At 37.2% G+C, this 135,612-nt stretch overlaps 7 protein-coding genes across 11 annotated transcripts; 4 read left to right on the top strand and 3 right to left on the bottom strand.

Moving 5' to 3' along the window:
* The first annotated feature begins 8,362 nt into the window (after positions 1-8,362).
* Positions 8,363-23,678, top strand: cavin2b (caveolae associated protein 2b). Of its 2 annotated transcripts, XM_079377633.1 has the most exons (3): positions 8,488-8,898; positions 8,963-9,327; positions 21,035-23,678. In XM_079377633.1, the coding sequence occupies exons 2-3, from the start codon at positions 9,046-9,048 to the stop codon at positions 21,902-21,904; spliced, it is 1,152 nt and encodes a 383-aa protein (XP_079233759.1). In that variant the 5' UTR covers positions 8,488-8,898; positions 8,963-9,045; the 3' UTR covers positions 21,905-23,678. The 2 variants fall into 2 exon arrangements, with proteins under 2 accessions (XP_079233758.1, XP_079233759.1); XM_079377632.1 differs by having other exon boundaries at positions 8,363-9,327.
* An 865-nt stretch (positions 23,679-24,543) lies between these two features.
* Positions 24,544-30,490, top strand: nabp1b (nucleic acid binding protein 1b). Of its 2 annotated transcripts, none has more exons than XM_079377631.1 (6): positions 24,544-24,638; positions 25,404-25,542; positions 25,637-25,708; positions 29,189-29,276; positions 29,352-29,418; positions 30,102-30,490. In XM_079377631.1, exons 1-6 carry the CDS (start codon positions 24,635-24,637, stop codon positions 30,290-30,292), a joined length of 561 nt encoding a protein of 186 aa, XP_079233757.1. In that variant the 5' UTR covers positions 24,544-24,634; the 3' UTR covers positions 30,293-30,490. The 2 variants fall into 2 exon arrangements, with proteins under 2 accessions (XP_079233757.1, XP_079233756.1); XM_079377630.1 differs by lacking the exon at positions 24,544-24,638 and adding an exon at positions 24,710-24,869.
* Positions 30,491-43,037: 12,547 nt separating this feature from the next.
* usp40 (ubiquitin specific peptidase 40) lies at positions 43,038-56,947 on the bottom strand. Its single transcript, XM_079377712.1, has 31 exons — positions 56,195-56,947; positions 55,393-55,460; positions 55,181-55,294; positions 54,668-54,832; positions 54,263-54,409; positions 53,475-53,618; positions 53,070-53,198; positions 52,829-52,957; positions 52,461-52,568; positions 51,761-52,076; positions 51,458-51,539; positions 51,210-51,378; positions 50,909-50,993; positions 50,353-50,423; positions 49,645-50,006; positions 48,771-48,927; positions 48,396-48,456; positions 48,185-48,238; positions 48,010-48,098; positions 47,839-47,925; positions 47,721-47,757; positions 47,568-47,632; positions 47,414-47,488; positions 47,219-47,327; positions 47,018-47,097; positions 45,122-45,240; positions 44,922-44,987; positions 44,608-44,818; positions 44,425-44,520; positions 44,094-44,188; positions 43,038-43,706 (listed from the first exon to the last, which is right to left on the bottom strand). Exons 1-31 carry the CDS (start codon positions 56,385-56,387, stop codon positions 43,592-43,594), a joined length of 3,798 nt encoding a protein of 1,265 aa, XP_079233838.1. The 5' UTR covers positions 56,388-56,947; the 3' UTR covers positions 43,038-43,591.
* Positions 56,948-57,350: 403 nt separating this feature from the next.
* Positions 57,351-78,143, bottom strand: tspeara (thrombospondin-type laminin G domain and EAR repeats a). Its single transcript, XM_079378069.1, has 12 exons — positions 77,549-78,143; positions 74,305-74,525; positions 72,039-72,265; positions 71,685-71,775; positions 71,425-71,581; positions 65,841-65,972; positions 65,066-65,298; positions 63,436-63,625; positions 61,204-61,436; positions 59,736-59,914; positions 59,562-59,663; positions 57,351-57,878 (listed from the first exon to the last, which is right to left on the bottom strand). The coding sequence occupies exons 1-12, from the start codon at positions 77,661-77,663 to the stop codon at positions 57,725-57,727; spliced, it is 2,034 nt and encodes a 677-aa protein (XP_079234195.1). The 5' UTR covers positions 77,664-78,143; the 3' UTR covers positions 57,351-57,724.
* A 5,398-nt stretch (positions 78,144-83,541) lies between these two features.
* On the bottom strand, positions 83,542-94,643 carry ube2g2 (ubiquitin-conjugating enzyme E2G 2). 2 transcript variants are annotated; one of them, XM_079378070.1, is made up of 6 exons: positions 94,506-94,643; positions 94,126-94,161; positions 93,947-93,992; positions 88,250-88,368; positions 86,414-86,554; positions 83,542-85,245 (listed from the first exon to the last, which is right to left on the bottom strand). In XM_079378070.1, the coding sequence occupies exons 1-6, from the start codon at positions 94,546-94,548 to the stop codon at positions 85,133-85,135; spliced, it is 498 nt and encodes a 165-aa protein (XP_079234196.1). In that variant the 5' UTR covers positions 94,549-94,643; the 3' UTR covers positions 83,542-85,132. The 2 variants fall into 2 exon arrangements, with proteins under 2 accessions (XP_079234196.1, XP_079234197.1); XM_079378071.1 differs by lacking the exons at positions 93,947-93,992; positions 94,126-94,161; positions 94,506-94,643 and adding an exon at positions 88,629-88,779 and having other exon boundaries at positions 84,354-85,245.
* A 1,122-nt stretch (positions 94,644-95,765) lies between these two features.
* On the top strand, positions 95,766-99,302 carry cep20 (centrosomal protein 20). Its single transcript, XM_079378068.1, has 5 exons — positions 95,766-95,885; positions 96,112-96,309; positions 96,437-96,521; positions 98,317-98,453; positions 98,584-99,302. Exons 1-4 carry the CDS (start codon positions 95,858-95,860, stop codon positions 98,444-98,446), a joined length of 441 nt encoding a protein of 146 aa, XP_079234194.1. The 5' UTR covers positions 95,766-95,857; the 3' UTR covers positions 98,447-98,453; positions 98,584-99,302.
* A 3,423-nt stretch (positions 99,303-102,725) lies between these two features.
* On the top strand, positions 102,726-134,149 carry myh11a (myosin, heavy chain 11a, smooth muscle). 2 transcript variants are annotated; one of them, XM_079376819.1, is made up of 42 exons: positions 102,726-102,840; positions 107,157-107,519; positions 108,589-108,745; positions 112,278-112,305; positions 115,008-115,107; positions 118,081-118,173; positions 118,267-118,330; positions 118,464-118,562; positions 118,732-118,875; positions 118,986-119,081; positions 119,173-119,291; positions 119,422-119,574; positions 119,664-119,837; positions 120,073-120,246; positions 120,517-120,631; positions 121,504-121,697; positions 121,823-121,944; positions 122,648-122,717; positions 124,489-124,649; positions 124,731-124,839; positions 124,986-125,117; positions 125,204-125,410; positions 125,537-125,674; positions 125,768-125,891; positions 126,009-126,180; positions 126,340-126,552; positions 126,677-126,821; positions 126,912-127,118; positions 127,245-127,349; positions 127,463-127,615; positions 127,703-127,951; positions 128,033-128,245; positions 128,354-128,566; positions 128,643-128,804; positions 128,893-129,021; positions 129,545-129,633; positions 129,923-130,046; positions 130,610-130,818; positions 131,289-131,397; positions 131,549-131,721; positions 131,898-131,930; positions 133,413-133,608. In XM_079376819.1, exons 2-41 carry the CDS (start codon positions 107,178-107,180, stop codon positions 131,920-131,922), a joined length of 5,805 nt encoding a protein of 1,934 aa, XP_079232945.1. In that variant the 5' UTR covers positions 102,726-102,840; positions 107,157-107,177; the 3' UTR covers positions 131,923-131,930; positions 133,413-133,608. The 2 variants fall into 2 exon arrangements, with proteins under 2 accessions (XP_079232945.1, XP_079232944.1); XM_079376818.1 differs by lacking the exon at positions 131,898-131,930 and having other exon boundaries at positions 133,413-134,149.
* The last annotated feature ends 1,463 nt before the right edge of the window (positions 134,150-135,612 follow it).

The following is a 135,612-nucleotide window of genomic DNA, read 5'->3' as shown; positions in this document are numbered from 1 at the left end:
CTGTCACAACCTCAGTCCGGCTCTCTCCTACGCCTCTGAGCTGTCAAATTCAATCACCGCCAACAAGTAGTGTGTGTGCTGTACCGATACCAATGCCCTCTCTCTGTGACCGGAGGTAACTTGTGGAACCAGATCCAACAGTCCTTGGGAGACAGAATGGTGAGTGTGCATGTGTGTGAGCAAGTTTACTTATATAAAACTACAAATGATGCATGAAAGAATGTTTTATGATTCTCATGTCTCTTGTTGCCATTATGATCAATGACCACACGATGGCAGTGCTGAATCAAGTGAGTATCTCAAATGGATCATTTACTGTTCATGCCTTCATTCATAATGCAAGACATGTGAAAGGGTGTCGCCTCCATGTTAAAAAGGAAATTTTTTAAGAACACTTCTGCAATTCTGTCTGACAAGAAATGTCTGCTATGCAATGTAAAAGTAATAAATTGCATTAAGTCATCCAAAGCTAAATTATCAAAAAATATCAAGGAATTCAAGCTTGTGATGGGGGAATGTAATGGGGTGGAAAAATTTCAAACCAAAATGGTGCTACGGTTATAGCCTTGTTTGAATTGTATAGATGTCAAAATGCTGCATAGAGCTCTGGAATGTGTTGTCAAAGCGCAATGCATTCTGGGAATTTAGGACACGGGAGATAGAGTAGAGACTGGGAAATAGTGGTGGTAGATGTTGAAATGGAGAATGCTTGCTGGTGAAGGCACGAGGCCGCAGAAAATCACAGCATGCCTATATAAAGTCATATCTCACATCTACTCGTGTGATATTGCATTTATACACGTTTGACGGCAGGAGTGTGTACATAAATTAGGAACAACAACAAAGCGTCTTTAAAAGCCCTCTTTTCCACCATGGATTCAAATCTAAAGTTGACAGTTTAACACCTGAGCCCAAGCCACTGTTACTAATTCCAAAATGTCACTTTAGAACTAGTAACGAAGGAACATTGAGTTGCTTCATTAAAAGCTTATTGTATTACCGTTTTAAAAACAGTGTATTATGTGTAGTAGAGGATTCTGAGAGAGAGATTGATCGTGATTACCTTCATCTGATACAGCGTTCATTCTTCAGCTCCATCTCATATTCACAATAAAACATTAGTTGGAATGTCTGCTGAGGAAAGCGATAGTCTCTTCGTTGTACTATCCTTTCATTTGTTAACAGCGCTGCTCAGTGCATTTGTTGGTTGCGTCTCACAAGCTGTTGTTAAAAGTAAAAATAACTTCAGTTTCAGTCTTTTCAAATATAAGGGTGTATTCACACCTGTCTTGTTTGGTTCAATTGAATCTAACTCTAGTTCGTTTCCCGATTTGGTGCGGATCTTTTGGGCAGGTGTGAATACAGCAGTCACACTCGGGTGTGCACCAAACAACCGCACCGAGACCCAGCTGAAGAGGTGGTCTCGGTCCGGTTCCAAACGAACTCTGGTACGGCTGAATGGATGAACCAATGAATGGATGACCTTAGCACACGTGTTGTTTTGTTTACAATTTCTGGTTCGCTTGCAAAAAGAGCAGTGTGAAAGCAAACTGCACCAAACAACAACAACAAAAAAACAAAAACATTGTATTTGGTCCGGACCAAAGCAAGTGAACTAGTGGACTTTCCTGGTGTGAATACACCCTAAGAGTCTTTACTGCTGACTCATAAAACAGTCTCGTCATGTAACAGTATAACTAAAATCACCATCACGAACACACACACTGTTTCCTAATACTAAATGATACTATTATTTATAGAAAATATAATTTATTGAATTATAGTATTTAATAAACAACAACAACAGCTATCATAAAAGTTTCAGTCACAAGTACAAAGACAGCGCTTGACATAACATGACACTCGCTGCGAGAAATACAGCAGCTTTGGCAAACGGAGGGATGCAAACAGTGAAACGGCTGATGGAGTTCTGTTGGACTCTAATATCGCACTCTTATCAGCCAATCAGATTCGAGGACCAGAAAGAACTGTTGTATAAAGCTTGTTACGATCTCTCTCTGTGTTTATACAGGAGCGCTCCTTTGATTCATTGTTCAGTTTCTCTCGGTAAGCAATTCTGTATTTCTTAGATTTAAGTCCAGTAAAACTTACTTGGTGTGATGCTTCCACAATACAATTCATTGCATTACAGAGGACAATACAGTTGTTATCCCACAATACTTATATTATAATAAGAAATTAGGGCAATATAATATATGTTGATTAAATACATGATCAACCGGATGAGATCAAGCTATTTTGTGTTTATTGTTTTATCTATCTTATTAAAAACTGCAAAAGAAAAATCACTTTGGTCCTGTGTGTGGTATGATAGAAAGCGAGTGTGTATGTGTCCTGTCCTGGAGCGTTTGAATGAACACAAGGGATTCAAATATTAGTCCATTTATTCTAAGCAAGCTCAAGCAGCTCTTTAAAAAAATTTTACATTTTTTCCTTTGGTGATTTGTATTTGTTTTCATTGTACACTACTTAGCCTGTCTTAAAACATGGCGGCCACTACCCAGAATCCTCCCCTTTTCAGCGTTGCGCTCGTTGTCTTCTGTCTGCCATTTGTATTTCCACAGCCTGAAGGTAAGTTCAGACACGCTTAAGATCTAAATAGCTATAGCCTATGCACTAATGTCTATAAAGAATACAGTAGCAAAAACAATTTTTAGTATAATTTTAATATTTGTGCACAACATTTGAATGCATATGTCATTTTTTGCATTTAGTGAACTTAAATGATACTCCTTTACATGATCTTTTCATGTTAATGCACCAGTTAACACGACACAATTGTTTCACAAGCGATGTTGCACGAATCACTCAATCAAAATATTTTAAAAGTTTTTATCAGGATGTAGATATTTGGCCAATGAGATTTCACTGTGTCTGTTGCTGCTTATTGACACAAATTGCCAGAATTGGGAATAGCATTTTAGCATACTATTTATTTTTTGAGGACAATATGTAAATTTGATTTTGAAGTTTGATATTTCTAATAAATTACGTTGCCATACACAGATTATATCCCTCTGCATCTTAAAATAGTATGAATAGCTCTAATTAATCACCAGATTTTAATACACATATCTAACTTTGTTTAAAAAGTTTTTGTTGTGACGTTCATTTTGAACATGTTTGGAGGACATTGTCTGCTTTATACTTTAAAACCATGGAAACTTCTTTTTTTGTGAAAAGGTTTGCTTGAAAAGTGTGCTTGTTCTATCTTTCTTTAATAATTGATAATCTAAAGCTATGATATATCAGACCATTTTAAGTGTGGCTTTAGTAAAACACTTTTTCAGGCTTCTATATTCTCATGAAAACACAAAAGAAAGGCTGCCAAGAGCCTCAAATAATGAGCAAATTTATATCTGTGAAGGAGTGTGAAGCCTTATAAATAAGCCTGGCTACGACAGGCTCTTTCTCTCACAGTTATGAATAATCTACACCAGGGCTGTGTGGTCGTGGAACGATGCATGTTTGAGGCGACTTTGCGGTTGTAAGGCAATCAATTACTTCCATGACTTGTTGTAAGTACTTATTCCCACCTTCTTCCCTCATGGCAGTGCCAGGTACACCAGGATCGCTCCCTCTCCACAGTTTTCCCAGAGCCGGGCTGTCAGCAGGGAATCTCAATAACAAGTACAGCAGACGCTCAACAGACAGAGACAGCAGGGAGGTCTGCTTCTGGGGGTTGATATAAGACAAGAAAATTAGATTTTTATATTCATGTAAATTCAGATTTATTGTTTGTGTGTTTTTGTTGTTGTTGTTTTTCCTGGTACTAAACAGTATATTCTCTCTTAGCATCTAGTCTCTGGTTTGGGTTATGTTTTCCTCTTCCTCCTCCTCTTATGTGAACTCTTCATCTAAAGTGCAACCGTGAGCATTTTCTGGATCTAATGTCTGTAGTTCTATTAAACATCTTGCAATTCTCGCTAATGTGAAGAAAGTCTAATCAGTGTTTATATGACAAGATATGTTAAACTGCATAATAACAACAAAAATGGCCAATAAATATAAATAATATTTTTTAAAAATCGAAAAATATAACACTTGAAACAGGAACTTACTGTCTTCAGGCTAAATCAAATTTTAGCTTGAGATGAAACCCATCAAAATCTGTGCAAATAATATTTAACACACCAGTTAGATTACCTAAAATACAGCAGCCCAGTTATATATAATTCCAATAAATAAATAAATATAGCAAGGGGTGAATGTTATGGTTGGCATGGCCCATTAATGAATTAATGCTCCTTTTGCTTCAGTACATGTTAGCAAAAAGTATGTTTCTTTCCTTATGACCTGTTCAAAAGTATAAGGCCTCTGTTAAAGGTGGGGTATGCATTTAAAAAAAAAACGCTTTTAGTGGTGAAGTCGTGGCCTAATGGTTAGACAGTTGGACTCATAATCCAAAGGTTGCGAGTTCGAGTCTCAGGCCGGCAGGAATTGTAGGTGGGAGGAGTGAATGTCCAGTGCGCTCTCCACCCTCAATACCATGACTGAGGTGCCCTTGAGCAAGGCCCGAACCCCCAACTGCTCCAGGTGTGTGTGTTCACTGCTGTGTGTGTGCACTTTGGATGGGTAAATGCAGAGCACGAATTCCAAGTATGGGTCACCAAATTATTTTCTATATTTGATACAATCACACCAGCGTGATTAAATTGTTCAGCGCGTCATATGATCAGCTGCTAAATTTAAATCTGCGTTCGCTGAGCCAGAGACAGACGCGTTTTTACAGCTGCATTATAACCAATCACACACGATGCTGTTGAGCTTATGAATGCAATGACCAATCAGAGGTGTTCAGATGGTGTTTTCGCCACTGGCTCGCTGACTGAATACCTCTTTCTGACGAATTCTCGTTAGAAACCATAAAGTGCAGATGCGTGTATGAATCTGTAAGAAAGATACTCATTTTACAGTGTAAACAGCTTCAGTGACTTTAATGGGAGTTTTTGACAGTGCTTGAACTCTAGACTGTCAGTGAAAATGTTCTTTGATAATGTAAATGTTCTTTGCTCTCTTTCTGTACAATGTAAGTGTTATGATAAGTAGACTAACTTACAATGTTTTTAATATTCACAATAAATATAAAGTTAGTCATATTAAAAATATGTTATGTCATGACCCATATCTGTTACTTAGACATGTTTTTATGCATAGTTAATAGACTACATTATTAACTATGCATAAAAATTACCAAAAAATTACATTACCAAATTTAACATTTTTGTTGGAAATCACAGACGCTGTGTCCTCCGGGCTAAAGAGGAGGGAGACCTTCCAGCGTGTTATCAGCATTCTGTTCAAAAGCCAGCATCTCTGATGGTATGGGGGTGGATAAGTGCATACGGTATGGGCAGCTTGCATGTTTTGGAAGGCACTATGAATGCTGAAAGGTATATAAAGGCTTTAGAGCATCATATGCTCCCCTCCAGATGATGTGTATTTCATCAAGCTGAATTGGCCTGCCTGCAGTCGAGATTTTTCACCTATAGAGAACATTCGGTGCATCATTAAACAAAAAATACGTCAAAAATGACCACAAACTCTTCAGCAGCTGGAAACCTATATCAGGCAAGAATGGGACAAAATTCCAACACCAAAACTCCAGAAACTCATAACCTCGATTCCCAGATATCTTCAAACTACTTTGAAAAGAAGAGGAGATGCTACACCATGGTAAACATGCCCCCGTCCCAACTATTTTGAGACCTGTAGCAGGCACCAAATTTTAAATGAACTGATTTTGTACCTAAAATTGTCAAATTTCTCAGTTTAAACATTTATGTTATTTATGTTCTATTGTCAGTAAATGTTGGCTCATGTGATTTGAAAAAGTCTTTTAGTTTTCATTTTATTCAAATTTAAGAAAACGTCCCAACATTTCTGGAATTCGGGTTGTACAACTAACTTACAATAGAACTCTAAGAAGCTCTACAGTTGAAAGAGGGTCAAAGTTCAGAAACCCAGATATTAAACTAAGTACATCAAAGGTTCTTCAAAATTTAAAAACATACAAAGAAAAAAGTAGACAAATGCCATGCAGTAAAAACTGATGAGCAGAATATTTAAATGGAAAAACTAACAAATTTTGATTTCTTCCACAAAAGGGCACTTGGACCAATAAGGATGAAGGGGTGGGGTTTAAGTCACAACTCTGTAGAATCCTTAACATGAGCTTTAGGTGCTTCAAAAGTGTACGAATTAGAAAAAGCGTTAAGCATTAGAAACTGTTTGAATGTTAATTTTTTTTTTTTTGAAGATGCTTATTATGGATTATTTGATGGTTGAGAAGTTAAAAATAAAAACATACATATACACAAAAAATATAAACAATACATTTATAATATACAAATATAAAAACGAAATGAGCAGTGAATGGATTAAAATGAAAATTTGGGATGGGATATTTTTCCCCCTTTATTCAAATCACATTGAATCATGAAACAGTATTAATACTGAGTGTGCAATATAATTGAATATAATATGCTGTAACTAATGCCACACTGTCTGGCAATTTTTTCTTCAAAATATTACAGTATGTTTTTTATTTATCTCGTTAAAGTAATCTATCGTTCTCAAAATAATATACTGTTGCCACAAAAAGTTATCATGTTTCCACAAGTTCATATGTCATGGCCACAACAATACTAAGTGAGGCAAACCAGTACCCAGTACACATTTCTAGCATCATTTTCGGGCAAATTTAGTTTCAGTGCTTTCAATAAACAATACACTTTTGCTAAACTTTGTATTTAACCTGGAACATTTCTTTAAGTTTATGTGGGTTATTTGGTAAATAATACTACTGACTCCAACTGGTGATACACAACACCAGCCCCTCTTCACACATAAATTGGGTAATTTTATGTTGTTTACTTCCTCAGCTTCCAGTTTTTGCACAATGCCACATTATTAAATTACATAATATGGCATTTCATTTTGGGATGATTTCAAAGTATCTTGCCAAATGCTTCAAGAACACAAATACTCTTTGACTGAGTATAAGGGGAGTTCATATATACTGAACATGTGTCACTTCACTGTAAGAGTTTCCAAGGAAGCAGCTATTCCAGACAATCTGGTCTTGTTTGTGCGACACTTGGTGTTGCAATTACATAGGGTTTTCTCCAGGGGGCGACAAGTCATTTCTAAAAGATATACAACCTGAGCCATATGCCTTCAAGTCTTTTGAGATACTCCCATAGAAAACAAGATATCAGGATGTGAGTTCCCCAGAAAGAGAACAATGGAGATAAAAAGTTGATAAGGCAGGAATCCCCACCCTTTTAATGTAATCCTAACAGACATTACATTAAAGGATTAAATTGCTCACCCTTTCTCTCATTCGGTCTCTTAATACTGTCATTTAAATACATGTTTAACTACTATTTGCTAACTGAGGAAAGGTTCTAACTCACCATGTTATTTACTACTGCGTGAGCCTGGTACTATACAAGCACACACGCCTGTCAACTCTTTTGCATTTAGAACACACAATATGAACTCCCAAACTACTGAAATTCATGAACTACCAAAAATCATGTATGCTATGATAATGTGTTGTGTAATCAATCTGAGCATGTAAAGTATTCCCTGAGTAGAGGTCAGAGGTCCATGAATGGACTCTTTTCCGCTATCAGAAGCTTGTGTTTCCACAGCCATTACCCTGCAAAGGAAAAAGGAGGGAAAATTACATCATGGAGGCACGTATAACAATGCAGAAAGAAGGAAATGGGAGCAATTAAGACATTCTGTGTTTGCGTGTGTAAGAGGCAAACACCCAAGAAAATGGTTTCACAATTTTTTTAAGAGTTAATATTTGATTTCATGCTAGCAGTGGTTTTATGAGTCACTATATTTCCCTGCATAGTGAAATGTAAACGCAAAGTTTTCCAGTTCTGTTGCTAAGTTTCGCCATGCTCCTGCAACAGCTGAAGGCAGGAAAAATGACTACACACACGATCTGAGAAATGTTTGTGGAATTTTTTCCAGAATAAACTTAGAATGGCTACAACTGTAAAAAAGACTCTTACAAAATAAATACAGGCAAACATATACACACATTCTTCTGCACATCTACCCGCATAGAAAACTCCTCTGTGTTGCTTAGCAAATCTTTATTTTAGGGGAAAACACACACCTTTGTTCTATCTCCCTTTCTGTATCTGTCACTCTCTCTCTTTATTCACAGATGAGCTCATTCTTCAAACATGACTCTTAATATACTATTGCTCTCTTCAGTATAAACAGAAGAAAAGCTAGGAAGCCAGAGAGAGAGTTAGGGGGAGGTTCTACATGTGGAGAGAGTTGCTCATGTTCCAGCGTACACACCCACATACTCGCACTTGACACATGCAAACACATAACTCCCTCACCAATGGGCCAGGCTAGCTGCTATGGAAACCAAGCTCCACCCCCATAGGGTGTGGACAGGCTTTTTAAGCTGCGGGGAAGCGTCCACGCGGCTCTTCCAATCGCACCAGAGAGGGAGGGAGAGACAGAGAGAGAGAGGAAAGAGTGAGAGTGTGGCTATCTTCAAAAAGGGGTGGGAACGTTGAACCTGGAAGCTGAAAAGTTCTTCCCAAGCCTGTAAACAAGAATCAAAGCTGTAAGAACGTGGTGGCACTAAAACCAACTCAGAGGAGAACCCGGTACAGCAAGACGAGCGCGCTTAAAGGTGAAGAAAGTTAAAGAACGAGACCACTTTCCTAAGTAAAGTTATCCGTCGAGACCAAGAGCAGCCTCAGAATGGGAGAAGATGCAGTGCAAGCAGAGAGGAGCAGCATGGCCAGCACACATGAGAACCAGGAGCTGGTGGTGCCAAGCCCTAGCCCCACTCAGTCTTCACCCACACATAGCCTCTCACAGCTGGGCACCGTCGCAACCAACGCCCCTAGTGGAGAACCTAGCAGCCCTGGGCCTCTAGCTGGGGGCACCACAGGCACTCTCCCCAGAGATGGAGCTTCACCTACAGGTCAAGTGAATGCCATCACTGTCTTGACACTTCTAGATAAGCTGGTGAACATGCTGGACACAGTGCAAGAGAACCAGAATAAGATGGAGATGAGACAGGTCGAGATGGAGGGGGCGGTGAGATGCATCCAGAACGATATGACCAAGCTCTCCAAGAGCCACACTTCCACCTCCAACACGGTCAGTAAACTCCTGGAGAAGAGTCGCAAGGTCAGCGTCAACATGAAAGAGGTCAAGGACAAGATGGAGAAGCAGGCCTTCCAGGTGAAGAAATTGGAGGCTAATCACGCTCAACTGATCAAGAGAAACAACTTCAAAGTGCTCATCTTCCAGGTAAATGTACAGTGTGTGTAATGGGAGCAGTTGGCGGTGGGGTATTTGATGTGCTCAGATGAGGACGCTGAATGATTGCATTGTGCTGGTGATCGTTGAGCTGAACCAAATTCAACTGTCTCCAACTCTGATAACAATAAGGGATATTGCTGTCTTCCACAGCTGAGTAGGGTCTAATTAATCTAAATGTCATTTGACTGAATTAAAAGAACATGTCACATGCCTCCTTCAGGGTGGGTCTATTTCTGAAGCATAGACCCTTCATAGCATAGAAGGGTCATAGTTCAGAATGTAAAGAAGCAATGCTTAAGAGGGTGTGATGTCACGTAAGGTCATTGTGAGGTGGGGTGGAATGAAAGCAAGCTTTAGGTTGTTCCCTCTTATTTCTGGCTCTGATGGATATTGCTTTGGGGTCAAAAGCTCAGACAATACTACCCAAACTGTCGAGTGTGTTTGGGACGGTCAAATCAATGGCTTTATTTGTGGATGTTTGAGCACCTGAAAGCAGAAGTCCTAGCAAGTTTTGTACTTGAATTAAAGTATTAATCTCAAATACCCAGGTAGAATTTCAGATATCCCTATATTTCAGAAAGAAAATCATGAGGACTCCAAACTAAGAGAGAGCTAGAGTGCTCGAGAGACACTCAATAGGGAAGGCTTGTTTTGAAGCTTAGCCAAAAGCTATTATTTAAAGCACAATAGCCTTGAATAGAAGGTGTGTCCAGAGATCAGCTACAGTGCAGCGTAATGTGTATCCTGTTGTCAGAAGACCCGTGCTGAAATGTGCTATGCTACACAGACTAGCTGCTGTTTACTGCAAGACCTACAATCAACCGAATGACTCAGTGATTCCAAAGTCAGAGAGCGCTGAGAGAGGCCTTCCATTTTCCCCTCTCTCTTCCCAGCTGTGTGGTTAGAAGTACATGATGTAGAGAATGAGAGAGGGCCTAGTGAAATGCATTTTTAGAAAGTCAACTTTCCATCTCTGTGCGAAGAGAGTGTTTAAACTAAGATGGCATGTAGGGAAGGAAATTGCCTTCGATGAACCAGTGTGAAAACACACTGTAGCTTTTACAGTTGCCATCACAGTCATAGTGCTGTTTGTTAAAGCTGGCCAAAAATGTTGTATGTGTGTTGCTATGGCACCTACCTTGTTTATTTGCAGGGAAATCCGCTTGGAGGGTACAATAGTTGAGATTTCCCTCTTTGTCTTAATTATTTTGGGCTCACAACTTGCAGAAAGGGATTTGGTTTGCTGTGTTTCATTTTCTAAGCATTTGCACAGCAATCAAGGCATGTCTGGTCAGCTTCTAAGGGAATGCGTGTTAATCCACCCATGGGGTTCTTGTGGTCTCCTGATCTGTCCTGCATCATAGTTAGGATGGGTGGGTCTGTGGTGGACACAGGGGCAAAATGTTTCTAGAGCTTTAACATTTCCAACAAACATGCTTGACAGAACCACACAAACATTCTTGGACAATCCTTGTCTTGTTTACTTTAATGCTCCTTCATTAACCCCCCCTTCTGCTCTCCCTTGGGGTTGCCTGGGTTTGTTTCTAAGGAATGATAGGATCTGAGCAATCCTCAGCTCATTAAACAAACAACTTCTTCAGGAGAGCCAGAAAACTTTTTCAAGTCACTTCTGCCAAGTGTTTCATATACAATTGTCCACTACTAAACAAGCTTGACAAAAACTGAAGAAGACTTTCGGGTGAAGTCTTTGTGGTTTCATAAGTCAACAAATAGTCTGTTTGTCTTTTAACATTCTCGGTTTTATTCCCTCATCTCTATAGCTACATTCAGGTGTTCACCACACCCTGCCTGCCTGTGTTTTTCACTTTTATCTTCCCCTGCTGTTGTTGGATTAGGGGTGCTTGGCTCCCCCCTTAGGCGGACGTACAGGCAAGAGCGAGAACGCCGTTCTTGCATAAGCAGAAACGCTGGCTCAAACGCTTACATTCCAGAGGTGGAGCGAGTCTCTCCCACTTTCAAAATGATATAAATAGGCCAGTAACCACAATCAATTAGAACTCCATGAGACTTGGATCAAGACACTGGTCACCACAGCCATAAAAGAGAAAAGGAGGACAGAGCTTGTAAAGTTTGTTAGCTTATGAGGAGACTTCCTGGATTCAGCCAAACATCATTCCATTTGCAATTCTTTTGCATGATGCAACATTCAATGAACACGTTTAACTAATTGTGTTTCTCAAAACTTAACATATGGATTGTGTTATAGCTGCACAACATCTCCAAGTTCCCATTGCTTTCAGTGCACAATGCTTCAATTTTCATCATGCTGAAAGCCAAATCTAGAGTAGCACAAGATGGAATATTTTTACAACTAGCCCTTCGCTATCACCTAATAAGGCTATCTGTGCCTCTCCAGAGAGCGGGAGAGAGAGGGGGCGAAAAAGTGTGAGTGCAAGAAGGCCTGTAGGCAGTGAGAAGGGAGACAAGAGTGTTTGTTTTCTGTTGTCCATCAAAAAGGCATTATCTTTCTCCAAACTCAGCTTACTGTTAGAGTTCCCAGTGGTGCACTGGGGGTAAGATGAAAATGATACAAGACGAGAAAAGTGTTCAGTGCAACTTAAGATTTACAACACAGCTGTTGCTCAGTCATATTCCTAAAACAAAAACTGCTGAAAACACACCACGGTAATGACAAAAGTATAAAAATAGTGGGGGAAAAAAAAGTTAAACTAAACAAATAAAAATGGCATTGTGATGAAATAACAAAAAATGTACACGCAAATATTGACAACCCTAGCGGGTAGGTAGCCTTGGGGTCTGACCTGCACCATTCCACTGTCCAGGGTTAAATACTGGATGAGCACGTGAAATGTGTTATATGAGAGGAATTCGACATGTTTATGCACATGAGACTAGTAACAACTACTAGGTGCTCATAAGAATCACTTGTTTGGGGAAACAAGCTACACTCGTCACATTATATGTTTCTGATGCACTAAAAAGACTCATAAAAGTCATTCGTTTGTGAAATGGACTATATTCATGATTAAAAGAACAAAAATCAATATTTCTACTCAGCTCTATTACACTAACACACTGAGTCTTACTAGTCTCAAAAGCATGAATAGACTAAAAATTATCAAACACTTCTCTGTACATTTAAACACGCAGCATGTTTGTAGTTATCCTGACAGCTGTCTAATGCACTGCCTGCAGGTGCTCACTCTCTTTTTTCAACTGCCAGAATGGAATCAGATGAAATGCAAACAAATCATTTAAATCCATATTTGACAAATCAAAATTGAGCACAAGCATACTGAACATTTATACACTAAGAAACACACACATACAAAGAAAAGAAAAAACAGAAAAGCACACCTGTGATAGAGCCATTTCCTAAATGTGACCCTGGACCACAAAACCAATCTAAAGTAGCACAGGTATATTTGTAGAAATAGCCAAAAATACATTGTATGGGTGAAAATCATCGATTTTTCTTTTATGCCAAAGATCATTAGTATATTAAATAAAGATCATGTTCCATGAAGATATTTTGTAAATTTCCTACCATAAATATATTAAAACTTAATGAATCACTTTTGATTAGTATGCATTGCTAAGGACTTTGGTAACACTTTAGAATACGGTTTATTTTCTTACTGCATAACTAATAAGGAATTATTGAAGAACTAACAGGTAATTATTCATTAACACTTAATTCTGTAACGGGGCGAACGAGACGTGAGGATCCAAGTGCAAGCTTTTATTTACAGGCATGGTCAATAACAGGCAGGGTCGAATAAAAAGCAAACGGTATAGAGAGGGCAAGACAGAAGAGTACTCAAGTAAACAGGCGTGGTCGGCGATCGGTGTATAATATCCAAAGGTCTTGACAGAAGGGGTAATCCAGGTATATGAGCAGCGGTCCAAGAGAGGTGCAAACAGAGTCCAAACAGCAAGGCAAAGGGTAAATCCAGGAAACACAGGCAAGAATCAAAACACTAGTGGGTTCCGTATCGCAGCTAAAACTAGGAGAGTTATAAATGCAGTACAATACTGGAACTAAACAGAAAAACACAGACCGGCTTGGTAAGGCAGCTAACACTAGAGGAGTGATAAACACAATACAATACTTGGCAGAGAGGAAGAGGAAGTCCATGATTTATGTAGGGTGTGTGATAATTCTCAGGTGTGAGCATGATTAGTGCAATCAGCTGTATATGTGTCATCAGTGCAATGGATGATGGGAATTGTAGTTCGTGAGTGAAGTGCAACTAGACTAGAATTAATATAACAATTAATAGTAGTTATTCAGGAGGTATGGCAGAATACATTAGTTATTGATTAGCTAACTGTTACTTAACACAATCATAAAATTGTATTACATACTGATTAGTTAACACATCTTCATTAGTAGTTAACAGTACTGAGTTAAGTGTTAGTGAATAATTACCTGTTAGTTATTCAATAATTCCAAAAGTTATGCAGTAAGTAAGAAACAGTATTCTAAAGTGTTACCAGGACTTTAATAAACAGCTTTAATGGCAATTTTCTCAATATTTAGATTTTTTGCACCTTCCGATTTCATATATTCAAATAGTTGTATCTCGGCCAAATATTGTCCTATCCTAACAAACATCATACATCAATGGAAAGCGTATTTATTCAGCTTTCAGACCCTTATGACTGGTTTTGTGGTCCAGGGTCACAAATACTAAATTATGAAGCAGATGAAGGCAATTGATACAGCATATTCTCAATATCCGACAGAATTGTAAGTTAACGTTGGCTGGGCCTTCCTGAGCCTGGACATATACTGTAATTATCTATAAAAACAGACATCCTTTTGCACTAGGGTTATGAAAGCTGATAGAACTCTGGCTCTTTGGTCCTATCTAAATACACACACACACACACACATACTGAAGAGACAAAAGCTGTTATTGTGTGGGTCCCGTGACAGGGAGCAATGCTAGCATAGAGGGAAAACTATACGCACACACAATGCCACGGGAACATACATGCCGGGACAAACCAGCCCTGAAACAGACTGCACATTAGTAACAAAGGAAACTGCAACAAAACCATGCCCTTTCACACTGATCTTTCATCAACCTCTTCTTTTAGAATAAAGGTTAAGTAATAAATACAACCATTAGGCTGATACAAGACCTCTGATTCACATCAGGGTCCTGAATACCCTGTTGGAGTTTATTTTGCAATGACTGACTGCACATTATTCCGCTCATTACAGTGACCACTATTTGCTCTATACAGGCACAGGATTGAATGACATTTCTCAGTGAATAACTGTCATAATGGCAAGTTGCATGTTTGAAGAGGTTTGCTCATGTCATGTAAACATCTTAATCCATGTATTTCCTTGCGCTGATCGCTGCTAATAATCACACAGTTGGTGTACATGTAAACATGGCCATTGTTGCTTGAAGTTTTTTGCGGGGCTATTTTTTTTTTAGAGAGAAGTCACTCTTACACTCAGCTTTTGCACCCTTTCCTGCTTCAACTATTTTGTTCCACCTGACATCTTACACACACAAAAACACATACACACCCATACACACATCAGTACATTTCTTTGCACACATAGACAGTGTTAAACCCATCAAGCTACAATAAAAGTTACTCTTACTATATGTGTTCAAAATTACCAGCCTAGCTATATAAGAGAGAATATATTTGAAATATATATTATTATCAGAGTAGACAAAGATTTCTAGGAAAAGAATGTTCATTATTTCCTTAAGTGTTTTTAACCATGTCAAGTATTAGTTTACCCAAAAATAAAGATTTGCTGAAAATGTACTATTTTACCAATGGATCCTCTACAGTGAATGGGTGCCGTCATAATGAGAGTCCAAAACTCTGATGAATATATCACAGCAATCCACAAGAAATCCACACTACTTCAGTCCTTCAGTTATATCTTGTGAAGTGAAAAGCTGCATGTTTGTAATAAATAAATTCATTATTAAGACATGTTTAACTTCAAACCATTGTTTCAGAGTCCATAATCCATAATAACGCTTCGTCCAGTCCATCCCCTGTTGTCATCTCACATCAAAACATCACAGACATTTGTTTAGAACTGATTTGGAACTGGTTTAGAACTCTGTTCTTTACTTGTAAACAGTTTTTGATCTGTGCATATTTCTTAGATTCAGACAAGATGAGATTTTTCACTGGAGAAAGCAATACTACAGAACAATACAGAAGTAATGGTTTGAAATTGGTTTGAAAAAATGTCTTGAAGGATTTGTTTCTTATACAAACATGCAGTTTTCACTTCACAAGGTGTTAATTAATGGACTGGAGTGGTGTGAATTACTTGTGGATTATTATGATGTTTTTGTCAGCTGTTTGGACTCTCTTTCTGACGGTACCCATTCACTGCAGAGGATTCATTGGTGAGCAAGTGATGTAATGCTAAATTTCAAGCAAATTTTCATTTTTGAGTGAACTATTCCTTAAATTAAAATGAAGCATTCAATGAACTAGCTAAACCATCATGCTATTGCTACAAATAAAATGTTAGACAGTAGTTATGCTGCTTCTAGTTAGTTACTGCCCAACACTCCGCTTCTTTTCTCTCTCTTTCAGGGTGTTGCAAAGATCCCTGTGTATTTGATAGAGACAGAGAATGTATACGAATAGTGCCTATTTCGCGTATGACGCAAAAGCAGAGAACACGGGCAAGTGTATGAGGTTAAACAGCTGCTTCCTGTCAGATGTGATGTTAATGGGCAGCAGGAATGGGAATGTAAGCATTACATTATTCAGAGAATTACAGGGGCTGGAGGTCCCACTGCATCACCAAAGATAAAAGCATACCATGAGCTTAAATCCCCCACACTGTAAAAAAATAAAAATAAAAATAAATAAATAAAAGTTGAGCCAACTTAAAATTTTAAGGCAACCAGCTTCATTAGATTTTTGATCTCAGCTTATTTTTGTAGGAGATTCTCAACTTTTTGTTATATAAACTTAAAACAACAAGTTGAGAAAACTCAAAAATCTGCTGAAGCTGGTTGCCTTAAAATTTTAAGCTGGCTCAACATTTTTTTTTTTACAGTGCACCATCTACAACACATTCAAACAACTCTCTCTCTCTATTCTCCACACCCCACCTCTGAGCAAATATTTACCCCCAATCCTTCATAAGTAGGCCTCAATGTGACGCGTATGTCAAGTGTGTTTAGAACATGAAGTGAATATTGGGAAAACAACTGGACAGCGTCTCTGATAACGCTATAACTGACAGCAAAGAGACGAAAGAGCATGGTACGGAGAGGTGATTGTGTGTGTATATCTGTGGACATACACTAAATATGTCAAACATTTGACCATCTAATAAATGAAATATGTAATATACAAATAGATCTACAGGAACTATATACTGACCAAACAATGTTAAGTCAAAACAAATATTTTAGCTTCTTTCAAGTGCAAGTGAGTTACTGGGCTGCTTTTAATTAACAAGTCCATTCATCCCTTTAATATTTTTTATTTTATTTACTTGAACATTCAATGTATAAAATAATACATTTTGTAGAGAAATTCATAAACATTATGAATGTGAAGTCATTCATAATTGTCAACAAACTCATTTCAATGATTGAAGCCTACGGACCTTTAGATCAAAAGGTTTTTAATTGTATATTTTACTGAAAAGTCTGTCATTGATTCATTGTCATGTTGTTCAAACCTTTCTTCTGCAGAATACAATGGAAGTTTTACATAATAAATTAATTAATGGAGAACAGACTTTCCAAGCTTCAAGCATTAAGGCTATGATTAGAATTTTTAAGTATTGTGGGCATAAAGTAATGCAGGCATTTTTGTGTCTACTGGGACTACATCTGGTCAAATGAACACTAAATAAAAAAAACAGTCTTTTTTCTTGCTCAAAGAGTGCAGGCACAAAGCATGCATTGTATGCAATGACTCAAGCTCACACGGTTTACTAAAACATTCTTTTAAAAACGAATAACCATAAACTCATAAAACAGTATTTACCCCCTTGTGAAAGCTCCTTATATTCTCATGCACATATGAGAAATCATACATCAACTCGGCTATCATAAGCGCTACATTGCCTGAGGCAAGAGGGACCGGTTTAGTATGCAAATGAATCAAACCTAGAGTATCATTTGACAGGCTGCTCAACATGAGGTAATCATGCTCTGTAGTGACAAAAACATATTTTAAGAGAGTCCAAAAAATTTGAACGCAACTAGAATATGAAGACAATGCAGGGAAGGTTATAGTCATTTCCAGATCTCATACCTAAAAGGCAGAATGCATGGAATGAACTGTTTGCTTCCCCACACAGAAAACACCAGGAACTTGTGTCTCTGGAGGCCAAAAGGAGGAATTCTTTAACCTGTTTGTAGCTGCTGTATTTAATGCTTAATTTAAGGGGTGTATGTTACTTTGTGTTTATGCCATAAGCATAAGCTGTTCATCTTAAGCCATTTAAAATGCACAGGTTCCGGGGACAAGCCTGAACCTGGTTAACCAGGTTAAGTCAAGAGGAACTGTTGACTTTAAACAGCGCAATTATGCATGCTGCTGTCAGACACATATCAAAATGTCAACACTCCATTCTCTTTCTTTTATAATTTGCTACATGCTGGGGATTTGTGAGTTACCGGCATTGCTGTACTATCTACAGTTATGCCTAAAAAAGTGATGTAATGACTGCTGATAGACAGTCTTCTGGTCACACAGGCTAGTCCAGTGGCTCAGCACCTTTTCAAATTGGCAATTTGATTTACAGATTGCCACCTAGAGTCTTGAGGACAGTACTTAAAAACATGCAAATATAAACAAATGCAATAAAGGGCAATATCAGAGGCATCCAACCATGCAGCAACACAGCACTGACTCCTCTGAGTTTATTAAATTGTACCATAAAACCTATTTCTAAAGCTTTTCTAAATAAATACATAAATAAACACTACAAAAACAGATTTACCAAAATCTTTTAGGGTTATCTCATGAATCTCACAATATTCTTATTTCACCACAATGTTCAAAAAACTAACTAAAGCAACAAGAACTATCATTAATTTGAAAAAATTGCATTATTTCATTCATTATCATTACTGCATTTTATTTACTGTAATCTGGGGAAAACATTTGATCTAAATTATTAATCATATTGACTTTAATATATGTACATTTAAAAGAATGATTATATTTTAATAATGTTTACAGAACCATAATGTCACAGTGCAACCATTTTAATGGTTCTACAACAGTCTTTTCATTTTGTGGTGAAATGTGACCTAGAAATTTCGTAATAGGTTTAAAAATTAAACATAGTAGTATTTCGAAATATGACCTGAAGGAGGATAACTTGTGTTTATTTGTTCTTGCCATGGTTACAATTTTAACTTGGTGCTATAAATGAACTGTATTCATTATTGTCTAATTCATAATCTGTTGGAGCTTAAAAGCACATTTGCTGTGCCAAATATGACAGACAATACCACTGTTATACAAGACTTTGTATATCTGTTCTTTGTGATAATCAGGAGGTTCATGAAAAACTACGCCTTGCCAAAAACCACCTCTAACAAGCCCATCACAACAAAGCAGCTGGAGGGAAACAATACAACACTTTGCTTTCATGATCCTTAAATGCAAATATACAATTACGGCCAATGTTATGTCACATTGTTTTCTACAGCTGTGTTTCCAAGGCCAAGCATCCAAGTTACTAATTGTTAACTCCGATCAGAGACTGATGGAACATGGAAATTCTATGCTAAAGTTCGCAGGGAGTTGGCCAGATTCATTCTCAAACTGTGCCAGCAATATCATACCAATACCTTTGATCCATATTTGCTGTCCAAAGTAAAGCTCTTTTGTGGGTGGACAGATCTGCTAAATCCCAAAAGCGATATTTCTCCCCTGATTTAGCGTGTTGCATATATCCACAGGGATTACCGTCAGTCATCATGTATCCTTTTTGTAAGTTCTCTTCCGTTAGGTCAAACCTATTCCTTCACTTTGACAGGCCAAACCCGCATTCCCTCACACACAGAGAGCTTCAGAGGCCAGACTTACAACATGGGGTTCACAAGGGAACACCACCTTTCTATCATGTTTGAAGAGCTCATGTGAACGTTAAGGCCCTTTGCAGGCTGTATACCGTGATATGAAGCATCAAGGCATGTTCAGTTTCAATGTTTGCATAGCATTCTACAAAGGTACCTTCGCTTTGCTTTTTGAAGACAGTTCATATATATCCTTCACTGCCTAGTATATCTCAATTCTTTGGCGGTTGATAGAAAGAATAAAATAGAACTTGATGGAGCAAATTAGAGTCATAACTGATCATTTAAAAGAAAGTCACTTTAAATGTTCATGATGCCATTTCTACTGAGAAATAAGCAAGTGTAGATTACATAAGAAAATCTATTAAAAATAGCACAATAATGTTTCCTTCATAATTGACCCATAAGAGAACATATGCCCAAAATAAGGGGGTATTCATATACTTCTACGTGTGCTTACAGAATGTATGAAAACAGTACAGTTAAAGTGATTAACTGGGAGGTTTCCTACATGATATGACCTCACCCATATCAGAATTTAGAGTCTTATCGTTAAGAGAGAGGCTCTCCTGCACATTTCTGAGATGCCGTGGAACTTTCTGATGGGTGGGCTTCTGTCCAGGGATCCCTATTGCTGCAGTCCACCCCAAATGCTTCCTGAACCTCTTCCTACTCCCTTTCAAAGCCCTACACCAGACTTCCCTGCTTTCTGCTTTCCCTCTTTTTCCAGTTGCCCTGCTCTCCCTCTCTTTCAGTCCTGGCTGTCCTCCAAAACTCAGTGGAAACTCTGATAGGAGTTGTGTAGGGTCATGCCTGGCCTTCCTTCCTATCGTCTCACTATTCTTCAGCCTTTATGATTGTCTCCAGAAGGGAAAAGAGGGCCGGTACACATTGTTTTTCACAGCAGATGTTCTTGACCCCTTGTGTCATTTAAAAAAAGCATGCATCCACACTACACATTGCATATAGCAATTCATATTATAAGCTGAGCAGAATGACCTTGATGTTTGCAACACCGTATAATCTTTTAAAAGTCAAATTCCAGAATCTATTAAAAAGGTTCAGGCTCACTGTTCTAAACCCCTTCGTACTGATCTCTGCAAAGCCATAGACAAATCTCTGGCTGAAGGTGTCCTGTTGTACATTTTGAGTTTTTTTTTTTTATCTTAATTTGACCAGGATTTCAGAGACATTTCAGAGAACCAGAGACAGTGACTTTTATTTTTTTCATGTTCATTTGAAATACTTCATTAGATTCATGTAATTTGCTACTAAGCTTTGAACCTCACCCTAAAGCTTTTACCCTTTTCTAAAAGGCATTTTGATAATCGTAAGACCTTCTGAAAGACTTTAGTATGATGTTATGTAGAAACTATTAAAGATATCTCCCACAAACACATGACTGTTCTATGTATCATCAGCATTCTTGCACTCCAGTTGTCTAGACAACCAAATACAAATCTTGCAGGCAGCAATTTCAGCGCTGACTTTTACCACTGAAACCATTGCCTGTTGCAATAATACAATTTATGAATTCTGAGCACCAGTACTGGCAGAACTGTGCATATTATAGGCACTCATATGTGGTGTGAAAATAATGCTGTATGTTAACTGAAAAATGTATAAGATCTTTTTCATTTTTTCTTGTGCAGGAGGAAAATGAAATCCCTTCAAGTGTCTTTGTGAAGGAACCTGCACCATTACCTGAAGTGGAAGAGGAGACCCCAGCCATTGATACCAACCGTTCTCAAGAGGAGGGCCTTCAGACCATCAACCTCTCCTCGGATGAGGAGCAGGGACCAGAAGAGGATGAAGATGAAATTTTAGCCGTTTTGAACCTCGAGAGTGAAAGCAGAGTTGAAAAATCTCGAGCTGAGAAGATCAAGAGCTCCAGCCTGAAGAAAGTGGACAGCCTGAAGAAAGCTTTCTCCAGGCAGAATATTGAGAAGAAGATGAACAAGATCGGCACCAAGATTGTGTCCCAAGAGAAGCGTGAGAAAATCAAGAAGAGTTTGACACCGAACCATCAGAAGAACCCAAGTGCCAAGAGCTCCTCTTTCAAAGTCTCTCCTCTCACCTTTAACATCAAGAAGAACCGCAGTGGGGACGCCGACCCAGAGGCTGAGGCCTCAGCTCAATCTGAGAGCGCCGTTGCCTCCATCGAACTGGCCCCCATTGAGAGCCCAACTGAAGACCTGTCCTTCAGAGAGGTCCACTCCCAACTTGCACCAGCACATGAGGAAGTAAAGGCAGCTGTGGAAGCAATGGAGAAAGATGAGGTGCCTAACATCCTGAACGGCACAGCCGAGGTTGAGCTGTCCATCACAGAAGATGATAGCGAAGAGTATGCTCTCTCTGCGACCCTGCCCCAGGACGCCTCCCAGATAGAAGTGTCCCACAATGCTTTACACGGGGAGGATGAAGAGGAAAGAGAGGAGGAAAAGGGAAAAGAAGACAGCCCTCTAGCAGAAGCTGCAGCTGCAGGCCAAGCAGAGGGTGTTGCTGTAGGACAAGCATCCTAATGTCCTGACCCTCCATTCCAGCCCCAGGGCACCCTCCTAAGCAGAGAAAACACTCTCTCCCTTATCAGTGCCAGCTATCCCCACCATGAACCCAGACATCTGCCCTGTCCTCAAAGAATACACTTACAATACAGTCTATTCAAAAGGCAAAATTCACAAACTATGACATTTGCTTTAAAATCTCATATCACTGTTGTTAGTCCCTAATCTTTTAGCAGAAATGAATGTGAAAGCAGTTTTATCAGTTAATCTAATCCAACAGTCTGTTACAAACCATCCGCTTGTGAGAAACCAGTCCAGCTGGTATCACTGCACACTCTGTCTTCCTCTGGTGGTGCCTACCTGTCAGCTGAGAAGGTTGGCATAGGAAAACAAATTGCTTACAGCCAAAGGAGTCAACGGTCGCCAAGTGCACTCCATCTATCCCATGGACACTTTTTTAACAGTAGCCTGGTTTTCATCCAGTGCATCTCTTCTGGAACAGCCTGTGCACAGGTGAAAGTGATATTGATTTCACACAACTTAGATTATTTCCAATCTTGGTCCAATTCAGTTTTGTTTTTGAGATTAAACAGCACATATATACTGCCATGTACTATGTCTGTGTTTGATAATCTGTGTTTATCAAAAATGTGTAATGTACTCACACATTTTGGTTTTTATCAAGTCACACTATACAAACTGTGAACTCATTAATACAGAGACCAAAAGATGTGAGAAAGCTAGTTGGGAAGTGTATTGGCCCAAACTATACTAAAAATATAATTTCTGAATTCCAGAATTTTGCTTTGTAGTGACTAATAAACATTTAGATAAGCTTTTTCTTTCCTGACAACATACCATACTCACATACATTTGCTTTGAATCTGGAATGCAGTTTACATGGGGGATCCTGGTCTTTAAAGTGCAAGTGAATTACTGGGCTGCTGAGCTTCACATATGTCTCGGACCATAGTCAGAAAGCATTCCTGCTTTTGATATACGGCTCTTTTCAGATGCTGGCTGAGAAACAGGCACTGTGAGGCCAGTTTAGATTACAGGCATATTTCTGAAAGTGATGAAGGAGAATGCAAATAAGCCAGAGAAGTGTGGAGATCTAAAAAAGTACAAAAACGTGAAATTGAACTGATGTTTCGAAATGTGAGAACTGACTAACACCAAGGGCAAATACCCTCATCATTTTAGAATAAATACAATATACTGATATTTGTGCACACTTTGGCAAAATGTGTCCCTATCATTTATCATTATCATTTGAGAAATCAAAGTACTTTTTTTTTAAAGTTTCGTCCCTATTATAATATAAAACATACAAGTAACATGTATGTCAAATGTATTTTTGTGCTTTTAATAGAAATTTAGTTGCTTTCTGCAAGTAACTAGGCCATATTTTTAATTTCAGTATTCCAGTGCTGAACAAAAACTTAATCTTATCTTTGCTTTGGGTGGATGTCTTTTTCAGATGTGAAAAGGGATGAGGTTTTACTTCTTTTGAGTTTTTAAAAATATAACTAATTTTAACAATTTTTTGCTGATGCTTGTAATCCCTAATCTTTATTTGCATATCGTTTAAGAAGTTAATTGTGTCAATGTCTTCATAACATATATGAGAGCTATATGTTGTCTGGTTATCATATTTTAAAAACATTATGATTCATGCCAAAGAAAAGGCTCAGTTACAGCAGAGATCTCATAACGTTTCTGTGACCAAGTTGTTATTGAAGCACGCTCTGTTCAAAATATTCTTTTAATGCAAATAAATAAAGATGTTGGACTTTTTGTGTCTGCCTTGTTCCTTGGAATCTTTAGTATCCTTTTCAAAGTGCTTTTTTAAAGCAATCTATTTTCATCTGACAGAAATAGACTCTAATCTACGTTGATCAATGCGTTTTAAGTACAATTCTAAGTACATCAATATATAAGTGTCTAATATGATCATGAGTAATTAGGTGTGTTTGAAGACACACGTTTTCCCCTGCATTTCCATAGTAATTTGCTTATAATGTCCTTGTCAGTGCATTTAGGACATCTGTTTCAGAACATTCATATTAACTACCTTTTTATGTCAAGGTCAGGTTTGTGTAATAATCCCTTGCAGCATGTTTCAATGTGAAGAATGGTTAAACCAAATGCACGCCCTCCATGACAAACTCCTTAGGCACTAGCGCCATCTGGCGTTATGATGACTCAAATGAAACAGAAGAAAACAAAACAAGCGAATACGAGACCCAATTTTCTAAGTAAAGCATCTATCGGAATATTTTGTTTATCTGTTATATCGAATAAAATGCTTTATGTCTTCCAAATATTTTATTTTGCCCTCATTCTAAATACGAGTATGAATAACGTTAGAGTTTTACCTCTAAAAGAGTTTCAGTTTATATATTTTCTTTATTTAATTCATCCACCCTAAAAAATAAAAATAAAAGACGTTTACTTGCTCGTTAAAATTACATTTTATGATAATGATCAATAGATGGAGCTGTTCTCACATGAATGTATCAGGCAGTCACGGTGGCCGAGAGGTTAAGGCGTTGGACTCGAAATCCAATGGGGTTTCCCCGCACAGGTTCGAATCCTGTTCGTGACGATCTTTAGTTTTGATAAATTATGATTATTATTTTATAAACACGTAAAACACAGTACACGTTCGAATAAACTGCTGCATGAACATGCTTAACTACTTTCATTCTTAAAACGAACATATTCGGCCGTTTCCCTGTTTAATATATGGGTAAGTTGTATTTCAATTTAGTGGGAGGTTTCGCGTGAGAAACGGTAACTTAGCCTATAAAGATGCCTGACACAATCAAATTAAACACAAGGTGACTGGCAGTCTGGCAAAGTGACTTTTCTTTCTCGTGTTTTAGAATGGCAAACGCGTCAAACGAAAACGTGTTTCTGATTAAAGACATTAAACCTGGATTAAAAAATATTAATTTGGTTTTTATCGTCCTGGAAACTGGTAAGTTAAGTCAAATTTGCAAGTAAACGCGGCCTACATGATTGCTGCTATCCTCAATTTTTAAAAACGCCAGTTTGTTCGCAAATCATTCATAACGATAAATACCTTACAAACTTTGACGCCTGTGTTGTTCGTAGCTGAAACAGGAACGTTAGCGAATCCGTGAAGGATTGGGCCTTTGAATCGGCTGAATTGATTCACAAACCGGTCCAGTTCTAAACGAATCGGATTGAATCGGCCAGTGCGATTCAACTCACTCACTGACCGAGAGAATACACCACAGTCTCACTTCATTTCGTTCAATACTTGCTCATATTTTTCCATGTGAATTAGTGAATGTATGAGCTTTTTCAGAGACGGCTATTTGTTTGTTTTTTATATGTAAATGGGTTTAGTAGGCCATGTTTTATGTAAAGGCAAAATGCTTAATTGAAACTGAAAGAACCGATTCACTGAAGTTCGATCTAATTCCCCGAGCCAATTGGGCTACATTTTCAAGTGTTTTATTTTTGTTTCTTTAACAAAATGTTTCAGGTCGAGTGTCTAAAACAAAGGATGGACATGAAGTGCGTTCATGTAAAGTAGCTGATAGGACCGGAAGTATTACAATATCAGTGTGGGACGAGGTTGGCAGCCTGATACAAACAGGAGACATCATCAAACTCAATCGAGGGTGACCATTTATTATTGATCCTGATAATTATATGCATCTTTCATATTAAGTTATGATTTGTTCTTATGTTTTTGGTGTAAATATTTGATTTCAGATATGCATCGCTCTTCAAAGGCTGTCTTACACTGTATACTGGGAGAACAGGGGACCTTCAGAAGATTGGAGAGTAAGTCTTCACAGCTGACTGAACTTAAAGGGTTAGTTCACCCAAAAATGAAAATTCTGTCATTAATTACTCACCCTCGGGTCGTTTCAAACCTGTGAGACCTCTGTTCATCTTCGGAACACAAATTAAGATATTTTTGATGGAATCTGAGCGCGCTCAGATCCTCCTCAGACAGCAAGGGTCCTTACACGATCAAGGCCCAGAAACGTAACATGTGACATCGGTGGTAGAAGCTACGAGAATACTTGTTGTATGCAAAGAATAATAATAATAAACTTTTATTTTATAAAGCGCCTTTTAAAAGCAGCTTCTCAAAGCGCTGAACACAATGTAATCAAATACAATAAAAAGCCAAAAAAAAATCAATAATCAAATACAAGTTTAAAAAAATGTCTTAAGTTGAACTTTAAAACCATCATAATTCTGAACTCCCCTAAGTTCAAGAGGCAGAGAATTCCAAAGGACAGGGGTATAAAAAGAGAACGCCTTGTAGATCTTAGACATGTTTGAGGAACAACCAACAAGTTTGACTGAGAGGAGCGCAATCTACGACTGGGAGTGTATGGATGCAACAATTGTGTGAGGTAATGAGGTGCCAGGCCATGTAATGCTTTAAAAGTAAGCGTCAACATTTTCAAATCCACTCTGGGGGGAGTGAATGTCCACCGCTCTCTCCGCCCTCAATACCACGACTGAGGTGCCCTTGAGCACGGCACCGAACCCCCAACTGCTCCCCGGGCGCTGCAGCATAAATGGCTGCCCACTGCTGTGTGTGTGTGTTCACTGCTGTGTGTGTGTGTTCACTGCTGTGTGTGTGTGTTCACTGCTGTGTGTGTGTGTTCACTGCTGTGTGTGTGTGTTCACTGCTGTGTGTGTGTGTTCACTGCTGTGTGTGTGTGTTCACTGCTGTGTGTGTGTTCACTGCTGTGTGTGTGCACGTTGGATGGGTTAAATGCAGAGCACGAATTCCGAGTATGGGTCACCATACTTGGCAGTATGTCACTTCACTTCACTAAACCTGACCGGGAGCCAGTGCAGGGATTTTAACACTGGAGTAATGTGACTGCCAATCCTAGTCCCAGTTAAAATCCTGGCAGCTGAATTTTGTACATATTGCTTCTTATTAAGTGTAGATTTAGAAGCTCCGGCTAAAAGAGCGTTATAATAGTCTAACTGTGAGATGACAAAAGAATTTACCAGCATTTCCGCGACTGTGAAATTAACATAGGGTGCAATCTTGTGATATTTAATAACCTATAAGCATAACTTCAGTTTTATCACTGTTCAAACTCAAGAAATTATCCATCCATGTTTTAATCTCAGTAATGCAGTCAGACAAATAAGCAACCAAACACTCTTTCAAGACGAGTAAGTAATAGACTGTGATGCACAGTATCAAACACAGCTCTTAGATCAAGAAGAATAAGAACAGATGTTGCACCAGAGTCAGAAGCCATCAACAAATCATTGGTGACCTTGACCGAGGCAGTCTCAGTACTGTGAAATTAATGAAAACCCAACTGAAGAGGCTCAAAAAAATCATTATTAACTGTGAGATGATTACACAAATGAGAGGCAACAATATGCTCAAGTAATTTAGCCAAAAACGGGAGATTTGAAATGGGACGAAAGTTATTGAAATCGTCTAATGCAACATTTTCTTTTTTAGGTACAGGGGTTACAGCAGCAATCTTTAATGCTGCTGGAACAACCCCAGTCTGTAAAGCTAAGCTAAAAGTGCTACCGCCAGACACTGAGATTGGCTGAATGGATTCAAAAACGGTAAAACTCAACTGTTTAACTCTTGGGGAGTTGTAAAATGAGCCTATTTCCAAAGAAAGTGGAGTGTTCCTTTAAGACCAAGCACTCAAATGTTGAATATTGAGGAATGGTCTCAGCACTGACGTTGAACTGCCAATTGTAGACCGCAATAATATCACCACCTCTGTTCCAAATCCAGGAGGAGTGATTGAATTAAACAGTAGTCCATCTCCTTTATGCCACGTTTCAGTTAAAAACAGAAAGTCCAAGCTTTTATCAAAGATTAGATCCGCTAAATGCAGCGTCTTATTCACAGAGTGGGCATTAAACAATGCAGCATGAATCGGGCTATGCGATGAAGACGGCAGTGGTTTATCCTCCACGCAGGGGACAGATATTAAATTCCTATGATCGACACCAGAGGAAGGCAAACAGTTAATCTTATGCCGGCATGTAGTGACAAAGTTAAATATATTAGAAGAGGATGAGACAATAAGGCTGCGCCTCGAACCCCAAAGTATGTATCGTTTAGGACGCAGCAAGCCAGCATCTTGACAAAATTCATAAGAGTCTTTAGGTAAATTATAAGAAAACCGTTTTAAGATCAAAAGTTGGTGTGCAGTGTACCTTAGATTAAGTCCACGTAAACGGCCGGTGTAGTGCCGAATTCTGACCCCCGCCAGATTATTACCCCCCTAGTATCGGTAGGTTTAGGGTTAGGTGTGGGGGAGGGGGAGGGGTTAGGATTAGGGGTGGGGTTAGGATTAGGCAATCAGGTAGCGATTTCAACGAGGAGGGTAATAATTTGGCAGGGAGTCGAAAATAGGCACAACACCGGAACAGATTGAATCCCTGAAGCACACCGTAAACTCAATGTCACAAGATCCAAATGCACAGCCGGTCCACACAGTTGATTCTCCTTAGCACGCCACGAGTTAATCCAAGTGGAGTGCAAAAATAAAAGCAACAATCTAAAGTATATAAAATGGCACAACCACATTGCAGCCGCAAGAGTGGAGGAGAAAATGGATAAATAAAATAAAATAGCCAAACAGGAACGGTAAGAGGAGCGGCAGCCAAACGTGCCAGCATTCCCTCAGCAGCACGTCATTTAGTTTCAACCTTCAAATACCAAAGTAACCAAACAAAAATAATGACTTGATTCAACCGTTCGTCTCCTCTACGTCAGCGTAGCGCCATTTTGGAGAATATCCGCTGGACGCAAACGGTGTACGCTCTTCTGCGTCAGCCACACCGCACGGATACGTCTTCAGCGTAGTTTTACACTGTGATTTGAACGAAAATAGCGCATCCGGTATGCGGCTGACACAGAAGAGCGTACGCCAGCGGATATTCTCCTAAATGGCACTAGGGTGATGCGGCGGATACGAATTTAAGTTATTTTTTATTTTTTTTGCGCACAAAGTATTCTTGAGTCTTCGTAAAATTACCACTTGGTTGAACCCCTGATGTCACATGCTACGTTTCTGGACCTTGATCCGTGTAAGGACCCTTGCTGTCTATGGGAGGGTCAGAGAGCTCTCGGATTCCATCAAAATTATCTTAATTTGTGTTCCGAAGATGAACGGAGGTCTTGCAGGTTTGGAACAACATAAGGGTAAGTAATGACAGAATTTTCATTTTTGGGTGAACTAACCCTTTAAGTTCTTTGACACCAAACCGACAACACTAACTGGCACTTTCTTGCATCTATTGAAGGTTTTGTATGGTTTTCTCGGAGGTGCCAAATTTCAGTGAGCCCAACCCAGAGGTGCTGGCTAAAATCAACCAAATCAACAACACCCACGTGAGTGAAAAATACTGCTGAGAGGGCATGAACCGTATGAGCACATAATGAGTGTCTATTTGATCTCTTTAACAGGTAAAAACAGAAGCTCATGGCAGTACTCCTAGTATACTCAATCCTGGGCCACCTGCTGGACCGACAGGTTGAGCTTTAGAAGCTTGAACGATTGTTTGACAAAGGCAATATTTGTTGCAAATGATCATGTTTAACTGAACATTTCTGTTGCTATACCTGTAATCTAGTGGTTCACTGCCAGAGGGGCTCAGAATACTTCCAAGGGGGGTGGAAGATGGTTTATAAATAATTTACAAATAAGACAAGTTTTAAGATCTAATAAAAGCATATTTCATATTTTAATTTGTTCCTTTGAAATGGTCATTTTTATTCAAGAACATGGTTTCTAAAATAATTTACCATGTAGAAACTGTTCTTCGTGAGTAAGTATAAAAATGTAATGACAAATGACTAGACAATGCTTTAATAATACTATGGAAATGAAAAGCAAAACCCAGAAGAACTTTCAGTTATTGATTTTAAAGTAATTGTAATTATTTAAATATTCAGATAATATATTATTGTGTAAATGAAAAGGACAGCAGAAGTGTCTGAAATGACCCACTTCAGCTTCTACTGTAGTATGAAAGTTGTAATTGCTGTGCAAATTAATTTATACCACCTCTGAGCAGCCTTAAACAGTATGTGTAAACGCTTCTAAATGCCACTTCTTTGCCACCTTTGTATTGTAAATTTGGCATCAGATTGTTTTAGTGGGTGGTTCTTGGCCAGAATAGCTGTAATATGGACTATCCTCTCTACCTCTCACAGCAAACGGCTCTGCTGTGTTTTCCCCTTCTCATGTTCCTCGAGAGATCTCCTTTGGTGCTGGTGGACGTCATTTGAACCGCAGTCATTATAACAGTGGCAGTGCTTCTGCAGTTGTAGGTGGAGGACAGGGATCAAAACCCATAGTCCCCATCACCTATGGACGGGATCCTCGCCGAGCCCTGAAGAGATGAGAACAAGAACATTTTATTTCAGTATCAGAGATGTTGCTGTTTTGTTGTTATTGTTTATTATTCAATTAATCTTTTTTTGTTTGATTGATTGGCGGGTTAAGGGTTACTTAATTTATAAATTGGATTAACTTTTTTTCTGGATTGATGAGAGGGCATTTAGCAGAACAAATATGTATAAATAAAGTCAATTTAAATCATTGTCTTGCTTGTCATATTTGTACTTTCATGTTAAGTTTGGTCCATTAATAATGTGAACTATGAACAGTCTATGAAATATAATGGTTATCGTCTCTTTTTCTAGGTGGTTTGTACAGTCTAAAATATTACACTATGGCACGAAGGACTTTGAATATCGATCATCCAGAGAGCCATTTGTCACAAAAAAAATGATGCACTCAGTGTGTGTTATTTTTCAGTGCAAGTACAAATTTCTTTGATCTTGAGTGATCTGCTGTCTTTATTCCTCCTATAAAAACTGAGGTGATAAGAACAAACCAGTGGTAATAATGTGGAGCTGCAGGGTCCAATTTGTTTTATTTTAATTCTGTCGAGTGAACGTGACATGACATACGGCCAAGTATACTCGGAATTTGTGCTCTGCATTTAACCCATCCAAAGTGCACACACACAGCAGTGAACACACACACGTTGCAGCCATTTATGCTGCAGCGCCCGGGGAGCAATTGGGGGTTCGGTGCCTTGCTCAAGGCGTAGTATTGAGGGTGGAGAGAGCATTGTACATTCACTCCCCCCACTGACAATACCTGCCGGACCTGAGACTCAAACCTGTGACCTTTGGGTTACAAGTTAGATTCCCTAACCATTAGGCCACGACTTCCCCACAGACAAGACAGTCTTACCTTAGACCCGCCCTGAGTGAGCTGTAAACAGTCCGACCGACTCCGGTGTAGGGGAAGACAAGATATCTCAGATTAAGCTATTTAAGTGTTTGGTTGATGGATGTAATATTGTAATCTTGCTGCAGCCCACACGATCCAGGGGGCGTGGTTGGATCCACATCTAGGGGTTAGAGATGGGTAGGTTTAGGGGTGGAGATCCGTGGGTTTAGGGATCAGGGAGTGGAGATGGGTAGGTTTGGGTATACAGGTCCTTTTCAAAAAATTAGCATATTGTGATAAAGTTCATTATTTTCTGTAATGTACTGATAAACATTAGACTTTCATATATTTTAGATTCATTACAACACAACTGAAGTAGTTCAAGCCTTTTATTGTTTTAATATTGATGATTTTGGCATACAGCTCATGAAAACCCAAAATTCCTATCTCAAACAATTAGCATATCATGAAAAGGTTCTCTAAACGAGCTATTAACCTAATCATCTGAATCAACTAATTAACTCTAAACACCTGCAAAAGATTCCTGAGGCTTTTAAAAACTCCCAGCCTGGTTCATTACTCAAAACCACAATCATGGGTAAGACTGCCGACCTGACTGCTGTCCAGAAGGCCATCATTGACACCCTCAAGCAAGAGGGTAAGACACAGAAAGAAATTTCTGAACGAATAGGCTGTTCCCAGAGTGCTGTATCAAGGCACCTCAGTGGGAAGTCTGTGGGAAGGAAAAAGTGTGGCAGAAAACGCAGCACAACGAGAAGAGGTGACCGGACCCTGAGGAAGATTGTGGAGAAGGACCGATTCCAGACCTTGGGGGACCTGCAGGAAGCAGTGGACTGAGTCTGGAGTAGAAACATCCAGAGCCACCGTGTACAGGCGTGTGCAGGAAATGGGCTACAGGTGCCGCATTCCCCAGGTCAAGCCACTTTTGAACAGAGAAACAGCACTGGACTGTTGCTCAGTGGTCCAAAGTACTTTTTTCGGATGAAAGCAAATTTTGCATGTCATTCGGAAATCAAGGTGCCAGAGTCTGGAGGAAGACTGGGGAGAGAGAAATGCCAAAATGCCTGAAGTCCAGTGTCAAGTACCCACAGTCAGTGATGCTGGTGTTGGTCCACTGTGTTTTATCAAGGGCAGGGTCAATGCAGCTAGCTATCAGGAGATTTTGGAGCACTTCATGCTTCCATCTACTGAAAAGCTTTATGGAGATGAAGATTTAATTTTTCAGCACGACCTGGCACCTGCTCACAGTGCCAAAACCACTGGTAAATGGTTTACTGACCATGGTATTACTGTGCTCAATTGGCCTGCCAACTCTCCTGACCTGAACCCCATAGAGAATCTGTGGGATATTGTGAAGAGAAAGTTGAGAGACGCAAGACCCAACACTCTGGATGAGCTTAAGGCCGCTATCGAAGCATCCTGGGCCTCCATAACACCTCAGCAGTGCCACAGGCTGATTGCCTCCATGCCACGCCGCATTGAAGCAGTCATTTCTGCAAAAGGATTCCCGACCAAGTATTGAGTGCATAACTGAACGTAATTATTTGAAGGTTGACTTTTTTTTTTTTTTTTTTTTTGTATTAAAAACACTTTTCTTTTATTGGTCGGATGAAATATGCTAATTGTTTGAGATAGGAATTTTGGGCTTTCATGAGCTGTATGCCAAAATCATCAATATTAAAACAAAAGGCTTGAACTACTTCAGTTGTGTTGTAATGAATCTAAAATATATGAAAGTCTAATGTTTATCAGTACATTACAGAAAATAATGAACTTTATCACAATATGCTAATTTTTTTAAAAGGACCTGTATGTAAGGTGGAAGGAGTTGGATGATCAGTGTAGTGTATAACATCAAACCATGGCCTACCCACGAAGCGCTCGCGCTGACAGCGCCTCTCTTCACGTGATCAGTGAAATCTGACTCCTGCTACAGTGTGCGCGCTGTATGAAGCTGACGCTTTGGAGCATGCACTAGCAAAAATGCGACCACGTCAAATTTTAACTCGCACATTCTCAAAGAATGGTCGCAGTCTAGAGCCCTGCAGTAGATAATCTCAGGTGATGTGCTTTATTCAAAGTTAAACGTGTCCAATATGAGTTTAACAAATATTGTGTGACCAGATAGCCATACTGAAAGCAACAGTAGATAGCTTACCTCAGATCTCGAAAATAAATTAAAGCACATATGTACGTTAAAACTGTGACTCACTGCCAACCAACAAGTGTATTCCATGACAAAGATGTTATCAGTCACTCATGTAATTGTTAAAAACAGAGGCATCATGCCCATTCAAAGTGAGGATTCTTGAGCCAAGTGGGTTTTGAATGCAGCTTCCTAAAGACAAAAAATAGCCAATATTTTCTATGTTTAATACAATAACACCGGTGTGATTAGAACTTTCAGTGTGTCATCATCAGCTGCTAAATTCAAATCTGCCTTCTCTGGCTGGAGCCAGATATAGACGCATTTTTACAGCGCTGCGCATTATAACCAATCACACACGATTCTGTTGAGCTTATGAATGCAATGACCAATCAGAGGCGTCCAGATGGTGTTTTCTTCATTCGCTGGCTGACTGAATACCTCTTTCTGGCGAATTCTCTCGTTAGAAACCATAAAGTACAGGTGTGTGTATGAATCTGTAAGTAATATATTAATTTCATTGTGTAAACAGCTTCAGTGATTTTAATGGGAGCTTTTGAGAGTGCTTGCACTCTAGACTGTCTGTAAAAATGTTCTTTGCTCTCTTTCTGTACAATTAAAGTGTTGTGATAAGTAGCCTAACTTACAATGTTTTTAATCACATTAACTTTCGATGTTAAATTCACATTAAATATGAAGTCGGTCGAATTAAAAATGTTTTGGTATGACACCCGTTAATTAAATAAACAGACAGGTTTTTATGCATAGTTAATAGATTACATTATTAGGATACTTTGACCATTGCCCACTATAGATCAATTTAACATAATCTATAAAGGTGAGAATCAAGATATTTCATGATATGGTTAATGCATTTGGGAATGTGCCCAATAAAATGGAAAAAATAAATAAAACATAAGAGCTGCTGTGGCTGCTACATGTCACATAAAAAGTGTTTAAAAGGTTTAATATTTATTAATTAATTCTAAACCTATCTATTTCATTGTGTTCTTCCAGAGAGAGCCCGCCCACACATGCTTCTGATTGGCTGTGATATTTGATTGATTGTGTCGCATCATAGTGTAGTCTGTTGAAAGACACGGTGGGTCTGGAGAAAGCGTAATAGCTAACTTAGATCACGTGTCCCTTAACAACCATTACAGCCTGGAGGTCATTGAATTTCGGTCAGAGTTGTGCGACACTCATTGGCCCTTTTTACAAGTAGGGCTCGCTGCAGCCCACAAGATCCAGGGGGCGTGGTTGGATCCACATCTAGGGGCAGAGGTGGGTAGTAACGAGTTACATTTACTTCGTTACATTTACTTGAGTAAATTTTTTGGGTAACTAATACTTTTAGAGTATATTTAAAAATGGGTACTTTTACTCTTTCTCAAGTACATTTTTAGTGAAAAAACGGTACTTTTACTTAGTTACTGTGGGTGACGCTGACGCTCCTCCTGGTTACTTTATCTTATTGCAATACGTAATAATGAAGTTAAAAATGCTTCAGTTTATTCCAAACGCGCCGTCTACTTTTCTCTGGGCAATGAACGATGCCCATTCGCGAATGATTCATTCTTTTGAGTCAATTCTGTTCGAAGGCTCGAACAAACCTGTTGGCAAACCAGTGAATCGGTTCGTGAATCAGTTTGAATGATTCGTTCAGTGTCATCTTAAGCGGTTCTCTCTCAGATAACAGAAAGTTTAAGAACATCAAGAGCGATGAAGACGTGGCTTTGGATCTACAGTCAGGTGAAAGCAAATCTGAAAAGGCTATGGTTTGCTAGCTATGAAGATCTTTATTAGATGAACAGTGCTGTCGGTTCCACAGGTATAGATTCGATTGCACTGACTACACGATACCATTATGACATTACCAGTTAGTTTTAAATGTACCTTATACATTAAATACAATCCAGAATTTATTCATTAAATAAGCTGTCACAGAGTATGAAATGAACACCCGCCAAACCCGCGTTAGTTCCAGGAGGAATGCCTTTGCTTAGACACAATTAATATTGATATTTTCACAATATTTACACTTGCAGAAATAAAGGCCACATTTGTTTACATTTTGCGGAACAGACGGAAGAAGATCCATCATATGCATTTATTTCGTTATGTTCAGATGTTCTGTAGCGGTCTTGTGAGGAGATTTCTCTCTTGTCAGAGGTTATATACATATATAAATAATACATAATTAATAATTCATTAACAACAATTGATATACTTTAAAATATAATTTAATTCAGTGATGCACATCTGAATCTTTATCAGCTGTTACTCCAGTTTTCAGAGTCATATGATCCTTCAGCAATCATTCTAATATATTGATTTATTATCAGTGTTGTTGAAAAAAACAGCATATGCTAGTTAGGTATGTTTTGAAGCTGGGATGCTGGTTTATGCTGGTCATGTGCTGGTCTTAATCTGGTCGGACCATTAAACCAGCTCAAACCAGCATCCCATGCTTCAAAACATACCTATACCAGCATATGCTGTTTTTTCAACAGGGATTTGCAGTTACTTTTTTACTCTTACTCAAGTAACTATTCAGACTATTACTTTTACTTTTACTTGAGTAAATATTTCTACAAGTATTTTTACTTTTACTTGAGTACAGTTTTGGCTACTCTACCAACCTCTGTCTAGGGGGTGGAGATGGGTAGGTTTAGGGGTGGAGATGGGTGGGTTTAGGGATCAGGGGGTTGAGATGGGTAGGTTTAGGGGTGGAGATGGGTGGGTTTAGGGATCAGGGGTGGAGATGGGTAGATTTAGGGGTGGAGATGGGTGGGTTTAGGGATCAGGGGGTTGAGATGGGTAGGTTTAGGGGTGGAGATGGGTGGGTTTAGGGATCAAGGGGTGGAGATGGGTAGGTTTAGGGGTGGAGATGGGTGGGTTTAGGGATCAAGGGTGGAGATGGGTAGGTTTAGGGGTGGAGATGGGTGGGTTTAGGGATCAGGGGGTTGAGATGGGTAGGTTTAGGGGTGGAGATGGGTGGGTTTAGGGATCAGGGGTGGAGATGGGTAGATTTAGGGGTGGAGATGGGTGGGTTTAGGGATCAGGGGGTTGAGATGGGTAGGTTTAGGGGTGGAGATGGGTGGGTTTAGGGATCAAGGGGTGGAGATGGGTAGGTTTAGGGGTGGAGATGGGTGGGTTTAGGGATCAAGGGTGGAGATGGGTAGGTTTAGGGGTGGAGATGAGTAGGTTTAGGTATATGTAAGGTGGGAGGAGTTGGCAACCACGCCTTGTGGGCTGCGGATCCCATAGGAATGAATGAATGAATGAATGAGAAGTGCCAAAAGCTGAATCCAACCTTTTGCAAAAGTCAGCTACTTCACTTATACAACAGCATTTTTTTTTCGTGGTAAACTCTAAAAATTATTCCATCCAAAAGTATTGTTTAATGTAAAACATGAAGACTGGCAGATATAGACTGTTGATTCATTAAAGAGCATTAAACAGCCATTTCATCTAAAAAGCTTTTTATTCAGCGTAGTGAAGCCTCTCCTCCTTTGACATCCATTCAAAAAATACGGCCTCTGGTATCTGGCAGACCGGAAGAGTTACCCGTTATGCTTTTTTGGCAAGGGGTTGCAGGGGTTATTTTTTAATTAGCCTACCTTAAATATTTGTGGTATTACAGTTTCTCAATTGCTTAAACACACTTGTCCACTCAGACATCACATTTTCACAGGCTGAAACTGAAGCTCAATAGCCAAAATGACTACTTTTGTTTGCAAAATGCTCCAACACTGACAAAACATTAAAAAGCATGCAACATAAGAATATACTTCCATCAAACAACACAGCTTGTGGTCAAATTAATTTATTCTGTCAATCAAGCATTACACACTTGACAACAATATACAAAATACAGCATCAATATGAAATTACACTGTTTAAACATGGTGTTGAAGTTTTAAAGAAAAGAAAAAAAATCAGAGCAAATTTTGCTTCAAATTACAATTAATTACAATAACAAATCTGAACAAAACAAAAACAAAAATGGACATTGACAAACACAAAAATGGGACTGATGAAACATCTGCATAACTGTAGACAAAATTTGTTCAGCCAACACGGCAATACAGTAACGCTGAAATACACCGTGGTATACAGTAACATTATGATTTTGAAAAAATGCCTGGCAAAAGATGCTACAGTGTTCTGACTCAGAATGGGTTAGACCCTTTATCCAGTCTCTCTAAAGGACAAACTGTGATTGATGACAAGGTCAATAATTGTTGACTGAATTTCATTTGAAACTTGAGCTGTATTTTCTCCTTTTACATTAAGGCAGTTCCTCCACCATGCAAACTTGTTTTTTCTGGTTTTCTGCCATAGTCTTTTATTCTTTCTTTCCATGCCTTTGGCCTCTTTAATCCATGCTTGCAAATAGCAGGATAGAGGTGGACTCTTTTGTAGAGGGATGAGGATTAATTGCTGACTGAAGAGTTGTGCAAATGAGTTTCACACGGGTGCATTAGAGATTCATAATTATCCAAGTACTTCCTATCAGCTGTGAATAGATGTTTTCCTTTTGTTCAACACCATGAATCCAATAGAGTTTGGGGTCTTTCAATGAGATCTGTGGTGACTGTTTTGACAAAGGGTGTGAAAAATGTGTGAAACAAATGAAAAAGTGTTGTTCAGGCTCAACTAAAAATTACATGGTTTGTGTGTTGGAGCTCCAGGAACTGAGTTTGACACCCCTGTGTTAAGACATTTGCAAGAGAAGACTTCTGCTGTGCTAAGAATGTGATGGTGATCAAGTGGATCCCAGTTTCATTAAGCGTGTCTTAGGAAATGAGAAAAACTGTAATGCATGCAGGATTTAATGCTGACAAAATTCAATGAAAAAAAACATAATTTATAAGCCAGATATTTGTATATAACAATTATTTAAATTGATTAATTTTGATTAAAGGAAGACACCATTTTTTTAAAACAATTTTCCACACAATTTTGTTTAAGAAATAATTAACAGCAATAATAATCATTGTCCCCATAATCTCATTCAGCACTAAAGTTCCAGATAATTTACAAGGATGATAGTCTTCTTGATGAGAGAATTCTTCTCTCACACCTCCTTTATAAGAATCCCATAAGGACGAATGGACTTCTCCACAATCTCCTTCTCTTTAGCAGGAGAGGTGCCTTCAGGAATCTCAATCAGCCAGTATAGTCTCTGGCACACACTGTCCTCATCACTGGATTGATCCTGTTCTGCATCAGGACTCTGTATCTCTTCCCATTCTTTTTGGATGTAAATTCCTTGCTGTAGCCAGAAGCCTTATTGATGTCATAGATGTCTAAGACCTGCTTTGTAATGAGATTTGACAATACCTGTAGCACGCTCAGCACTGGTTCCATGATAGGAGACAGGCCACTGGGTGACTCCTCCATCCATCCTTACCCAGCCACTTGTTTCCATCAGGGCACCAGGACTTTCAGAGCAAAACGATACCATCTACTTAAGCGTTTGTATGGCTCATTACCCCGGCATGCATACTGACTTGTCTCTTAAATGTCTGAAATCACAATCAAAGCATGGCTCGAAGAATTCATCCATGTTCACAAACATCTCATTGGGTAAACTCGTTTGCTCAAGAGTGTTTAGTAGATGACCACTCGTTCCTAATAATCTCCAGATCTCTTGGCCTAATAAGGTCTTAAAAGTTGTTCTTGTGAAAGTTGAGAGAGCCTCCAGAACAAGATCTCTGTCCATTGAAGACATGGTATACAGTCAAGTTGCACACAACAGAGTAAATCAAAATAACTGTTTTCTGCTCGTTGGTTTGGTGGCAAACTGAGGGCTGCTCTTCTGTTTATGTGGACCAAAGTGAGGAAGTGGATATTTGTGCTTTCTGTTTTGCAGACCATGGAATGCAAAGTATTTATGCAAAAACAGGATAATCAAGTTTTCAATTAATTCTTATTTCATATTCAGTTTTACTTTATTTGCAGATGCTAGTTGTTCAAACTAAGCCTTTATGTCAGGGGTGGGGAACATTGATCCTGAGGGCCACTGTCCTGTCCTGTCTGTATCCTGAAGACCTTGATCAGTTTGTTCAGGTGTAGTTGATTAGGATTGGAGCTAAACTCTGCAGGAACACCATCCCTCCAGGATCAACGTTCACTGTGTAAAAAAAAAAAAGTTGGGCAAATTTAAAGGTTTAAGGCAACCAGCTTAAGCTGATTTTTGAGTTTTCTCAACTTTTTGTTGTATAAACTTAAAGCAAGTGGAGAAAACTCAAATATCTGCTTAAACTGGTTGCCTTAAAGGTTTAGGTTCACTCAACTTTTTATTTTTTACAGCACTGTAAAAAAAAAAAAAAAAAAAAAAAAAAAAAAAAAAATTGAGCAAACTTAAAACAGTAGACAACCAGCTTCAGCAGATTTCTGAGTTTTCTCAACTTCCTGTTTTAAGTTTATCCAACAAAAAGTTGAGAAAACTAGGAAATTTCCTAAAAAATAAGTTGAGAAAACTAGTTTGCTCAACTTTTTTTGTTGTTTTTTTTTACAGTGTTCAACAGCCCTGCTTTATGTTATACCCTAAAAACTCTCAACTATGCTGGTGTAAACTCTTTGCAAAATATACTGGCCATAATCGAAAATTCTCTTAATTCCCTCTGCTCTGCTTTCTTACAAATAAGATCCACATTGCTAAAAAATTTCAATTTACAATCAATATTAGTTAACAAGCACTTAAAAGTCTTGCCCCTGCAAAAAAAAAAAAAAAAAAAAAACGATATCTGATTTGACAGACTAATTGTGTCAATCATTTAGAAAATATTTGATCCAGTGAACTATTACTCCATTCACTCCTAAATTCAAAAGACATTTTAAAAGCTACATAGTATGTACGGTATTTGGGCAGGTGGTCTCATTTAGATGTTTTGAAATAAAAGCCAGTACAAGAGTTTGAGGAGTTAAAAAAAAAAAGAAGTTTCAGCTGAGAATATTAAGAGCGATCACATTTTTGGGATGGTTTAGCATGCATTAAAAATGTGGTATTTCTATACAAAATGAAGCTAATGAGGTTTTGGGGGTATCAAACACTGACAGAACTTATACTTGTATTTCAGTTTTACAGTTTCTTTCTACTGTACATTCTTCAGATGTGTTTTCGGTAATTATTGCCAATATTTTGCATTTGGTTCAAACATGTTCATTGTGTGTATCGGCTTGTTTTTTGGTTGATCATTCATTCGTGTTTGTTGCATGAACAAACCCCCACCCCCACCCCCACCCACCCACAGAAAAGGAAAAAATAAATATTGCATGTTAAATAATGCTGTGAAAAATAATTACTGATTTTAATTTGCCCCTCAAAGTATTTTAAGCTGTTGGATAGTGTTATGCAGAAGTCATTGCACTTGTTAAAATATAAACAAAGCCACAACACTAGAGATTATATATAAAATTCATACAACTGCTTAAAAATCATAACAGAGAGCTTTGATTTCAATATTTTTTTAAATGAAAAGAAAAAATGAATGCAAAATAAAAAGCTGAAAAAACCCTCAGATATACCTACATTCAGTACTATTTATGTTGTCATTTACAGTATACTACTGAACATGACTTTTTTTTTATAGGAAACAAGGCAATACATGCAATTCATACATAAAACAGTTTCTTAAAATACTCGCTTTGTGCTCAAAACCATTTTAGTTGACAGTGTCTTTATTTTCTTCTCAACAGAACAATTAGATGGATATCAATCCCCGATTTGCATGTCTCTGATTCAGGAGAGTATTTTCCTTTTGCTTGGTTGTGCTATAACAAGAAACTGCAGTATTATAGTCTTGTGGACTTATTATAAAGGCTGTAAAAGACTCCAGGTTTATTTGGTTATAGAACAGCATTTCTTTTTCTCTCGTTGCACTATTTCGGCACACACAGCTGATTTACTGCATTGGGGGAGGTGGTTGGTCAGACAAACATTTTTCAGCTTCAAATGGAAAAGATACCGAAACACTAGAATATATGACATGAGGCCACCACCATCAAGATTCCCTGAATCAACCACCATGTTCTGAGAAATTAATTCATTTTAGTTGTAAAGATGGCAGAGAACTACTAGCATAAAATAAAAGTTATGTTTGACGTACTGAAAAATTCAAAAATGAAAAGTATGTCATCATTCACATCACCTTCATATGGAACCAAAAAAAAATATGAAGAAATTTTACACAGATCATTTTAAACAGACCAAAACATATTTTCTGATAGTTCAGTGTTTTCGCCTAGACTTATAAATGGAGCATCACATTCAGTCACTAAAAATATACAGGTGCATCTAAAACAATTTGAATATCGTGAAAAAGTAAAGTTATTTCAAAAAGTTAAACTTTCATATATTCTAGATGCATTACATGTAAAGTAAAACATTTCAAAAGTTTTTTTGTTTTCATTTTGATGATTACAGCTTACAGCTCATGAAAGTCAAAAATCCAGTATCTCAAAATATTAGAATATTTACATTTGAGTTTCATTAAATGACCATCCCTACAGGATAAATTCAGAGTATCTCTTGTTCTTTGAAACCACAATAATGGAGAAGACTGCTGACTCGGCAATGATCCAGAAGACAATCATTGGCACCCTTCACAAAGAGGGTAAGTCACAGAGGGTCATTACTGAAAGCTGTGGCTGTTCACAGAGTGCTGTATCAAAGCATTTTAAATGCAAAGTTGACTGGAAGAAAGAAATAGGGTAGGAAAAGGTGCACAAGCAACAGGGATGACCGCAAGCTTGAGAATACTGTCAAGCAAAGCCGATTCAAACACTTGGGAGAGCTTCACAAGGAGTGAACTGAAGCTGGAGTCAGTGCACCAAGAGTCACCACGCTCAGACATCTTCAGGAAAAGGGCTACTAAGCCACTTCTGAAACAGGAACAACGTCAGAAGCATCTTACCTGGGCTAAGGAGGAAAAAATGGACTGTTGCTCAGCGGACCAAAGACCTCCATTCAGATAAAAATCAATTTTGCATTTCATTTGGAAATCAAGGTCTGGGGGAAGACTGGAGTGCACAGAATCCAAGCTGCTTGAAGTCCAGTGTGAAGTTTCTGAAGTCAGTGATGATTTGGGGTGCTGTGATGTCTGCTGGTGTTGGTCCATTGTGTTTTATCAAGGCCAAAGTCAATGCAGCCGTCTAGAAAATTTTGGAGCACTTTATGCTTCCATCTGCTGACAAGCTTAATGGAGATGCTGATTTCCTTTTCCAGCAGGATTTTAGCACCTGCCCACAGTGCCAAAACCATTTCAAAGTGGTTTGCTGTTCATGATATTACTGTGCTTGATTGGCCAGCCAACATGCCTGACCTGAACCCCATATGGAATCTATGGGATATTGTCAAGAGAAAGATGAGAAACAGTGTGACAAGCTGAAGATGAGCTCAATAGTGCCTCAGCAGTGCCACAGACTGATTCCACATCTCAATGATGCTGGAGATTGTGCTAAAGGAGCCCCGACCAAGTATTGAGTACAGAAATCAACATACTAGAACTGGAACTTACCTGTTTTGCAAATCTTTTTTTGATTGATATATGAAAGTTTCACTTTTTGAAATAAGTTACAAAAGATAATGAACTTTTTCACGATATTCAAATTTTTTTTTAGATGCACCTGTATGCCGTTAATGAAAAGTAAACACTTTTTTACTGGACAAACAAAAATATTATGACTGAATAACAGCGTAAATTACAGTCTGGGATCATATGGGGTTGAGTTTATAATCACAGAATTTTATTTTAGAGTGAATGAAAGCATTATAAATGATAAAGAACTGAACATATGGTAATTAAGGATATCTGAGTAAAACATCTTCCATACAGTATTGTGATTTTGTTGAAAAAAAAATTGAAGACAACAGTTGTAACATTTCATACCATTACCATCAAACTCCTCCTTGTAAAAAATGCAGACCCTCAGAAGTGAGGCAGGATAAATCCATTGGCATAGGCTGAAACTGATCTCTTAGTCTTGTAGGGTACAAATATTTGCTCCAGGAATTAATTGCATATAAAAGGGCAACGAAAGTGTGCAAGCTTCAAGAAATTTCTGTGATTGAAGATGATATTTCCACTTGATCAGCATCCCCGTGCCCAAAGAATCATATTTTTCACCGGCTGGGTTTCCTGGTCAGCACTTTCACATTGTCTTCAGTTTGGCTTCCTTGCTGTGACTCAGTGGGGCAGTCTCTGCCATGGCACCTTAGCAGCCTCAGTGAAGGTTTTGAAGACCAACAGGCAGATCTAAAGCGGCTGTTCGCAGGGTGGGTTACCTGAACACTCCCACATTGATTGATAAGGCCACCTCTGGTTTCCGGTTTTTAGTTGGGCCCGACTTCTTGGACCCAATATCTTGTGAACATTCTCCAGTGGCAGAACGCCCCCTTAATGAACAACATAAAAAGTACAAAAAATGGAGTTAGTAAGACTTAATGTTTTTGAAAAAAAAAAAATCTCATGCTCACTGCATTTATTTGATCAAAAATACAAACAATGTTGAAAATATTTGTGACCCCTTTTGTGGAATGCTTGATACTTTTTTTGTCAGGCAGTTCAAAATCAGTGAAACATTATACATGTCTTTATAAATTAATTTAATGCATCCTAGCTGAATAAAGATACTAATTAAAAATAAATATTACTGACAAAGACCAAACATTACAGCATTTTTTACTACATATTTAATCAATCAAATGAAATCAGCAAACACTGACAAACCTATATCTATATAATCTTGGAGAGTGACAATAAAAACAAAACAAAAGATGCACCTTGTGTTGTGAATCACTGCCTCCTCCCCGAGTCTCTGCTGACCAATCTCATCTTCCAGAGTAATGAATTCTTTATTATTGTCTATTAGCAGATTCTACACACATGCAAATACAAACAAAACAAAAAAAAGGGACAGAGAAAGGCATTACTGGAAACCCCCCAGCAATGTGATATTCCACTGTTAAATATCTTTAGTAACTTAACTCAAAAAGGGTACAAACATTTGGGGACGGGTTATCTCTTTACCTGACCAACAGCAGATTAGAATTTTAGACAGTTTCTACAGTAGCTTCCCCAACAGTAGTCAAACAGATTTTGGATTATATTTACCTTGACACCTATAATATCTCCATCTTTCAGGTAGAAGGGAGCAGCCTGGAGACTCTCAGCTTTCCTCTTCTTCTTTTTTTTTGAAACCTGCTGTGTCTGGGATTATTCAGAAGTGATTATTCAAGTATACTCAACTCTCACCTAAAAACATACTGTAATCCCATTTTAACACCCTCTTCTCACCCAGTTGGAAATGGGCATCCAGGTGTGCTTGTCAGGCAGGTGTTTAGCCAGGAGCAGGTTGTCAGGAGTGAGACCATACTGGGAGGCCAGAGCAGCGTACAGGCCCCTGGGGGTGCCGTCCCGCCCTGTGTCCCACAAGAACTCCTCAGAAGGATAATACGCCTTCTCTCCTGGCACCCCGATCTGAACCTTCAGTAATAAATCCTTCAGGCTGTAGAGATAAAGAGAAAAGAATGATCAGTGTTTTTCAGTTTCAATCTTCCATGGATTTGATCAATCGCCTCATTATCTGTATTGTTGTCAGAAAGTCTCACCCCAGATCCTCCTCTTTCATCAGCCTCTGAACGCACAACTCTGCCCCATTCCCCAGCTTCAGCTTCCTACAGGAAAAAAAGGACTTCAACCCCACATACAGTACAATGAAAAGTTTCACATGCTTTTCCACCATCACCAGTGTTCAGTGTTTCCATTACAGCACCATTCATGAGCATGAAGGAAATCCAAAGCTAGCAACCTGAGTGTCTGCTGGTTTCCTCTGAGTATCCTGGACAGTGTCTTGCCCTCTAGCAGCCATACACGCAGAAATGCAGGACTGGGCACACACACATCCTGAAGTGCCGGCAGAGTCATCATCTACAAAAACACAAATGTGGCTTTTCTCAAGGGATGGTGGGTGCAGTGTTTATAAGGATCTGATACAGCAGTGCTCATTTTACTGGCACTGTTTTACACTGCAGCCAAAAGCATACACTACTGCTCAACAGTTTGGGGTTTTTGAAAGATGTCTCTTATGATCAACTTTGAATGGTAGAGTACAGTACTTCTTTGTTCACTAGCTTCTCTACCTTTTCTTTCAATTGTTTAATCATTAAATGAGTGATGGGTGATAAGTGTACTCACAAAAGGTGAATTGTGTAAATTTGTTTTGATACTAAAATATTTGATCTTATTCCAATTTAATATATATAGAGTGCTGTCTAACAATTAATCATGATTAATCGCATCCAAAATAAGAGTTGTTTACATAATATATGTTTGTCCTGTGTATATTTATTATCTATATATAAAGACACACACATACAGCATGTTTTGAAAATATTTACATGTATATATTTATATTCATATAATTTTCTATTATATATATATAAATATATTTAACATATAAATGTAAAATTTTTCTTAAATATTAATACATGCATGTGTGTATTTATTTATACATATACATATATATATATATATATATATAAATAATAAATATACACAGTACACACATATACTATGTAAACAAAACTATTATTTTGGATGTGATTAATCGCGATCAATCATTTAACGGCACTAAGAACAATTAATATGCTATTTGTAGGCTGCCTTTTTGAGTACACTAAAAGTATAGGGAAATTAACCAAACAGAAAGCACCACACACAAGTACAGCTTTTCTTGACGCATTTTGATATTAGAATAAACTTTTCTTTTAAAAATTCAAATACAAAACGTGTATATGTAGAAACTGTATAACCGATTTAGCTAATTTTGCCTTAAAAAAATAAATTAAAAAAAGATAAGAGATACATTTGGATTCGGGAATCATCTGACCATTAATCAAAGACATTAAAGTCAGTAAATAACAAATATAGATAGATTTAAAAAAAAAAAGACTTCCAGTGCAAACGCTGTAAACATTGTACACTTTGACGGCATTGTTTGTATATTTTGTGTCATCTAGTGTTATAGTAAAACCATACACAATGGTGATTATCAAAACAAGTTATCACGCAAAATCAGGACTTGTGACAGGTATTTTTTATATATTCTGTTTGGAAGGGCTGTTAAGGCCAAAGAATCCGCACAGCCTTGCAAAGTATACTTCATTTTACTCGTACGCATACACCAACCAATATGCTTTTTCGCCAAATTGCAATACCTCTCCTGGCCTAACGGGGCCAGTGTTTGCGCAATCTCTCGCCATGACTTAAAACCCATATAAATATACAAATGAGGATATTTTCTAACCTCTTACAATCTCTCGTCTATGTAGGCCTCCATTGTCACTGCTGCTAAAGCGTATTCCGGTTTATTCTGATTATGCAGTTTTTCTTCGGCTACCTTGTGAATCGATACCCCCACGGCAGGGTTGCCACCTTGCAGATAAACGAATTACTGCAAGAGGGTTAAATGCGTGTGTGTGACCTGAGCTTACAAAGTACGGCGGTGCGCGTACTATTCCGTTGACGAAATTTGCATCACGCGTACTGTACACAGTCCCTTGCGTACGCGTAAAAAGTGAAGTATGCTTTGGCCTTTAGGATTACGTGGGGAAAGTGTTGGGAAACATTTCTGCAATTACACACTTCACCTGTAAGTTATCATTATCAGTTGCCATCATTATTGCTGTGAGTAGTGATTGCCAACCTGAGTCTTGAGATCATCAAGTGAAGCCTCCTCTGATATCTCCACATGACCAATGAATCTTATCTCTGATCCAGACCCCTCTGAAACACCAGGACACCCACATATAAACAAGCAGAAACCAGAGATATTGCCCAAGCAGTCATGATCTGACAGAAACAACAAATCTCACTTGGGTTTTAGAAAATGTGCTAAAAGTCGAACCTGTGGTGAGCCCCTCAATACTCAGGCACTCTGCTGTGTGGTTCAGCTCTGGAACGCTGGAGCTGTCAATCGCGTCTATGTACATCTTCACAGACAGTTTGAGGTAACCCTGAAATTGAGATAAGATGAAAGAAAGCTGTTTGAAAAGTTTTATTTCCTTCTTACATAAGAAATCATCCAAAACTGAAAATGCACCTTTGGAGGCAGCCGCCCCTGCACCAGCACCAGTGTGTCCCCATGAATGACCTTTGCTTCTTTCAGAGATGCATTCTGGGAGACAAGAGCAAACAGGAGTAAAATATTTTAAATCATAGCAAATTGAGAAAGAGATTGGTATTCATTTTTATACCTCATCCATAAGTGGCTCTCCAATTTCCTCACACCAGTCCACTCTCCTTAAGTGCCATGACTCACCTAGAGAGAGAAATCTTTCATTAATAAATCTGAGAAAGCTAGCCAAGTTAAATATGTCATTAAAAAGCAAACATCTGAACAATTTTACCATCAAGTTTCGCCATCTGCAACATTTCCTTAAGGCACTGGAATAAAAGGAACCAGCATTTTAAAACTTTTTCCCCGAGAACACAGCTAAAATTACATATACAATCCAGAGAGTTCACCTCTTTGATGGTTAGAGACTCCTCTACAATAATCTCTAGCTCCTGACCAACTGAAGGCGCTAGACCAACACTGAAGTACAAGAACAACTGCATAGAGAAAAGATATTTTCTCATTACAGAAAAGTTGTGATACGCCTCACATTCACACATGCGCAAACTGTATGAACACACCTGTGTTGCTTTTGGCACTGGTCCGGGACACAGGTAGAGTGAAGTCATCAACCTGATCCCTGCATCCCGAACACTCAAATGCTCATAAACTAGAACACACAGAAACCCGTTTAGCATGTACACCTTTAGCGGGATCACATTAGCAGGGGTGCTGATGACGGTTTTGAGAAGATACCTGGAGGTAAAAGTTGTCCAGTTCTATCCATTTGCCTCAGACAACATTCAACACCTAAACACAGAATAAAAATAAATTAGATACTGATCTGAACACAGAGGGAGACAAAAGCTCTTCCCTGATGCTTATTGATTATTGAGCATTTTCCATGTTAATGAGCATTATTGTCTATTACTAGATATTACTGAGTATTATTATATAGTGTTATTACCACTGAGCTCATCCTGTAAGCGAAGTTCCTCAAGAGCTTTTTCCTTCACCTCCACCAGCAGCTGCAAGAGTCACACACAGCAAATCAGGACACCTGTACTACAACCAGAGCTGTGCACAACACAGTATTACTGTCAACTAAAATAAACTAACATTACTAAAACTGAGATTGAACTAAAAATAAATATAAAAACAAAAAACTAATAAAAATGACAAAAGCACAAACTTAATCAAACTTAAATTAATACAAACTATAAAAATTAATTTGCAAAAATTATGATTAAATTAATTAATACAAAATTATTAAATATTATAATAGCATAAAAATAATACCAAAATAACACAAGTGTGTGTACATGCATGTTTTCATTCTGACCATGTTCCCTGAAGCTGAGACTTTACTCCTTTTCTTCCCTTGCTCCTCCTCCTCCTCTTCCTCCTTCATGCCGCTCTGTGGGCAAAACTCCACCTGCAGCCAGCGGCAGTCTGAGGGCGTTGTCACAGTGACCATGTCACCGCTGAGGCTGAAGATACTGCAGAAAATCACGGCTCCTATTATATCAGTGTTTACGGTATATTTACTTCTCTAGTATCAGTGTTGTGAAATGTTACTTTTAAAAGCATCACATTATTGCATTAATATCTCATCACAAAAACAAGACAAACATTGTCAGAACTTTTATTAATGTAATTGCATAAGGCAAGTTGCCTTAAGCAATTTTAAAAAAGACACCTGGTTTTAAAATGAGTGAAATAGGCAGTATAAAATAATGCAGACCTGCTACTGAAAATTGTGTCAATAATAATAAAAACAAATCTTGGTTACACTTTATTTTAAGGTGTCCTTGTTACATTGTAATTATACATTTAAGTACGGAGTAATATTAATTAACTACATGTACTTACTATATGGTTAGGGTTAGGATTAGGGTTTAGCATTGGGTTACTTGCATGTTATTATGCACAATTAATTGTTATAATAATAATAATAATAATAATAATAATAAGTACACGTAACCTTAAAATAAAGTGTTACCCATTTCTTTGCTCTTTATTTTATTAGATTTCATAAATATCTTAATTTCTTTTTCTAAAATCTATTTGATGAACGAGTCTTATGGGTTTGAAACAACATAAGAAATGATAAATGATGACAGAATTTTCATTTTTGGGTGAACTAACTTAAATTGAGTGCGTTTAATATGAATTTTTGCTGTGTTAAAAAAAAATGGTATCAAGGCATCCTTTACCTGCTGTCTAGTTCCTCTGGCTGCAGTAGCAGCAGGGCGTCTCCGTCCTTCAGAGACAGCTCTCGTAGTGTCCTCTGCATGTCCTGAGGTGGGAAAACCCTCCACCCACTCGCCCCGCCCCCACTGGCCCCTGGACGGCTCTGCTCCTGACACAGAAGGGCCTCTTGAGGCCCTAGAGCCTCGAGCACTGTACAAAGAGTGGCCCCACCAGCAAAGCCCTTCATGGAACGCAGCAGACCGGATCCATCAGCGTCTTCAACCCCTGACCCATCCCCACATCCTAGCTCCTCCACAGAGGGACGCAGCACGGTCAGCAAAACAGGCTCCATTTCGATGCCAGTTTTCACCGTCACACCACTGACCTGAAAGAAAGAGAGGCAAAAGGAAAACATCAATTTGGGTTTAACTATTTTAAATTGCAATCCATTTACATCTCTTTTCCACCAACGAGGTGCCAATGTCAAAGCCGGTGCTTAATCTGGCTTGATGCATCACACAGAAGAAATGGCGGTTCTGAAAAAAGCATTATGCTCTGCAAAAAGGTGATAAGTTAAATGACTTTGGATGTTTGTATGTTCTCAAAACTAGGAGTAAGATTTATAAACCAAGATTGTGAGGCACCATGTTTATTTGTGGGCGTCAGTGTCAGTGGAAACATTATCAATTTCATAATAAATCTATATGACCACTGATGAAGTAGGTGCTCACCTCTCTTCCATTCCACACAAAGAGATCAGAGCCATTAGACACACCTGCACTATACAGGGATATCTGGTCATCTGAAACAACACAAGAGACACTTGAACAGTTGTTAAAAAAATAACCATGCACACTTGGCGTCGGTAAGATTTTATAATGTTTTTAAAGAAGTCACTTATGTTAACCAAGGCATTTTATTATAAACACAGTAAAAACATTTATGTAATGTTTAAAATAAGCATTTCTATTTGAATATATTCTAAAACATAATTTATTCCTGTGATTGCAAAGCTGAATTTTCATCAGCCATTACTCCAGTCTTTAGTGTCACATGATCCTTCACAAATCGTTCTAATGTGATGATTTGCTGCTTTCTTATTATTATCAAAGCCAAAAATTGTTGTGCTGCTTCATATTTTTGTGATGCATTTTTTCAGGATTTTTTGTTGAATAGAAAGTAAAAAAAACAGCATTTATTTGAAGTAGATGATGACACTGCCACTTTTGTCCCTGCTGAATAAAAGGTATTAAGTTCTTACAAAAAGTGCAAAAATTGTGTGTTCACCTGTTAGTGTATCATACAAATGTAACCCAGCTGGCACATTCTTAGCCAATGTCAATGCCATGTCTCCTTCCCAAAGATCTTGCATCTATGAAACCAAGGTCAAAGGTCAGAGAAAACTCAACATATTCTGTCAGATCTACTTTAAATCATCTCCATTAAAACTGCTTTTGCTCATGTAGCCAAAAATGACCATCGACTATCACTGAAAATTAATGACATTAGGTCATACTGTTACTGAAAAACTGCAGCATGTGTGAGCACAGCTAAGGAAGGAGGACTAGAAATAGATTAGTGATGTCACCTGGTAGATGGCCAATCGCAGGTCTCCCACAGTCTTTCTGCGGTCAAAGGTGACTGTGATGGAGTCTTCGTCTGGAGATACGGGGTGCAGGGCTCCATTTTGGTAGTGGTAATGAGGGGCCAAATGCAGCCGCACTTCAATGCTGTTGCTGCTGGCATCAAACTCAGCTCTACAAGAGACAGATGATTTTAACATTGCATAAATGCCCAATGCTGAATGTGTGAGCGTTTATGAGTATATAAAACCACCTTCTCTGCTGAAGTCTTGCATTCTCCTCTTGTACCACCTCCACCAGGTGAGGAGGCACTTTGTACGCAGGGTTTCCTATGGCTGTTTAAAAAGACACACAAAAATAGCCTTTTGTATAATAACGTTTCAGTATTTAAATGGATTTGCACCACATATGCACACACAGAGTCCAAAATGAACACTTGCTAAGCACTAAAAGCAATAAAATTTGCTTTTGTTTCACATGTGGTAAAAAATGGCCATTATAAGCGTGACTAAGAGTTAAAGCTGGACCCTGTGCACTGCACATACACACAACATACCCTCTGGAGGTCTTTTCATAGTTGTCTTCCTGTAAAATAGCATGTAGGCACTCTCTTTTCCCTGAAACTGCTTCTCTATGTCCTTCTCCGTAACGGCCGTCACAGTGGAGTCATTCAGGTCAAACCAATGACATCCGTCAGGGCCTTCAGTGTCTCCTGCCATTTCTGGCTCAGTGTTCTCTGGGCTGTTATTGGCTGAAGTTGAAGTGACTGCCTCTGTTGGACCGGGTTCTGTTGTTGCAGGACCAGCAGCTTTCAGAGCTACACGGGTTCCATTGGAGACCAGGATAAACACTTCAGGGTGGTTCTGAAGAAACTGATGGATGACAAAATGGTCAGTATGAATGCTTACGTTCAGTTACACTATGCTAGCATTTCAACTACAAAAGAAACATTTTATGTTGCAGCACTGCTATTATTGGCCTGTATCATAAATTACTAATATATTCTACTAATTTTACTATTCTAATAAGTAACTGTGGATAAACATTTAATACCATTCAAAAATTTAGGATCAGTAAGATTTAAAAAAAAAAGTGTGTCTCTTATGTTAAACAAGGCAACATTTAAACGAATAGAAAGTTTAAAAAAAAAGTTAATTAAAAAAATAAAATAAATAACCTCCTTGGCTCCAAGCTTTTGAACATTAGTCTATTACTGTATCTGTGTGAAGATTAGCGTACAACTTCAGAACCCCAACCTTGCTGATGGTGCCATACTGTTTTTTATATTTTTTGCTCCATGGCGTGCCCGTTTTATTCATCAGCTTTTGGCCCAGCTGGTCTACAAGCACACATTTTGACTCCTCCTGACAAAAAACAAGTGAAAATCAGCACGTGAAATTTTAGGACTACAAAGTTTAAGAAATATTGATTACAGTTATCCTGCCTTTCAAAACAGAATATGCTCATAATTTCCCTTTATTGTGCTGTGAAAGAAATTATATTTTCTTGATTCAGATGGAATTTCATCATTGTATACATTAAATAACTGCTACAAATCCAAAAGTGTTCAAACATCTACTTACAGTCTTGCATAGCTTTAGAGCTTTATGGTGTAATGGCGTACCTGAGCCAGAACGTCAGTAAGAACAGAGAGTGGATCCTCTGCGTCAACAGAATTTTCACTCTCTTTCTTTCTTTCCCCAACTTTGTCCTCTTGTCTCTGGGTTTTCGCTTTCCCTTTTACCTCTTCCTCCTGAGGAAAAAAAAAAATTTAAATAATAAATAGTGGTTACTTGTCACTTTTGGATTGGACTGGTTAATACTGAACCATAGATAAAGACTGCAATAAAAAACAACAGACTGACCGGTGCCTCCCAGTGGCCGAGCTGATCGATGTCTTTGATGTAGACATGATAATGACCTCCATAACAGCCTCCTTTATGTATAATGACAGAGAAGAGCTCGTACGAATACTCTGAGTCTGGCCAATTGTTCTGTTAGAAACACAGCATTTGTTAAACCCTTGCTCTGAATTTGAGTTGCTGTGGTCATTATAGCTCTCCATCTAGAGCTGTGCCTCTAGTTTCTGCTTGAAATAACAATCTCAACAGCTGCTAACAGGATGGTAACTCTGAGCTTGCAGTGGATTCTAAAATACACGACCAGATATCATACACTGTTCAGTGCAGAATCTCCACCAGTAACACAGACTTATCTTACTTGGCTGGAGAGTTTGGAACATGTATCTGTGTGCGATCCGGCTCTGGTACCTGCTCACAAAATGGTCTGAGGTTGAATGTAAGAGGAAAAACGTAGCTCCCAGTCTCTTTGTAGCGCTCACACTTGGCAAAGTCAAAGTTGAACCTCAACAAAGAAATGGTCAGGAATGGTGGAAGTTCTCTCAGTTTAGCAGACTGCAACAAAAGACAAAGTTAAGCTGGTTTATAACCAGCTACAGTCGACTCATCTGAATGTGTATCTAGAATGGCTTTCACATGTTTATAAGGATCATATTACATGAGGAATCAAATTTCCTTGATCTATAACAATATCTATAGAATCCTGAAAATATGCATCATGGTTATCACTAAAATATTAAGCACAACTGTTTTCAACTGTGATAAAAGAAATGTTTCTCAACTGCCAAATCAGCATATTAGAATGATTTCTGAAGGATCAAGTGACAATCAATGCTAAAAATTCAGCTTTGCCATGACAGGAATACAATAGGCTATTTTTTAAAATATATTAAAATGGAAAAGTTATTTTAAATGTAATCAATAATTCACAGTGTTACTGTTTTTACAATCAAATCAATTAAATGCAGCCTTGGTGAGCATAAAAGAGACAACTCAAAAACATGAAAAAAAATCTTACAGACCTTAAACTTTTACCTCAGGGTAAATAATAATAATAAAAAATGACATGACCCCTTTAAAAAATATATATAACTGGGGATTTTGCAAAACTTCTTCAATGTGTAAGGCCTCGAAGGACAAATGAAAAGCATTACCTCAGATAAAAAAAAAAAAAGAGTGAGTTCTGAGAGGTGACTGACCTTAGCGGCCCTGACCAGCTGATCACATCTGCTGCAGCGGTACAGATTATTACCCTCAAACATCTCCTCCTCCACAAACATGTTCCACAGCGCCTCCTCTAGCCCACTCACACCACGCACTGACACAGTCAGGTCCAGAAAGTCCTCCTAAGAGAACAGAAATAGAAGCATTTAAATCTATTGTAACATTATAAATGTCTTTACGGTGACTTTTGGTCAAACGAATGTGTCCTTGCTATTAAAATTATTAATTTCTTAAAAAACTAAGAAATAAACCCAAACTTTTGAACAGTGTATCATAAATAATAAATATGCTCTGTTTTGTGCTGGTTATATTTAAAGTTGTCACAGTTGGACAGCTGGAAGCAAAAATAAGAGGAAAAAAGGGTACATTCTTTTTCTGACCTGTCTCTCACTAATATTGCCGCACTCCTTGCAGGTGATCTGGTTGACAAGCGTCCCGTGGTACAGCCGTTGTATGAGACTGCTGCCTGAAGTGCCTACTAAAGAGCTCTCCAGAGCACTGAACAGGATCCGGTTCAGCTCCTGCACATCCTGCTGACCCATTTCCTAAAGACAAAATCAAAACATAGGACCAAAGATTTGAACAAGCTGCTTGATCATTTTAGTTTTAGTAACTTTAACCAGACACTTTATGTGGAAACTGTTTGATTTACAAGCCACTGTTTGGTCTCAAACCAGAGTAAAGCACTCATTTCTATTTGAACGGTTGCTGATTTTGCCTTGAGCAAGATAATTTAGTTACATCATAGATGCTATTATCCAAAGTGACCCATGTGACCCTGGGAACCCACTTAACCCCAGATTACAAAGGGACTGTCGTTGCAATTTTCTTTGTTAGATGTAAATCTAAACCTGCTGCATGGACAGTAAGTACAGATCACAAAGTCTTTGCACCTCATTGTTCGTCCAGCCAAAACTGTCGGTCAGGTCTGTTGTGGAGGCTGTTTGTTCATCCACCAGCAGCAGATGACAAAACAGTCTCTGAAGCTCCAGAGGAATCACACGGACCTGAGAACACACAGACCCAGAAACATCGATCCATCTGGTCCTTATAAAAACTTATAAAGCCTTCTATTCATCTCCCACTTACACACATTCATACACACCTTCGAATCTGGTTTGCCCTTGTCAGACAGACATCCTAATTCATCCGGTCCGAGATGGAACAGCTCCTCTGCAAGAGATGATTTTATGTCAAAACATTAATTCACCCCAAAAATCTAATTCTGTCATTCTCATGTTGTTTTAACTCTGTATGGCTTTGGGGTTTATTTTTATATAAGTATCTTGGCCACTCCATCAATATAAAGTAAGTGTGGGCTGGGGCTGCGAAGCTTCAAATTTACAGAAAAGTAATTAGCAAAGAATAAGCGAGTCATTGAACTCAAGCATTAAACCCAAACATAGCATTTTACAAACCAACTGCAATAGTTATCATGAAAGTGTAATCTAAATATCATTTTATATAACATGTATGTGTACATTTTTACATTTACATTTAGTCATTTGGCAGACGCTTTTATCCAAAGCGACTTACAATTTTTAGTTTGCTTTGTGTGTTTTTGTGCATGAACATTACTCATGTTTCCAGTACACACACCTGTGTGTCATTACAACTGATCTTAAATTATAAAACCCACCCGAGAACTGCTAAAACCATATTAGACACGGGTTCACAAATATATGAAATAAGGAGGCGTCACATAATAAAGTGACGTGACTAGCTCCGAACAACTGATTTGAAAAAAGATTCATAAAATTTCGAAGCTTCATTATGAATTAGATGAATGATATGAATTAGAGAGGCCAGAATGCTATTGAGAAGTAAGTAAATAATGACAAAATGTTCATTTTAGACATATTGACCATTTTAACAATAATGAAATATCTGATTTCAGCCCGTCTTACCCCTAAACTCTGGTGTGAACAGCAGAGTCTGGATCAGGGAGTTGAGGTAACAGGTGCCACCCTGATTCTTGATCCCGCAGAGATTGATTTTCCCTCGGGGTGGTGGAGGCTCACTCTCTCTCCCCCTCACACCTGTGCCAGGTGTAGAAGAGGAAAAGCCATCCCCGTCCTCCTCAAACAGATCTCCAAACATGACCGCAGCTGCCTTGTAAAGCTTAGTTTTGGAAACCTCCTGTTCTTTACTGAACCGAGTTTCGTTTACTGTGAAAGAGAAGTGTTTCACCTCTTGCTATCTCATCTTGGTCTTCCCCAGCTCCCGATTAACAGTCAATGGGCTCACCCTGGAATACGATGATTTTACAGGACTAAACATCGCTTTTCCAAACCAAAAGTAGAACCGAATGCTCTTTTTGCCCCGTTTAAGTGTCGTGACGTTCCTCTGGATGAATCACAGGTGTCGTGAGTAAATCTCAGTCCTTAAAACGCAACGTGGACATCTGAGAGGTGACTGCACTGCTTCCATATTTCACCTTTGAGGTTTAAAATAACACTTTTTTTCGCCACAGCCGCTGAATTCGTTTCGTTTTATTAGACCGCTAACGTATTCGGTACATAATCCTTTTAAACTCGACTCTTTCATTCGAATCGACCAGTTTGTTAGTAGTAATAATGGAAGAATTGAAATCTGAGTGGAAAACCATTAATGTTTTTAGGACGCGGCCATGTTTGCTTGATGACACGTCAAGCCGCTGTGCATTGTGGTAGTTGTAGTTCTCCATGTTAACGGCCCTCCTAATCTTGTTTAGCGTAGAACTACATATTTCCTTCAACTGGCTGTATCTTGGTCTTATGGGTTCTGTAGTTTAAAGATACATATTTATATAATAAATCAGTTGTTATACACAAACGGCTAATACAAAATGAATGCATTACACATAAATGTTCATATTTAAATCTGTGAAACATAAACACTGATAAAACAGCGATAAAGTAAGATCAATTTATTGTAGTGCAAAGAGCAAGAGGTTAAATACATTTTTACATATAAATAATATTATTTATTACATTATTTTACATTACTGATATAATATTAATTAAACATTGTATGCACTTTCCACAAACGATTGTACCCTATTTATGGAAAATGTATGTTGGAAATAAAAGCTAAATGTTCTGTGCCCTCATTTCATTTTCTTGATTCACAGGATGTCCAATGTGCAGATGTAGTCATGAAACAGAATAGTCTTTTTAATGTAATTTTAACAGTGATTTAAGGACACATTTGTGAGATTCACCACTGAAAGTTTATCTTGCATCTTGATGGTCCTTTTTACACAGATGAGGTAGTTTTCAAGAAGTATTGAACTCCATAATCCACCACTGTCAGCTTGATTGACTTCTCTGACATTAAAGAGCTTCTCATCAAAGTGTTAGTGGTTCGTAATCAAGAGAAGAAGAGAACGATTCAGTTCCGTCAACTTCTGTGGCATATGATAAAAATAAGCAAAAACTGAGCAATGGTTTGTGCCCTCAGTGGATCTTCAGCTTGAAGACTTTGGAGAGAGGTGTTTTGGCACTGGAGTACATCAGGTATGAACCCTCAGCTGAGGTAAAGAACTCCCAGTCACTGCATCCAATAGTGGGTAACCGATGGACAGGAACAAAGCCCTCATATCCCTGCCATCTGTGAGACACAAAAACAATAATACTGAAAAGAATCTGTCTTCATTTGCTTCAATATTCATTTATAGTTTATAGCACTTATATACTGTAATCATATCCTATAAGCCCTTTTCCTTCACACAATACAAAAATAAAAAGGTCACTTTTTATCTCCTTGCAATTCTGGCTGGATATTTATTTTTGGACATTTTTTCTCAGAATTATGAGGGGAAAAGCCAGAATTGTGTGCGATTTATTTAGTTTTTGTATTTATTTATTTGAAAATTGTTATTTCTAAATTTTGATATGTATACTGTGAGAAAAAAAAAAGTAATTTTTTATTCCAAAGTGGAAGTGGGTTTCCATATTATGATAATATTTGAGAAAATAACTATTGAAAATCATTTAGTCTTGTCCTGGCTATAGGCCTAGTTGTTGTATATCAGAAAATTGTTGTTTTATAAAACAATACCATGAACACCTAAGTGAAATTTATGGGTTTACTTATCTCTTAACCTGTTAACTGTCAGTTCCACTTTTTGAGTATAGGCCTGAAAATTACATTTCCAACTTAAATTGTAATAAATTTTGAATGGTTTGGAGCAGATACTTAAGGTTGGTCTCCTTTTAAAGAAGACACTTAGAAGATTATTGTAGAGGTGAAAAAAGTTCTAAAAATTATATTACAAAAAAGTTATGGAAGTTTAAGTTTATGAAAATATAAAATGTAAAAAAATGTATATTTATATTTTATGTAAAATATATAGTTTACGTAACATGTTTTACTCTAAAACAGCTAGAAAATCAAAACCAAAAATCTGAAAAAGTTGTGTTCCAAATTTGAGGTTGATATCTCAAAAAATGAGCTTTCAGTGAAATTTTGTTTGGGCGTAGTACCAAGCTTTTCCACTAGATGACCATCAAACCCCATTAGTAACCATATAAGGGCGGCTCTATTTCCATATATGGTATCAATATTTATGACGTAGACATCACATTCAGAAGTATTAAGGGTGGTATGGCAGTATTTGATTTCAATTCATCCTCTAAAAAAACACATAAAAGACATGCAACAAGAACCCTGGACGTACGATATAGTTCACGCTGCATCAAAAATTGAGAACCTATGTTTTTTCTTTATATTCGAAACACTTTTAGACCTTTTTTTCTCAAAAAATAGAATGAATTTTATCTTTTGAACACTTGATATGAACATGAATGGAGATTTTTCATGATTTTATATATGTATCACTATTTCAAAGTAAAGGTCAGAACTCTCTCTCTGACTCTTCTTACAAATGAACAAATTACAGTTGCCCTGTAAAATATAAAAAAAATCAGTTAGCAAATATGAAAACTAGAGTCTTTAAGCTTTCAAACGATATATAGTTTGTCAAGTTGCTTTTGTTTCAGACTAAGATATTACTGTTTAAATCATGTAATGGCAAGTGGGCCCACCGGTGGACAGTTAACATGAGTTACGATCTGAGTACAATGTTCAGAATCAAAATGAGCTTTATTGCCAGGTATGTTTACACATACGAAGAATTTGTTTTAGTGACAGAAGCTCCACAGTGCAACAGAATGACAGCAACAAGACACAGATAATAAAAAGAATAATATACAAAATAGACAATGTACAAAATAGCAAAAAAAACTATATGTAATATAGACAATTATGTATGTTTGAGCTTTCAGTCATTACCTGTATATAACACTGTTCAAAGAGTACGACGATCCATCATAAGAGTTGGCTACGACTAAGAAATGCTCATCTCCAACTGAAAAGAATTCCCAGTCCACCGCACTGTCATACAAGAGGAAATCAAGTCAAAAGTTGTGGATAATTTATTCTCAAACTTTATAGTGCAGGATTTACCTGTATGTTACAATGTCTTGGAACTTGAGGAACATCTTGGTTGCCATATCAAGTTCATATATAGTTGAGTTGATGGTATAGAGGCTTGGTCCGCTCTCACACAGCATGTGTCCATTAGCAAGAGCTAGGAAGACTCTGTTTCCAATCTGAAACATCTCCCAGTCTGTAGCCCCAAATGTCTAGAGATATATAGGTTGAGAAAGAAGAATAGATTTGGTCTGGTAACAATACATTTTCAAAAGCATTCAAGCTGCCATGGCTTTTATCATTGCCTCATTGTATTAAAGTTCGAGGTAAAAGCCTGCTTACACTATTTCTGATAAGTAGAAGTTAAACCTCAGAAGTATTTCTATACTAGGTTAAGATAGTTGTATGATACATTTATGGGAAACACAGTTGATACTGACTGCATTCACAACTTCATGAGATCCATATCACATCACTGTGATGTATGACTTTGATTTTGTTATATGGTAAGATCTCAAGATTTTAATTATAGTGTAACATCATCTAAACACTTGATATTAACAAGAAACTCTTCTTGTTCTTTTTCTTCCCCCGTAAAACACATCTGCACACAGGGAAATTCCCTTCTGAAACGCTGACAACATCACAAGCGGTGTGTCTGCCTTGTTAAGTCTGTTGACATGTACTTTAGATAAGTGATTTAGAGAAAATTCAACAATGATTGAAAAAATTTTAAATTTTTATACAATTTAGTGAAAGAAGCCATTACTCTTTCATCTGACTTCCGATTGCTAATTTAACAAAAAAAAAAAAAAATTTATGTTCAATAAAATGTCCTATTCATCCAATTTTTAGGCATATTTCTCCAAAGAAATCCTGTCATTATTACCCCAATTTTATTTTCTCCGTGAAACAAAAAAGATTTTTCCAAGCTGCAATTTTGCATTCATAGAAAATGGATGATAGAAATGGATTTTGGAGTTTTACCATCCCATAGACATTTTCTATAGCTAATTTTTCCTTTTGATTAAGTAAAAATATATGATATATTTAGTAAAATCATTTGCGGTGAAGAATGAAAAGTTTGTGACAACAGGATTTCAAGCAATAAATCTCTTCAGTAGCGGTTCAGGGTCTTTTACGGCGGTTAAATCATCTGTTCACCCTATACTTAAACAACCCCAGCTATACTACAGACGCCCCGAGGTGATTCTGTGAGAACAGGTGTCAGGTAAATCTAAAAAAAACATGTTGCAACTGGGAAACACCTACATGGGTCCATCATTCATCTTTTTTCATGTGCGTGTCATGATTTTCCACTTCATTTACCTGTAATATATTTCTGTAATTATATGTACACCTTTGTTTCCATTCAAAGTAAATAAGTTCTAAATGATCATCTAGTTTCAGTGATCCATTTGACTTTAAGCTATCAGAAAGTTCCAGAACCTTGGCATTCTCCATCACAGGCATTTTGAAATGAAATGCTGTCTAAACTCACCCTTATAGTCTGAAAAAGCTGAAAGGCTCCACCAAGCCAGATGTAGATGGATGAATCTGTTTGGGTGGAGGTGCCGTCAAATGCATTGGCCACTGCTAGGAAGTGGTAGGGCCCTACGGTGAAAAACTCCCAGTCATAAGCTCCTGATGTTGAGATGGTTTGGTTCACCTCAAATGTCTTAGTGCCTGGGTTCCACTTATAAACAATGCTGTCAATGTTGTGATTGCCATTCTCTGAAAGGGAAGACAGGAACATAATGTAAGGGTTTCAAATGATAATAAATGTAACTAATGGCACCTATTTTAAGAGCAGTAACTAAATGAAATGCTGATACCATCTACTGAACTGCATCAGAGGCTCAAAACTTATCAGTCCATACACTAACAGTCAAAATAATTAAGTTTTTTATGTATTTAAAAGTAGTCTCGTGCCAACCAAGACTTATTTATTTGATCACAAATAAAGGAAGCATTTGTTTTTTTTTTGTTTTTTTTTTTGGGGGGGGGGGGGGGGGGGGGGGGGGGGGTAATTGCGAGAGATAAACGTTTTTGGAAAAAAGGTAGAATTACAAGATATAAACTCAGAATTCTAAGTTTTTCATGCAGTTACACTTTCACATCACACCATTTATATTTTTTTATATATTTTTTTCCCCACAGAAATCTGAGTTAACATCTCACAATTATGTTTTTTATGCATAATAATAAAATTATTAGTTACTTAATTATTTTTTTCCATGGTGGATTTTTTTTTTTGGAATTTTTTTTCCATAGAATTGCGAGATTCAGAGGAAAAAAGTCGGAATTGTGATATAAATGCAGAATTATGAGATGTAAACTTGGAATTGCGAGAAAAAATGTCAGTATTCACACTGTAAAACCGAACAGTGAAATGAATTAATGTTAAATAAATGAGTTAATTTCACTCAACTAATAATGAAAGTTCATTGGACTTAATTGAAATAAATTCTGTAAACTCAAAATGTTGTTGTAGTAAGCTGTACTTAAAAGGATTGAGTTTTCTATCAGACAACAAGGAAAATAAATGTTGAAATTAAGTGTTATTTTGTGTGTTTTGCACAAGATTAACATAGGGAGACATAAGTTAGTACTTAAATGTTGTGTAATGTTAGGATTTGCATAGGTTTCGGTTATGTTGTGTTACCATTATGGTGAAGAGTAGAGCCTGTGGTTAGGTTGAGGATGGACAGCAAAATTTAAAGACTATATGTGACGCTGAACCACAAAACCAGTCTTAAGTGGCTGGGGTATATTTGTAGCAATAGTCAAAAATACATTGTATGGGTCAAAATTATAAATTTTTCTGTTATGCCAAAAATCATTAGGACATTAAGTAAAGATCATGTTCCATGAAGATATTTTGTAAATTTATTACCGTAAAGATATCAAAACTTGCTAAGAACTTCATTTGGACAAATTTAAAGGCGATTTTCTCAATATTTATTTTTTATTTTTTTGCACCCTCAGATCAAGGATTTTCTAATAGTTGTATCTCGGCCAAATATTGTCCTATCCTAACTTTCAGATTATGTATAAATCTCAATTTTCGAAATATTTAGACTTTAGACTGGCTTTGTGCTCCAGGGTCACATATATACTGCATGTTGTATGACTAGTTACATGCAAGTGTATAGTGAGAGTCTTATTGATAACTACATTAGCATGTGCTAGTGTGAATTTGCTAATTAGCACTTAATTATAAAGATCAGAATGAATGAGCTGTTTATGGAAGCAAGTTGTTTGACAATATTGTGAAGAGTGGGTTGGGATCATAGAAGAGCGGCTCTCAGCCCCGCCCCATTTGTAATAAAAATTTTAAGCTCTACTAACTTAAAAAAAAAAAAAATTGAGCTTGTTTACTCAAATATGAGGCATTAAGTTTCCTCAAATGTTTAGAGTATTCTTAACTTATCAGGTTTTACAGTGAAGTCAGAGTTTATATCTCACACATGACCCAAAATTGCGGGGGGAAAAAATTCAGAATTGTGAGACTTTTACATTTTGATTTTTTATTCTGTGATGGAACAGGCTATTCTTTAATTGTATGGCAAATGCATCTTCAAATATCAAATATTTTGTGATACACAGATGAAAGGAAGTTATATGGGTTTTGGAAAGACATGATGCTGTGTATGAATTTTTTTTTCTTTTATCAGTTTAGGGCAGTTATGTATAAGCCTAGTTAGGCACCAAGGAATGGTGTTGGACCAACCTGTTCGGTGATTAGCCACAGCTAAAAAAGCTTCATTATTAATATGAAAGGCCTCCCAGTCACGAGCGCTGTGTGTCTCCAGGGTCTGATAACGCACAAACTTCAGCCTCTTATTACTCCACCTATAGATCACAGACAGCTCTCGCTCTCCATCCGCTGGGCCCACTGAGTTCGACACCGCCAAGAACATCTGGCACACATACAACACACACAGTGATAAATGAGCCTGATACAGACAAACAGAGATAAAGTTACACTTGTCAGTCAGCCTGTCATTTGGCTATCATGAATCCAGCTCGCTAAATTTAGAACAGTGTGAAGATCAGATGGTAGATATACTGCACTATATAGCCTAGTATGAGTCATAATTTCACTCAGGCAAAGAGTTTAGTGATGTTTCAACTGATACAAATACAAACTCGGTGATATAATGATGATGATAATAGTCGTAAGGGGCTGCAGGTTTCAACAAAGAACTTTTATTACTTCCTATTCTTTATAATTCAAGATCTGTGTGATAAAATTAAGACTAAACAATTCCACTGCAGACAGACAGATGTGTATAAATGATTCATTCGGGGAAGGGAAAGCGTCAGACTTTAAATTAATTTCTGTGATTGACTACACTAGTGATTTAAAGTTATTGCATATGTTTATACTGAGTGTAAGAAACACCACATCAAAACACACCTGTCTCCTGCAGTGCAGTGTAAAGTCTGTTCTCTGTGGATGATTGAGTGGAAACGTGCAGATCACACTTATGGTACTGAAACATATCTAGTGTGTCTCTAAACCCAGTCTCAGTTCTTACCTGCCCCTTACCTCATTCCTGACTGCAAGTCTCCCTTAACATTTCACCTCAGGCCTTTTCTGCCAGTAATTCTTTTCTAATGAAGTGCCAATCACTGCTCTCTACAGCTGCACTGTATAACCTTTGCCTGTTTAACTGCAAATTCAAGTTTAATTCAAATTCAAATCCTCTGTTTAATGAGTTTCTATGTCATTGATGTGACCCTCATTGTTTTTTTTAATTCATGCATTTTATTTATTTTAAAACTTTGACTTCTATAAAAATTTCAGTGTCAATTTCTTAGTTGAAATTAATGATGATATTTGTGTAATTGTTGTTTATCATTGTTTTTTTAAATATTCTAACCTATTAATTTAAAAAAGCAATTATTTTAGCTTTTAAAAAAGTAAAAAACAAGAGTGAAAACTGTGACTAGAATACACATCCTTTACAGTTTGAATCTCTTAAAAATAAAAAATTAATGTTTACATTTTTGTACTTGTTTTTACCTTTTTACAGTTTCTTAGAAATTAAATGTGATATTTTAGTAGCCGTATTTTCCACATTGTTTTTTTTTTCTGTTCTATCAAGTTTTTTAATAAGACACAATTATTATTAAAACACACAAAAAATTGCAATTTAAAAAAAATGGCTAGGTGATATAACTGTCCAAAGATTGTAAAGAAACCACAGAAATGCTGAAATTCAAATTGAATTTTTTTTCCTGAAAAACCTGCCAAATCAAAATCAGTACCATGAAATATTAGACACTTTGGTTTTAAAAGAATTGTAAAAATCGTATTAAATTGAAATGATTAATATGTCAAAACTTTTTCTCACCTTCCTCCCAATAGTGAATTGCTTCCATGCCTGGGCCTTAAAGGTGCTGATGTTCTGGTAGAGCTGGAAGTGGCCGTGGTTCCAGCGGTAGATGGCAGAACCTGGTTTGTTGGCCCGATGAGCCATTGCAGCAAACAGCCCAACAGAGGGAATCTGGAAGAGCTCAATGTCCAGCGTCTCTGAGGTGGTGTAGAGGTCCTGGTAATCGTCTACATAGTCTAGTCTGTCTTTCTCTGTAGATTGAATAGCATTAAATAGAGCTGCTGAACACTTCAGCAGACATGACACAAACAAAAAAAGCATCCCCAGGGTTTTTTCATGGTAATCATAAAATACTATTGTATTACCCTTTGATATCATCCCCGCTGTCACAGCAGTTTTTGGTAAATGAACTGATCCATTATGCTTATGGTAGTGAACAATTATAAGATATGAGATTGGACTATTGCATCCTTAAAAAGGACTCAAATCTCTGTTGCATGATTGTTTAGACTTTTTTCGAAAAACGCTATCGTAGAGCTCTATGTATAGATACAGTATATATTAAAAAAAAAACAATACCCAAATATCCAACTTTATTCACACATACATACAGTACACTCATGTAAAAATATACTATATAGCATGTGTGTGCATGCGTGTGTGTGTGTTCAATAAGTATATCAAACTATACCCATGAAATTGACTTGACAGGTCATAATCATAAAGTTAAAATTAGACAGTTTGTTTTAAATCTAAAATAATGATAATAAAAAAGTGATCTTTAGTTTCCTACCTTGCAGCATAGAGTGCCAGTATGCACCATCACATAGGAAAAGGCCTCTTTTAAGAGTGTCAAACCAGAGTTGTCCCTGCTCTGCCGCAGTGCATGCTGGTTTAGACCCCAGAGTCACACGCACCTCCGTCTCTGAAGATTGAAATGAGAATCTTTTTGAATGACATGAAAATATATTGTATTTGATGAAATCTGTGATTAATGGATTATTAAAATATATTTTTTGATATGTTAATGAAATTGCATGACTATTTGTAATGGATATACCTCATCAAAAGAATATGGATATGAAACAAGTGTTTCAGCGTTTCATCACAAGCGAAACAATCTGTCTAGTCAGCTCAGGCTGGGAGGGTGTTAAAGTATTAACCAAGGCATGTAATCTAGATCAAAGCTGCCATTAGCTAATTTAAATAGTCAATACAAGTGATATAAACATAGCATTGTTTGTCATGCCCGAGATGTGTGCCAGCGTAAACCCACACCCACTCAATCACTGACAGCTCTCACTGCAAGCGGCAGAACCCCTGTTTTGCTTTTCAGAGCGATAACAAGTGTCAGATGTTTAGTTTGGGACCATAACCAATCCGTCCACGGGCGATATGCCATCAGTGTGGTCTTTCACACCACAGATCTGTTCTTTTCTTCAAAATGTTGTCCATGGCTCCAGTCATGAGATACCATAATTTCTTTGTAATGGTTCAGTGTAACTCAGTGTTAGCATTGGCTTGGTTGATATGTTTAACCATCTTATTTTCTTTTAAGTATCTCAGTTTAAATTTTTATTATGCCCCTATATGTGTATATATTATGTCATGTGTGTATATATTAGTGCTGTCACTAACGATTAATCGCATCCAAAATAAAATAGTTGTTTACATAAAATATATGTGTGTGTACTGTGTATATTTATTATGTATATATAAATACACACACATGCAAGTATATATTTTAGAAAAATATGTTGTTTATATATTTAATATATTTATATATATAATAAAAATGATATGAATATAAATATAGACTTGTAAATACATGTAAATATTTTCTAAATATATACTGTATGCGTGTGTATTTTTATATACATAATAAATATACACAGTACAAACGCATACAGTGGTGTGAAAAAGTGTTGGCCCCCTTCCTGATTTTTTTATTTTAATGCATGTTTGTCACACTTTAATGTTTCAGATCATCAAACAAATTTAAATATTAATCAAAGCTAACACAACATGCAGTTTTTAAATGAAGGTTTTTTTTTCAATGCCGTTAAAACATAACTGTGGTTTATCACACCGGAGTTCAGTTTCTCTAGCCACACCTGTTCGCAATCAAGAAATCACTTAAATAGGACCTGCCTGACAAAGTGAAGTAGACCAAAAGATCCTCAAAAGCTACACATCATGTTGAGATCCAAAGAAATTCAGGAACAAATGAGAAAGAAAGTAAGTCTGGAAAGGGTTATAAAGCCATTTCTAAAGCTTTGGGACTCCAGCGAACCACAGTGAGAGCCATTATCCACAAATGGAGAAAACATGGAACAGTGGTGAACCTTCCCAGGAGTGGCCGGCCGACCAAAATTACTCCAAGAGTGCAGCGACGACTCATCCAGGAGGTCACAAAAGACCCCACAACAACATCTAAAGAACTGCAGGCCTCACTTGCCTCAGTTAAGGTCTGTGTTCATGACTCCACCATAAGAAAGAGACTGGGCAAAAATGGCCTGCATGGCAGAGTTCAAGACGAAAAACGCTGCTGAGCAAAAAGAACATAAAGGCGCGTCTCAGTTCTGCCAGAAAACATCTTGATGATCCCCAAGACTTTGGGGAAAATACTCTGTGGACTGACGAGACAAAAGTTGAACTTTTTGGAAGGTGTGTGTCCCATTAAATCTGGCGTAAAAGTAACACAGCATTTCAGAAAAAGAACATCATACCAACAGTAAAATATGGTGGTGGTAGTGTGATGGTCTGGGGCTGTTTTGCTGCTGTTTTTCAGATGTCTACCAAAAAATCCTGAAGGACAATGTCTGGCCATCTGTTCGTGACCTCAAGCTGAAGCGACCTTGGGTTCTGCAGCAGGACAATGATCCAAAACACACCAGCAAATCCACCTCTGAGTGGCTGAAGAAAAACTAAATGAAGACTTTGGAGTGGCCTAGTCAAAGTCCTGACCTGAATCCTATTGAGATGCTGTGGCATGACCTTTAAAAGGCGATTCATGCTCGAAAACCCTCCAATGTGGCTGAATTACAACAATTCTGCCAAGATGAGTGGGCCACAATTCCTCCACAGCGCTGTAACAGACTCATTGCAAGTTATCGCAAACGCTTAATTGCAGTTGTTGCTGCTAAGGGTGGCCCAACCAGTTATTAGGTTTAGGGGCCAAGCACTTTTTAACACCGGGCCATGTGGGTTTGGATTTTGTTTTCCCTTCATAATAAAAAACGTCATTCAAAAACTGCATGTTGTGTTTACTTGTGTTATCTTTGATTAATATTTTAATTAGTTTGATCTGAAACATTAAAGTGTGACAAACATGAATAAATGACTCAAAAAATAAAAAATCAGGAAGGGGGCCAACACTTTTTCACACCACTGTATTGTCAGACCTCTGTGGTGTGTGTCATGTGTTCCCGCCTCTTGTTTCCTTATTTGGTTTGTTTCCTGTCCTTGTTTAATGTGATTATTAGTTAATTCTGTTCAAGCTGTGTTTTAGTCATTAACCTGTGTATTTAAGTTCCTACCTGTTCAGTTTCGTGTCGTCTGGTCTACTCGTTACTCCCCGGTGTTCCTGTCTGTGTCTACTTTGCCTTGTCTTTCCCTGCCTTGTTTGGATTTATTAAAGACTGTTATTTTGAGTTTTATCCTCGTCTGCGTGTTCCTGTATCCTCCTCGTGTGTGCACCGTGACACATATATTATGAAAACAAAAGCTTTTATTTTGTAGGCGATTAATCGCGATTAATCATTTGACAGCACTAGTATATATATAGAACACAAGTTTTTTAATAATATCAGTTATTCTATAATATAAATAATAAAATTTTATAATGTCATATAATTTTATAATGACTTTGTGTGCTAAACATAAAAATTAACATGCTATTTAGTGATAGCAACCTTTATAATTGTTGAAAATTTAATTGTGTTCTAGTCATATGCATATGGGTTATATTTAATTATGTGTGTGTGTTTATATATATATATATATATATATATAGATTAGGGCCGGGACTTTAACGCGTTAATTTAGATTAATTAATTACACAAAAATAACGCGTTAATTTTTTTTTAACGCATTTTAATCGCACTTATTTTTGCACCGCGGAACGTTTCTCACTGGATGAGTTTCGACGGACCGATTATACTGGAGCACCAACTAGCGTCAGAACGGACTTGCGTTCGTGGAGACCGGTCTTGGCTAGGGCTGGGTATCGAGTTCGATACTTTTTAGGCACCGACCGAATTGCCTCGATACCACCGAGTATCGAAAAACGTCTTGTCGTTCGGTACCAAATTTCGATACCTAAGGGGTTAATCTCATCACATCAGTGAGCCAATAAGCCTGCATCACTAGCTGTGTTTGACTAGAAACGGCAACGTGCAGATTGATCAGTGTTTGACCTCCGCGAGAGCGTTTCGAAAGCGCACGGAGCAGTCAGCTCTTTAAATCGCGCGGTTTGTTTATTATACACAGACTGAAGCTCGAGTGACGTTCGCGGTCATTTCAGCGTCTGCCGCCTCTCTAAATGAGGACATGAACAACATCTCCAGACCTGCTCTGAAAGTCACTTCATGAGCATTTTACCGTTTGATTCGAGTAAAACTAACTCATCTCATATACACACAGAACTGTAAAGGTATTCCAGGCAACCCGTCAAAATAAAAGTTCGGTTTTAATATTAACGGTATTAATATTGTTCAGCAGACAGTACATACTGCTACTACTAGGCTACTATTAAAATTATTAAAACTTTTTTTTTTTTAGTAATGATCACACAACAGTTATTCCATGTTTTAATTTTAATAGTAACCTCCCTTTGTTTGCCAAAATGAATAAACTTTGATTTTCAATAATTTAAAGAGAAATTAAATTAATGTTTTATGTCTTCATTTGAAAACCAGATACAGAACACAGAATTTCTGAGGAAAAATAAAACATTTCATAAGGCTATTTTAAGAATAATTTAAATAAACTAAGTTGTTTTTATGCATTCAAATAATTAGACATACTACACCAGAATTTAATAACAATAAAACATGTGGTGAAAGAAAATAAAACACCCACTTATGAAAGTGGATGAAGATTTTAAATTTCTTGAAGTCTTTAACAACCTAGAAATGATGATTCTGTCTGAGCTATGTGTTTTAAAATGAACACGCACTAATGTAAACGTAGCCTAACAGATGTGTAAACTGAAAACAATTTGAACTTTATTAAAATTATTTATTTATTTATTGTGTTGGATATATTTTGTTCCTTTGTGCAGTGGCTCAGGAGATGAGACTTTGAGTCTGTATAAATATCAACAAGCTAAAACAAAATATTTTTTTCAGATAATGTAATCTTATTAAAACTGATTTTATAAAATTGGTATCGAAAAAAGTACCGTTCAGGAACCGGTATCGAACTCAAGGTATCGGTATCGATATCGATACCCAGCCCTAGTCTTGGCAAGCTTCCTTGGAAGAACAAACTCGGAAGGACGCGAGAACACAGAACGCACACTTATGAGAATTGAGATGTAACTTACTGCATTCCTGCTTAACTGACCGCATAGTCTCAGCATAAGAAACGGCCAATGAACAATAAATATTACAAAATGTCATATCATAACTTATTAAAACATTTCATACTATTATAGATATTACTTTCATATAATTGTATTGTTTTATTTTACAGCGTTATATGTTTTACTGTTAAGATTCATTTTAATATGCCAATAAAAATGCAGACTTTCTCCGGGTCTTATAACTTTATTAAAATTAACCAAAACAAAACGATAAATGTTTACTTTCAACTTGAAGAGCCGTTAAGTATTTGTGAGAGCGACTTTAAAGCTTACAGGCTTCCGTAAACCGGCCACCCACAGCGTTTTCTGGGATTTCTAACGGCTCGATTCTCTCAAGTCTGCACTCGATTCATCCTCATTTTCAAGAACATATCCGGGCACTTTCATGCATCCTCTGTACTTGCGTTCTTGAGAATTGGAACTGAACTTCGACGGTTAACGAGAACACAAGGACGCAAGATCGCTGAAGAACGCATATTGAGAAACAGCCAAAAACAAACCACAGTGAACATGGACAAAGAAGCTGATGAGACCGCTTTGGTTGGCCCTGTGGATGGGAAATTTAAAAATCCATATAAAAAAAACTTACTTCTCACTGTTCTCAGGTCAAATATTTATATGCGATTTAAAATGCGATTAATTTCGATTAATTAATTACAAAGCCTCTAATTAATTAGATTAATTTTTTTAATCGAGTCCCGGCCCTAATATAGATATATAATTTTTGTTGTTGTTGTTATTTTAATATTTAATATTTAACATCATTTGAATTAAAATATTTTAGTTTTACCATATGGAGGAAGCAGGACGTCATTCAGTTGGGATTTCACTGGCAAGTTTGACAGGATTGTAGGGATAGAAAGCTCAACCAATGATGGTTTGAAAGAGGGACAAACACGTGGCGTTGCGTCTGATCCAGGCAAAAGGACGAGTTGCCGCACTAAACCCTTAAGAAAGAAAAAAGATCATCATCTTACCAACAGATATGTTTGTGTGTTTGCTAATATATTTTAAATAAAGCAAATTAAATAGCAATATCAGAATCCTTACAGAGAACAGGCCTTTCCACTTCCTTCGACTTCCAATGTGGAATCTAGAGCCATCAGTGCTGAGATCAGAGGGAAATGGCCGTTTATGGACCCTGAAACCCATCAGGGAAAGTACATTACTCACAGATCTCAACTTTGAACTGAACTCCTGCTTCACTGCTTCACTATTTTTAATACTACTATCTAATAAAATGAAATTTGCATTGAATTTGTATCTAATTGTTCAGAAATTCAAGAGTGCAAGAGTATGTCCACATTTTGGCCAAGAAATTGTAAGCAAAAAACTAAATTTAGCTCTGAGGTCATCTATATGCCTATATATTGTGGGGTCTTTCCACTACCGTCACAGACTCACAGTTCCAGTGGGATGCCGCAGTCCAGGGTGAGGGTGGCATGGTGACCGCTGACGGCTAACACCATACTGTGCCAGTGGTTGTCCGCCAGGCGGATTCTTTTAAAGCTGAGACGCTCCCTCCCCATTGAGCCCTGATAGATGAGATGAACTTTCTCTTTAGAGAAACGCATGCCAAGCAGGAGTTGATCGACATCCTCCTTCACTACAGCGAACAAGTACTCATTCTTCTGAAAAACAGCAAGCACAGATTCAGTTCAGAGACACAGGAAAGATAGTCAGGTTTATGTTGTCTTTCATTTGGCTCAATCACAATATCATTGATGTGATATTTTTATATCAATCAAATTAAGTTTTAAAGAAATAGTTCTCCCAGAAATGAAAATTCTGTCATCATTTACTCTCCCTCATGCCGTTTTAAATTTGCATGGCTTTTTTTCTTCTGATGAACATAAAAGAAGATATTTAGAAAATTGTTGATAACCAAAAAATTTGGTTCCCATTGACTTTCGTTATGGAATACAGTGGAATACAACTATACAGTGCTGCTTGAAAGTTTGTGAACCCTTTAGAATTCTCTATATTTCTGCATAAATATGACCCAAAACACCATCAGATTTTCATACAAGTCCTGAAAGTAGACAAAGAGAACTGAATCAACCAAGTGAGAGAAAAATATTTTATTTATTGAGATAAATGACCCAGTGTTACATATCTGTGCGCTGCAAAATTATGTGAATCTCTTGGATTAGCAGTTAATTTAAAGGTGAATTTAGAGTCCATCTGTGCAGAGGTGTTTTCAGTCAGTGCAATGACTATCAAATGTCAGTACGTGACCTGTTTTATTCAAAGAACAGGGATCTATCAAAGTCTGATCATGTTTGTGGAAGTGAATCATGTCATGAACAAAGGAGATTACTGAGGACCTCGGAAAAAGAGTTGATGTTGCTCATTAGGCTAGAAAAGGTTACACAACCATCTCTAAAGAGTTTGGACTTCACAAATCCACAGTCAGACAGATTGTGTACAAATGGAGGAAATTTAAGACCACAGTTACCTTCCTGAAAAGTGGTCGACCAACAAAGATCACTCAAAAGCACAACGTCTGTGAGGTTGGTAACTTCTAAGCAACTAAAGGCCTTTCTCACATCGGCTAATGTTAATGTTCATGAGCCCTCCATCGGGAGAACACTGAGCAACCATGGTGTGCATGGCAGTGTTGCAAGTAGAAAGCCACTGTTCTCCAAAAAGAAAATTGCTTGCTAAAGATCATGTGGACAAGCCAGAGGACTATTGGAGAAAGGTTTAATGGATGAATGAAACCAAAATAGAATTTATTTGTTTAAATGAGAAGCTATTATATCAAGAGAACGTGGGTCATGCAGCAAGACAACAACCCCAAGCACACAAGTCATTCTACCAAAGAATGGTTAAAGAAGAACAAAGTTAATGTTTTGGAATGGCTGAGTCAAAGTCCAGACCTTAATCCAATTAAAATGTTGTGGAAGGACCAAAGCAAGCAGTTCTTCTGAGGAAACCCACCAACATCACAGAGTTTAAGTGGTGCTGCACTAAGGAATGGGTTAAAACTCCTACATGTTATTGTGCAGGACTGAGCAGCATTTACAAGACACTTCAGTTACTGCAGCAAAAGGGGGTCACACCAGATACTGAAAGCAAAGGTTCGCATACTTTTGCAACGCACAGATATATAACACTGGATCATTCTTCTCAATAAATAAATAACAAAGAAAATATTTTCCTCTTACTTGTTTGATTCGGTTCTCTTTGTCTACTTTCAGAACTTATAAGAAAATCTGATGATGTTTTGGGTCATATTTATGCAGAAATATAGAAAATTCTAAAGGGTTCACAAACTTTCAAGCAGCAATGACGTAAACAGTGAAGCTCAATGAAATATACTTTTGAAATTTAAAATATATTTAGTTTAAATAATCATCTGCCAAAATATCTTTCATGTGGCAAAAATTACAACAAAAAAAAAAATTTAGTATAGGGCTTGCAGCAAAAAAAATTTGCTGCATGCCCAATCTCAAAAGATCAGGGAAAATTTAAGTCCTAGTGAAATGATCACATGACTACAATGCACCAGAGTCCATATAATGCACCCTGCTTGAGTTTGGAGTAAAATATCTTTTCTCAACTAAAAAATTTACAAATATTGAGACTTATTTAATAATTAAGTTGAAGTGGACACAAGCATCTAACGCTTAGCCAATCTGTGCATTAGATGTCATTATAAGCATACCTTCATTCTGGTGTGAGACACTTTTACAGTGGCCACTATGGAGAATTCTGCAGGGAAGAGAGGGCAGTTAATGAAGAGCTGAGATGATGGAAAAGTGAGTGCCTGCGTAGGACTGAAGAACTGGACCCCACGAGCGCCTCCCTCCTGCACCATACGGACCCCAGACAGAGCCTCTCCGTTACGGGGCAGCACCCGAGACAACAGGTCCACTGGATAGAGATCTGGAGAGAGAGAGGAGAAAGACTTAAGAGAGGAGTTGAGGAAACATGAAATTGAGGACCCCATGCCAGAAACAAGGATTGGCTTATAAGCACGCATGGTCCAGTAAGCCAATGCTGTAACTACACCCTCTGGGATTTTTCTTTTTTTTTTTAAGTACAAATATGTGGTAACCTGTACCGAAACTAGTACATATTTGTAAAATTTTTTAACCCTAAATTATATATATTTGTACCATAAAGCTACACTTTTATTACCTAGTGTGTACATATTAGTAACTTTCAAAAGGGTCCCAAATGTTAGTTAATGACAGTTTTTTTTTTTTGAGAGTGTACCACAAATACTTCTTAGTCTAAATTAAATGTCAATAGGATTCATTTATTCATTCAAGGGCCCTCAAAAATATGAAATTGACAGCTCAGAATACAGTAGTTTCTAGTCAGGGGTTTTGGACTGTGCTTGTTCTTGTGATGCCATCAAACAATCAGCTTTGTTAAGACATTATTTTCCTTGTGGTCATTTTATTTGTCAGGTGACTGACTCAAAAACTTCTGTGCCTAGAACTGAGTGCTCATTAGTGAAGATGGGAGCAACAAGTTTGCATACTTCCGAATTTGTCTGCAAGAACTGAATAACATGCCATTCAAAATGGGAACGCTAATGGATGGATTGCAGACTAACTTAATTCCATGAAGTTCAATAATCAGTAAGTGCCCAAATTACTTTTGTATTCATTTTGACCACAGTTGTATGTTTTAATACAAGAAAATAATTATCTTTGTGAAATGGCATGCATGTGCCATCATTCTCTAAAATAAATAGCATTAGATTTTATACTTTGTAATGTAATGCTATTTACATTTATGTGTTTGACAGGCGTTTTTTATCCAGAGTGACTTACATTGCAGGCCTACACATTTTATCACTTCTTGTTTTCCAATGACCTTGGCACAGCGATCAGTTTAAGCTACAGGAAGGCTATGAAATCCATTCATGTGGCTTATGAATCTGAATACTGTTAGTGGCCAATGTATTTTTGCATCTGCGGATGGGAATAGCTCTTGATGTAGTTTATCTCCCAAAATATGCAAATTGCCTTCCATGCAAAATATACAGAGGAAAGAGGGGGAGACAGAATATTTATCAGCTCTCTCAGGTTCACAGAATTTACAAAACCCAGAAATTTAAATTATTGTTGATATACAATGGCATGGTTTAAAAACGTAATTGTCGGCACCGATAGCCTTGTGGGCATTGCACTGACATGAGCGTCCCGAGTTCGAATCCCGACTCAAGGACAATACAAATCTTATTAAAAAGTTTTATTAGCACCCGAAGTCTATGACTTCAAATGACTGTTGTTTTCCTCAAAAGTGTACAGAATTTTAATCTAAAATATGTAAAGTGAAGTAAGTGTATAATGACAGTGTAAGTTTCAACTGATGCTCTCGTATATGTTTTACTTTCCTACTTAATTTCCAAACTACAAATAAATGTGTAGGATGCTTCAAATGAGAACACACACACTGATGACAAAGAGATGTCATCTATAGATGTTCGGTGACAGGACTGCAATTCCCTAAACATTCTCAACATTCTTTGGTTCGTCCACATTATTGTGGTATTTACAGCTTCTATTGTAATAACAGTCCTTCAGCTGAGCTCATTGCCCTAATTATGGACCATTTAGATGGTTTGCGCTTGACATACAAAAGCAATATTTTAAAATACCACTTAAGGAATTTACTTTGGTAATCTTCTGGTAAACTCTTTTCATATTAGCATTTTTCATTTTCTTATTTCTTTTGCATTGGTATCTAATGTAATTGCCTTCGTGGTATGAAAATGGGAGAATTTAAGCCCCAGGGATGTCACCGGGTTTGGGAAGAGTTTTACATTTTTCCATTGTAGAGACCAAGCCGTGAATCAGTATGACAACATGGATACACCACCAGTCCTGTGAAGCTGCCCATCTCTCAGTGAAAACATTTGTGTGGCAGAGAATTCACAAATTAGAAAGCATTCATTTCTTCTATTAAAGGGAGAGTACACCCGAAAAATGAATTTCTGTCATCATTTACTTACCCTCAAGTCGTTCCAAACACAAAAGATATTTTGACGAATGTTGGTAAGTCAGTTTCTGTTCCCAATTGACTTCCAGTATTTATTTTTGTCATACTATGAAAGTCAGTGGGGACCAGCAACTGTTTGGTTACTGTCATTCTTCAAAATATCTGCTTTTATGTTCTAGCTAAAGAAAGAAATTCATACAGGTTTGGATAAAACTTTAATTTTTTAGTACTTTAATTTTTGGGTGAACTATCCCTTTAAGTGACATTGTGGTGGTCCACACGGCACATGATCAATTAATGACAAAATAGATTTTTATTGTCTGAAATTGAAATTGTGACTGTCCTGCAGTGTCATTTCCACCATAACTAACAACGTTTGCCCTATAAAGTTTAAAAACTGGCTACCAAGGGCACAAACGTATAAGTTAAATAAATTCTCGAGAGAAATGTGAGACACAAGGTGTGTGGGGAAAAAAAAATCTAACCTGTAATTTAATAATTATGTGAAGAGTGTAAAAATACCATCTAATTGGATGTGATTAGTATAAATCAAATTCTAGCTATTAAAGTAATCTCATAGTTTTCAAACAAAAGTTGTAAAATTTTAATTTACAAATTTTTAAAATACAGTTTCCATAATAATTTTCACCGCTGTGAATGACATGAAGGTAATTAGTATCCATAGTTGAAGAACTATCTTTCTATACACACAATCCATACTCAGATTGAGGATTTTTACAATCTGAACCTGATCTAATCTGAAGAATTTTATTACATATTATGATTTTATTTAGTCACTTTTTCTTAGTGTCTGCTGATAGAAAGATAAACAGATTGTAGTACCAGTGCTTTAAAGATGAACAGTTTGTTGTCATATACATATTATTCAGCTATAGCATTGAAAATACTGGTAATTAGAGAGCAAATAAACAGGGTTATGTGCGGTCTCTCACCTGTACAGGGTTTCCATGGCACTACGGTCACACTCTCCGTCAGTGGCAGAAGCAGCAGAAACAACTGCAGTGCAAGTAGCCATGATGATGGCACCAAGTTATGCTGTCCTTCCATTAGATGTTGATGTGTCAATAAAAAATGTCCTTACAAACTTTTGATTGGCCACAAAAATGTCCAAAACATGAAATTCAGAAAGTTGTCTGCTGGTCAAGATGCCTTTATGTCCTGTATTCTTTGTTCCTTGAACTGTCCAGAATAGAGTCTGTCCCTCATTGTTTAATTTTAATAAAAGAATCAGTTCAACACCAATGAGCCATTAGCTATTTAACAAAGTGATTTCTTAAAAAAAAAATCACAAATATATGTGAATAGCAAGCACTGAGTAATGTTTCAATACACAATACAAACTATGAAAATTCCTTTACTTCTTTCCAAGAAAGTCCTTCCTCATCCACTTTAAAGCTAATCATTAACAAGCAGGTCAAACAAGTCAGAGCCAAAATACTCTGAAAGCTGTAATCAAAGTCCTGAACATCCACAAGCCTGTGCTTTTCCTCTCTTTTTCCCTTTTGCTCAGGTGCGCAGAGGCGTCCACAGCAGTTCCTTCACCTGTCACCTGCAGGGTCAGAGGAGCATGTCAACAGATCACAACTACAACTGAGAGCTCAAGGGGCAAAAGCGGTGTATTTAGAGAGACATTCAAATGAAACCATGTCAACACGAGAGGAGGGGCTCAGAAGGAGGTACAGAGGCTGAGAGAAAGGCAGACAGAGAGAGAGAGAGATTTCCTGCGGTCCTAATCTCAGTATTTCATTGCTTCATAACCCTCCTCCCTCCCTCTCTCTCTATCTCTTTCTGTTTTATTTTCTGCCTCTGGGTGAAGTCCCTCTCTGTGCCCTGATCTGGTTCTCAGGCTCACTTAGTATTTTTTTTCTTCTTGACCTTTGCTGATCTGCACTCAAAACTCTCCTTACAAACATGTAGGTGTACATAAAAAAAAGAAAGAAAAAAACGACTTTTTTAATCTTAATTGTTCAATCTTTTTTAAGCAAGTTCAATTATTAGATTTTTTTTTATTTAACTGATTTAATTCATGCTTTTTTTTTTTTTTAAGATCATACATTTTCAATTTGAAGCGCAAGCAAGGAGAGCTAAAGATGATGCCGTGATTTATTGCAAATTAAATGTAGAGTTTGAGATTGAAATTAAATATTTGTGATTAAGGATTAACAATTCAAGATGAAGTTTACAATAGAGTTTTTTGAAAAACTACAAATTGTAAATTAAGAATGAAGATTAATAATTTAAAGGTTCAAACTTGACTGATCTCCAAACCATGTGGCAGTGGCAACAGGAACAGGAAGTCAAAATGTAAAATAGTTTGGTTTTACTATCCACTGTGAAGAGTCCAGATCACATAAATAATCATTTAACCGCACCTCTTCTCAACAAGCTGCTTGATTTGAGGTATCATTCATGTCTGATACATCCCAGACTAGTTTTCCCAGCAGCTGTTTTTGTTCTCTCGGTCTCTCCCTCTTCTGGTACTTTCTGGGATGCACAACCCACTAATGGCTAAATGATGTGGGTTTGACTAATTAGTGAGACAGGTACGGTAATTCAACATAGTTCATCCTTCCCTGTAAATTTGAGCAATATTAATAGTGATGCTTGGCTTAGCAATCTTTAAAGTACAGCAGACCACTCAAGACAAAGCATACATGATCACTCACTACAATAGCAGATTTGCTAATAGTTTGTGAGCTTATCCAAACAACATCTGAGGTTAAAGACCAGCATGCAGTTCACCTGACCCCACTTCACCTTTGTCACTTAAAGTCTTTTTTACATCAAAGCTGGCAGAAAAGAAGGAACATTAGGGATGTTAAAAGGGGAGGAACACAGCAATTGAAATTCCTTTGTGAGCAGCAGAACGGCCTTTGACAAACAGTTCACTTGTAGTATGTAGTGGATATTAAAGCGCTGTGCTGCCAGTTCATGAACTCCGGACAGAATCCTGCCTTCCGAACCTGCGTATTTATAAAAGATAGGCTAATCAAATTTTAATCCCATTTGAGGAAAGTCCATAACAGACTTCAGAGACAACCCTTTATCACAAAACCGTGTTAAATGCATATGTTTTCATACCTCAGCTTGTTTTACTTCATAGTTTTGATGACTATTTAGGAAGATAAGAAGCAGGGCAAACACTGAGGGGGAGTAGTCTCCACCAATAATAAGATATGACCAAATTGTCCACCCCAGTTTGATATGTGACATTGATGTTTTAATATTTAACAGTTTTAGAAGTTACATCTTAATTTTTATTTTTATTTTTTTGATGGCCAAATTGACACCACCAATTGTTATCTGACAATATTTGACAAAGATTTAAGTTAATTTAATATTTTTGATGGCCAGATTGCCAGAATATTTTTAATGGCTACAGTGTTGTCCTCCAATATTTGAGATTTGACAATACTTGACAAGAAGTTTTGAAAGATAAATTGATGGCCATATTGTTGTCCCCAATATTTCATATTTGGCAATATTTGACAAAATGTTTTAAAAATTACATTTATCTTTTAACGGCCAAATCGTCTCCCCCAATTTAATATTCAACAATATTTTAACAAAAAATTGCATTACACTTTTAATGATGAAATTATCACGCCCAGTTTAATATTTGACAAATTGTTTTAAAAGTTGCATTTTTAATTTTACAGTTTTAATGCCCAAATTGTCACCAGCCAATAAAAAAACACCACCCCAATATTTGAACAAAGTCATATTTATATCTGTTTAACAGCTAAGTAATTCCAGAGCAGCACTTAAATGGTGGACAGACTATAAGTAGCTGAAGAACAAAATACTTGACATTTTTTGTCATATTTAGTTTTGGATTAGAAATATAGGCTGTCATATACAGTGGCATGCGAAAGTTTGGGAACCCCTTGCAGAATCTGTGAAAATGTGGATAATTTTACCAAAATGAGAGAGATCATACAAAATGCATGTTATTTTTTATTTAGTACTGTCCTGAGTAAGATATTTTCCATAAAATATGTTTACATATAGTCCACAAGACAAAAAAATAGCTGAAATTATTAAAATAACCACATTCAAAAGTTTGGGAACCCTTGGTTCTTAATACTGTGTGTGGTTACCTGGATGATCTACGACTGTTTTTTTGTTTTGTGATGGTTGTTCATGAGTCCCTTGTTTGTTCTGAACAGTTCAACTGAGCACTGTTCTTCAGAAAAATCCTCCAGGTCCTGCAGAATCTTCAGTTTTCCAGCATCTTTTGCATATTTGAACCCTTTCCAGCAGTAACTGTATGATTTTGAGATCCACCTTTTCACGCTGAGGATGATTGAGGGACTCAAACACAACAATTAAAAAAGGTTCAAACATTCACTGATGCTCCTGAAGGAAACACGATGCATTAAGAGCCGGGGGGTGAAAACTTTTGAACAGGATGAAGATATCCAAATTTTTCTTATTTTGTTGAAATATCATATTTTTCCATTTAGTACTGCCCTTCGGACACGACAGAAGATACTTGCATGTTTCCTGGAAGACAAATGAAGTACAATTTACCTTGATCTTCAAATTCAAAAAGTTTTCACCCCCGGCTCTTAACAGTTACTGCTGGAAAGGGTTCAAATATGCAAAAGATGCTGGAAAACTGAAGATTCTGCAGGACCTGGAGGATTTTTCTGAAGAACAGTGCTCAGTTTAACTGTTCAGAACAAACAAGGGACTCATGAACAACCATCACAAAACAAAAAAACAGTCGTAGATCATCCAGGTAACCACACACAGTATTAAGAACCAAGGGTTCCCAAACTTTTGAATGTGGTTATTTTAATAATTTCAGCTATTTTTTTGTCTTATGGACTATATGTAAACATCTTTTATGGAAAATATCTTACTCAGGACAGTACTAAATAAAAAATAACATGCATTTTGTATGATCTCTCTTATTTTGGTAAAATTATCCACATTTTCACAGATTCTGCAAGGGGTTCCCAAACTTTCGATCCCCACTGTATGTGATTCATATCATTCATAATTGAATGTAACGACACAAGAAGCATCTCTCCATTTAGAACATATTAGGCATACAAATAAAATCGGATGGACATATATTTTAAAACAATATTATTTGCAAACAATATTAAATCTGAAGATATTAAATTCTTAAGAATTAAATCTGATTTTTAAAAAAAACAATCTTGTTCTTTTAATGTTCTTAATTCTCTTTATACCCATAATCCGTTTAAATAATTTAATTACATAATTCCTTTAAATAAAAAGACCAGTCTTTTAAATACAGAAAACAACCCCTGAAAAAAAGGTACTTCCCAATATCCAAGACATGGTTAAGTGAGTTCTTTTGAATGTAACTTTAAAAAAGCATCTTGTGAGCCATATATGGAATCAAATGTAAATAAGACGGCTCATTACAAATTAACCAGAGTTCTGTTGGTTGATGCAGGTCAGCTTTGATGTCAGTCTCAGGGTTGGGTGAACAACAAACTGGACTCTTAGTGAACCTGTTTCAGATGAAACTGTTCAGGAGTGGTTTGACGCATGATGGAGAGAGGAGGGAGTGATAGAGAGAGGTGTGTGCCATGTTAGTTCTTCTTTGAAAGCTGTTGTGGTCTCACATCTGACCCTGAGGCTGAGCTGTGCTTTCATTATCAGCACTGTGTGTGAAGTATCAGACATGTTTAGACAGGCAAACTCATCATCAGCTAACTGCAGGGTTTGATGAGATTCCAGAAGAGATGGACGCAGTCTTGTTCTTATGAATTTGATTTGTTCAGTGAGCCTGATTATAAGTTACAAGTCTGTTTTGATAGGATTGTGGACAGAGGAAATAAAATATGAATAATAAATATAACTGTGCATCATTAGGATAGCAAAATATTAGCAGAATTAAGAAAATGCTTCTAATACACAATTTTGTTGGGTCTCCACTTGATGCTTGATGGGAAATCTGGGTCTTGAAGTTGAGGACCAATGCGGTGGTGTAATCTGGGATTCACTTTGGAATGTTAATCATATTGTAAACATATATTTTATAAGCATGAAAAAACTTTTGTATGTAAAATTATAGCTGCACTTTCACATTTTTTATTTAGTTTGATTTTTTTTTTTTTTTGAATAAACATTTTTATTTGTACTTTTTTTTAATTATTTGAACTATGTCTTCATATTCAGCTTGTTCAGTTTTTAGCATATCTTAGTTTTAGTATTATAGCATATATATATATATATATGTGTGTGTGTATGTGTTTGGTATTTATTGGAATTTTCATGTTTAATCCAAGTGGTTTGTACAAGTTTTATAGTATATATTTAGCATACATCAATAACCAAAATAAAAATAAAAATAATAATTTGTGGGAATTTATTTTAGTTTTGAAATATTTTGTTTCAGTTGTGTCCAGTTATCTTTTTAGTTAATTTAACAATTTATTAATACAATTTTCATTTTAGTTTGTGCTGTGTGAATGTCCGAGCAGTTAGTAATGTAGGAATTCATCAGTGTAGACATGAGAGAGATCTGAAGAAAGCGAATGTGAGAGTAGGTGCGTATGTGGGAGCTGATCAGAGGCATAGCTGTTTTGTCAGCAATGACAGCAAAGTTATCATATTTGACATTCAATTACAGTAATGTGTGGGAGGTGATCGCCGTTCAGAAGAGCAGCTCTCATAGTGCTGTCAGTAAAGGCAACCTGCGGTCTCTATATGCAGATGGTGAAGCAGATACAGGGAAGCAGCTGTCCTATAATGAGCCTCATCAGCAGATATGCCATTAAGAATAACAAGAGTTAATCCAGCTTCTGATGCGGTCAGATTCTGCAAATCCTGATTGAGCTCCGCCAAATCAAACACGTCTGATATCCACCTCGAGTTCACTGCAAAATTGTTCTGTGAACACATGCACTGCCATTCGTTTGGGGTCAATGTGTTTTTTTTAAAGATATTAATAGTTTTATTCAGGAAGGTCACATCAGATTGATCAAAAGTTACAGTAAAGACATTTATAATGTTTCAAAAGATTCCATACAAATGCCTTCTGTTTCAATTTCTATTAATCAAAGAATCCTGAAAAAAAAACTAAAATATTAAGGAGCAGTTATTTTTAACATTGATAATAGTAAGAAATATTTCCAGAGCACCAAATAAACATATTAGAATGATTTCTGAAGGATCATGTGACACTGAAGACTGGAATAACGAACGATGCTGAAAATTCAGCTTTGATCACAGGAATAAATTAAAATTATAAATGGGAAAAAAAGTTAAAATATACTAAAATAGAAAACTATTTTAGATTGTAAAAATATTTCACTATATTGTTGTTTTTACTGTATTTTGATTAAATAAACATAGCCTTGGTTAGCATTCTTCCAAAAACAATAAAAAAAATCTTACAAGCCTTTGAACAGTAGAGCATTTTAAATACAGCTTTGTGCTTTAAAAAAGTTCTACATGGCAAGTCAAATGAGTTTTATATCAAAGGAAACTACACTGAAATTAAATAAAATATATAATTTCCCCAAATTGGTAGTAAATTGGCAGTTTACCCCATTATACCCAACTAATAAATTATCTTGTAGGAATTAATCAACACTGCAATCCCCCCCCCCCCCCCCCCCCCCCCCCCATATTTGACATTTGCCTTCTGTGCATAATTGTTTTCCCCCATGTGCGCTGGAGCAACATCAAACGTGTACAGGAAGTAATTACAGATTTGTTCACATTAATATAAAAATAACTGAGGGGTTCATACATATCACAAACATTTATTGATTTTTATTGGCTTTACAATCCTTGAGAACAGATAAAAAGCAAAAAGCCAAATACAGAATTGAAAGAAGTATGACGGTGTAAATCAAACAATTATTTTGGTCTGTCTTTCAGGCTGGACGATTCCAGTTTGCTACTACTGAATCTAAAAAAATGAAATTGAAGAAAACCACTGACCTATACCGGTGCATTACCAAATTTCAAGACATTTTCATATTAAATGTAATCAAATGTATTTAACTAGAACATTTATTAAATTTGCATCCATAGACATCTTTTTACTGAAAGATCATTAATATGATCTGTAAGTGGATGTGATAGTCTCAGTCACTGCCTCACAATGCATTTTATTAGAATGAGGCATTAAAGCATGCATCAGCATACTGTCAGCAAACCAAAACGGCATTCCATTGCTTAACTATGGACAGGTAACAGGCATGACAGACAAACCGGCAGCCCAAAATGGCTGTGAATAACTGTTTCAGTGAATTATGCTTGGCTCTCTTTTAGAACACTGTCCGGTGAAAGTATACCGCTTTGCCTTCTTCATCAAAAGCCATTTGTCCAACGCATCCACCCAATCACAGGAGAGGGGATGAAAGCCTGGATGGGAATAAAGTGCTCACACTGGTGGAGGTAGGGGGTAGTACACTACAACACTCAGCACAGACATTCTTCTCTTCTCTGGGGAGTTTGATCCTTGTAAACATCAATCCTCACTGTCCTTGAGTGTGAGAGTGTGTCTGTACACAGGAGAGTCAGAGACCCAGCGATTTGCGCACGATCTGCTTAGCTAGTCGGTTGAACTGCTCTCTGTCTTCGCGCCACATCTTCGAAGCGTCCACGTTTGCGCCACTCTCATCGTTGGGCTCTGTTGTAGTAGATATTTACAATTATTTAAGGACAGACACTGATAGGATGTAAATTATAAAGGTTATTAAACATTCAAAATCTAAGATTTACTACCACACTATTTCTCAAAAAATTCTCACTAAGCGCGTTTCCATTACACTTCAAATTGTGCAAAATGAAACTGCGACTTGAAAATACGCCTAATGGAAAATGGCCATATATCGCGCGCGCAAAAAAGTTACATAAGTCACATTCAGTCGCATAACATCGGTTAACGGAAACGCCGTCATTTCGCAAAATAAATATTGTCAAAGTTTTGTGCTGCAATGGAAATGCACCTACCGTCACAGTGGTCAGACTCTATACTACTTTTTTTGCTAAAAAACAAAACTAGATTTGAGGCAGAATGTGGAACAACAAGAGGACGAGTAAATGATGCCAATGTCATGGTAATAAAGGGAATCAGTCAGGCCTGTCTTTCTTGTGCCACGCTGGGTAACATACATATTCTTTTCAGATTTATAAATATTTATATGTTTAGAGGTTTGGGTATCAGGTAAGATTGTTTTTGGAAAGAAGTATCTTTTGCTCACAAAGTCTATATTTATTTGATCAGAAAAACTGTTATATTGTGAAATTTTATTACAATTTAAAATGCCTGTTTTTGGTTTTAATATGTTTTAAAATGTCATTTATTCCTGTGATGGCAAAGCTTCATTTTCAGCATCATTGCACCAGTCTTCAATTAGATAATAATCCTTCGGAAATCATTGTAATATGCTGATTTTGCTGCTCAAGAAACACTAAGTATTATTATGAATGTTGAGAAAAACATATTTGTATGGAACTAATTTTTTAATGATTATTTACTGAACAGAAAGTTCAAAGACTGCCTTTTATTTTATTTATTTTTTAAATGTAAAGTATTTACTTTAATGCATCCTTGCTAAATACAAGTATTAATTTATTTTTTAAAAATCTTACCGACCCCAAACTTTGAAACAGAAATAGATTGTCTGACTGCATGTTTCCCATTCCAGAGAGAAAATCAATATTAAACAATAATAGAATCCAAACACTGCAAAGCAATATTAAGGCTTCTTGATCTTAAACCACTTTTAGGCAAGTAGGAACAATACAGCACATATTGTGATCGTTCATTGATGACTGAGTGTATGGTAACTGACCAGCGAGCATGCTGACCACAGACAGCAGGATCTTCTCCACGCTCTGCACGGGACTCCATCTCTCAGCACTGCTCTCATAGCCCATGGGGTCATCACCAGGAGCGTGCAGGATTGAGATACACACACGGCCGTCTGGGTAGACTGCAGAAAACACACCATAAACAATGTTTATAAACTTCTGCAATAGTTCAGTTCTGTTCATTTTTCATTGCCGGTTGACAGAATACATTTGAATAAACTTTCAATTTGATAATATCAGCATTTTGTACACGACTCTCTTTTATGTTGAGGTTGGGAACAAACTGGCTTGTTCAGTTCACTGCATTTCATCCCACAGAATGAACTACTCTCCCAATTAGCTAAAAACAGCCAAATTTGAATTAAAAACAGTTGAATCAGCAATTACGAACAGATGTTAGGATCCTTAAAGGACCAAAAGAACATAGTGATTAATCTGCTAAATCAATTAAAGCGTTAGTTCCATGAGCATTGACCTGTGACTGGTTTCCCTTCTAAAGACGCACAAAGCAATCAAGTAATACTTTGGAAGAGTGAGTGTAAGGGACACAAGTTTATTAACCCTGGATCAGGGCTGAATGAATCCACCCCCGCACGGTATCACGGCTGATGTTATCTCCTCATTCTCTCCACAGCTGAGGACAGTGATCAGAATCTGAGCCGTCCAGCTCTGATAACCGCCTCCAGAGCCACGGCACCATCAGAGGGCTGTAGGCTGGGCTGCTGCTATCTGTGGCCTGCAGGAAGACCTTTATCTGGGCCCACTTCCCTGAACGCTGTGTCCACACATCCACCAGCGGGACCAGAGGAAATGCCCCGATCATAAAGACACTTTAGGACTCCGATTCTTAGTCTACGCTCTAAGGACTATAAATGCATTAGAAAAGCGTTCCTGCTCCTGGAGGCTCTTCTAACACTGCAAATCATAAAGTGGATAGTTTCGACTGCACAGTGATAGTTAAATATCCAAAATATATGCACAGGAAAGCTTATACAATATATTACTTGAATGATCTGTGATTGCATGCCCTACCACTAAAATAAAAAAAATAAAAAAATCATCAGTAACATTTTGATATAATATTAAAATGTAAATGTTTTCTATCATATGTTTTAATATGTGATTTATTCCTGTGACGCAAAGCTGGATTTTCAGCATTGTTACTTAAGTCTTCAGTGTCACATGATCCTTCAGAAATCATTCGAATATACTGATTTGGTGATCAGGAAACATGTTTATTAGCAATGTTGAAAACATTGTGGAAACGAATACATTTTTTTAGAATTCGTTGATGAATAGAAAGCTGAAAAGAACAGCAAATATTTTACTTAAACCTTTGTAAAAAATGTCATCACTGTCACTTTTAATCAAATTAATGTATCCTTGCTGAGTGAAAGTATTAAAAATTTAGTATATATATACACATATATATATATAAACTGCATTTTCAATACATTCTGTAAGCAAAACATAATAAAAAAAGGCTGAAAAAAACACTATTATGGACAATATCTGTACTCCAATTACTATAATAATTATACAATAATAAAATAATATCTAAATATGAATATTTTGCAGTAAATAACTGCATCGAGAAACGTTCAATTAAGTTGATTTAAAATCAAAGTAAAGTACATCATAGTGATCTAACTTTCATGCATGTTAATTTTTTTCCTTTTATTTTTTTATGCATCTGTTGGTTTTATTTTATGATCATTTTCATTATTTTAAGTAAAGCACTTTGAACTACCTTTGAGTATGAAATGTGCTATATAAAAAAGCTCACATACACAATGCTGAACGTGTGTAGTACTCACTGTTCGGATGAAACATATCACAGGTGAACTTCATCTTGGGAGGGCTGAGAGGGTAGTCTGAAGGGAAACTGAGGATGGCAGGGAACACACCGCCCTCAAAACATGTGTCCTCTGGTCCCCTAAAACAAGAAAACAAGGAAAAATACCAAAAACATTAGCATACAACATATTAAATCTTTTTATGCATTATTATGAATCTCTGTGCTGCAACAAAGAGCAAATAAAGAAAAAAAGTAACGAAGTAGTCCAGTAGTGACCCACAATCCCTCTAAGAAGGGGCTATAAGTGGATGTCTGGATAAGCTATTTCTGTATTACCCACAAATCCTAAGCATTTAGTAGTTTTATTACAACATTTTTAAAGCACATTAAAGACTTACATAATGATTCACTCCAATCGGTTTTTCAGAATATAATAAAATCTTTAGCATCAGGAATTAGATGAACCTACAAGGGGGTTGCAGAGGAAGTTTCTCAGACATGTAAATAACTTCTGCTCAAAGTATATACCTGGATTATGCACACAAACTTCAGTCTAACTGCATCTTTTGGATAATGTCCATTTTTGAGAATCACTGAAATATGAGGCAAGTTAAACTATTTACCGCCTTCAGCGTAACAACAAAAACTCAAAAACCCCCTGTACACTTCATCTTAATCATAAAAATCACACAATGTCATAAATCACAGAAATTCATCCACCACTGACAGCAGTGGCAGAACTTCATGGAATCATTCTCAAAGGCCCATTTAACATGCAAATCTCTCTCTGTTTACTTACCGTATCCAGCTGTCTATCAAATACTATTTCTATGGGCAGATATTGATCGGTCATCACGATGAGCAGCGCATCAAACGAACACACTTCCGTATCTGTGGAACAGCAGTCAGGGGGTTGCTAGGGACACTGTTCCTTATTTTGCTTGGCACTTGGTTTCACTTAAAAACTTATCGGACAAAACCACTGATCAAACCACCAGTTTGGTTTACCGGAGGACAGTCTTATCCAAAACCAAAATCAGTTATCATCACTTAATGTCCCCTCTCTGGACAAATGCTAGTGAATGAACAGCTGTGCATGCTGTGAATGAAAAGAGGCTCCGGGCAAAAACTAACTCCAGAATTGTAAAACGTGACATCAAAAACACCCCTGTAAAAAATAAGTCTCTTTTTAAATAAAAAAGGTTGTTGTATTCATATGTATAGGATAGCATAATATACAGGATTTGTGTCTTTACAGTTAATATTTTGACTTAAATTGGGTAAATTTGTTTATTTTGGTGTCAATTCACAGTTGAATTTGCAGATTAAAAACACAAAAAGAAAATGCAAGAAACTCTGAAACCACTGAAGTGCAATTACTTGCCTAAATAATACGACAATTTCCCCTGACAGACAACAAAATAAGAAAATCACACAGACTTAGACTCAATATCACAGAAACCTTGAGTGGGCTCTTTACGATACGGGACAGTACATAACCTAGAACATCCTAACAACCACATAGCAGCAACCTACTGTAGCAACGCCACAGCATCATGTAGCATATTGAACTACTCATAATTTGCTCAGAAATAGTTCAAATGCATTTTATAGTATATATGTATGTATATATATATATATATATATATATATATATATATATATATATATATTAGGGCTGTGTATTGGCAAGAATCTGGCGATACGATACGTATCACGATACAGGGGTGGCGATACGATATATTGCGATACATTGCGATACTGTAAGCAAGGCGATATATTGGGATATTTCTTATTTTAGAAATAGGATATATTTTTAGGAAAGCTGTCATTAAGAGCACACCACTATTTGCTGCAAACCTCAGCAAAAAATAAATAAATAAAAATAGTTTAACCAGAACACACTGGGATCTGCATTTGCAATAATCAGTCCCTGTAACATTCAACATTATTGAACCACTTTGTGTCAAGGGGGAAAAACTAAAGTGCTTGCAGGATTCTTTAGTTAAATGTATGTATAAAATGTATTTTATAAAAAAGACCATATATTTTTTATTTTTACATTTTATGTTTAAATTATTAAATTGTAATAAACAATGTAATAACATTTTGATCTGAACAAAAAATTACATCTGCTTAATATTAATGAAAAATAAAGTGCTTGCTGGATTCCTAAAGAAAACAATTGTAAAACAATAAAATAAATACAGATGTTGAACATTCTCAGAACCTTTCAACTTGGATTTCAGAGGTTTTTTCAGTTTGTATTTATGTTCTGCGTAGAATCGCAGAGACGGGCTCCGGTGCCAGTGGCCTGCCGTTTCTATCAGCTTGGGGTCTCTGGCCCTTCGAGCCCTGATGGCGCCACGGTTGTCTTGACCTCACCGCTGGCTCATGTTCGCGCCGAAGAGCAGCAGAAGAGGCGTGTCTTCCCGTGCGCTGTGCTGAGGAGGAGCGGGAACGCGCAGGAGGTTTCGTGCCGTGCACTTTGTCAGGAAGTGGCTAATGGCCTTCAACTGCTTCTCTGCTTCAACGAAGCGCTCCGTGAACATCTCCACCTCTGAAGAGACCTGAGGGATTCACGGGAGCGTCCAGAAGGGCCATTTTCTCTGAGTCCTTCAACTCGGTCAGATTAAGCCACAGGTGATGATCTAGCACCAAAAGATTCCCCATATTGCGGCCGATCGCTCGAGTTGTCACCTTCGTCACTCTGAGGGCCAGATCCGTGGAACACTTCAAGGTCTTTGAACACTTTGAACACTTCAGGGTCCGGCCCGTCCTCATCCAGAGACTTAAGCAACTTGAGGGAGGATCCCGGGTTATGCACCCGAATGGTGAACGCTCCACGACTTTTTTTTATCTCGTCGTGCATCGTCCTCGGGGAAAAAGGGGCCGGGTCTCCGTGGGGTGTCTTTACAGCCGCTTCTGGCCGGCTTGGCAGGAGGCACCCACTCCAACCCAAGCTCATCCACTGCCTTGGACAGGACGCTTAGGAGCTCGACATCACTGTGATGGAGGTCCCTCGCGTCGCTGCCGTGGGGTGCAGTGTAATCCAGCGGGCTGTTGGACCACTCCTCTCTCGCAGACGCAGGGGAAGGAAAAGCCCACCTCTTCCCCTTCCCCTTTCACACTGCACGTTGGTCCCGGAACATTGCCGGAAAATTGTCAGAGTGCCTTCTGTGTGAACGCAACCACGACCCGGGATTGATTCCGGGACCAATCCCGGGTTGCGGACCTAGTAACATTGCCGGGTTCAGTCCCGGAACGAGCGCTGTGTGAACAAAAGCCGGATAAATGCCGTAAAGGCTGATGACGCGCGTTATCATGCGATTCTTTCACACACAACGAAAAATGGAGTAAACTGGAATGAAGCAGCGATCGAAGCCCCTCACTATCCGCGCTGAAGCTGAAATCGTTCGCCAATTTAGTATTTTTTTTCTTGTTTTTCGTTCGCCAGTTTAGTGAAATGGTGCGCGGCGCATTATATACGTCACATGATGACATCACGTGTCATTCCGGAACATTTATGGGTTGTGTGTGAACGCGCGCACAGATTCCGGAAAATCACTGGCAGTGTGAATGCAGCAAATCTAACGACCCGGGAACAATTGCCGGAACACATTACCCGTGTATTTTCCGGAATCTCTGTGTGAAAGGGGCTTTTGTCTCATCGGTCCATAAACACAGTTCCAAAACTCTTCTGGCTCACCTTTGTGCTTTTTTGCCTTTCTATTTTTGTGCTGGTCAGTGGTTTGCATCTTGCTGTGTAGCATCTGTAATTCTGTGTCAAAGTCTCCTGAGGACAGTAGATTGTCAGAGCATTCCCCCAGCTTTCTGGAAGTTGTTGGTGATTTTACAGACACGTCTTTTAGGGTTCATTCTCACAGCTTTTATGATTTGTTTGTCATCAACTACTGTTGCTTTCTCAGCCGATCAGGTGATCAGCGATTTCTGGTGTTGCTGGTGGTTTCCAAACTCTTGATTTCTCCATGCCCTTTGTTTTTGCTATAGCTCTAACTGACTTCCTCTTTTCTTTTAGCATCCAAATTGCTTGCTTTTCTCTCAAAGTCAGCTCCCTCATCTTCATCCTGGTTTGTGTGTGTCATCATCGAATGCAAGATTCAGAATACAGAAGTTATGGATATAACTGATACAACACATTCCCTGCTTTTAATATCTGAAAAATGAATGCAACAGGACACAGCTGATCACTTAGAAAGACCTGTGAGGCAACTGTTCCAATACTTATGCTCGCATCAGATAGGGGGATGAAACTCTAAAAGTGCTGATCTTTTTATTTGATAAAACATGTGTGTTGAAACGGCTAATAATAAAATGTGACATTCTGTAGGTTTGTCTTATATTCATCTTTTAATCATATTTGTAAATGTCTTGACTCCACAGCCAACAGAGCAATTTTGACATTACTGTTCCAATACTGTTGGAGGGCACTGTATTTTGAAAATATTTACATGGATTTACATGTGTATGTTTATATAATTTATATTTATATACATGGGGAAGTCGTGGCCTAATGGTTAGAGAATTGGACTCGTAATCGAAAGGTTGCGGGTTCGAGTCCCCGGCCGGCAGGGATTGTAGGTGGGGGGGAGTGAATGTCCAGCGCTCTCTCCACCCTCAATACCACGACTGAGGTGCCCTTGAGCAAGGCACCGAACCCCCAACTGCTCCCCGGGCGCCGCAGCATGGCTGCCCACTGCTCCGGGTGTGTGTTCACGGTGTGTGTGTGTGTGTGTGTGTGTGTGTGCATTTGTTCACTACTCACTGCTGTGTGTGTGCACTTGGATGGGTTAAACGCAGAGCACCAATTTCGAGTATGGGTCACCATACTTGACAATACGTCACGACTTTACTTTACTTTACTTTACACACACACATACATATATATATATATATATATTTTAATATTTTTTATTTCTTTAACTTGTTATTACCCGTGTCTAATCGGTGAAAGACAACCTACACTGAATAATAATTATAATAATAAAATGTTTATTGTTACCCTCTCTGCTGACTCACACCAGACATGGCTGAGAAAAGCTGTTTGAACTGAATAATTTTAACATCAAGAAACACATTTTTTCACCCACACTCTATGCTCAGCTCTATTTTATGAAAGCTTGTTTCTACCACATAAAAAAAATAAAATAATAAAAAGTTGCAATTACCTTATTTAGACACTTTACATTTTTCACCAACTTTTTTGTTGCAATTCTGACTTAATATATCGTAATTATGAGAACTGAAATATAAACTCAAAAAATTCAAGTTAAAATCATGGGATTTTTATTTTTTTTTGTAGATGAAAAACAAAAAAAAAAACAAAAGAAAACAATAGCAAGATGCAAACTCAGAATTTTGAGAAAAGGTCCGAGAAACACAACCTCAGAACTGAAGATATAAACTTGCAATTCTGAGGAACAAGTCAGAATAGCAGATTTTGTTTTATTCTGAGGCTGAAAAAATAAATAAAATAAAATAAAACCAAAAACAGAATTGTGCAATGAAAACTGAATTCTCAGAAAAAAAAAATAGGAAAACTTTCAGGAAAAAATCTCAATTATGAGATAAAATGTCAAAATGACCTTATTTATTTATTCATTCGTTCATTTATTAAATCTTGTGGTGGAATCAATCAAAAAAGGGGGAAAAACACTAAACAAAATCTTCTTTACAGTCTATGGATAATACTTACATAATCAGAGCCTCCCATTCAAAGAAATTTTCTTCATTTACAGGCCCTGTAGGGAAAAAATGAGTCTAATTATTTCATTATCATCTTATAAAAAATAATCTGTTAATCTATTATACAGATAAAATGTTATTAAGATTCTACTGTAAAAGCAGGTCAACAGTAAGTGCCCTAATTCTTACCTGCTACGATCCCCTCTGGAGGGTTGAGGGTTAGTTCTGGAAAGAAAGAGATGTGTTGAGCTAACTCTGTCCATATAATTATGTTCAACAGGAAATAGATGTAAGAAAAGGCTATTATCACACACTTGCAGTCCTGCAGTGGCAACACTAGAGTAAGTTACATTAATGAAGTATGAACATGAATTATGATTCACACGGTCAGTTTCAGTGTGTTTGAGGTTACTTCTGTTCATTTATTAGCTGAAATCATTTGAATGATTCACGCTGTCAGCATATGTTGGTGAAGTTCTGGAAGTTTCTACAGCTGCCAAACTGTTGCAACCAAAACAGTGTAAAATCCACCCTTCACAAGCATTAGTGCAATCAATGACATGACTTACGTTTGTACTCAGCCATGAGTCTTTTTAAAGCTGTTCCAGCCATTTTACAGCCTGGTCTAGAAACAAGTTGTTTTGGCACGAAGGGTAACGACAACTGACACAATGAGAAATCGTGTTCTTCCGGGACAAACGCGAGCAAAGACTTTCTCGTGCAGAAGATTTTCCACTCGAAGTTTACTTCCGCATGACGTCACGTGGTCCTTTGTTTTTTTCCGGGGTTTTTTTCACTGAAACTGATATTTACTTAAAGCAGCTGAAAAAAGCGAATATATTGCGCAATATATATATATTGAATAAATATACGTTAATTGTATTTACATTTAATATTTAGGATTTACATTTAACGTTTAATGAAGGGTTTTTTAAATTCAACATTATTTTTGTTTGGTTTTATTTCACTTTTAAAAAAGAATATGAAGGTTCAGAATTATATTATTATTATATGGAAGCCCATTTCCGCCAATGAATAAAAAATAAAACAAGGTAATTGCGACTTCTTATCTCACAATTCAGACTTTTTTCTCGCAATTCTGACTTTTTTTCTCACAATTCAGACTTTTTTCTCACAATTCTGACTTTTTTTCTCGCAGTTCTGACTTTTTTCCTTGCAATTCAGACTTTTTTCTCACAATTCTGACTTTTTTTCTCGCAGTTCTGACTTTTTTCCTTGCAATTCAGACTTTTTTCTCACAATTCTGACTTTTTTTCTCGCAGTTCTGACTTTTTTCCTCGCAATTCTGACTTTTTTCTCACAATTCTGACTTTTTTTCTCAGAATTCTGACTTTTTTCTCGCAATTCTGACTTTTTTTCTCGCAATTCTGACTTTTTTCTCGCAATTCTGACTTTTTCAGCTTTTTGGAAAAAAAAAAGTCAGAATTGGGAGAAAAAAAGTCAGAATTGCGAGTTTATATCTCAGAATTGCGAGAAAAAAAGTCAGAATTGCGAGGAAAAAAAGTCAGAATTGCGAGTTTATATCTCAGAATTGCGAGAAAAAAAGTCAGAATTGCGAGGAAAAAAAGTCAGAATTGCGAGGAAAAAAGTCAGAACTGCGAGAAAAAAAGGCAGAATTGCGAGAAAAAAGTCACAATTGCGAGAAAAAAAGTCAGAATTGCGAGAAAAAAAGTCAGAATTGCGAGATAAAAAGTCACATTTACCTTGTTTTATTTTTTATTCATTGGCGGAAACGGCCTTCCATATTATTATTATTATTATTACACAAAAATAAATAAACGTGCACTTGCTATTTGGTTTCGTACTAGAGTGGAATGGCTAAGCTTTAGCCCGTTTATATACGCAGCAAGAGCCTGAGTGACCTCTAGCGGAAGCGTCTTAGAAGTGCAATTCTGTTTCAATGGCAACCATCACAGAGTTGAAAAGCGGTGAGCTAATACTCATACACTGTCATAATGCATCATATCTTTGTGCCAACGTTATGATTATTTTGCGTGTTTGTTTCACAGCAAATCTTCAGTCGTAAGTCTTGTTATAAATGTTGTCAGATGTTTAAACGTAACCCTCAAATCTCTCCACAGTTGTGTATGCTATAGTTGAGCAGGTTAGCCCAACTCACTTTCTCTCTCTGGCTTTGAAATGCATGATCTGTAGCTTTGCGAGAGACGCTGGAGGCCCGTGGGGTCCTCGGGCAGCTGAAGGCGAGGATCCGGGCGGAGGTGTTCAGCGCGCTGGACGATCAGAGCACGCCGCGCCCGCCGCTGTCCCACGAGAACCTGCTGATCAACGAACTGATCCGAGAATACCTGCAGTTCAACAAGTATCAATACACCGCCTCGGTGCTGACCGCAGGTGAGCTGCAGGAGGACCATACTCACGGTCACTCAGTCTTAGCTCTCTATTACACCTCACAACTGAAATACATTCTAAAAACAAACTTTTGAAGGTTAAATTGCTTTTAAAAAACAATGCATCTCAGAATCAGGTCAGCCTGAAGTTCCCCTAGATCGGGAGTTTATGGCCAATGAGCTCAATGTCGCTGAAGATTCAAGTGCCAAAGCAGTGTAAGTATGATTTGTGACAAGTAAGTAAAACTTTTATAGAGCACCTTGTGAAATAGTGTTTGCAAAGTTCATAATAGAAGACACTGAACATGTATGTACAATGCACAACAATAAATGTGGTCCAGGGTCACTGTGAGGGAGTCTGGGGCCTGTTAACACTTAACCAAATATACTAACAATTATTATATTATAGTACATTATATGTGACCCTGGACCACAAAACCAGTCATAAGGGTAAATTTTTCGAAATTGAGATGTATACATCATATCTGAAAGCTGAATAAATAAGATTTCCGTTGATGTATGGTTTGTTAGGATCGGACAATATTTGGTCGAGATACAACTATTTGAAAATCTGGAATCTGAGGGTGTAAAAAAATCAAAATATTAAGAAAATCGCCTTTAAAGTTGTCCAAATGAAGTTCTTAGCAATGCATATTACATATCACAAATTAAGTTTTGATATATTTACAGTAGGAAATTTACAAAATATCTTCATGGAACATGATCTTAATGTCCTAATGATTTTTGGCATAAAAGAAAATCAATAATTTTGACCCATACAATGTATTTTTGGCTATTGCTACAAATATACCCCAGCAACATAAGACTGGTTTTGTGGTCCAGGGTCACATATTATATTATAAAATGAATATAATATAATGTGTAATTCAAATAATACATAAAATTGATCAAATATAACATTTTGCAAATAATGCATACAATTTTAAATGTAAATATGACATAATTTCCTATTCAGCATGTATTGTATAGCTGTAACAGAGTAATGTTATAAATGTAACAGTATAAACTATTTGTTGTTATTTTAATATTTTTATCATTTTATTTTATTTTTCATGTAAATTTTCATTTTATGTAGAAACAATCCTGCAAAAAAAGTATTTAATATTTGGTGGTGAGACCAGTAAAAATGTTTGCATTAAAAGGATTTAAAAATTGTTCAGCTGTAACATAAATAAACCAAAACAAACACACACATGCATATGTCTGTATTTATGTAGCACCGTGGTCTTGCGAGACACGACATTTCGTTCCACTGTATGTCCCCACATGTAGCGGAATGACAATAAAGCTCAACTTGAACTTGAACTTGAGCATAGGGAAGAAAATACAAGAAAATAGAGGTTAAATAGAAAATAAAATGCATAAAAATTAACTGGAAAGAGGAAAATTGAATTATGGAAAAGCACTGCTAAACAAAAGTGTAATTAGTGTGATCCTTTCTCAAAGTGATCATTTGAGTCAACTGCTCGTAGACGGTCTGGCTGAGAGATCCACAGCTTGGGTCCTTAAGTGATTTAAAGCTGACTTGTTCATTTCAGCCTAATTTAACTACAATCAGCAAGGAATGTTGATGCAATACCATAAACACATTAAAAATATAATAAGAGGGTCTTAAATCCGTTCTGTGAGACAGTGAAGTGATTTAAGTTCTGAATGTGATTCCTCGGTCTAGTACAAAGAATTACTGCATTCGTAACTCATTGTAAGTGTTTGATAGAGCTCTTTGGTAAGTCGGCCAAAATTCTACTCCAGTAGTTGAGTCTAGATGTAACTCCTACATGAATGAGTTTCTTGCTCATTATCTTAACCTCTGTTAATTGCACATTAAAGGAACAGTTCGATTAATAAAAAATCTGTCATCGTTTACTCAGCTTTGACCATTTTTCTAATGTCAAACATAAAAAGAGATATTTAGAAGATTGTCCAAGAGGCTTATTTTTGGTTAACCATTCCTTTATGCTTTTTGTATTGCTCTGTCTTGCTGTTTTAGGCCATTGTTGTATGGATTGCTCCATCATTTCCTTAGCAGTAAGGAAGAGCACAAAGGAAAACTGTTCCTAAGAGGCTCAGCAACAGTGCCTTCACAAGAACCTCACGGCCATCCTAATGCGGAGTCATAAAACTGAGGTAAGAGAGGGCTTGAGTTCGACTTTGCTTTTGCATATTGATTTAATGTAAAGATTTACATGTGTAATTTTTAGTTTCATAAGCCTGAAAAGCATTTTATCCCATTCAGCTGTTTCTGTTGTGTTTCCAGCTCTGCAGTCATCAGGAACCAACACACAAGAGGAAGTCACATGATCACAACTAAAACAATTTGCCATTAAAGAGGCTAAACTATTCTGTTACTTTTTAATGTTGGTTTTTATATAATAGTGTTATGAATAAAAGCATTGTGATTGTTCGGTTTAGCTTCTCAGCTGTGCAAACAATACAGCATTTTACAAAATATTAATATTCCTCATTAAATTTCATTTGACATCCCGTTAACTGATTTTGAATCTGATGTTTGTATCATCTTCTTTTAAAAGCTGTTATATGCAATATTAAATTTCCATTTACTGTAAAATAACAGCAGCCTTATGTTTTTTTTTTTTTTCTATTTTTAACTAATGTCAACAATGATGGAGCATGTAAATTGTGGTCATTTCTGCAATCTGAATTGAAAATGTTAAGCTAATCTTAAGATAAGTGCTTTGATTGTTCATCTTAAATGGCAAAATTTCCAAAACAAGCCTGGATTGTTGGCTAGCTTCTGAAATGAGTCTTTATGGTCACTGAACTTTGAATTTTGAACATTCTTTCTTTTGACTGGTTTTCATCCTTCACTTTCTTGTCATCTTGCCAAAGCCAGCCTGTCTAGAAATGACATTCAAACTACTGTTTCTTACTTAAGCTTTTCTCACTTTAAACCTCGAACTGTCTAATGAATTGTCTGAAAGCATTTATACAAAAGAACAAGATATGTTTGATCATACTCTCTTTAATTTCTTAAGTGCTTCTCATTAAGAATCTCAGTTGTCTCATGTTTCCTTAAAGCAGCAAAGCTCACAAACACTGCAAACATCATCCATTGCCAAGTTCTCCAAATTTCCTAATTTTCCTTAAAAGGTAAGTCACTTCATACTCACTCAATACTTCACTTGATTTGTTTAGTTTTTCGCACTGAATATTATCACAGATCAAGGGTAATAAAGCAATTTGTTGAAAGGCTGATGTTGAAGTTTTCCCAGCGCATTGTCGGGGTACATTTTCTTTCAGTAAAAGGTTATCATCAACAGCTAGATCATGTGAAACATTTTGAATAAATATGAGCTGACAAATATTTGCTTGCTCTCCTACTGCTAAGAGGTTAAATATATCCAAACACATATGACCCTCTAAAATAGTGCGTTCTTATGCATGAACTGTATGTGCAACTAGATAAATTATAGATAACAAACATTTTGTTCCTCTTTACTAATGTTCTAACTCGGTATACATGTAATTTCCTGTTTTTTGTATGTCCATGGCTAAGTAAAGCCACAGCAGTAAGTGGATTCATATGCACCTTGTAGTGAGATTTTGTCTAGTAAGGTGATGACGTTCTCTTACTAATGTAGGCAAATCTTAATGCTCCAGTTACTCTGAACGGCTTCAGTCCAAATGAGTTTTTGGATGAGTCTCAGGAGACTATCTGAACAGCCTGTGCTCCACGCTTTAATCTAGCACATATTTCCCGTTCCCTCCTTCCGTTCTCCTTCAGACACACTGTCAGGACTAATTCGTGAGATACTGCTCTTGCACTAAGAGGACAACTAAGTATTTAGACATAGGACTTCAGTATGCTTTGAAGCCAAACTCAGGTCCAGATAGGAGTATTATTCCTTTCCTACATTTTATTGTTTTTCACTAACTGAAAATAAAGAACTGTTCACCCAAAACTAAAAATTCTGTCATTTACTTACCACCGTGTCAGGAGTCATGACTTTCTTTTAGAAGGGGAATTTTACAAAAATATTGTTGCTACACTTTTCCATACAGTGAAAGCCAATGGTGTCTGGATTTGAAACACACAACTTACACGTATTCTTTAAGACTTGTGCATTGTGTCTCAAGACATACAATATCTTTGTGAGCACTGAGCTTTGTTATGTTTAAATGATAATCTTCCCCTTAGTTTTCAAATGTCCTTTATGTTCAAAAATATTCAAATATGGCACATTCAAGACATCACACCAGGTTTAACGTCAGTGATGCCAACCATTATTTCTTGTGCATCTCTTAACAGCCAAAGTCTAATATGTGCATATCTGAAATCGTTGACAGAGTAAGATTTTCAGTATATTTTTAGAACAATAGGAATATAGTGCATAAGTCACATAGACTGTTTTTAAGGTACAATTTTGTCATTTAATTACTTTCATTGTATGGAGAAAGCTGCTTGGGAGAGGAAGAACGAAAGGAAGAAATTATATGATGCCATCATATTTATAATAAAAAGTGCATAATGCTTTTTGAAGGGGATGTTTACCAGACTATTGTCACTGTACGTTTCTGTGCATTTAAAGTCAATGGTGTACAAAAAAAAAAAAAAGTCCATAAGACTTTCATTTCAAGTTGCACAAGTGTTGCATTAGTGTCTCTGACAAACTACAAAATTCTCTATAGTACGAAGTAGCAAACTATTAAACAAAAATGTATGTTCCTATTTTTACAGAACCATACAGCATGCGCAGGTGCAATACCTCACATTCCTTAATTGGTGTTAGTCTTTGCCGGAATGAGAGTCTGCAGCAACGCCGAAGTTTATTGTTGGTGAGTAAACAGTCGAAAGATATCTCAATGAATGCCTATTTGTCTTAACAATGACACTGCTGTTGCACCATATTTAGTCACTCAGTCCAAGTCTTTCGGTGTTCCCTTCTAAACACAGAATACAGCCGAGATTCCAGGCAGACCCCATTGTCCTTATATGGCACAACAGGGACCCGGTAGAGTCGTGCATCTCTGCCTCTCTCTCGCAACCTCTCACTTTCACTCTCCCTATACACCCCCATCCTCCATCCGTCTCCAAGACACTGTCTCTACCTCCCTTCCTTCCCTTTGCACATCCAGGAGAGCTTGATGCTGACCAGTGACAGAGGCGCTTCTTTCCCTGCAGGCTTTGATTTTTCCCCCATCTCTCTTTTGGACCGCAGCAAGGCCTCAGAACATACCAGCCACGGTCCTGTTCCCTGAAAACATCACAGACTTGATTTACGGAATGCAATCGGAGGTTGTCCTTATATAGGAAGTTCCATTAGATAGCAAGAGCACGTTGTGGGAATGGAGGGGACGGAATGTGATGTGCGTAACGATAAGGGTCCCAAAAAGGATCTCAGGGGATTCGCCTCGTCCAGATGTAGTGTATGACATGTAGTCTAGGGGATCTCCCTTTTCTTGCTTGGGCTCTTTTTGTTTCTTTCCTCTGTTCTGTATGTTAAGGATTCCTTGTGTATTCCTTGATATCCCTTGTCCTCGTTCAACTTCGCTGTATGGAAGAGAGCAGTCAGTGTGAACATACTGCAAAACATCTCCTTCTGTGTTTCACGCAAGAAAAATGTAGTCACCGTTTTGGAATGACATTGGCATGCAAAAATATTGACAGAATTTTCATTTTTGGTTGAACTATCCCTTTAAATCTGACATTTTTCCACATTCCAGATTCAGCAACAAATGTATGTGTTCTGCTACTAAAACAGTATGAAAATAAATGACTGCATATTTAAAACTATGATAATTTAAATGAGAAGTGGAATAATCATAAATCATTTCAAAATATTGTATATTAAATGCGATTAAATCATGTTAAATTCATTTCCTACAACAAACAACTTTATGTAAAAAAAAAATTCAACAGAAGAGCATGTTTGAAATATGACACTCAGTGTGTGAAGAAAACTGGGGAAAAATCTGGGTAAATATCACCTTTGAGCATTTTTTCCCCAATAAAACTGTGATTGCATCAAATTATGAAGATGTGTGTTAATATTAGACATAGACTTAATTGTGCCCTAAAGTAAAATAAAAGGTTAGACGTGAAAATTAGCCAAAGCAAGTCAAATGAGCTCTTTATGGAACTCAGTGGCTACTGTTAACTGCAAAAACTAACGATTATGAAATATGAGAGGAACTATGCACTAATGAATTCCTGTCCACTTTCATTTTCCACTTTTATCACAACTGTCGTCTGAAAACGCAGCGCTTAGTGGTATTCTTGCCATATTTAAATGTTTCACATTGTGTTAAAACAGCACATTTAAAAGGATGCTCGCGAGGAGGCTGTTGTTCACCTGAGCTGTCAAAACTCGCTGACCAATCACATCACAGATCGACTGTTCGGCCCCGCCTACTGATCCGCATCTCCGTTTAAATGATGTTCTCATGCTTTTCTGTCTAATTTGGACTGTTCGTCTTTGGAGTAGCCTACCTCACTGTCACGGGACTCTCCAAACCCTAACTTTCCAAATCGCGGCAAGTTTTCATCAGCCTTGTGAGTATACATCCATATTATTATTATTATTATTATTATTATTATTATTATTTTATGTATTAGCCTGCATTCTACTCTTTTAGTTTTGCATGCGTGGCTCACGGAGGCTTTCTATGTACATCGTTGTGAATGCATGCCAGTAAGTTGATTATTCAGTTTCATGTGTGCAAAAAAATTGCTTGAGTAGGCTACTAAGAGAACTAATCTTTGACTGAATATTGAAACCTGAAGCTGTCAACATTCAGTTGCTTTGCAAGATGCTTTTGACAGTTATTTGCCATTAAAGTGATAGGCTATTTCGTGATATGGAAATTCTGTAAACATTTAGCATGCGCACCCTCATCCAAATGTGTATATTTCTTACGTGAAAAATAAAAAGACATACATGTCAGATATTAGTCACTCAGTCACCATTCGCTTTCATTGCATCTGTTTTGCATACAGTAAAAGTGAATGGTGACTGACATTCTGTCATCTGTGCTCCACTGGAGAAGGAACCTCTGTGAGTTTGGAACAGCATGAGGATGAGTAAACTATGACAGAATTATTTTTTTTATTTAATTAACAAAATTAAATTATAACCTTGTTGCACAGAACAATGGCTTTGAAAAAACCAGGCATCTCTGACCGTCTAGTCAAAACATCATCGTAGAGTAGCCTATCTCATGAGATGTTAAGATAGAAAGCATCCACACTTTCATGCAAAAGCTTGACTTCAGCTGACTCTGTCATAGGAAATGGTTGAGGAAAGTGCATAGAATGAGAGAAGCAGTGAGCCTGACAAACCAAAGAGTTTCCTGTTCTCCAAATATGGTTGTCAAATGCAGTTTCTGCTGAACGTTGTGGTGAACAGCAGACAGTGTCAACTGACTGTCCTCTCATTTCCCATTGTAGTGATGACATGCACAGACAACTTAGCGTAGACAATAGTGTGAGACATAGTATGTTGTCATTTATCCATTTATCCTTGATCTGTAGCATAAACATTCTTAAGACGTATTCTGCAGTCATACAGCTGAAAAACTTAACCTCATGTCCTTCTAAACCTTTTTTTACCTTTTCTTTCCTCTGCAGTTTAATCGAGAATAATCTGGCAACTTTTTAATAAAGTTAGAGTAACTAAGCTGCCAAGCTTCAAAAGAATACTGGCCCATAATAATGGCCCGTACCACTTAATTTCCCAATTTTACAATGCAAGATCTTTGTGTGCTTTAGAACTGCATGCAATTGAATAAATAGGCCTAATAACTGAATTTTCATTTATGTGTGAATTAGTGGTCTAAATCTATTTTAATACTTTGGAGAAGTTCCATACAGTTTTTTCAGAACATCTTTCATAGTGAAGGTAAAAGGTGTGTGCATGAGGCAGAAGTCATAGGTTTAATCAGGCTTGGTAGAAAAAGGAAGCTTAACCGTTTTATTGGTACGATTAGTAGGCCTAGCTAGCAAGTTCAGTAGTGAATTCATTTATCCGTGTTTATGACTTTAGCACACTTGTGGTCTATCTTTAGGCTGCTTCCCTCATTGTTCCTCTAATGATTTAACAAAGTTCTGCACCACCTGACAGACTCCTGCTGGAACTCTTATTTCTTCAAATCAGTAGCTGGACTAATGCCTAACAGTTTAATCCACTATTATCACAGATTCAACATGTTTTGGTGAAAGAAAGTCTTTATGGTCATTAATGGCAAAATGATGTTTAATGAGGCTGATCTAGGAAGCATTATATTCAGTAAGCTATATATTGTCACTGCAATAGCTTTAAAGCTTGAGCTGTTGACCTTGTATGAGCGTCCATCTCAATAAAACTGTTATTAGAAGAAACTGAAATGACATCGCTGCTCATGAGAAAAAGTAAACCATATGGTTGAAATGAGAAAAGGATGAGGAGGAGTAGAGAAGAGAGGAGAAAACCTTTCACAGGACCAGAGGTCACAAAAATCCATCCGCACAACACATGGTCACATGATCTTCTGGGCGTTAGGCCCAATTGAACTCAGGCCAAAGCGCATTCGTGCTACCTTTTACTTCTGTCATGTTAAAAAAGCAGAAATTCTTTGAAATAAAACATAGCCTCAACTTTTTAGGTAGGATTTTGGACAGTACATTTGGAGTGAAACTGCTGATCCATAAAAACCTCGGTGAAAGCTTGATGATCTTCAAGTGCTGAAATGAAAGGACTTCCCAAAGAAAGTGCTGTGAATCTATGTACAGGACACAGGAAATTCCCTCATTTAATTAAATCAGCTTATCATAGAAAAACATTGTTTGTTTGTCTTGCCCCCAAACGATTATAGGCCATTTTAATAACCATGTTCCATCCGTTGTGTTTGTCATCATTTGGACAAAATATTGCAGATTCCTAACGTTTTAGAAACGCTCAATATTTTACACTTTCAGAATTTGTCAGCATGTTAAATTCATCTAATCTTCTTGCCACAACACGGACTCTGAAGAAATCAAAAAAGATGATATTAAGGCAGTTTTAGTTATTCTCCATGGTCAGATGAGCAAGTGCAACATTTTGGTTTGAGATATTATGCAAATTTCTGCTTAAGGTAAAAGAGGTAAATTACTTGCAGACAGCTTGTCCTGCCTGCTGGATACAAGTTTATAATAAAAATTTTGCAGACCTTTTTTTTTTTTTTATAATGAACTCATGTTAGAAAGTAAGTAGGTGGGGAAAATGTTTTCCTGTTTTCACTGAGCCGTTAGACCATACAATGTAAATGCACTAACAATGGATAGTTATAAATGTCAGAGGAAATTGGTTCATGTCTAAGGCGTAGCTTTGGAATTGTTTCCCCAAATTGCTTTTAAAGTTCTATGGTTGCATGTACCCCAAAGCTGCACCTGCTGTTTGCTAACTCTACTGTACTTGAAAATACTTGTGTAAACTTCCCTATATCAGCCCACCAGAGGAAGGGAAGGGTGGGGGAAAGTGGCAGGAAAATCAGACCCCCTCCAACCTCTGAACGTCCCTGCCTAATGTTATCATTTAGGAGTAAACTGCGAGTCCGGCTGGAGGCATACTATTCCCTATAAGGGCTTTGTTTGGAAGTTCACTTGCTTCTGCTGTTTAGGTTGACAGAGTGTCCACTGACTCGAAGGCAGCCTTATATGGTCATCACAGCACGGGACCACAGCTGAGCTCCAAAAGAAACAAGAAAAACAGCATTTGCTGTGGAGATTATCACATGATTATATATGTTTATTCCATCGGGATGTTTCGTACAGTTTTTGGCCAGACTGAGTAGTTGTTTAATCATTACTGATTTTTTTTTTTTATATATTTCCCAAGCATTTTTCTCACCCTTTCATCTAAATAGGTGATAATAGTGGTGCCCCGTGACCTCTGCAATGTTTGTTAAGGAACATTTTGGTTTGATTGGCGAACTCTGCAAAAGCTACACTGTAGTGTTAGTGAATTCCAACCAGAACCAAAATTCATCCATGTATGATGATGTTGGTTAATATTGCATATTCCATTGATAGGCCTTGAACATTGTGGGAAACCCCAGTGTGTGTGTGTGTGTGTTTAAGACCCCAATGGTAATGGACTTTTTTAAAGGAATTAAGTAAAGGGCTTAAATGTATTTAGAGAAATAATGAGAAAGAGCGAAGAACAGTAAAAAGACAAAAATAATATATTTTTTGTAATTTGTTTGAAATGTTTGCAAATAATATTTTTACTTTTAAAATGCATCAATTCAGTCTTATTTGAATGCCTAATATGCTGAAATCACAAAACATAAAAATAATTATTGTCCTGTCACATTCAGTTCTGTATTACATTGATCACATAAATGACAGCATATATTTTCCAATTCAAAATGACGAAATTTGATAGATATTAAAAATAAAAAGATGTTTGTAATTTAGTTAATTACATATTACCTTGAACTCTACTGAAGCACTATGGGGAAATTCACACCTGGTTTCTGTGAATAGTAAAGCTCCTTTAAGAATATTGTGGGCAACAATATGACCATCAGAAATATATATAAAAAACAAACAAACAAAAAAACTAAAATAAAAAATGTAACTTTTAAAATTTTTGGTCAAATACCAAATATTTTGGGGTCAATTTGGCCATTCCTGATTGTTTGAGGAGACCTCAAAGTCAACGGTGTTACAGCCCTGCCTTGAATAGTTTTCCACCTTTAGCAATCTGTATTTAATTAAAGTCTATTGAACAGATCCAATATTGTGGCCAATAATGTTTAAAATGATGTTATTGCTGTAGGGTCATCAGGTCAGAGAAGTTTGCTTACAAAAAACATTGTTTAAAAATCAATTTTTCTCTTATATTCTAGTTGTCATAACCCAGCACCAATATGACGAAAAAGACCCTGAGTGAGGACGAGAAATTCCTTTTCACGGACAAAGACTTCATTAACAGCCCTGTCGCCCAGGCAGATTGGTCAGCCAAAAAGCTAGTATGGATCCCATCTGAAAAACATGGTTTTGAGTCAGCCAGCATCAAAGAGGAACGTGGCGATGAGGTACTGGTGGAGCTGATGGACAATGGAAAGAAAATCACAGTCAACAAGGATGACATCCAGAAGATGAACCCACCCAAATTCAGCAAGGTGGAGGACATGGCAGAACTGACCTGCCTGAATGAAGCATCTGTTCTCCACAACCTGAGGGAAAGATACTTCTCTGGACTCATCTATGTGAGTATGCCATAGTGCATTTAAATTATATTTCTTGCTTCATAAATTATAACAAGTATGCATTTTACACAGCTGAATTAGGCTTAATGACATGTGACTCATTTTTGGTCAGAAACTCTTGATTTCTTCAAAAATGCATTAAAATGCATCATCTCTTCTATGATGATGAGTATATTTTTAATTTCTGAATTAAAAATGTCAAGGTGATACAACCGGGCAGATATCATAAAAGACTGATTGAAAGGAAGAAATACTTGTAAATAAACCCTAAAGTAAAAAATACAAGCAGAAGCAGTTTTGTTATTCGTAACTTAATACAAGAAAAAGACAATTAAAAAATGTCCAATAATAATAGTAATAATAAAGGTTGTACCCTCACATGTATTCAAATTGTAAGATTAATATGTTATGTTTTACTTGATTACATCATGACATTTTTAGAAGTCATTAAACTTAAACTTTTGTTGAAAATGGTATAAATGTTTTTCAAAATCAAATGAAACTAACATAAATAGAAAGTGCATTATTAAGAACTTTACATATTTCATGTAACTTTTCTTATTCTTTATCTTGGACACTCTTATTTGTCATTGACCCCCTGTTGGCATCGCTATTGCATAACAGATTATTATCAGAAAATGTATAACATTTATTAATAACTCATTGTGGCCAAACTAATGCAAACTGAAAAATGCACTGACAACCATTTAGGTTAAAATGGCAATCATGATTTACAAGCGCTAACGCTTAAGAAAGAGGAACTATACATTTCCCAAGGGTGAGGGGTTATATAACTTCCACAGGCCTCCAAACTATGTTTGCACTCTGGTAACAAACCATTAGTTAACAATTTTTTTCCTTTGAGTCTTCCATATGGAATATGCATCACCTCAGCTTTCAAATATTTTGAGTTATAATATACAGACTCAAACTAAACTTTCTTAAATGTATATTTTAGGACACATTGTATGGCTCGTTACTGTGCTGCCATGTCTCCTTGTTGTTCTTTACTTGATGGTTTCATAACACTTCATATATGGTGGAAAACCAAGATGTTATCTTTCTTCAGACATACTCTGGGCTGTTTTGTGTGGTGGTGAACCCCTATAAAATGCTGCCAATCTACTCTGAGAAGATCATTGAAATGTACAAAGGCAAAAAGCGCCATGAGGTTCCTCCCCATATCTACTCCATCACGGACAACGCTTACAGGAACATGATGCAAGGTGAGGCCTGGCCTGCTGGACACTGACACATTCTCTTCTCTTTACAAGATCTCAATGTTTGGATTTCACAATAGCCATTGTCTTTGAATCTTCAAACTCAAGTGCATCCCAAAGGCATTTTTATTTTACTAATTGGCAACAGAACAGTATAGGATCTCCATATACCAGTGTGCTCTTTGAATGTCATTCGTGTTTGTTAAAATGAAGTGTGACAGCTCATATTTCCAGGTCAGTCAGTGGTGTGAGGAGCGCATGCACACATGTGTCAGCAGGTCACACATCTAATGCCATTTTAACACTTTTAAACTTTCAAACGATTTTAAAAAGCTCCTGTTACCCACAAGAGTTTGAAGCTGCATTATAGAGTGAAATAATGTGCTAAATGAAAAGAAGAATATCCGCAAGATGTTTTACACCTCAGTGAAGTTGTTGTGTTGCTAATGAACACTTTAGCTTAATGCACTGGAGTCAGATAAAGAAAAGATAAGAGAATAAAAGCTCTTTGCAATGTTTGCAGTGGAACATTTTATTTTATTATCTTATGTGAAACTTGCTTTCAAAAGCAGAAGTAGGAAGATGCGTTGTCACGCTGTTCCTCAAGAGTAATTCTGCTAAATTCACTTCTCATTAAACTGTTTACATTAGACAAGGGCCGAACAATCATGCTCAAACCCTGTAAATTCATGCAGATCGTTGCACAATGTAATGTGTTCACAGTGAGACTCATTTCCTGCTGTAAGAGCACTGATGATAACAGTTTCTTGTTCATAGCACAAAATTAGTCCAGCTTTAGCACCTAAACACCACATGACAAGACAATGTTTTGACGGATTCCTACAGTAGCTATATCCTGTTGCAGCTGATGACGAGTAAAAATCCAGCATGATCAGCCTTGAGCGTCAGTATTCACATTCCTGCTCAGGCTTACGCTGATCTCTCTTTGAAGTCCAGGCAAGGTTCACATGCTTGACCGAGTGGTGTAGCCTTGTCATAATCTGAAACATCAGAATCCCATATGGGATGGAATATAAAGGAATGAAATTGTTTTTAGTTTATTTATGATATTTTTTTAAGGATTCTGTAGGTTTCATGGTTTGCCCCTGACTGTGTCATGAATCAGATTGCATGAAACAGTTGCAGAACCACTGCATTTTAATAACAATCCAAACAAACATGCTACATTATATTATGAGCCTAAATTAGATACATTTACATATAATTTACATATAAATAGATAAGTTATAGAACTCAAATTCACTCTCTGACAGCAGGTGGCGCTTAAGGCCAGGAAACACCAAGCCGTCGGCGAGTGTCTGTCGGGCTAGTTTGTACACGTCGGCTCTCGTCGGGCTCACGTCAGCGGCAGTTTGCCTGAAGCTGGCCGCACACTAGATGATTTTCAAAACTTAACCGATGGGAGACCACAGACATGAAGACAGTTTCAACTGATTTTTAGCCTTATAATCTTCTGAAAGCACTCACTAGATGATTCGACCAGACCGTGAGATCGCACACTTGATGATTGTAAGAACAATTTCACAGTGACACGAGATCTCACTGAGACTCACGAGATCAAACGTGGCTAGAGAAGAAAAACAAATTCATAACAATCGATGTTGTCAGTAGGGCTGGGTATCGATTCAGATGTCCCGATTCGATTACGATTTGCAAGCTCTCGATTTGATTCTCGATTACATTAAGTGAATATAGTTTTAATACAAAAGCTATTGATATTTCTAATGGCTGAAAATACTTGAATTTTAAATTAACAGTAAACATCAGTTTATAAATGGTGAATTAATAAAAAGAAATTAAGGACCGCAGGCCTGTATTTTAAACCTATTCTTTTTTTGTATAAGGTCCTTTCTTAAACAATAAACAATAAACTTCTTAATTTTTCTGGTAATCAGATAAAGGCATAAAACATTAATTTAATTTATACTAATAAAATTAAAATTAAACCCTTTTATTTTTTTTGGCAAACAAAGTGCTGCACAACAGAAGTTTACTGTTAAAATGAAAAAGAAAACAAATGGGATTATTCCCTTAAAAATAAAGATTTATTCATATTTATTAGTAGTAGTAGCATTGAGCCTTAAGACTGCTAAAATATGTTCTGACACAGTTTCTTAAAGTTAAACTAAACTTTTATTTTGACGGGTTGCCGAGTGGAACTTGCAGCTGCTGTGCATCATGTGATATGACCGTTTTGTCAAATTAAAATGCTAATGAAATTACTCTCAGAGCAGCTGGAGATGATATTCGTGTGTTAATATCATCGGCATGAAATCAAAATGGGCTTTATTTACATTACTATCGCACATTGCTAGTCTTGAGGTTAACAATTAATCCGTGCAAGTTAATCCACTGAAAAAATATTTTTTATTCAACTTTATTCAAAATCTGAATATTTACTTCTGCTCTGGGATGTGTAGTGTAAGAGAGGCATGGCTTGGTCGGACATAGCAACAGTTACTAAGGAGGGTGGGTTTTTGCAAAGGTTAAATTCACGACGCTGTCTACATTGCTTAGCCATTGTACTGTTATGTTGTTTAAAAAAAAAATCCTACCGTGTGTAATTCAAACCAGTTTACCATTTGAACCGGTATATCGCCCATCTCTAATTTATGATAATAAATATATTGGATTTGAATCTATAGATTCATTGTTGTATATAACTTTTTACTAGCTGGGAAAAAACAATACCTGCGCATCTTGCTTTTCATCAAACTGTCTGGCTGAGGTGCAGTTTCCCCATCGGTGTGTTTAGATGTGGTTTTCTGTGTTCTGAATGCCTCGATTTGTGCCTTAATTAGGAAGAAACAAGGGAACAGACTTCATGTTGTATGTGGAAACCTGCCCAGCTTAAGTCATATCCAAAACGAGCAATAGTCATTCATTGTGTTTACAACAGAAGACGTTCTATAGTACTTGAGCAGAACCAGCGAGCTCGCATTCAGCTGATTAGCATCATACATAAGAACCAAGCTCTAGCCTATTTGAATTTTAAGTATAAATTCATTGACTTAGAATTGTTCGGAGAGGATCATATTTTGTTTGACGTAATCAAATACTTCTTTAATAAATTATCCAGTAATGTGTTTTTTTATTTCGATTTCTGCTTTCTGAACAATCATTGGTGTACGGTTAGGATTAAAAAACCTTAAATGGAGCCAAGATCATCTGAGAAGGTTTTCTAATTTTAGCAGCATGAATCAATGATTGTCCCATTGCTGAACTCAGCAAGAATTGTGTTGCATCTCCCAAGAGAAGAGTGGAGTCAATTTCTTTTTCAACAAATCAAATTGCTGCACTGAAAATCAAAGATTATTAGATTATGTGCATTACTGGATGCTGTAATAACAATGATATTCATCATAGACCAGTTTAGTTACACTAGAACTTTTCCCCCTTAGGCTTAAAAGCAGCCCTTTCGTGATGTTCAAAACATGGCATACTGTCTTGCAGTTTCTATTAGCACCAGCCTGCCAGTTTCCTTGGGCCATGTAATGTCTATCATTTCTTTCTACAGATCGAGAGGACCAGTCTATTCTTTGCACGTGAGTTCTTTTCATTGTTTTATTTGCAATTTGCAATAAGTATCCCTGCTGTATCTGAGTTGTAAAGTGTCCTTGAGTTATGGAAAGGCACTATATAAATTGAACTTATTAGTATTATTAAATTACTGCTTCTCAACCAGGACTTCCAGTGGGCTGCAGAATGACTTAAAAGTGTTTAACTTTCTAAAATACATAAATAAAATAAAAAAAAAATACATAAAAACCAAACCTAATTTCATAACACAAACCACATTTCATAAACCACAATCATATTTCTCCCCCTCAACAACTTATAATATTGTTCTATTTGAAAATTAACCATAATTTTACTACAAATAAAACAACAACAAAAAAAACCTGGTTACTGTATACTTAAACAATGGTAACCACAAATTAAATGGAATTTGATGTAAAACTGTGGTTATAAAAAATGGTAATCAATATGCCAAAAACAAAACATGGTTGCTACACTTTTACTATAATAAAACCATAGTTAATTTTCATAAGGGATATGGCTAAACACTGTTACAAATAGATATAGATAGGTAAAGCTAAACTTGATTCATTAAATAGAATACCTGGCAACCCTGTTTTAAATTACCTTGAGAATCTAAAATTTGTGTAACATCAGTGTCATGTATAAAGCCTTCATTTTGAAGGTGCTTTACAAAACAATGAACAAACAAATAAAAAGGCATGTTTTTTTTCTTCATTTTCTTTAAACACAGTATTTTAATCACATTGTAGAAAGCAGATGAAGCCATATGATGTTATTCAATGTCATCTGACAGTGGTTAATGGCATGTCATCAGTGGTTACTGTTTACATTCCTGAAAAAAGTAAACAGTTTTGACTAATTTAGACTAATGATGAGCACATTAAGCCCCTTCTAATATAATATTTAACAATTAAAATGTGGCAGCAACCACATCATGATTAGTAGACAGAATTTAAACTAATAGAGTCCTTCTACTAGTACATGTTTTTCTAAAAGTCCTCTGCAGTGGGAACAAGGCAGATGAACCCCAAGGGTCATGTCTCCTCAGAGTCAGCCTACTCACAGGAAATGTGCCCCCTGTACTGATCTAAATCCAGATCAAGCATGCTGGCTTCATTTATGCTTGTTTTTGAGTCATTACTGAGCATTTAGCTTGCATCTGTGCAGGCCCCACAACAAAACTTGGCCTGTCCTGAAAAAAAAAGAAGAAGTAAAAATAGCTGTTGCTCTACTATCATTGTTTTACATCTGTGTGATAATAAAACAGCTGTGAAATATGAGGATGTTAAAATAAAATGGTGTTGATTCGAAGTGTCAGTGTAGGCACCCATAGATTCTGTCTGAGTGTAGAATAGGAAATGGAAGCCATTTAAACTGCTCTAGGGCAACTGCTGCTAGGACACAAAATTCTCTAATGACATCAGGATGTTTTCACTTTGCCCAACGCTCTCATGGAGCTCTCTTTTTTTTTTTTTGAGGCTGTCTCAAAGAGTTTTTGGGAGATTGGGAATGACCACCCAAAGAGTATTATTAAAAAACAGACTGTTAAACTGTTAAGAACACATGGATTGTCAAAAACCACTGATCTGAGGCCTCTATGAAAAATCCACACGTTTTCCCATACCTCTTATCCAATGCGGTGTATGGGAATAGTCTAGTACTTCAATCACCATTTGGCTACAGTAACTATAACCATCATGAATTTTATTATACTGTATTATAAATGGTCAAAAACTATGGCTGTACAAACAAAACAGTATAAAGTGCTCCATAAAATGCTTTATATGTATTGAGTGAACTGATCTGAGGGCATCCTGCTACTGCCAAAGAACCAGCCCTTGGGCTGCAGCAGGGCCTGTGGAACCCAGACTCAGTTTTCCTAATATGGAAATGTTAGCATGTCAGAATGAAGCTTCAGTCATATCTTTCCTATCATACAAGGGAATAGTGCACCGTAACCCCTTGTAACAAGGTAAATTATAGATGATAATCCAAAAAAGTTATAGTTTACAAAAATATATTTAAAATAAATTCCATTCTTTTGAACTTTCTATTCATCCAAGAATTCTAAAATATATCATAATTTCCACAAAATATTAAGCAGCACAAATGTTGTCAACTTTAATTATAAGAAACATTTTTAGCAGCAAATTAGCACATTAGAATGATTTGTGAAGAACCATGTGACACTGAAGACTGGAGTAATGATGCTGAAAATTCAGCTTTGCATTCACAGACAACAGTTATTTTAAATTGCATTAATATTTCACTATATTACTGTTTTACTGTGTTTTAAAATAAATGCAGCCTTGGAGAACATAAGAGATGTCAAATACATTTTAGTGTTAGAGTTATTTCAAACTAATTTTCTTCTAATGATTTATAATTGTCTTGGTATCTTTGTTTTGTATTCATGGACATTACTTTTCCCCTGCTGACAGTTATAAATATGGTGGACAAGTTGAAAAATACCTTCTTTACACAGCAAATATAGTGCCAGTTAGTGTCAAGATTTTGAGTGTCTGATTTTTATGACATATGCACAGATTAATGTGCCATTTCTTCAACACAGAACCAAAACCTAAAACCTCACTTAAATCTGTAATACTGTTCTTTTGATGTCTTGCAAAAACTGGTATTTCAATCATAGGTATTAATGAATGAAAGAACACAGTTTTTTCATTCACTGTTGTTTTCTTCCTAGTGGTGAATCAGGTGCTGGGAAGACAGAAAACACCAAGAAAGTCATCCAGTATTTGGCTCTAGTGGCCTCGTCCCACAAAGGCAAGAAAGACACAAGCGCTGTAAGTACAAACAGTCTGAAAATCTCTTTCTCTGTTTGATAACCTCTGTCTTCTTCTCAAGCCAGTTCTTATAGGTTTAGTCATCAGTATTTGGCCTTGCTTTGACCCCATTCTTTTAAATCAGAGCCTGACATTCTGAATCCTTTCATAATTAAGGTCAAACTGTGAGCAGATAAGAACACTCTTTTCAGTCTTTAATGTTTGATATCATATCCCATTTATCACAAGATTATGCTGGCTCTTGTACTGGCTCTTATTTTGCCTGATACCGAAGTATGTTTTGATTATATGCTGCTGAGCCATTTGTATCTCAAGGAAATCAAGACTTCTACAAATGCTAAAGGAAAACCAGTGAATGCAACAGAATGCTCTTAGTTTATACTTCTCTAATGACAATTTCCTTCAAATAGCAACATACAGGACAACAGTTTGCCTATGTGAGTAAAGAGGATTGTGCAAAACTCCTTCTTGTGTGGGTTTGAGAGTTTGCATGCTTGAGTTTCTCACTGAGAGTGACATTAGACAAGTCTTACATGGAGGGACCCTCTAAACAAACCACCCGTATGGCTACTGTTCAAATGATTGTAGACAATGTGCCAAAGAGCTCCAGTGTTCGCATGATGTTTCAAAAATCATTATATAAAAATAATGAATTCAAGATTATGCTGTTAGATCACGTGTGTGCCATTCCCCCATCTGAGATGTGGTTAACTTTTTCTTTGCCAGAGCGGATGCCTGGCATTGAAACGGTCTGTCTGAGCACAGTGTGTGTGCATGCCTACGTATCGCCTTTTGAATAGTTGATCTTATATCCTTTCTCATTTTTCCTTGATCACTTATTAATCTACCACAGGTTAATGTGCATCATCTGTCAAGCTCATATGTGTGTGCATTAGGAATATAAATACCACCTCAGTGTAGATCTGTTCTTATGTGTACTTATGAGGTACGATACAAGAGATATGCAAGGAAACCAAAATATATGTACACATTATAGCTGGTTTTATTTTATGCATAACTGCCATGCATATGAGCTTAAAAGGGATGCCCATAATAGTTATGTTCTTGGTTCCTAAAGTAGTTTCGTTACACTTGAATGCACTACTTTGAAATTTACTAAACACTTCTTCTGATATCCTTTTTGTCATGTAAGAATAATGTATTTTGCGGCCAATTATTTTTCCTACTGTATTCTCTCATTATGTTTTTCATGAACATCGATCCAAAACGATGGATTTAGCATGATTGTATGCGTGTTTGAATTGACTACTGATCTGGAAGATTAGACTCTAGTTTCATGTAAAAGGAACACTTATGCTACATTTACACGACAATGATACACTAAAAATTTAAAACTTTTGCATTTTTTTTTTTCCATTGCCATCTGTACACAAAAACGTTCACGGATCCACGAAAATGCTGTATTATGTACGCCAAGCCAGTAGTTGTAGATTCACTTTGTAAAGAAACAGAATGTGTCTGTCTTTCAAAACTTTGCATTTTTAGGCCCCCAAAATGAACTACCAAAATGCATAAAAAGTTTTACGGGTTTAGTTGAAAACAATGTTGTGTACACGCCCCCTTAGCCCACACTTAAAAGTCCCCTACACTGTTCACCATTCGTCATGAATTTTTACTAGAGATTTTCAAAAATTCATCAAAATAGTTTAAAACACATATCCCCGGTTTCACAGACAAGGCTTAAGTCTAGTCCTAGACTAAAATGTAAGTCTTAGCTGTTTCAACTGAAATAAACTTGCACTGACTGATCTTAAAATATATCAGTGCCTTTGTTATGTCTCAAGATGCACCTCAGTAATGTTTTTTTCTAAGCATGTTTATAAAAATGGCTTAAATGTCCTAATTGAACTATGGCCTAATCCTGTCTTAGGCTAAGCCCTGTCTGTAAAACCGGGCCATTGATTTCTTGCTGACATGTAGTTGCACTATGGGTTATTAACTTGTTCTATTTGCTGTGGAGCACAAGAGAAAACACTAATGATTTGAGTTAAAAAATAACGCAACTCTGTTACACATTCCTCTTCCATTCAACACCACTCACATACTCTGACTGGCACTCCATGGACCAATGAAGTTGTCATCTGTTAGCTGATATGCTTTGCCCTGAGGCCACTGAGAGAATCTGTCAGATTCAGCCAAGTGCTTTATGAATGTTGATACAGTCTACCAACTCTGTCCTCTTTCTTCCCAACAATCTCTCTGTCAACAGTCTCTCTGTCCCATCATTCTAAATGTCACTTCTTCTCCTTCTTTTCTAGTTTACTTTATTTTTCTTTGTCAGTGTATGAAGCTATCAGCGATCTTCTTTCCTTCTCAGCGGCAAGCTGTCTCTGGTAGATATCTTCTTTTTCTAGATATTTTCTTTTTTGATGCTCAGTAAGAAAGTAATTGAAAGTTTGTGTCACGGTTGAAATCTTTTTCTGCCTCGTTTAAGTCTAAAATCGAGAATCTAATTATGTGGTCAAATGACACCAGAGGCTTTGTGATGCAAAGGCAGCATTATGCTCTCTAAGGACTCTGTGTTTCATCCCACTGAGTATCTTTTATCTTCTTAAGTGAATGCTTAAAGATCTATTACTGAGATCCATTTCATGAACCCCATTAATATGTCCTTTCTCTACATGCTTAGTATGACCTTTGATCTAAGGGGATCATGCCCATCTAAATGGACATGACCTAATTTTTTGTGCACTGTTTAAGGCACCTTAAGCATCTGAAGCACACATTAGGAAATAATTTGTGGCTAAATGTATTACATTTCCCAATTTTGTCCTGCCAAACATTTATAATTAAAAAGTTGCATTGTATAATCTAAAGGAGGGCCTTTTGTTAGTTGGCTTCGGATTTTTTTTTTATTATTCCAATCTTCTGGCATGTCCCATTCCCCTTTTTTCTTCCTTGATTTGTTTTCTATGGAATTATTCACATTACTTTCTAACCCTGGTACTGTAGGGTGAGCTGGAAAAGCAACTACTGCAGGCCAATCCAATTCTAGAGGCCTTTGGTAATGCCAAGACCATCAAGAATGACAACTCCTCCCGATTTGTAAGTTTGCGAATGCTGTATGATAGCAGATTTTACCCCAAACAAGACTGAAGACTGTAATTAATTAATGGTTTCAAAATCATTTCTTTACAGGGCAAATTCATCCGCATTAACTTTGATGTGACAGGTTTCATAGTTGGAGCCAACATAGAGACCTGTATCCTTGATGACTTATATAAGCCAAATAAAGATGCAGATCAATCTCACATCTTGAATTATTAAACAATTAGAATATCAACTGAAACATTTGATCTCTGCAAAGTTTCACCTTAATGTCCAAATCACTTCAGATCTGTTGGAGAAATCTCGTTGTATCAGACAAGCAAAAACTGAAAGAGCTTTCCACATCTTCTACTACATGGTTGCTGGCGCAAATGACAAATTACGCGGTAGGTGGAGACACTTCAATATGTGAAAACATATTGGCATATGGTGACAGTTTTTCATTGGATATTTGCCTAATGACAGACAGACTGAGATTTATAAATGCAGTGATATTCTTGCATAAACTGTACTGTTGCTGGGATATGTCATGTGATTTTTATTCTCTGCTGGCAGAGGAGCTTTTGCTTGAAAACTTCAACAACTACCGTTTCCTCTCGGCCGGCCATGTCCAGATTCAGGGCAACCAGGATGATGAAATGTATGAAGAAACCATGGAGGCCATGGGTATCATGGGCTTCACTGTTGAAGAAAGAGCGGGTATTAAACACAAGGAAATATACACATGGTGTCCTTACAACATAAGACATTATCTACTTATTTGGGGTTTAGTAAGATAATCCTGAGAAATTGTATTTTATTTTTGTCAGATATCCTCAAAGTTGTCTCAACTGTGCTTCAATTGGGTAACATTGAATTCAAGAAAGAGAGGAACCAGGAACAGGCTACCATGCCAGACAACACAGGTCAGGAACATTGGGGAAAATGCCAAGTGAAAGACTTCACAGGCTACTATAAAACAATAAATGACCGCTGAAATGTGTGTCTCATTCTCAGCTGCCCAGAAAGTTTGCCATCTCCAAGGCATTAATGTGACAGACTTCACAAGAGCCATTCTGACGCCACGTATTAAAGTGGGTCGTGAGGTTGTGCAGAAGGCCCAAACCAAAGAACAGGTGAAGAGAGTGTATAGTTGTGCTGGGTGTAATTTTGCTCAGATCTGTGATGAAACTGAAAAAAACCCTGAGTGATTGTCATTATGGAAGAACGTACATTATTACCTATACAGTACTTTTCCCCTTACAGGCTGATTTTGCCATTGAAGCTTTAGCTAAAGCCATGTATGAACGTTTGTTCCGTTGGATCCTTCTAAGAGTTAATAAGGCACTAGACAAGACAAAACGTCAAGGTGCCTCATTCCTGGGGATCTTGGACATTGCTGGCTTTGAGATCTTCGAGGTTTGGAAAACCTGAAAGAAAATAATTCAATTTGGTTAAAAAAAACTGAAGTGTTAAGGTTAATGGCATATACTGTTTTTCTCCTTCAGGACAATTCCTTTGAGCAGCTTTGCATCAACTACACCAACGAGAAGCTTCAGCAGCTGTTCAATCACACCATGTTCATCCTGGAGCAGGAGGAGTACCAGCGTGAAGGAATCGAATGGAACTTTATTGACTTCGGGCTGGATTTGCAACCTTGCATCGAGCTTATTGAAAGGCCGGTAAGTTTGATTGTGTGTAGATATGTAGGAACAGAATGATTCTTGCTCTTTGCGGTTTTAAACTAAATCAACTGCTTCCAGCAGAAAGCTGTAAGGTGACCAGTGTCTTTTTATTCAATGAATTTATTGTAATTGCTGTAGCAGGCACATTTTTGATGGAAGTCTTGTGTTGAAGTAATGATGTCTTATTGTTACAGTAGGTAATGTCACTCATTTTACTGAAACTCCTCCACAGAACAATCTTCCAGGCATCCTGGCTCTGTTGGATGAAGAGTGTTGGTTTCCAAAGGCTACAGATGTCTCCTTCGTGGAGAAACTTTGCAACACTCATGCTAATCATACTAAGTTTGCTAAACCTAAGCAACTGAAGGACAAGACAGAATTCTCTGTGTTTCACTATGCTGGACGGGTGAGTTCTGACTTGAAGGAATTTTTATTTATTGATTTACAGTACATGTGGAGAATATTGTGATCTAGACAGTAATAACCCAAGTAATACAGACTCCTCGACATATTCAGTACTCACAACTCGCCTGCAAGATACTGTAGGGAATTGTGCTGTGATAATGTCCAGTTTGAATTTTGTGGAGAATTTAAAAAAATGCAGACATGCACAGTTCCTAGTGATATTTCTCTTTGTATGAAATATCATGACCCAAACCTACCCTTTCTCAATTAGGTGGACTACAATGCCACAGCATGGCTAACCAAGAACATGGACCCCTTAAATGACAATGTTACAGCACTGCTGAATAATTCCTCCAATCCATTTATGCAAGACCTGTGGAAGGATGGTCAGTATCAGCAATATATAATTCTTATATCCCATACAATACTCTCTAACCATAGGAGCCGATCCCGTAGCACCCACGGAAAAACATGAGATAGTCTCTGTTCATTTTAACCAATAAGAAATGGATTGCAGCTTGTACGACTTTATTCTAGTTTTCATAGTTCATTTGAGACAGTTTTTGGCATTATTTTTGGCAAATGTCAAAAGATTGCATTATTGTAATACGAGAGGGTGCCAGCACAAATGCTCTCCCATATACCCTACATAGTGATGATGGCTCTGCGCTCCCTCAGATATTACGGGTGTGCGCCCTCAAACTTTGCCCTGTGTATGCACGAATAAGTGCTTATTGTAAACAGGTATCTATTAAATCATTTTATTTAGTGAAGCGCAACCCTCATAGAAATAATATGTGTATTATTCGGTTACTAAATAATGTATTTGCAGTCCGTGCATTTCACTTCGCAAGATATTTTGTGTAGAAAATTCCCCAAACGCGCCATCCAATGGAGTATAGAGAAAAGAAAAAAAAAACCTAACACCCAGTATAACTAATTACTGAGTAATGAGATTTGAATTTAATAATTGAAAATGTTAAATTTGTTGCATATGTGTATGATAACTTAGCCCAGTTATTATTTAGTCATGGAAACAACGGTGTTTTATATTTATAAATCGGCGCCTATGCTAACAACTACATACAAAATTGTTGCAACCCAGACAATTGTGACCACTGAATGTTCATAATTGGTGTCACAAAAAAACATGATCTACATCTTCCCAGCTTTTTTGTTTTGGCTAATCAAAGCACAATATCACTAAGTGTAATTGAGATAAGAATAATGGCTGACATCTGTATTTTTTATTTCTCAGCTGACCGTGTGGTTGGATTGGAAACCATTGCCAAGATGTCAGACAGTCTCGCACCTGGTGCGTCTAAGACCAAGAAGGGCATGTTCCGTACTGTGGGCCAGCTTTACAAAGAATCCTTGGCCAAACTAATGACCACACTGCACAACACACAGCCAAACTTTGTCCGTTGCATTATCCCTAACCATGAGAAACGGGTATGTCACTGCTGCATACCATGTTACCTGGTGGTACCAATGATGTTTGGGCATAGGGTACATATTCAGACTAGATGTATATGTCCTTTCTATGTCCATGTTAAAGGTACTTTTTTCACCTTTAGGCAGGAAAGCTGGATGCCCACCTGGTGCTCGAGCAGTTGAGATGTAATGGTGTGCTGGAGGGTATTCGTATCTGCCGCCAAGGATTCCCCAACAGAATTGTCTTCCAAGAGTTCAGACAGCGGTGGGTAGCTTTATTATTTTAAATCGAGTTTTTCATTTAGTGAGACAACTGTCTTATTGACTTATTGTCTAACTGCATATCCAATGTAAAAAACAGTATAAATTCTCAAGAATGACATTGCAAGATTCACAGAATTTAATAAGTAAAATATTATCAGCGATTATCAGGATTTAAGCGCTTTAAGGCATTCAAGCACCACCTGTGGTCCGAACTTTGAATGCTTGTTTAAAAATTTGCTAACCTTGTTTAGTGAAGTTTTGAATTTTTGTTTAGGCTTTTGGGTATATTTGGACAGCCCCCTTTTCTAAACGACCCCCATTATAGCTACCCAAAGTGTAAAGTTCAAAATTTTTTGATAATTATTGACCTTGAGAGTCTAGAGAATTGTACTGCAGCGTACAATTTTTTACTATTTTTTTTTTAATTATTATTTATTTATTTTTTTAGATGAAAGTGATAACCTAGGACTAGTTCACAAAGGTCAGGTTTTTTTTTTTTTTACATATTCTCAATTATTTAACAAATGATTTGATAGACAGCAGTGGTTCTAGAGGCAAAGCTACGCGCTTGAACCCCTAAAAGTATATTGCTACCTGGACTCCAATTTGCAGTTCAGTGTGATTACATATGTTGTGCCAAATATATTGCATGGTACATGTTATCAGATGTAATGCAATTCTGTTCATTTTACCTTGACATACAGATATGAGATCTTGGCACCAAGTTCTATTCCAAAGGGCTTCATGGATGGCAAGCAGGCCTGCTGTCTGATGGTAAGATGTTGTCCAATTAAATCTTGTGAAAGAACATCATAGAATGTCTTCTCTCTTTTTCAAAAATAATTTATTGAGTCAAGAAGTTCCAGATGCCAAAGTCAGACTTTATTTCTCGAGACAACAAAGCAAGATGCCTGCAGAGCATCTAACAATATCACTTGCAAGCAGGGGCGGATCTACCGGGGTGGCAACTGCCACCCTATGAAAAATCTGTGCCACCCCAGAATGATCACAGAATAAAATATAAATGTGAGCAGTGTTTCATGTGCTACTTTTCATCCGTGACCAATAATGGAAAAAACAAGTCTTTCACTAAACTGTGCACGATGGTTGCATGCAGCGCGTCCAGTGTAGTCGGCTTCATCAACAAATGACTATTATGAACCGGTTCTTTTTGAGTCAAAAACACAAAGCGCAGCCCATTCACTAACAAATTATTTTTACATTTGTTCGTGAATCAGATACTGCTTCTGGGTTTATTCAGAAGTCCTCTGAGAAATCCGATTCTCCGACCGCTCGCTCCACTTTCATCATGGATATAGGCCTTTCTGCCATATCGGATGAAACAATAACATGAAATCAATAAGAAGATGCCGATCACGAAAACTAATAGCAGAGTGAAACTAATTTCAGTTTTATACTTACACATTCAGTATAATTACAGTACAGTACCAGTATATTAGATGATGGAAATTTCACTATTCTATAGGCTATGTACAGTAAACTGTAGCACATGTTGTTATAGACATTGAGCTGCAAAACTAATTCCTGAATCCTAATAAGAGTTTTTTTTTGTTAAGTGTTATTGATCTCATGAGTGTTCACTGGACAGGAGACTCATCGGTGTATTTGAATCGTGTCTAAGCATTTAAATATACCTACAATAACTACACTGAAAAGTTTGAAAGACAGATTTATGCTGGCTTGTCTTAAAGTCTTGTTTTAGAAACATAAATAGTTGGTTGTTAGAATATTCTGGGTGGTTGCTAGGCTCTTGCTATGCAGTTGCTAGGGTGTTGCTAGACTATTGATAGTGTGTTCTGGGTGATACAGACATTCCCACCTCTGGTAATAACAGAAAATCAAACATTGTTTTCAAAACTGATCCAGTTTCAGTGTTTTGATATTATTGTATTTCTTTCTAATGTTAGGAAATTCAAAAGTGTTACTCTTAAACTTGCACTAAAATGGGATTTATACCATCTAAGTAGCCTATGTAATATCAATAGAACCTCATGTCTTCTTTAATGATACAAGCTCAGAAACATTTATAACCTGTTGAAGTTTTTTATATTGGGTATTGACTTGGTGCCATGATGGATATTGAAATGTTGTTTTAAACAGTATAGATGATTACTTAATGGTAAGGAAATATTTGTGAACACAACTGCGCATGTCAGACAATAAATCCCCCAAAACTATGCATGGGGGCTTGCTTTGGTGTTGCCACCCCTCATAGACTCCATGCCACCCTAAAAAATATTTTCTAGATCCGCCCCTGCTTGCAAGTCACATGTTCATATAGTCTCTGTTTGACTCCTCTTTTCTTTATGGAATTTTCCCAGTATTCCCACCACAGTTATTTCATTACTTTGCTAACTTGTATCTAAATGTGGCATCCTACCAACTGGTTTCTATTTTAAAAGTGCTGAACCATGCTTTCATCTATAATTCCTTCATACAGTTAGAGACACTCACTAGTACATGTATAACTGATTCTGACTGAAATAATGTATATCTTCTTTCTCATACCTGACCCTTTTTGTAGATTAAGCACCTGGACCTGGACCCAAACCTGTACCGTATTGGTCAGAGCAAAATCTTCTTCCGCACAGGAGTCCTGGCCCAGCTTGAAGAGGAGCGTGACCTGAAGATCACAGTCATTATCATTGCCTTCCAGGCACAGGCCAGGGGATTCCTAGCTAGAAAGTGGGTAGAGTTCATAAATACAGTATTTTTTAAAATAGTAATATGCTATTTGAGTTATTCTTTATTTAAAACTATGTATAGGGCCTTTGCTAAGAGGCAGCAACAGCTAACAGCTATGAAGGTGATCCAGAGGAACTGTGCTGCTTATCTGAAACTCAGGAACTGGCAGTGGTGGAGACTCTTCACCAAGGTTAAAACATTTCTTATATTCTAAATTTCTATTGAATAATGTGACTATAAATATTTATTGTAGTTCTTGTAACTGGTTGGTTTCTTGGGAATATGCAAAGGGTTTATGTTAGTATTTATCTAAACATATTTCCATAATGTCCACAGGTGAAGCCTCTCCTCCAGGTGACACGCCAAGAGGAGGAGATGAGTCTGAAGGACGAGGAGCTCCAAAGAGCCAAAGAATCTTCACAAAAATTTGAGATAGAGCTAAAAGACATTTCACTGAAACATACACAGGTATGACGAAATCCTGACTTTGTCCTCTTGCGTTTAATAGCAAGTAATCATACACTGAATATACGATATAATCCTTTCATTTGTAGCTTATGGATGAAAGGAACCAGCTCCAGGAGAAGTTGCAGGCTGAGACAGAGCTCTATGCAGAGGCGGAGGAAATGAGAGTACGGTTAGCTACCAAGAAACAAGAACTTGAGGAGATCTTGCATGAGATGGAGGCCAGGTTGGAGGAGGAGGAGGATCATGGTGCAGCCCTACAACTGGAAAAGAAGAAAATGCATGATCAGATCAAAGTAGGTTTTCATTTATTGGTTTTCATTCACAGGTAACATGCACTTGATCAAATTCAGTCCTTATATTTCTTTAAATGCTTCAATTTAGTCCATGTCTCTCTCTTGTCTCTAAAATAATGTTCTAAGGATCTTGAGGAACATCTTGAAGAGGAAGAAGATGCTCGTCAGAAGTTGCAACTGGAGAAGGTTACCTGTGAAGCCAAGGTCAAGAAGCTAGAGGATGATATCCTGGTGATGGAGGACCAAAACAACAAATTGCATAAGGTTTCATTTCAACAATTTTTTTTTTCTTCTTGTTTTAAGATGACATATTTTGGTGGCAATTGAAGTGTTCAATTTTAAGTACTCTATTTGCAGGAGAGGAAGCTTCTAGAAGAAAGGGTAGCAGATTTTAGCTCAAACCTTGCTGAAGAAGAAGAAAAATCCAAAAACCTGACAAAGCTGAAGAATAAGCACGAGTCAATGATCACTGAACTGGAGGGTTTGTCCATAATTTACTTTTGATGCATGATGAATGTTTGTCTGGAAATCAATCACAGTAATGTCTAAATCATTTAATTCAGTTATAAGTGATAATATTTTTTTATATAATCTGTAGTGCGCTTGAAGAAAGAGGAAAAGACTCGACAGGAGCTGGAAAAAGCCAAGAGAAAGTTAGAGGGTGAATCAAATGACCTTCAGGAGCAACTTGCTGACCTCCAAGCTCAGATTGCTGATCTGAAAGCCCAGCTTGCCAAAAAAGAGGAGGAACTTCAGGCCGCACTGGCACGGTATACAGATCTTTCATTTAAAATGTTAAAATGCATAATTTTTTTGTATATTATTCCGTCACAGACAAATGACTTGAAGCTAAATTGAAGATACTTTCATGCATATTTCACACAGAAACCTACAGTAACCTCTGTAATCCCTTTGCATTTCTGTTTCAGATTGGAGGATGAGACAGCTCAGAAAAACAATGCACTGAAGAAAATCAGAGAGCTGGAGGGACACATCTCAGATCTTCAGGAAGATCTAGAATCTGAGCGGGCTGCCCGGAATAAGGCTGAAAAAACCAAGAGAGACTTGGGAGAAGAGCTTGAAGCCCTCAAATCAGAGCTGGAGGACACACTGGACACCACAGCCACTCAGCAGGAGCTCAGGTGTGTATAGAAACAAAGATCTGCATTTTAATCTGACATGCATTGTATTGATTTAATATAGCACATATTGACAGAGGGTTTACTAGACACCATTGACCTGATCGTCAGGATGCATATTTTTTAGGGCCAAACGTGAGCAGGAGGTGACTCTTTTGAAGAAAGCCATGGAGGAGGAGAGCTGTGTCCACGAGGCTCAGGTGCAGGAGATGAGACAGAAGCATACCCAAGCTTTGGAGGAGCTTACAGAGCAGCTGGAGCAGTCCAAGAGGGTAGGCAACCATAACAAATATCAATGTTATTTCTGAACTTTCTGAAGAACTCCAAGTGCTAATGTAAAATATATATGAAATGCTTCTTAGGTGAAGTCAACCCTGGAGAAAGCCAAGCAAGCTCTGGAGAAGGAAACATCAGAACTCCATGTGGAGATCCGTTCTCTTACTCAAAGCAAGCAGGATGTGGAACACAAGAGGAAGAAAGTGGAAGGACAGCTTGCTGACCTGCAGTCTCGTTTCAATGACAGCGAGAAGCAGAAAGCCGAGCTGGGGGATCGGGTCTCTAAAATAACTGTGAGTGATGGTGGAGGATGTTTTATTAAATATATTTGTCACTGTTGGGAGAACCTACAACATGTTTGTTACTTTAAACATCTTGGAGGAAACAGTGTATTTAACATGTGGTTCTTGCCCTGGCAGGTGGAACTAGAGAGTGTTACCAACCTTCTTAATGAAGCAGAGGGGAAGAACATTAAACTTAGCAAGGATGTAGCTAGCTTAACTTCTCAAGTGCAAGATACACAGGTATGTGCAATGTTATGTAGTGTTCTTTGATTTATAGCTTCAAAGCAGAAACATATTTTAGCAATGTGAACAGGATTTGAGTTGTTGGCTCACTTGAGTTTTGACATTTTCAGGAGTTGCTGGCTGAAGAGACAAGACAAAAGCTCCAGTTCTCCACCAAACTACGTCAAACGGAGGATGACCGTAATGCCCTTCAGGAGCAGCTTGAGGAGGAAACAGAAGCAAAGAGGAATGTGGAGAGGCACGTTTCGACACTGAACATTCAGGTAAGGTTAACAAGAAGATGAATAATCTGTGGTCTTGCTCCATTAGAGCCTCAGTATTTACATCTTGAATATCCCTTGTGTCCACAGCTCGCTGACTTCAAGAAGAAGCTGGATGAGGTGTCAGGTAACGTAGAACTTTTAGAAGAAGGTAAGAAGCGGCTGCAGAGAGACCTGGAGGCGACCAATACTCAGTTTGAGGAGAAGGCAGCAGCTTACGACAAGCTTGAGAAGACCAAGAATAGACTGCAACAGGAACTTGAGGACACGCTGATGGATTTGGACAACCAGAGACAGCTGGTGTCCAACCTTGAGAAAAAACAGAAGAAGTTTGATCAGGTTTCTGATTATTTGTCTGCTGAATCAATTAGTTTTGCCATTGGATGTGGACGTATTTTCACTTCTGCCATTTCCTTTCAGATGCTTGCTGAAGAGAAGAGCGTCTCTAATAAGTATGCAGATGAGCGAGATCGCGCAGAGGCCGAAGCCAGAGAGAAGGAAACCAAGGCTCTGTCTTTAGCTAGAGCTCTTGATGAAGCTCAAGAAGCCCGTGAGGAGCTTGAAAGAGCCAATAAAGCCCTTCGTGCTGAAATGGAGGACCTGGTCAGCTCCAAGGATGATGTGGGCAAGAACGTAAGTTCAAAGAGTGTAAACCTCTAAATAAATGTCACTCATAAACAAACCTTCTGTTAGGTCATTAAAGTCAGAGAAATTTCAATCAAACTCATTTTCTAATTTTAGGTGCATGAGCTTGAGAAGTCCAAGCGTGGCCTGGAGGCTCAGGTAGAGGAGATGAAGACTCAGCTGGAAGAGCTGGAGGATGAATTACAGGCTGCAGAGGATGCCAAACTGCGGCTGGAAGTCAACATGCAGGCTCTAAAGGCCCAGTTTGAGCGAGATCTCCAGGGCAGAGATGAGCAAGGGGAGGAGAAGAAGAGGCAGTTGGTTAAACAGGTGCAGTATTGCTTCTTCACTCAGACTTTGACTTCCGTATGTGTACATGGGTTTAAACAAACATCTTAAACAACAGGTGCGTGAGCTGGAAACTGAACTCGAAGATGAGCGCAAGCAAAGGACTGCAATAGCTGCTTCCAAGAAGAAACTGGAGGGAGATTTAAAGGATCTTGAGGGCCAGATTGAGACATCTAACAAGGGACGAGAAGAGGCGATCAAGCAGCTCCGCAAGCTCCAGGTGAAATTTTATGATTGGATGAATTTATTGAACTCCAATTATAAATTAAGTAATTTAGTAATCATTTGAGTATGTTTTTATAACTTAGGCTCAAATGAAAGACTTCCAAAGAGAGCTTGATGATGCTCAAGCTGCCAGGGAAGAAGTCTTATCCAGTGCCAAAGAGAATGAGAGGAAGGCCAAGACTCTGGAGGCTGAACTTCTACAGCTGCATGAGGTGAGGCTACTATGAATAACATACTGAGGCAATTTGTCCAAAAAGAGGTGTGTATGGGGCTGTTCATTCAAATAAATGTATTGTTTTGGTGAATAAATAGTACAATTCTGGGTTATTTGATATGGCTAAATTATGGGTTCCCAACCAAGGGCTCACAGAACCCCTATGGGTTCATGATGGAACTACAGGGGGTTTGATAGTGATATAAATACATATATAGACCTACATTTTAAAAAGTATTATGAAAAATAAATGAACATAAACTGATAAAGATATTCTAATTGGAATTTAAAAATAAAAACAATAGATAACTAACAATAGAAATATTAAACATTAATTTTTTTTTTTTTAGTTCTTTACATTTGCTTGCATGATTTAAAATCTTAATTCTTAAATCTTCAGTAATCTTAAGTAATTAAGTTTCAGGGGTGAAGTTGACAAAAAAGGCTACTTTGCGGCAATTGATTTGCGTGATTGTCTCACCTTTATTTTTGAAGAATTCAGTTCAATTCTTTAAATGTAGGACTTGGCTGCAGCTGAGAGGTCTAAAAAGCAAGCTGAAGCTGAGAGAGATGAACTGGCTGATGAGTTGGCCAGCAATGCATCTGGAAAGTGAGTATGACAAATAAAATATCAGAAATATTTGAATCCTGTGGAATTCATTATAATCCTCTAATAGATTGACTTCCCTTGGAGCATGTGGTTCACTGTTACAATTAATGGTAGACATTCTTTAGTGTGACTGTTTGTATGGGAACAGAGTGTAGTTCTAGATTTCAGTTATGTGAAATAGCTCACTTTAGACATACCAGCACAGTTTGTGTACCGAAACATTACGGCAAAATTGTGCTCCAAGCACATTCTGATTGAAAATAATATGTGGTTTGACTGAACCTCAAAGATCTGCACTGGCTGATGAGAAGAGACGGCTAGAAGCGAAGATCCAACAGCTGGAGGAAGAGCTGGAGGAGGAGCAGGGCAATATGGAGATGCTTAATGACAAGCTGAGGAAGAATGTCCAGCAGGTACATATACTTGTGACCCTGGACCACAAAATCAGTCATAAGGGTCAATTTTGAAATTGATATTTATACATCATAAATAATTTTTCCATTGATGTATGGTTTGTTAGGATAGGACAATATTTGGCCGAGATACAACTATTTGAAAATCTGAAATCAGAGGGTGCTTAAAAAAAAAAAATATTGAGAAAATCGCTTTTAAAGTTGTCCAAATGAAGTGATTAGCAACACATATTACTAATCAAAAATTAAGTTTTGATATATTTATGGTAGGAAATTTGCTAAATATCTTCATGGAACATGATCTTTATTTAATATACTAATGATTTTTGGCATAAAAGAAAAATCTATAATTTTGACCCATGCGATGTATTGTTGGCTAGTGCAACAAATATACCCCAGCGACTTACGACTGCTTTTGTGGTCCAGGGTCACATATTATTAAGAAAATTGTAATAAATTTTGATTTAAAAACTTTGAGAATAGAAAATGCCATTACGGAGATAGAACTTTGTCATTTGTATGAAAACCGTGTCATTTCCTCAAGTTTTTTCTTCATCCTTCAGGTTGACCAACTTACCAACGAGCTCCAGGCCGAACGCACCACATCCCAAAAGAACGAGAGTGCCAGACAGTTGATGGAGAGGCAGAACAAAGAGCTGAAAGCTAAACTCCTGGAGATGGAGAACCAAGTCAAATCCAAATTTAAGTCCTCCATCACTGCTCTTGAGGCCAAAGTGGCACAATTGGAGGAACAACTTGATCAGGAGAGCAGGCAAGTCTTTTATTATAGCAAAGGATTTCAAACTGGGGTTCGTGGACGCCCCAAGGGGGGGCAAGGGGGATCACAAAATTTAACAGATGTCACAAATCATATTTTTAAAGAAATATAAACAATAAAGATAAAAATATCCATCTCTCCTTCATAGTTTGTACATATGCTTGTCTTAGCTTGCTCAATGGTTGTGGAATAATTTTCTATGAAGCTGCTGTGAAAATAAATAAATTGTGAATATATATATATAGAGAGAGAAATTAAATAAATGCAGCCTTGGTGAGCATAAGAGACTTATTTAAAAAAAAAAAAAAAAAAAACCTTACAAAAACATAATCTTACCAACCTTCATGATGGCCAATTGAAAGTTAAAGGTTTTTTTTAGAACATGATTTTATGTCACAGAAGACGTGATATCATCATTTGATCTTGTTTGGTGCTACTTGTTTGTATGTTTCTTTCTAATACAGAGAAAAGCAAAACACAGCAAAGGCAGTTCGCCAGAAGGATAAGAAGCTGAAGGATTTGGTGATCCAAGTGGAAGATGAACGAAAACAAGCAGAACAATATAAAGACCAGGTTAGCCATACAGCATCTCTCTCTTCTCGTTTCCTATATTTTTCATATAAAGTTTAAGGATCATACCTAAATTCAAAAGGAAAAGGATCTTGTAATTGACTATACTAGAATGTAGTGTGTGCTTGGCCTGAGAAGTGTTTCTCTTTCACAGGCGGATAAGGCGACCGTTCGAGTCAAACAGCTGAAGAGGCAGTTGGAAGAGAGCGAGGAAGAGTCCCAGCGAATCACCGCGGCCCGCAGAAAGCTTCAGAGAGAGCTGGATGAGGCCACAGAAGCCAGTGATGCCATGAGCCGTGAGGTCACTTCCCTCAAGAGCAAACTCAGGTACGCATAACGCTCCCAAGACGTGGCTCAGCATCCCAAAAATACTGAAATCTTTGGGCAGTAACTGCTCTTTTAGACAAAGCTTTGAGCAAATTCTCAGCACTTGTAGTGCAGCCCAAATCCCTTCCTTTTATAAACTGCAAACCGAAGATTGTCTATCTCTGTCTATGTTGCAGAGGCAATCCTGAACCCACACAGTGACTATGCAGGTACCTCTGTGCTCAAAAGTTGACACAGAAGATGTACTCCTCACAAATCTTTCCTTTTACTTGCCACAAATGTATTTCCTGCCTGCGAGAGTGAAATATGGTATATTACATATACTTAGGTTTTGCAGAGTGCGCACATATGGTACGACAAGTAGCTTATTTTATGAAAATTCTGTCATCATTTACTCACCCACGTCATTCCAAATCCATTAGACTTTTGTAATCTTCAAAACACAAATGATGACCATATTTGAAAAAACATTTCAAGAGATTTCTGTCCCTCCACTGAAGCTCAACTGAACTCAGACTAGCGCATTTCTGACCATATTTCCCTCTCCCCTCTCAAAGCATGGTTCTATTTTCTGAACCAACCGCATTTAGCCTGTTTACAGGTTTACAAATGAGGTTCTAACGCTGCCTTTAACCACTTACAAATCTGATGTCTAATACCACTTTCCACTGTAAAAGACGCTTGTGGCTGTATTCTGGTGGCATACTTATTAGGACACTGGTGAAGAAGTGATTTATCTCTGTGTATTTCAGATGCACATTTGTACTGTGAGTACTCCACACCAATCATTCATCAACGAAACAAAAGCAGACAGTTACATTACTGTAGTTTTATCACATATGAACTGAAATTCTTAACATCTTTTAAAGGTGCACTAAGCGATTTTTGAAAAACGCTTTGACCACAGCATCGGACCGTGTCCCAAAACACACGTGTAGCCAATCAGCAGTAATGGGGGTGTGTCTTGTAATGACAGGGAAAAGATAGCGCTCAGTTTGAGTGCACAGGACCGATATTAGCAGATCGACTATAGATAGAGAGAGATGGCAGATAAAAAAGAGGAAATTAAATATCAGAGAAACAAAACATTAAAAAGAAGGGTTACGATCAGGCAAGAGGTAGGACCCACGTAAATATCGGAGCAGCTTTTCAGAGTGGGAGTGGGAAGGGGTCGAATCGGACGCCGAGGTTGCATTGTCTCTTCTTGATAGGTGAGTGACATTGATTTCGCTTTGTTTCACACAACTTATCCATGTTGGCTTTTGTTTGAATATGCTTGTGTGTCATCTTCACTTGTTTCCGCGATCGTCGTTGCCATTGTTGTGTAGAGATTTCAAAATAGGGTCAAGGTACTGTTGGGGTATTGGCGTGTTTGTTTTGGTGCTTTCAAATATTAACATCGTTTGGTAAAAATCGCTTAGTGTACCCTCTGTGATTACTATTATTCAGTATACTATATTTTTTATAATGCAGCATTTTTCAAACCTGGGTCTTCCATAAAATCCATACATATTCCATACAGTTGCTGATTGGTAGTGACAATAACTTCTTCCGGGCTTTGTGAACAGTTTGGGATTGAAAAAGGTTTCAAAAACATGCTATTTAAGGGCTAACACAAATGTACCAGGTACCAAGCAACCTGCAGTGAAAGTCTATGTGATTTTACGCTAAGATTTGTTGTAACATTTCAGGCGAGGCAACGAACCATCATCCTTCAGCAGTACAACGAGGCGCTCAGGTGGTGGCAGACGGGGAATGATTGACAGCTCAGATGCTGCAGAGGATGATGCGGACATGCAGGGTGACTACAATGGAACCAAATCTAGTGAATAGATGCCTCCCACCATACTGTTCAAACATTCTTATCTTTAAAATAACTTTTTATCCAAAAAAAACAAAACACAATTTTCTTTTACAATGGTCATTATTTAGATTAGAATTATGTTTTGTTTGACTGCAACAAAGCACTGCTGTTTGACCAGGCATTTGGCCATTTACCACAACCCTCAGTTTATCTTTTGTGGCTGCAGATCTGCTTTTATTCCAGTAAAGCACCATGGGACTTGGTATTCCTTTTTCAGGATCTTTAATGATAATGGTCATTTTTATGTCTCAACTGCGGGTAAATGGCTGTTCACTGTTTTGTACTGCATAATTGTCCCTAAATATACTGCACTTTCTCATTTATTTGCTATATATTCCTGCAATGCATACAGCTCAGACATTTTCAGATCAAATTTACGGAGCAATTCTAGAGGACACTTTGACAGATTTTTTCCCAATATTAATAACTTGTTTACTTAATTTTCATTACTCTAGAGACAGCAAGTAAATGAGTTTATTGAGATGTTGTAGACTGCAGCCTCAAGAAAGCATCCTAAATTTAAAATATCAATGAAGGTGTGTGTTGTGCCAGAAACATAATTATAAAAATGTAAAAACGTTACTTTCTTATCATACAGTCAGGTACCTTGAAAACTGTAATTTCCTATAGCATTTTTTAGTGCTGTCAAACGATTAATCACGATTAATCGCATCCAAAATAAAAGTTTTTGTTTACATAATATATGTGTGTGTACTGTGTATATTTATTATGTATATATAAGTACACACTCATACAGTATATATTTTGAAAATATTTACATGTATATATTTATATAATTTATATTATATATAAATATATTTAATATGCAAATATAACAGTTTTTTCTTAAATATATACTTGCATGTGTGTGTATTTTTATATATATATATATATATATATACATAATAAATATACACAGTACACATACATATATTATGTAAACAAAAAGTTTTGAGTTTGGATGCGATTAATCGTTTGACAGCACTAGTATTTTTTTTGTTCCCTCTGAATGTTTGCTAAAAGTATTATATAAAACATGACTTTTTAACAGACAAATATTATGGATTTTATTTCATTCTCTTACAAATATTTCAATATTTGAAATAGACACACTGAAAGCAATTCAAATCCATTCTGTCAAATAGATGTCTATTGACAGAAAATGCCTGTAAAAGAACTTTGAAATTATATAAATATATATATATATATATATATAAAATTTTATTTTTCCATAAATTTCACTTGGCACAAACAATTTACAGTATGTTGGGTATGACATGTCATTGGATTTATTCACTTTATCTACTTTTATCTATCCATTTGTGAAACCACATGCACATGAAATAAAGTCTGAAAAAAAAAAACCTTTGTGTCTTTAAATAATTCTTACATGTCAAAATGCAAACTAAAGGGATGTGTTTGGTAAGATATTTAACCTTATAGCACACAATCAAGCCTCAAGTAACCTTTTAAATTCAACTCACTAAAACATGTTCAAATGCACATCAAATAGCATGCAAAAGCAGTAAAGGTGTTTCTCAAAACCATGGTAGGTATTATTATATTGGTTGAATAATGTCCATTGTTTCTCTTACTATTTAAACAATAGTATGCCCTATACAGTACATACTGCACAGTATGCAGTAAGCAAGTTTTCCAAAAACAGCTTTGGCCTTTTCATCAAAAAATGTCCTGCTACTTTAATTTCAATGCTCTTGCTTCTCTTGGCTGCAAGAGGGAAGAATTTCTTCTAATCAACAAATCCAGCGAAAATTAGTTTCTCTGCAGGCTGTTACTAAATACAGACAATTGTAGTCATTCTTCAGGTAACTGCATGCACATGTGCAACAACTAACTTTTTTGCAAGTACACCACTATATCTAGCTATGACCTTTACCTCTTTTATTTCCAGTAACTCTTCCTTCCACAACAAACAGAATGGCAGATCTGTCAGTCACTGCCATCCAAAAATCAATATTTGTAGTTAAATTCAGATTATGGGGAAGAAATTTACTCAGATCAGAGTA

Source organism: Barbus barbus, assembly GCF_936440315.1.
Source record: "Barbus barbus genome assembly, chromosome: 25".
Lineage (NCBI taxonomy): Eukaryota > Metazoa > Chordata > Actinopteri > Cypriniformes > Cyprinidae > Barbus > Barbus barbus.
The sequence above is the reverse complement of the archived record's forward strand: the minus strand, read 5'-3'. Positions and strand labels throughout refer to the sequence as shown.

What these genes read in the sequence shown, in the direction of transcription:
- cavin2b (XM_079377632.1), top strand. Translation starts at nt 8,770, where the DNA reads ATGGGAGAAGATGCAGTGCAAGCAGAGAGGAGCAGCATGGCCAGCACA. An exon ending in TCAAAGTGCTCATCTTCCAG is followed by an intron (nt 9,328 to 21,034) that starts GTAAATGTACAG and finishes TTTCTTGTGCAG; the next exon opens with GAGGAAAATGAAATCCCTTC.
- nabp1b (XM_079377630.1), top strand. Translation starts at nt 24,776, where the DNA reads ATGGCAAACGCGTCAAACGAAAACGTGTTTCTGATTAAAGACATTAAA. An exon ending in TTTTATCGTCCTGGAAACTG is followed by an intron (nt 24,870 to 25,403) that starts GTAAGTTAAGTC and finishes AAAATGTTTCAG; the next exon opens with GTCGAGTGTCTAAAACAAAG. An exon ending in ATCATCAAACTCAATCGAGG is followed by an intron (nt 25,543 to 25,636) that starts GTGACCATTTAT and finishes ATTTGATTTCAG; the next exon opens with ATATGCATCGCTCTTCAAAG.
- usp40 (XM_079377712.1), bottom strand. Translation starts at nt 56,387, where the DNA reads ATGTTTGGAGATCTGTTTGAGGAGGACGGGGATGGCTTTTCCTCTTCT. An exon ending in AGCTGGTCAGGGCCGCTAAG is followed by an intron (nt 53,619 to 54,262) that starts GTCAGTCACCTC and finishes CTTTTGTTGCAG; the next exon opens with TCTGCTAAACTGAGAGAACT. An exon ending in TATGAAAAGACCTCCAGAGG is followed by an intron (nt 51,540 to 51,760) that starts GTATGTTGTGTG and finishes CTTTTTAAACAG; the next exon opens with CCATAGGAAACCCTGCGTAC.
- tspeara (XM_079378069.1), bottom strand. Translation starts at nt 77,663, where the DNA reads ATGGAAGGACAGCATAACTTGGTGCCATCATCATGGCTACTTGCACTG. An exon ending in AGCTTTTTCAGACTATAAGG is followed by an intron (nt 59,915 to 61,203) that starts GTGAGTTTAGAC and finishes ATATATCTCTAG; the next exon opens with ACATTTGGGGCTACAGACTG. An exon ending in CAAGACATTGTAACATACAG is followed by an intron (nt 59,664 to 59,735) that starts GTAAATCCTGCA and finishes CTTGTATGACAG; the next exon opens with TGCGGTGGACTGGGAATTCT.
- ube2g2 (XM_079378070.1), bottom strand. Translation starts at nt 94,548, where the DNA reads ATGGCTGGAACAGCTTTAAAAAGACTCATGGCTGAGTACAAAC. An exon ending in ACTCATGGCTGAGTACAAAC is followed by an intron (nt 94,162 to 94,505) that starts GTAAGTCATGTC and finishes CTTTCTTTCCAG; the next exon opens with AACTAACCCTCAACCCTCCA. An exon ending in GAATGGGAGGCTCTGATTAT is followed by an intron (nt 88,369 to 93,946) that starts GTAAGTATTATC and finishes TTCTTGTTTTAG; the next exon opens with GGGACCAGAGGACACATGTT.
- cep20 (XM_079378068.1), top strand. Translation starts at nt 95,858, where the DNA reads ATGGCAACCATCACAGAGTTGAAAAGCG. An exon ending in CATCACAGAGTTGAAAAGCG is followed by an intron (nt 95,886 to 96,111) that starts GTGAGCTAATAC and finishes CATGATCTGTAG; the next exon opens with CTTTGCGAGAGACGCTGGAG. An exon ending in GATTCAAGTGCCAAAGCAGT is followed by an intron (nt 96,522 to 98,316) that starts GTAAGTATGATT and finishes TTGCTGTTTTAG; the next exon opens with GCCATTGTTGTATGGATTGC.
- myh11a (XM_079376818.1), top strand. Translation starts at nt 107,178, where the DNA reads ATGACGAAAAAGACCCTGAGTGAGGACGAGAAATTCCTTTTCACGGAC. An exon ending in TGTTTCACTATGCTGGACGG is followed by an intron (nt 120,247 to 120,516) that starts GTGAGTTCTGAC and finishes TTTCTCAATTAG; the next exon opens with GTGGACTACAATGCCACAGC. An exon ending in AGCAGCTCCGCAAGCTCCAG is followed by an intron (nt 128,805 to 128,892) that starts GTGAAATTTTAT and finishes TTTATAACTTAG; the next exon opens with GCTCAAATGAAAGACTTCCA.